This window comes from Passer domesticus, chromosome 9 (assembly GCF_036417665.1).
Source record: "Passer domesticus isolate bPasDom1 chromosome 9, bPasDom1.hap1, whole genome shotgun sequence".
Taxonomy (NCBI): Eukaryota; Metazoa; Chordata; class Aves; order Passeriformes; family Passeridae; genus Passer; species Passer domesticus.
The window spans coordinates 25,391,547-25,534,583 of NC_087482.1; the positions used below are offsets into that span (position 1 = coordinate 25,391,547).

The following is a 143,037-nucleotide window of genomic DNA, read 5'->3' on the forward strand; positions in this document are numbered from 1 at the left end:
AAAAGGAGAGAATATTATGAAGCAGAGGGAGTGATTTCTGCCATCACTACTGAGAATATGAAGCCGTGATTTGCTAAGTCAGGTCATGGAGTAAGCACTAACAGGGATCTGTGACCTTACAACTCAGAACTGCTTTTTAACTTACTCATAATTCTGACATTTTCCACTGTCACTGTAACCCTAAATCTAAAAATCAGACAGAAGTGTGATCTGTACCTGTCTGCTTTCAGAAGCACATTCAGTAAAGCTGGAACTAATATGAAATTGCTGTATCATGTTTTATGCCTAAACTACATTCTGCTCTCCCAGCACTCCCAAGACAGCTCTGAGCAAATTGTTAATAATTTAATGAAATCATTTGAGAGTGGTAGCAACTACTGTCTACGCCTTCAATTATCTCAATTCATCGATCTCTTCCTGCTGAAGGAGGTGAAATCTCATACCAGACACACACACAAAAATCACACAAAGGTCATGTTTTTTGTAGTAGAGGAGGAATATGGAAGCTGCAGCAATGGTGATGATAATCTGTGTAACACAGATTCTCAGAGCCCAGCGTGTCAGTGACGCCTTATGAAAGTAGCATGCCCAGAACTAAGGAGTCAGGCACCAAAAAAACTCAGCAACAGCAACAAAACCCCCACAAAACACTCCAGCTGACCTTTAAATATCTCCAGTAGACCAATATTTCTACAACACTGTCAAAATAATCCTTCAGTTCAGCTGCTTATTTGGAATCCACTTCTGGCATTGCAAGAAGGATGTTTAGCCTTCAATGTTTGTGGACTTGCTGAAAATACTTCTTTGTTTGGCAATTTTATTAATTTTCCTTCCATGCAAGAACCAGCTGGCAGAGAGAATGCACCAGCTGGGGTCAGATGTTCAAGACAACAGAGTTCTTTTTTCTTCACAAGAGATCCTTAATTGTGCTAGAATCAAAGGCTATTTATTTCTATTGCCCAGTCTGAACCCAACATGAAATGAAATGAAATATTAATCTAACAAACCCCCAAATATCCACCAGGACATGGCCACAGCTTCAGATCCAAAGATGACCAGTGAGGTGTGAGGAAAGAAAATTTGGAGAGGTAAAAATGCATAGGAGCAATGACAAAGAAAAATGCATAGGAGCAATGACAAAGTACTGAGGCCAAATCAGCTTTATTGGCTGTGTTTGGTGACTTGACCAAACTGTGTGTGGCCAGAGAGTTCAGGAGCTGGTGAAGGTTGGAACATAATGCTGAAACTCCAGAATTCTTAATATTCTTCTAAGGAGAGCTTTAACCCACCTTCCACTGAAGACAAGCTAATTGGCTTTTACAGAAAAAGATAATTGATAGCAGCCTGTTCTATTATTAAAAAAAATAAAATAAAAAGCACTTTTGGTGAGCTAGTATTTCAAATAAGCTTAGCCTGTTCAAGGGCCTGGTGCCTTCTTAGCAACATTTTGGGAGACACAGTTTCTCTGTTATCTTTGTACATTTTGAAAAATAATTCTTTTGGTGCCTCTTCTATTCATGACTCACTCATAATGACACAAGTGACTCATGCTGTCAAATTACAAGCTATTACTTTGGAAAATTATTTTTTCCCCTTCCTTTTGGATAAAATATGACAATTTTCACTACTTTGTTACTAAGGGCAGCTTCCTACTACTTAAGAGAGTCTCAGAACTTTATTTTCTAAGTAAAGCATATGCCACAAAAGACAAAAGCATCTCCCACCTCTTGTCTCTCTCATAGATGAATACATGTGAAATAGAACAATTATTTAAAACTAGTTCCAGAACTTCCAGACTTGTTGATCAGTAAACTAAATTTCAATCACTAGATTTTATCTAGACAATACTGCTCGTTTGATTTAAAGATGGTCCCTGTAAGCCATTGGCACACGCTGGCCTAAAATTTTTACTAGGGCTGCCCTTGGCATAGGCAGCCTCAAGTTCTCCATTACAGGGATTTCTGGTCTGACTCTTCAGTGAAGTTTTGTGGTGCTTTCCCACCCAAAGTGTGAAAGGATGTCCCTAGGTGGGAATTGGCTTGCTTGGAAATGAAATTAAAAAATGAAAAAAGGGTCACAAAAGAGACCTTGGCATATTCATAAGCACAACAGCTTGAAATAAACTTATTTATGCTAAAGGCAAAAGTAATGCCTGAGATAAAGCTTTGAACTGAGCAGAATGAGAACAGCACTTTAAAACACAACGTGGCAAGTAAGAAGTGAGAAGGGAAGAATGCATGACTGGGTGAATTGCAAACATGTACACAACGTCTGCTCCATGGGAAACAGCAACTGCAGCTCCCAATCTGTTTGGGGGTTATGGCAAAGCACTGAGAGGGAAGCAGCACACAGAGCACAGCACCACCAGGCTGTGCTGAAGGGTGAAGATGGTAGAAATGGCAGGAAATAATTTATTAATAATTTATTAATTCACAAAGCTCTGGAGCAGGCCACCTGCAGAGGTGAATGCAGCACCTGGGATAAAAACTCCTCTGGAGATGGAGAGGACAAGAGGTGTGGGGGAAGATGTGGAAAGCAGCTTGCTGGTGGTACAGCTACAGCTCAGTGCAATGGTGAGAACTATGAATCAAGGAGAAAAATTTGTTTCCCATTCTTGTTTTAATTTTGCAAGCTTCAGGAGAAGGTCCTGGGAAACCACGTGCCAGATTTACACGGAGAAGTTGTGTCATTGAAGTTAACAGAGGAAAAGTGAACCCAGCTTTATTCAAACTGAAAATAAAGCAGAGGTTTTTGAGTTTTGCCAATAAAACAAATAAAAATAGAATATTTAGTAGCACCCAAAGACCTTATGTCAGATAGTCATCACTTGCTAAATGCCTTTTTTTCCAGCTTAGAAATGGATGCATTCCTATGAGAGCACAGGGGCTGTGCTGTGGAGAACACAGGCTGGAGTTTAAGGCCAGCTATAACCTTAAACTTGAAACTGATACGAAGAAGTAACAGCTGAAAAGGAATGGTTTTAATCAAATCACCAATACTACACAGACTTAACAGAGACTCGTAAAGCTAAATACCATGAACATACCTCTAGTTGCCTTACCAGAAAAAAAAGAAGCATTTTAAAGAAGAGGAATTAACTGGAGAGCACGTACCTTGCCTGTTAACCAAACACCATCTGTCTCCAGGGCTGCTCCAAGGAGAGCTCCTTGGGGAGGATTGCTACAATCCCTGGGACACAACGAGACACAGCCCAACACAGCTGTGTCTCTAACAGGGGAACCTGGGATGGAGAAGCTCCCCAAGCTTCCTGGGGAGCCCTGTACTAAAAAAATGGTCAGAGGATGTTCATGAATGACTGACATGTGCTCATAAATGCCCAAATCAACAACCAAATACAGAAGGTAAGAATGCCTTTATCTGCAGGGGTTAGCCAAGAGTGGACTGACACCTGGAGAACTTTAATCCTTCATAGAAACTGCAACAGGCAGCTAACATGCTGCCAGGAAAACCTTCCCCTGAAGCAGCAAACCATAACCCTGGCTGCCCACCAGAAAGAGCTCTTTGCTGAAAAGGTGTGTGCAATGTTTCATTCATCATCTGCCTTGCTCCTTGAAGGGGCAGATGGAGAAATAAAGATTAGGCTGTGTTTGGGATGTTGTGTTAGGCAGCAGATTGGCTTGGAGAGCAATACTAACCTAGCCTTGCTAATCTAATTGAGTAATTCCTTGGGACACACCTGTTGATCAGCTGTTGGCAGGCAGGGATTTTCTGGATGCAGAAGTCAGCCTGGCACAGCTCAGACATTTCAACTCACGTAAGGCCTGGACCTTGGAACAGACACATTCCCAGCAGCCCCTCTCCCTCTCAGGGGTGAAAACAGTCAGGAACAAGCACTAAGTGAACAGGAGGGAAAGCCAGCATTAAATGCAAGCCCCCAGATCTCACTTTATTAAATTAAAAAATAAAAAATCTTTTCATTGGCAGCAACCTGCTCAGAAAAATTTATATTCCCAAATGCCCCCGGCCCCAGGAATGGCCCCACAAGTCAGGTGAGCTCCTTGAGGCAAAAGCCTGGTTGTTGCTTGCAGGAGGTTTGCTCCTGAGTCATACCAGCTCCCTACTTCATACTTCTTCTTTTTCTTGCCAGGAGACTGCAACTACTTGCCTAAAGAAATGAAATAAACAGCGAGCATTTGCTGAAGTACTCCCACCACTTGGAGCAGTTCGTTTTTCAGAACATTCAGTGCCAGACTGCTGAATGGGAAAGAGAAACAACAGGAGAGCAAAATCTCTCCTTTAATCATTTCTGAAGAGCTTATCACAGTAGCACTGACACATTCACAGCCTGTTGGTTTCTTGCTGAATGCAAGTGGAAAAGAGATCACATTTTCCTTTAAAACCCAAATGAGCAAAATGGGAAGTTTCAACAAACCTAGAAAATTAAGAGCTGCTTCTACAGTCATCACTGATTTCAGCAGAAATTGAAGATGCTTACTGAACCCTGGGAGAAATCCCTGACAACAAATACTAGTTGAAAAACTGTCAAATATTAAAAAACATTATGTTGTCAACAGAAGAGAAAATTAAGATTGAAAAATCATGATTACAAACACTGAGGGGCTGTAGGAAGGACAGTTCAAACAACAGCCCAGTGCTAAATTCTGAACAGCTGAACCACAGAAAATTCCATCAACAGCAAAATAAAGGAATCTTTAAAAACTTTATTAAATAATACAGATTTAAATAATATAGTCCAGTGCTAGACTCTGAACAGCCATACCACAAGAAAACTCAAAACAAAGGAGTCTTAAAAGTCTTTAATACAGATTCAAATTATTATCTACATCCAAACTGACCTTTGTAAGTAGTACTAGCACTTAAGGCACAATTTCTCCAAACTAGCCAGTAAGTTAAACAAGACTCAGTACAATTACATGTAACAATCCTTTTGTTTTTAACACTGTGAAAAACCAAAACTCTCTGCCATGCACTGGGTTTGCATTCCATTCATCCATTTGCCTGCATAGTTCTGCACACAAAAGTATTTTGCATGAAGTATTTTGTTATTTCACTTTCCTTATGGTCCTTAGGAAAGTTCAGACAGCCAGAATAGTATTCACAGTTAAAACTGGGATGTTTATTATATGTAAACAAACCCCTTATCTGATAGCTGCAAAACCCTGCTTACAAATACAAGTGACTGGGATGTGATTATATCCTCAAAATAAAGGATTCCTACCAGAAGAAAGGTGCACTTAAAAGGCACATGCTTTCACACTCCCAGTTCAGAAAAGTGCTTACAGTACCAAGGAATACTGCAGTTGTACCCAAAGGAACTCACACTAAGTTCTGGATTTATTTTTTTTCCTTTTCTAATTGTTGTTGTAAAAAAAACTTCTAAATTATTCACAGTTGTTCCAGCATTCCTCATGCTAAACCAGCATACTGTGCTGGTGAATCCCAGTGTAAGGCTAAATATAAGAACACTTATCAGTGCAATACATTCCTGAGTTTTTGGAACGCAAAATAAAAACCAGTTCTTCGAAATATACAATCCTTCAAATTTTTGGCTCATATTTCACTTGTTTTTCTCATTTCCCTTTTCTTAAAAAAGTTCATTAGAAAGAAATCTAATTTTTATAAAAAGTAAATAAAAAATTGTTATCACTCTAACTTAGATATAACTTCTAGTTGCTTGAAGAGTGCAAGAAAGCCAGACTAGCATAAACTCTGCTTTTTGTGCAGGCAGTAAAAGACAACAGATAAAACAAGCTTTTGAGAACTGAAGCACTGGCCTAAAAAAATAAACTCAAAGAGCCCTAAATAGTAAAAAAATTAAATAAATTAAGGACCTAGTTGTATTCCAGAGCAAACCTGAATTACAATCCGACTGCTGAAGCTGCTGAGCTTGCTAAGGCACTGAGTTGTACATTTGTTTTTCTCTGCCATGAGGAGGAGCTGTGCTGCCTCTAGCGAGAAGCGTAGCCCGTGCTCCACAGCGGGGACGAGGGGCTGCTCTGCCTGCTGGAGGCCTGGGAGCTGAAGGAATGTGCAGGTGACATGATGGAGCCTGAAACATGGGAAGGAGAAGACAACAATCAGGCTTGGGAATGGTGGGAGACGGAACAAACAACTGCTCTTGATCATCTGCTGAACACCGGCAATGAACCTGATGATCCATCCCAAGTGAAATCATCCCTGTAGCTCAGTGCCTCTTCAAAAGGTATCCTGCAAGTATCAAAAGTTTGTGGGTTTTCCTGCTCGGGACTTAAGTCTCAGGGGGGCACAATACATTTCCCCTCAGCAAGTGATGTTCACTTGAATTTGCCTTATTTTATCTGAAGCATCAGGCACTTGTGTTTACACCCAGGCCTGCAGCTCACTGTAACTTGGACACATCTGTAAGAATGTGAATGATTTTTCATTACCACTCTTGATTACAGACCTTCCTACATTCAATTCCAGTGCAATGGCCAGACTAATCAATTAATTCATTTCCAACTGGGTGACAGCTGCTTACTGTTAGGGGTGTGCTGAAGACTTGTCTTTGGGTGGAACACTGGCTGATTGTGCTGCTCATTCGGCGAGAAAAATGCATGGTAGGCTGCAAGACAGTTGCAAAACAAAACAAAATAATTTCACTTGGCAATCATTCCTTTTTATCTTACAGCTAACACACTGTAAGAAGCTATGGAAAAAAATTATTGTGCAATCTTTCCTTCTCTTACCTATGATCATAACAGCTGTCCCTGCTAAGAGTGCAAAGAGTGTGAAGATCATCACCTGGTAAGATTCAACAAACTGCTGGAAGAGAGTGGCTTCATCTGCAGAATTGATTAAGAGGAGGCAATATTGAATTAAAAGGAGCATCTTCTCCAATGTGCTTTAAGAGTTAACCTCATAAACATCAGAAAAGCTAAAGGTTCCTGCTGGCATATGGAATGCAGAGCTAAACTTACATCTCATGGGTGCAGTGGTTCTGTCAGTCAGGTAGATCACTGTCACTGGGATGGTGATGGACTGGTCTGTCAGGGGACTGGAGACAGTGAGAGTGGTGGACAGGGAGCCCTGGCTGGGAACTCTGGGATCAGCCAGGCTCACAGTGTACACCACGTAACTGGGCAGCCCATAGGACTTCTCCTTCTCCAGCACCTTCACTGCTGGGGACTCGCATTTCACCTGCACAGGGAACATCCAACCTGGAACAGACTGCTGGGACAGCACAGCACAGCTCCTCTTCCAGGCCAGCTGCCAGCAGTGGGGGATTCCACAGAAACACTGAGCAATTCCCCCCTCCAGAGGAGTCAGGTGTACCCTTACAGTGACACTGGCAGCATTTCCCCCGGCCTACTGCCAAGGGTGCCCCCTCTCACCTGCCTCCTCCACAGGTTTGGGCTAACCCCAAACAAAACCCACAGACCCTCAATGGGCTGTGTGTGCTATGGGCAGTCAGCCACACAAATACTTGGGCAAGACTCCCCCACCACAGGGTTCAAGCAGGTTTTTGCTTCCTGACCCATGGTTCTCACGTGCCAGGCTGTATGCCCAGGTGAGCCTGACACACCTGTACTGCCCCAAGCCCAGGACCAGGCTGGATGGGTTGAGGGGCATCCCACGGCAATGCATTGGAACAGAATGAGCTTTAGGGTCCCTGCCAACCCAAACCACTCTGGGATCCCGTGAGAAGTGAAAACTGAGGAAGAATCATCATTCCAAGATGAGCATTTCCAAATAATCTCAGGAACAAATCTTGACACGGTAAAGATGGCAGGGAGCGCCTTGCACTAGGAAGCTGCATGTGACAGCTCAGAATGCTTTCAGCTGTGCTGAGACGCTCCCTGGGAACACACTCACCTCCAGGCTATCCAGGATGTCGCTGGCACCGAAGATTTTCAGCACGGAGCTCACGTCCTGGTTGCTGAGCAGCATCTCGGCCTGGTCGGCGTAGAACCAGCGGTTGAAGGGCACCTCAGTGCCCAGCTGCTGCCCGGGCCCCGCGCCGCCCCGCAGCGCCGCCGTCACCCGCAGCGCGGCCTGGCTCCTGCTCAGGTGCTTCAGCTGCTTGTCGGTCAGGCTGTGCATCCTGATGGAGCACGTGTAGTGGCCTGCAGGAACAAGACAGCTTGGGTTGTGTGCTGCTCACCTTTGAGGTTTTTCTCCATGCACGGCGAGATTGCTGGGGTGTCATCAGAGAAAAGCTAGAAAAGGTGGTACAGCTCAGCCAGCAGTGATGAGGGTGCACAGATGGACTGGGACAGTGTGTCTGTGGAGTCAAACATCACAATCCCAGCACTACAGCTACAGAATTATTCCTTGTCCCAAACTGAACGTCATGAAAAAAACATTATGCTGGTAACTTCCAGTCATATTTTATTCTAATATGCTATTGAGACTCAGTTCCATTTTGAACATAACACTTACACTAGCACTGAAAAGCTTTACTGAAAACAAGATTGAAAATCCTATTTCATATTCTTTTCAACTGGTGTTAAAATTTTAGCCACCTACCATCACCATTATCAAGTCCGTGAAGATGTAGTTTATTTATAAAAGATCCTTTCAAAGTTATATATTCACCATGTTTCTAGTGTCACATAGGACCAATTAATCTGTAATTAGCAGTAAAGGTAGTAAAAACTTCCCAGAGAATAGAAGATAAAAAGGATCAGTAAGAAGGAGAACTTGCCAGGTGCATGTTTTGCCCTTATTTTCTTCCCCTAGCTAAGTAAAACAGGCATTTGCAGGGCAGAATAGGGGTTTACACAATGGGTTCAGGGATGAATCTAAAAGATAAATAATGTTCTTTAAGTCCATTGCAGTTTGGTGCTGCTTTAAATCACGTTACACTTTCAAAACTTTTTACACTTTGTAGACTTGACAAATTTATTTCCACCTCCACAGTGTCTGGCAATTTCCCCCCATTTTAAGACCCAGTTCATGACGTTTTGGCAGGGGTACATTCCACTTTTGGAATACTTGTCACCTGAGTGCTCTTTTGCTTCTTTCACTTGCTACAAAACATGTTGGTTTTCAGAGAAGGCCACCACTGACTTCTGGCCTTCTCTGAAAACCAACACAGGATTTTGTCACAGGCAGAAAAACCACTGAAACAAGAAGTGTCCATGTGAGCAACTCACTGAGGCCTGAGCTCCTACACAGCAAAGCCCAGAGGCTTCAGAAGGAAAGACAGGAGGTTTATATTGGATGTTAAGAAGAAATCCTTCATGTGAGGGTGGGGAGGCCCTGGCACAGGGTGCCCAGAGCAGCTGTGGATCCCTGGAAGTGTCCCAGGCCCGGGTGGGAGCTTGGAGCAACCTGGGACAGTGGAAAGTGTCCCTGCAATGACAGGGGTGGCACTGGATGGGCTTTAAGATCCCTCCAACCCAACCCATGATGCTGGGATTCTGTGGAATCTGCTGGACCAAAGGGCTTGTGTTTGTCTGCAGTGTGGCATCTTGTCACACCTTACCTGAAACTGCATCAAATCCAGGTTCTGCCACAAAAATATCCTGTGCTGGGAAGTCAAAGGCATCACTGTTGAAATCAAGATGGCAACTGATAATGGACTGGGGTTGTAACTCAGCAATGGCTTCAGTCTGAGCAGGTGAGCACTCCCCTAGGAGGAAGGAAACAATTCATCTATAATTCATTACAAAATAAAATTGTAACTAATTAAGTTGAATTAATTAAAAGCAAAATCATTATTTGAAATATTGGGTTATTCTACCACCTTCTGAAATAGTTTCACAAGGTTATGAGGATATTAAAATCATTGGAAATCACTGACAGCTGTCCTTGCTCAGGGTCTAATCCCAAAGAGACAGCAATGAAAATTTTATATGTTATGGGGTTTTCTTTACAGGAATAATTTATTTACAGGAAAGAATAAGCTGCAGAGAATTTTCTGCTCAGATGTCTCTTGAATAACTTACACGATCCTGGGAGCCTCAAGTTAGATTTTAGTATCTGGTGAGACGGTATTTTGGTAGGCTAATAATTTAGATAAGGCAAAATAAAAAACTATTGGTAGAAGTGCTAATTGTTAAGCTAGAAGCTAAAAGTATCTATCATCACACAAAATACAGCACATTGAATACAGGACACAATGTGATGGTTAATCTTTGTACTGATTCTGACTGGTGACAAGTTCTGTAAAGATTTAAGGATGGTAACTAAGTAAGAAAATGTAACAACTCCAAGAAGGCAACTGCAATTAAACATACAAGCAATTAGCTGTTTGCCCATTAACTGTTGTTTATATGATCAAAAATGGTACCTCCATTGAAATCTACTGATTTTGTTTAGTTGTGAAATTTACTAGTGCTCCAGAACACCTTCCAAATTCCATCCCATGGCTCCTAGAGCTCCTGGGACTCTAGAAAGGCATTTGAGGTTCCCGGGGATCCTGTTACCCTTAAACAACAAACAAAAACCCCATAACACAAACAAAAGCATCATTAATCCATAAACACACAATAAACCATCAGCATGAATAGTTTTTAATCATACCTTTCAAATTTTTGTTTGTTTCCCCAATTGAAACTATTACTTTTGAGGCTGCCACTCCCTGCAAGCTTGCCTGCATGCCACTGACATGCATTGCTGTGGTCCTCTGAGGTGCATTAATCATGATCTGAAAAAAGGATGAAGCACATTGTTACCAAAAAGTGCTTCAACAAATAAAAATTAAGGCAAAACCAGACTGGATTGGTTGTGAAAGACTCCAAGAGGTGAGATGATGTTTTTCTTTGAAATCCCACATTTCTCTAATATTAGAAACTGCCTTTCCAAGCAATTTAAGCGAGCAAAAACATTTTAACTTCTAGGGGTTGGGTAGGAAGACAATATGCATAAAGCTCTATGTCTAAATTTAATTTTAAAAGAATGTCTAGTGCTTGTGCTGTTGATGCAGTGAATTGTGTCAACAGTACGATTGCATAGCAGATAAACAAAATAATTTAATGGAGTACTTCTGATCAGTGATGCATGGCACAACACCTGAGCAAGTTCTTGCTGGCACTGAAGTTTCATTCATAACAGCAGCCATACTCAAAAATCGGTTAGCATCTGGAAACAACTCAGCCAACAAAGGAATCAAAATGTTCAATATAAGAACAGTAGAGGTGAAAAATCAAAATTGATATGCTACATTTACCTCTTTAGCACAGATGCTTTAAAAAAACATTATGTTTTTGGTCACGTACCAAATACTTCCCAACCATCTGCATTTTTAAAAGAACATTTCTAAGTATTTCTAGCACAAAAAAAAAAAATCCTCAGAATGCTGTTTGGTGAGGTCCACCCCAAACAAACCAATCTCAGCAGGACCAGAACAGTGCCTCACCTCTCTGTAGGTTTTCAGTAACCCAGGGATCTCATAGTAAACAGTGACCATCCCAGAGTCCCTTGCCAGGGCCACGCCAGTCTTGGAGTCCATGAGAAGAAGAGCACTTGAGGAGGAGCTCCACACACCTGGCAGGCCTGGAAAACACCACGGGGGCACTGCTCACACCCTGCTGCCAGCTGCAGCATTTCCTGGGCACTGGTGTCTGAGAGTGTCACTGCCAGGCAGGGCACACCCCTCCCGTGCCCAGGAACCACTGTGGTGTCTGAGAGTGCCACTGCCCAGCAGCTACTCTGGCACAAGCCCAGCAATACCAACAGTCAAACACAGTGAGTGAAGGCAGGCCTGATTCTGCTGGAGTCCCACAGAACCAAGCCTTCCCAGCTAATGGAATAGAAATGTCTGAAGCGTGATGCTCAGGAGTTCAAAACAAGAGACTTATTGCATGGTGCAATTAAAATTAGAGTTGATCAAACCTATTTTTATAATGAAGAAGAACAGTGGCATTTGATTCTGAACAAACACGGTAAATTATGCATTTGGTTTTCCTGAGACTGGTGTCCCATGGAACAGCTGCTAACCCACACAGCTGGAGGCCACTCACCTTCCTGGGCCGCCAGCAAGGTCCTCAGGCACAGGACATCCCCCACCACCACGTCTGGGAGCTCTGGGAAGATGGCAGGCTGCACAGGCAGTGGGATGTAGTCTGAAGTGCCACTGTGCTCCGCATCCCACACCCTGAGCAGGGTCAGCCCCACGTTCACAGTCCTGACCACAAAGGTGTTGTTGGTGGCTCCCCTGGCGATCTGCACAAAGTCGTCTCTGCACACAAACACAAGTGCTGCTGCATGAGGGAAGGCTTGGGAATGGCACTGTCTGTCTAGCTAGAGAGGTATCAAACCCTTCAGCTGGCTGACTGCTTGTTTTCAGGAGCAGTCATCTGATGAAGTCCAGCAAAGTACGGAAATTATAAAAATTATTTAGGTGCTACTGAGACAAATTACAGCTCTCAGTTCACCACTATGCTGAGGGAATATTGAGACTGTAATTATGCATGAAAACTACTTCTTAATTGTATTCACAACAATTGAGAATTGTAGAGCTTTAGAATGACATAATCTGTCTCTTTTCCCTTTTCTCAAGGGAGTTAGGAAGCCAAGAAATTTGAACACCAATATGCAACTTCCCAGACACAATGCCATTGGATTGCCAGTTCTGGTATTCACCAAACTCAGCAAGGTGCTCTGCAGAAAACAAACCGTGTTTCAGTAACAGCATTAGTGGTATTTTACTGACGAGCACAGGAGGCTGCTTCACAACATTTATTCTGGGAGGCAGAGACCAAAGGCTTGTCCCTGCTGTGGGAAGGTTGCACAAGCCTATCTGAGGAGACAGCCCCTGATCCAGAACATTCCCCACCTTACATAAGCCCTCAGTGAGTCAGTGGAACACAGCACTGGGAGAGGCAGATGCTGATGGATCAGTTGTTTCTCTGGGCCACTGCTGCATGCAGGGGGATGATTCAGAGTCACTCAGAGCACAGCACAGCTCCTGCAGGCCCTGCTGGGACCATGCTTATCTGGGCAGCTTTCCATGGCTAGGGAATATCGATTGCTAAATGCAACTCTCCTTCCTGCCACTGCCTCTGAAGGCCACAGAGACAAACCCTTGCTTTGCTAATCCCAGCCCAAGCTGCATGTTCACTTGGTATCTCTGGAACAATCTTTGTTCTGAGTGTCTGGCCTATTTTTGCTCTCTGTAATTATCACCCGTGACAGACACCTACCTGTTGGTGGCAAAGTTGAGCACAGCATTGTGTGAATGGAAAGTATCTCCAGAGTTATCGTGGAAATGGACTGTAAATGTCAGTGTCACACCCAGGGGCAGGGCTTGCAGTGCCTCCTTGTTCTGGGTCAGCAGAACAGGCTTCATGGAGATCCTGAGGTAGGAGATGGGGCAGACCTGGAAAAACATCAGCAGTGAGAAGGGAAGTTAAATTGCTTTTTATGATGCCCCTATAAAAATAATCTGAAAGAGTTCTTTTTATGTAAATATCCAGAGCTGCCTCTATAAGTCATTTGCATTTAGCCATATGCCAGGACTAACACATGAAGCTGTTGTTATCAGTATCTCCACTTCACAGGCTGAAAGGAGCCTCTGACACTGTCCAGTCCAGTCCCCCTCTCAAGCTGGGTTACCAAGGGCCAGCTGGTCAGGACCACGTGCAGGCAGCCCCTGGGCATCTCCTCGGATGGAGACTCCACAGCCTCCTGCACTCTGTGCTCAACAGCCACCCCAGTACAAAGTGCTGTCCCATGTTCACACTATGGTTCCTGTGTGCTCCCCTTGTCCTGCTGTCCCATGTTCACACTGTGGTTCCTGTGTGCTCCCCTTGTCCTGCTGTCCCATGTTCACACTGTGGTTCCTGTGTGCTCCCCTTGTCCTGCCATGGCTGAGAAAAGCCTGGCTCTGTCTGCTTTGTACCCTCACAGCTGATATTTCTTAGTCCTTTTTTTCTAGTATCACTGTGAACTGAAACAAGCAATAACCATGCAGAAACATACATCACATGAGACTTCAGAGAACACATTACTATCCTCTCAACTCAAACTGTTAGGACTCCCTGGATATGCAAGAGAAGAAGCAGCCCCATGACCTGTCTCCTAGTAATTCCTGAAATAAAAGGTGCAATTCATTGCCCGGGTATAAGAAGGGTAACTCACAGTGTAAGGGGAATAGTCACTCTTGCCCAGCTACCCTGCAGCAGGTGAAAGCCAAGCTGTTCCAGGCAGAGCTGGCAGCTGACAAACCCTGGGGCTCAGCTCAGTTCCCTCAGTGCCTCCCCTCAGCCAAGACAGAAGGTGGAACTGCTCTGAACTCCTCAGGAGAGTCTGCTCCATTAACCATATGTGCACACCCCCACATTTCTGCAGTAACACTTCAGTCAAGGAAGGTTTTCTGAAGACAAAGACTTGACAACCTAATATTTTGGCTTTTAAATAGCATATTACTATTTTTGATTAACTTACCTAAGTTAACGAGCAAAATTACCCAACAAAAGTAACTATAGCTGCTCTTTTTGTTAAAGCTGTTGGAAAATAAACAATAGATGGACAGAGGAAGCAAAACCCCTCAAATATATTGAGAAAACTATTTTAAAAGAAGGCCTCAAGCTTATCTTGTAGAAAAATCCCTTTATTTTCCTGACCTAAGAGGCTCAGCTAAAACGTAAAACTCTGCCATCTGAAAATGTACATGTCAGAACTTAAAAAGGAAAGGACAAATTTGGCCTCAAGCAAAATACATCTTTGGTGAATCCTTAAAAAAAAAAAAAAAATAAATAAGTGGCTATAACATTAGTATATCCCACTGTCTGCTCCACAGGCTGGTTTCATCAGTTAAAATCTTTGTGCATAGAGATAGCTGCCCAACAAGCTGTGGTTATAAGCCAACAAAAACTCCATTTCCCTGACAGATTATCAAGCTTGCTTTACTTTAAAATCTCAGCAACTGTCCCACAAGGGACAACTGCTAAATTTAATATTGATGAAAACAGCCTTTTACTGTTAAAGCATCTCAGGTTTTGATGTATTTTTTTTTTAATTCAAGAAAAAATAAAATAAAATACTGAGTGCAGCAGGTCCAGGCAAGTGCTGAGCTTGGCCCCATGCTAAGCTCACTATCACTCCTCCTTCCCCCACCCTCCCGGGCTTATGTAAGAGCCCTTCTTTGAGCCAAGTTCAAGGTCTAAGTGTCAAGTGATGCTGGTGCAGCAGTTTGGTTCTTAATTGTGTACACTTGTAAACAGACAACATCAGACCTTATGACAGAAGGACAAAGTGAAGGAGAGAGCTTTGCCTTAGAATGACACAATAGATTCAAGCTCATCTCCAGCTCTGTCACAAGTTTTCTGACATGACCTTCGGCAAATTCTCTCAAGCTCTCTCAGCTCTTCAGCCATAAAATGAACTATGTTACCTCACGAGGTTAAAAATATAATTTCCATCAAGGCACTACAGTTGTAGTGAGTACAGGAAAACAAATGAGCTGCACAAGGTGCTGAACTGAGATGGGTTCTACTACAGAGAGCTTTGTATCACCACCCTGTGTACAGGACAAACTCACACAGGGGGATCTGACTTCAGTCCCACTGCGTGCTGACTAAATGGCATCTGAGCCACCCCAAACTCATCAGACATCTTTCACTTGCTAAAGGGAAGAAACAAGGTCATCAGCAACAGAGCTGGAGAATTCACTGCCACCACCTCACAGAAGAGGTGGCTTTAGTGACACTGGGCCCCCATTTGCTATTTCATTCCCCACCCCAGAGGATAGATCCACACCATGTCCTACAGGCAAAACTGAACATCATGGTAAATACCAAAATTCAAATTTAAAAATCCACCAATCCCCTTCACAGTGATTACAGGAGTTAAACTTAGAAATAACTTAAAACACTCAATTGTACATTTTTCTCCTTTAGCTGGGACAGAGGGAAGATGCTGACAGTAAAGAGATAGGAGGAAGAGGAGCAGTGGGTATCTCAAGGCTCATGCTGCCAGATGCAGAAAGTTCTTGGCTCAAGGATTTTTTGAACAGAAATGATGGGCTTACATTCCCTGGTGTCCCACAGTTCAAAGCTCAGAACTTTTAACTCCTACACTGCTCATTTTTCAGAACTGAAATTCAAGAAGTGCAGCAAACAAACCCTGTTGCAGCAGTGAAGATGTACTTGAGGAAACTGCAAAGGAAGGGAGCTGAAAGTACCTTAACAGCAGCTATGATAGTCTGGTTGATGCCAAACAGCTCTTGTGAAGTCACTTCAATGGTTGAGGATCCGATGACAGACCCAGAGACAAGGAATCCTCTCTCATCGATTTTCACTACAGGGACTTTGTCTGGCCCATCCAGGACACGGTAACTTAGGGAGGCCACTCGGTCCCTGAAGCAAAACAGAAAGTAAGGAACCCCTTAAATGTGTAAAAACTTATTCAGGGTCTCTTCCAATACAAACCATCCTGTATTCCATGAAACTAAGGGTTCTCTCCCCCTTAAATGTAAATGCCTCTAAAGCTTTGCCCTCAGTGTGCATCCTACTGTCTCTATCTGACCACTATTATGCTGGGAAAACTACATTTCAAGCCTGGTATGAGTCTAAAATGTCAGTCTTTGAAAACAGATTATGTAAAAAGAATTTCTCATTTGGAAATGACATTTTAATCTGAAAATCCAGCCATAACCTCTGTGTGCGAAATACACAGAATTATATTCCACAAAGCCTCAATCACCCATCAAAACCTCTACAGGAAGCAGGCAGCAGGATACTGCTTTAACTGGCTCAGCTGCTTTTAAAAAAAGGATCTGAAAGTTCCCAATATTGAATGAATTTTCCAGCTACAATCTAATACAAGATTTGACAAAACCCAAGAGAACAGTAAGATACCATGAACCAGCAGGTAAGTTGTGTATTAAATGGATGAACACTGCTACTGAGAGACCAAAACAGCTCCCTTAAACACAACTGCCCTATGGTTGGGATAAACAGGTGACACAAGACACAGTATGGAAACTGAGCACTGACCTGTTGGTCAGAAGTTTAATAAAGGAATTTGGCGACATGAGGATCTGCTCTGCTTCTGCCTCTGGAGTGACTAGATGAAGTTTTTCAAACACCTGGAAAATAAGAGGCATTTTGGCCCACTGTTGTGTGCAGACAGTAATTTATTTATTTCATCTTCAAAACAAACAAACAAACACAAACAGAGCTGTAACTCTTTCTTATCTCGTGTAATACATATAGCAAAATAAGACAACTGAACATGAATATTTGAGAATAGGAGAGCCAGTATCTTCTACAAGTTATTCTGAGAGTATTTATTTCCAGGGTCACGGCTAAACTGGCTTGTAGTAAGTTCAGGAATTTTCTTCAGCATGAAAACATAAGATTTCTCAAGGGAAAAAGTGCTGGGAACCCCATATTCACCTGAGTTACGTTAGACTCCCCCTGCCCCCATGAACTGAAGGAGCCCCAATGAGGAACATTATACAATAAAGAGTAAAGGCTCAAAGATAAACCAAAGCTGGAGCTACTCCTGCATTTCAAATACAGACTTCAGTCCAATTCTGAGGGAGATACTTCAACGTGAACTGTGTAGAAAATCATCCTACCTGAATCTGGATTTCATCGGACAGTTCTCTTGCCATGTTGTGGAACTGGTTGGCTGCAGCATCAAGGACCTTCACTACAACTTTCAGGCCTGTTCTTCCCTTTACTCTGCCATAAACATCCACTGCAAAGTTGTAGTTTGCAGGAAGCTGAAAAGCAGCCTTGGACAGGAGAAAGGGATTAAAGTTTGACTCATGGAAAACCCAGACATTGGCACCCAGGTGCTGACAACTGATCCTGCATTTTGAGGCAGTGGAGGCAGCAATATTCCCTGCATTGCCCTGATGTGGCCATTTCCTTTTCCCAAGCTGCACACACATGCACTACACACACACACACACTTTACCTCACTGTGCCTTGTCCTGACATCCAGAGTGTCCCTCTTGGTGACAGACCAGTGGAACGTTAACCCTGGCACAGCATTGCCAAAGGAGAAAGGAGTCTGAGTGCTGGTGATGCCCATGACATAAACTGGCATCTGGAAAGAGAGAAACCAGCCTGCTTAGGTATTGCCAGCATGCAAACCAAACAACTGCCCACAGCAAAAGGAATTAAAATTCACTGAGCAAGAGATCAGGGCCTCTTAGGAAGAAAATGGTTCCTCCCAGAGCAGCGGTGCTGTCACCAGACGATGTGACTGCAATGAGCACAAGCTGCAGTTCCAACATGTAAAGGTGACAAAGACCAATCCCAAACAAGCTCACCTGAGTACCAGCTTTCATTCGTGTGATGGGTGCCCGAATTCTCACAGCTGTCAGCTGTACCACCTCAACTTCCACCTTGTCCTGGGAAGGAGGAAGGGAAGACACTGTAAGCACTTGTCAAACAGAAACCAGATTTCACTTTCAGGCTCTATAGACACTATTTTGCCATTATCTAATCACTGTTGCTGTGTGATTAGCATGACTTGTCAGAGGAAACACAGATGGAGAAATTCAGTAGGACTGTAAAAAACTAAAAACTATTAAATTTTGATTGATAAGCATTTAAAAATGCCCCCTAAATTGAAAAAAAATCTGCTCAAAATTACTGATGACATGAATGATGGAGCTGAGAGACAGCAGCAGACAAGATCACAGGGGACCCCAGCAGAAGAGGGATGAAGAAATCCAGGGGTCAAGGAAGACATGATGCAGAGTTAGAATGAAATGAGGATTGTAGAGCACTTAATGGGACAACTGAGAATAAAAGGATAATGTTTGACTCTGATATCTCCTCTTAATATATCCAGGCACTCCTGATAGATTTTATTCCTGCTATATACTGGGTTAGGAAAGGTCAGACCTGGGCCTCACAGAGCAGCAGATTTGACCTTTCAAGTTTACTTTGCCTCCTGTCACACCATTAGGGCAGACTGCTGCCCATACATTAAAAAGCACAGATTTCTTGATATTTTATTTTTTTAAAAAAACTCACTTTGTGTCTTTCTGGACTGTGCTGACACCTTTCAAGCAGCAGAGCTTTGTGGTTCACAGCAGCTGTGCTGCCCTGAGCACAAAGGAAGAAGTCATAAGATCTGGCCCAAGTTCTGTTGCTCTGAGTCTCATGCAAGTCCCAGGGACCTGTGCTCCCTTGCAGGCCTGCCCACCTCCCTCACACTCAGCTGCAGGAAAATCTAAGGACACAGACTCAGAGGGAATATCAGGGATTCACTGCTTGCACCTCAGAGATGGGTTAAGACCACAACAAGGGGTGAGTGTTCTATACAGGCTGCTGCAGCTTAGGAGACAATGTGTGGTTTTTTTCAGCAACAGCTGCCCTCTGGATCCTCCTGACCTAAGAGGGAATGCAGACAAGGACAACCTTCTGCTCTGCTGGAAAGGCTTCTTTAGGTGGGCTTTTCTAGATGTACTAACCAATCCTGAAGATATCAGACTGGTCTAAAAGCCTCCCTGGTTATCTGTGAGCCTCTGGTTTAAGGCACAGCAAGATTTACCCACCTGTTCAAAGTACTACCTGTGCCAACACCTGTGTAAGTTCACAGGCCAGGGAGAAAGAACTCTTGAGTTTTCCTCTTCAGGAAACCAGAGAAGTGCATGAGGTAACACTGCTCAGGCATAAAGACTGTGCCCCCTTTCAGAGCCAAAGCCATGAGTCAGAAAGCCCCTTTCAGCCCCCAACAGCACAACAAACATTACCTGGGATACAGCCACAAGCTTCTCTGTCTCTGCATCAACAGCCTGCAGCACTCCTGTCACCACCCCACTGCCAATGGCCACTCCTCTGACCAGCCCAGAGCTGTTCACTGCTGCAATGTGCTCGTTGTCAATGGAGAAAATGATGTTGGAGAGAGGCTGAGGGCCTCCCTCAGCAGTGATCTGTCAAACAGCACACAGAACAGCACATGAACCCTTCAGTTAGTTCTTCCAGTCACCACTACAGGGCACACCCTCCCTGCTCAGCACCACAGTGACTTCAGTGCTGCCTGCACCTTCCCAGGACAACTCCAGGACTATTCCCCCTGGTCCTAGCAGGATGTCAGCCTGGGAAATGTGTGAGCTGAGCACACAATGAACCCTGTGCCCCACAGAGTGTCACAGGCTGATGCCACCTCCACTCCAGAAAGTTTCAGTAAACTTTACCTCCCCTTCTCCTCAGCACCCTGGTGCAGAGCTCTGCTCTCTGTTTCAGTGTGTACAACAAACCCACTATGCTTAACTTCATGGAGCTGGCAGATTTATTCATGCTGTGCTGGTATTTTAACACCAGAAAAGCTGACACTCAACTGACAAAAGCAAATACAAATCCTTTGATCCAGCAATAGAGCAAAACAGAAGCTGGCTCAAGAATGAGATCCTGTTCTTGTTCATGGGAGCATTCATCACAGAAACACAATGGGTTGGGTCGGGATGGACCTCAAAACTCATCTTGTTCCACGGGCAGGGACACCCTCCGCTATCCCAGGCTGCTCCAAGCCCTGTCCAGCCTGGCCTTGGACACTTGCAGGGATCCAGACCAGCCACAACTTCTCTGGGCACCCTGTGCCAGGACCTCCCCACCCTCACAGGCATCAATTGCTTCCCAAAATCCTATGTGACCCTGCCCTTCGTCAGGGCTGAAGCCACTCCCTGTGCCCTGTCACTCCAGGCCCTTGCCCAAAGTCCCTCTCCACCAATCCTGTCAGTCCATTCAGTGTGAATGCAGACAAATGTCAAGTTGAGTATGTACTGCTGAAAATACAGTTATGAAGATTCATTTTACAACAGAAATTACCAAGTAAAGAAAATATATAAGAAGATGCCTCACCTGAATCATGGCCCCAATAATTAGGGTCACTTTCCTTGGCAGCAGTCTAAATGGGGGAAAGACCTAAAAACAGATATATGAATACCTGTGTTTGGGCTCCTTCAGATAAATTATGCCACAAAACAGTACAAGTATAAAACTGAGTCTTTAGTTGCTTAATCACAGTAAATTGAGCATGAAGAAATTTAACTCATTATATGCAGTTAAACAACACTGAAATCTGGCATTAGGTCAGCTTCCAGACAGAATGAATTTTATGGCAAATTGATTACCATACTGTAACCATAATTTATGTATTCCTGTTCCATTGTAGCACAGACTTTATTTATGCATGATGTATCTTATCTGAAATTATTTACTTCAATCTGCTGTGGAGCAGAGTTGATTCTCTGTCCTCTTCTGTCAGCCACAGTTGCCATCAGGCTCGTCTGCCCGATGGTCACCCCACGCACCAGGAAAGCAGCAGTGTGGTCATCCAGAGCCTCCCTCAGGGGGCTGCAAAGAAATCCATTCAAGAGATAATAAATTACTGAGTAAATTACAAATAGCAAAACAAAGGACTCATTTAGTGCCCAGCAGTTTTACCACAAGGCTAAGTGACTCTGTCTGATGCAAAGTTAAGGAAATTATCACATTTTCGCACATGATGGCTCTTTGCAACCTATGCTTTACTGTAACATTAAATACCTGAAATGAAAATGAAACAAGTAGCAGACACAATGAGTTTGATAACCTCAGATGTGCCTTCACACAGCACTCTTCACCTGACATTACTTGCCACGTCACTTCTTCCAAGATGCACAAAGCTTCCTCATCATCACTGAAAGAATGCAGTCTCATTCATCAGCCAGTAACATTCAGGCTATTTCAGGTTAGTTCAGGCAATTTCCCTCAAAAATTACAATCTTTAACCTTTTACCAGGTAATTAAGACTCACAAAAATAAAATAAATAGAATCTCAGCCATTGTGTATTATCGTGCCTTTAACCTAATACCTTTATTAATTTATTGCCAATTCTTATTCACAGATTAATTTTAAAAATCCATTAACTTACACAAGTGAGACAAGCTGAGATGCTGCTCTGAGACTGAGATCCATGACAGAGAAGTATTTTGCTGGAAAAGGTTTCTTTGAATCATCCAGAACTCTGACATAAGCCTTAACTGTTTTTCCAATCTCCACCTGAAACAGACACATCCAGTCATTCTGCATTCAAATCACGCTTATTTATTAGCATAAATATTTTCACTTTATTTTGTATTACACTTGTAGTAGGGTAGTGGAGATAGAGCTCCAAGGTTAGTCTAGCACTGATTTTAAAGACTAATCCCTGCCAGCCAGAGTTAGTGTCAGATGAAATGAATGAACTCAGGTCCTTCAGCTGGCAAGGGCATAATTAAAACATCCAGAAATATCAACACTTCTTTTGTTTAAGGCGCACCCAAGCTGGCAAGAGCAATGAACTGGACTTTTTTCTGTTCAGTTTTAAAACTTGACATATGGAAAATGACCTTGGGGCAAAACCTACTCCTAAAAGAATTGTTCACATGCACTTTAAACAGGAGGAAATGTAAATGACCATGTCCATATAAATTATGGAATAATACTGCTGTGTAAATGTAAAAGTTGAGATTGCTGCCACACAGAACGTGAACAGATACCTGATACTCTGAGACACTTATAACCTAAAGGGATAAATTTGGGAGAGAGAAACAGAGACACAGGGCGGTTGTAGTTGTTTCTCTGTTGTAGCACCTTGTCCACATCAGATCTCTGTGTTCAGGACCAGCACAGGGAGTCAGGGCAGGCTGGATCAGCTCCTAATGCTGCTTCCAAGGCACTGACCTTGTCAACAACTCGCACGTACAATTCCTGGATATCAGATACATGAATTTCAGCTTCAGCTGGGGCAGGGAAAGCCAGACACAGGTCATGAATCATTACAGTCACTGATCCTGGGAGCAGAGGCTGCACCTGCAATGTCAAAAGAAAACTGCATTATAGCACTTCTTTTCTTTATTGTTCACAGGATAAATTTGTATCACTTTCAAGGCAGAAGCAGTTGGATGCAGAAATCTCCAAGCTCAGACACAGAGAATTCTTCCACCAAAATAAAAATCAAGCTCCAAAATGTATGTAAAAAGTATCACGCTACTGAGCTAGTGCAAAGCTAATTCACTTGCTAGCCCCCAGGCACCAAGTGAATTAACAGCTCTTCATCAGGAACAGTCTGGCATCCTTACTCTCCCACCATCAGGAGAAAAAACACACAAATCATTTAGAGCAACAAAACTTTTCTTAGTAGAGTGAAAACCAAAGTGATAAGGAAAAAAAAAATCGAGGACAAAGATTATGCCTGTAAAGCATTGCTATTGCTTCCTGTAAGATTTGTACTCTACTGTCACTGCTTTTCATTTGAGTAGCCAAAACCTGGTGGTAGATCCTGGCACATAAGAGGACAACTGACAGATCAGGTATTTCTTTAATAAAACTATTTTTCCATTAGTTTTAAACAAAGAGAATGTTACACTTCTTAATGGATAAAGAGAATAAAACAATGAAGAAAAAGACCTCTGATCACAAACACAAACCCTCAGAACTAAGAACACATCCCAAAGTCCCCTCTCCCAAGGCCATGCACCCACACCTTGCTCACATCAGCTCTGCAGGTCTCCTGCAACTCCCTGACCTTGTCACAGACCTCAGGACAATCCCTGTTCTGTTCTCCTCCCTTTGGCCAGGACAGCAGAGAAGTTTGGTGTCCTGTTGTGTGCTCTGAACTCTGAACAAGGGGAGATGGCCAGGCTCCCCAGTGCAAAGGAGCTCAGTGAACTCTCAGCACTGCCCAGCAGCACCACAGGAGTCAGCAGCAGAGCAGTGAGGAAAGCTGACATTTTGTTCTGTGAGGGCACTACTCCTGTTTCTGCCTCAAAATAGAAAGGGATGTGAAGTTTTAATAAAGGTCAGCTTCTAGAACAGCAGCAGTTCCCAGAGAAGGTGGCTAATACAGGGGCTGAGCAGCAGGGCAGGGGATGTGGCCAGGGGAGGGAGCTGGAATGGAGCTCAGATGGGCTGTGAGACCAGAGAAAGCAAACAGGGAAAAGGGCAAACAGGGCTACTGCAACTTTTAAAACACTTCCTGTCTCAGCCACCTCTGCTGTTCTCCTCTCCTATGAGGTGTCCAGTGGCTCCCAGTATCCAGGTATATTGCACTGGTGACCACTCTTCACTCCTCCCCTGCTACCACCCACCCATGCCCAGAGAAGCTGCTGTGTCAAAACCAGAGGGAGAGGTACAGAATTTCTCCTTGGCAGCCCCACTGAAAAGTCTGGGAATCACTGCTCCAGATCACGTGAATTTAGTTTCTCAGAAGAGTGTACTGCCAACTCATCCTCTATCAACTTGGCTGCACTGTACCTGCCATGGCAGCAGCCTGACAGAGCCTGCTGATTTCCCAAGCCATTCTGCTGCTTCCATGGAGAAAGAAACCCAGGGCTGGTATTGGGAATTAACCCAAGCACAGCACACAGGGCTAGCAACCTGCCAAATGTGTGTGGGGCTGCATTAAAAAAAAAAAGTGTTTAAAGTGGACTCTTCTCTCCTTTAATCTGACAGGCAGTTAAATCTCTTCCTACACTTCACAAAGCCTATCTTGCTGTCACTGCTCCACTCCTGAATTCCAGACGAGAGCACTGAACCAATCTCATGTACATCACTTAAACCCATCAGGGAGACCTGACTAAAAAACTATTAAGAGTTTGAACAGTGTACTATGTACAAAAAAACCCCTCATCTCTATTTTTTTCTCATTTCTGTGCCTTGTTGGAAAAAATATTCTCACCTCACACTTATAACAGTTACAGACAACCAAAATGTTTCACAAATTCTATTGTTATTTTTATTTCCAGCTTAGTTATCATTATTTCACTAACTTTATACTTTTATACTTCTTAAAAGGCAAATCTGTAAATTATACATTTATAAAAACCACTCTTTAGAGCAACATGTTTCCTTTCAAGTTCCTGCCTTATGAAAGCAGCAATGCAAACACACAGTTTTACTGGCGCTCACTGCAGAATGCATTTCATATCCTGGGCCTGATGAAGTCCAGCATACCTGCACTTTAGTGGCATCTTCTAGTGGAAAAGTGCATTAGAAATTTCATATGGAGATCAGAATAAATGACTGAATAGATATTAATTCACAAAATCAGAATGCAATACTGTGATTAAAAAATACCCTGAAACAGCACTACAGGATAGAAAAAATTTGAAGCCTTCAGAACTACTGGCCCACAGCAAATACTCCAGTATTGCTTTGGAAACCAATTAATCTTCTGCATAGCTTCTGAATAATTCTGTCATGTTATTCTTCATGGTGTGTTTGTGAAATCAGGAACATTTTACTGCAAAGTTGTAATGGGTGAAGTAGTTGGAACTGGTTTTTATCTTATACAGAGAACACAAGTGCATCACAGCTGTAATGAAACAATTTCCTGTACCTGAGACTATGCCTGAAACAGACAGTGCAAAGATCCCCTGCCTGAAGCACTTTGACAGGCAAACACATCCAAAATGCAGCTACTGCCTTTCTATCCACACCTGCTGCAAAATGCCCAGGAGTGCTGAAGCTGCAGAACCATAACCTGGTTGCCAAAAAGGTGTAAAACCACAAAATATTGCACTCACCAAAGCAATGCCTTCAGTCTCCTCATGTGTCACTCTTACAATATTTGGCACACTGGTATTAATGAAAAAATATCCAGAACCTTGTTGGATGAGAAGTTCTGCCTGCAAAACCAAAAAAGCATCCAGAATTAAGACTGTATCTTTCTAGTAAAGCTGTCTCCTCCCACACCTTCTGTAATGTGTGATGTTTTCCTCCCTGCAGGTGGAAAGCAGCAGAGAACTCCTCACCTGGACGTCAGGGTGGTTGTAGATGGAGAGCCCAGTGGGGCTCACCTTCACATCTTCCACGAGCAACAGTTCAATGGTGGCAGGCCCTGGGAGCACAGCTTCGTGCTGCAAGAACAATGTCAGCAGTTACAGCAAAGAGGCACAGCACTGCCAGAGTCCTGTGTGTGCAGGGAGGATGTTTAAAGCAGGCAGCCAAAGCTGAGAGCACAGGATGAGGATGATGCCCACAAGATCCAGAGGGCTCAGTCAGTCATCCTGCACAGGGAAGGGCATCCTCAGGGCTGGTCTGTTCTGCACCCCTGGCCAAGGCAGAGGACAAGGGCCCACGACTGCAGGATCAGTGAAGGATGTCTGACAAGCACAGACAGGGTATTAACTCTGAGCTATGGCCTAAGTTCATACAGAATGATAAGGCAAACACAGAAAGTTTTCTAGCTCTAACTCATCTTTTCATGATTCTACTTAGCAGGCCACCAAGAGAAATTCTTCCTTAAATATATGAACACTGGACAAAATGAAGGTTTAATCACTCACTCCTAACAACATTAGCTCAGAAAAGGAAAAAGGTTTCTAGAGGAAGTCACTACTCTGTACCCATTTCACCTCATTAGTAGAATTATTTCCTTGATGTAGAAAGCATGTGATCTTTCCCTAATGACATAATAGGGTGTTCCACTTAAACATGGAACAACAGTCAAGACATCTTAATATCCAATCTACTAGACCTTTGTTTGTGTTTTTGGCTGCAAGAAAGGAGAATGGGCAGGTCTGAAAGAAGAACAGAGCAGCCCACTGCTGATGTACTTGAAAAATGCAAGCAGGTCACCTCATTTGAAAAAAACAACTTATGCGCCCACAAAGTGTAGAAGGACTAGCATCTACAGCTACCAGAGTCCTCCCAAATTTAAACACAGAGAACAGAACTTAAGAGAACTCCAGTGTTCTCTGCAAAGTTTAGAGCATTCACTTTATTTCTAAGAGTTAAGAAAGAATATGTAATATTGGTTTAACAAAGCAGAGCACAGTGAACTACAAAAGGACTGTACAACATATTCATATTACAGTTCAACTTTTAAGAGAGAAAAAAATAAACACAACCAAATATCTGAAATAACTCCTGCAGCAGTAATTCTCACTAAGCTGTAGTCAAATTCTTCGGGGAAATGCATCTGCACCACACTTCCCAACAGGAGAAGAGTGGAAACCTCATGGAAAAGTCAAGAACCAAGTGGCAAAAAAGATCACTTCTCAAAGAATTCCCTAAGCAGATGCCACATCTGGGCCATGCTGAGAAGAACCTCGCCCACAGGGTATTTCACATTACTGGTGCCCATCTACTACCTGCTTTGAGTTAAATCCTGTGACCTCTCATTGCATATTTTTCTTTCTGCCTCAAGTCTGTCTTCAAGGTACTGCATATAGTTCAAACCCACTTAAATCTTGTTTAACAAGATTAAATAGAAATTCCAGTTAGGAAGCAGAATATTTTAAGACCACGTTATTGCACATGTCAGGTTATTCCACAGGCTGAAAACTGCCCTTACATTCAGCTTACAATAGTGACATAAATAGAAAACTGCCATCTGTTTACATGTGCCCTCTTTGATGATCATCACTACCTTTTGCTGTTTTTCTGCCCTAGGTTGAGTATCTACACACTAGGTATTTCAGGGAGTGGCTAATGACTTGGAAAATGAGAACCTGGGCTTATGGCAGGCATTACACAATGGAGGAGTCTCTCAGGAAAAAAAAAGACAGCATTTGTCAGAGCCCAGATGAACATATGGTCCATATGAGGAATCAGTCAGCTTTTGCTTTGCTCATGCAGAACTTTCCCACCCAGCTTTGCAGGGGTAATAACCCATTTGCTTTCCCCAGTGACAGCTGCACAAAGCACATGGCTGCTTTAGTGAAGGACAAGCAGCAGAGATTCACCAATTCATTAAAAAACCCTAAACTGAAACAAAACCAACCGAAACCCTTTTCTGTAATGCCCTTGCTCAGATGGTTAAAAAACTCCCAAGGACTTAGACAGATTTGATGTGGATAGCAGCACCTAGTGCAGAGGAAAGCAGGAAAGCCATGAACCAGTATCAAACCTCTGCAGAACGAACCAGACTCCACCAAGGAGCTGCCTCGTTTGTACAGTGCTGTGTGTGGAGGAAATAACGCCACCAGAACACTGGGCATTAACCACAGGGAAATGGCAAACCCCCTGGGTGCTGTTACCGGTATTTTGGCACTGGCTGCCTTCAGGTGGGGCTGCTGGAATCCAGTGGCAGTGGCAGAGATGGCAGCAGTTCCAAACTCACGGTCAACTACCACAGTTTGTAAGCCTAGAATGCAACAAAGATGAAAAATACACTCAGTTCCTCTAGGATCATTCTTATCAGACAAGAACTTTCTCTCTCAAAACAGGTTCTAGGCACTGGACTTGGTTCCTTTTTTTCTCCTCTCTTTAATACCACACACTAAAAAATGCATATTGATGTTAAACTGAAGTATGACTGCAGATTACAGTAATTTCTTTAATCAAGATGAGACATTGCCAAACAGATTTAATCCTGACCTTCAAACAATGAAATGCTCATTTCAACCTGCTCATACCGTGCATTTTCTTCTGACCATTGTCCTCTTCCTTCAGAGTGAGCTCCATTGGCAGCTCCAGCTCAATACGAGCAATGGCCTTATTTGTGGATTCCCACACAACACTAAGAGAGCTGAAGTTATCAAATTTCCTGCCTTGCTGGTCATAGGCAGCCAAATCCAGTATTGGATTGCGGTAATTGGAAACAGGGACCTGAAAAAGGAAGGAATAAAAGAAGGAATATTTTGAACTGAACAGATACAACAGGATTTTTTAATCATTAAAGGAAACGTATGCTGAGTTCCATGAGGTTTGTTACAACATCAATACATGAGGAATGTTCATTAAAAGGAGCCATCAGTGCAAGGCATTAAGCTGTGCTCCAACAGCCCTGAAATTATCTCAGTTGGTCAGAGCATGGTGCTGCTTACACCAGGTGGGTTCAAGTCCTTTTCGGGCCATTTAAAGTTGGACTCCATGACCCCTGTGGGTCCCTTCCAACTCAGAGCATTCTGTGAATCTCTGAACTCTAAGGAGGTTTTACTGGACCATGGGTTTGGGTATTTTTAAGCCAGTGAATTACCTTAAAACAAACAAATAAACAAAAAACCCCAAACCAACAACAACAAAATTGAACCACAGCTCAATGAAATTGTTTTTAGAATTCAAAGAAATTATGACAAACACTGCTGTTTGTTGAAGCTCAAAATTCTGGTGTTGCTCTGGTGAAATGCATTAGCAACAGCAGCGCACCAAGGTAGGCTGACACATAATGGAGCCAGAAAAGCAGATGAGCTCTGAGGCAGCTAATAATACACAAAAGTCTCCTTCTCCTCATGCTGTTACATAGAAGCTCTTTAAAATGATTCATTTTAGGGAAGGAGGGTGACTTTTACATTTGCCTGGGAATATTAACACGACAAAACGTGGTTTACTCAGCAGCCAACATATGACACACCCATCAGGAATAAAAAGAGAATAGCTAAGTCCTTTGTGCCTGATAATCTACACATCTACAATCTACATTTACTGCAGGACCCCCCCAGCCTGCTCTGTGCAGGAGCTCCCAAGGGCACCAGTGTGGCCACAGCAGAGTTAATGCTCCTCTTGCAGCAGCTCAGATGCTTTATTTCACACATGGAGCTCCAAACACTGATATTTCAGAGGTAACAACACCTTGTTCTCCTGACACTTCCCAGGCTTACCACTTGCTTGCTCTGCTGGAGCAAAGGGCAGGAGAGATCCAGCTGAGGGCTGCCATAAACAGGAATCAAAGTCAGCCGGGAAGGGACAGCACAGACGAACTTCACCACAGCAGGCTCAACCACTGGGAAAGGGTTGGTGACTGTGGGGCTGTTCCCAACTGTTAAGGTAATAACCTGAAAACAGCAAATGAGGAAAGAGCTGAGTTCAGGCATGCTGTATTTCCACAGGTCTCAGTTACACTGTGATATCAGAATGAAAAGCAAAAATACAATTCTTGGGGATTTACAGCACTATTAAGACACAGGAAGATGTAAAAGAGGGAGCACGTTTCAAGAACAGGTCTTTATCTCTATGAAAGTACTGTTCCTGGGAAATCTTCCTCGGTGTTCATGTTCATTACTATCAAATTTGATTCAAACAACAAATCTCTTGTAACTGAAAAAGGAAACAGCAGGTGCTCTTGCAGAGTGAGAAAAGAACAGCCCAAAGGCAACATTTATAGTCACTTCAGTGTGTTTAAAAACATCTCATCTTTTATTTTATACTCCTTTTTTAGCCTTCAGCAAAGTGAAGTTTTGGATACAAAACCAGAGAAGGCTGAAGCAGCTCTGCCCCATCCCCCAATGCTCTGGTTCTGGGCAGAACCACGCAGCTGAGAGGTGCTGGGACAGCCAGCCTTGCACAGACCTGCACATCAACACCACGGCCTGTTCCTTTTAAAGTTGCAGATTCAAAACATACAGAAACAGCTCCACTTTGCAATGTGTCCACTGAGGAAATCAGTGGAACTTGGCAGCCCAACTAAAATGCTTAGGCCTTGCAGAATTGCAGGAAGAAAACATTACATCGAAGCTAAAAGCTTCATGGGCTGAGGAGGGCGAGTAAAGCAGGAGAAATCACTTCTGTATGTTGGTGACCATGAAATCAGGTGGAGAATGAGCACAGCCATGCTCACAAAGGCTGCAGAGACAATTCCTGTGGCTGCCATTTGTTAGAATAAAGAAAATTACACTGGAAAGTAACACAGTTAAGAAGAGCAGGTCAGACAGAGGAGTCAGCCTGCTCAGTAACCTTCTGCCCTGATCCTGTTCATGCAAACTGAACCTGCACTCATCAGGATGTTCAACACATCCCACCACGTAAGTCTTCCACAACTTGGAACTTATACTGCAATAAACCCATCATAAACTTTTTAACATAGTGTTGTGAAATGCTCACTCTAAAAATCTGCATCACAATGCATAAACAATGTACTTACCCAAGTTCTTTACTGGCTCATTATAAAAGCATCTAGCTACATAACAGGCATATGGCACCATAAATCTGTCTGGAGCCAGTTCTCAGTGCCTGATGGAGGGCAACAGCGAGCCCTCCTGGCACTCACCTGCTCTCCCAGGCTCCTGCACAGCACCCTAACCCAGTGCTGGTTGTTGTTTCGAGGTGTGGAAGGTTCAAGTAAAAACAGGGCAATGCTTTCTGCATCCTCAGCAGCAACATTCCTGAAGAACTTGGAAGGTTCTTGGACCCACGGCCTTGGTCCTCCTTCAAACAACACATCCTTAGAGGAACCCAAAGTCACTAAAGCGACAGACGGTGGATCAATAGCCTGTAATCAATTAATTAATTAATCAAAAATTACTCATCTATTTACACCATTTGGTTGTGCTCTGCAAAATAAACTTCCTTGTGAATGGAACAGCTACACTTGGATAAGGCTGTGGTTTCTTCCATGCAGTGTTTTGTCAGCACACTTAGTGAAAAACAGAGCTGCACCAAAATCCACAAGGATTCTGTCCAGCTGGATTAGATTCAAAGGAAGCCACAGCTCCAAAGACAAGTTTTAGCTGCATTCTAATCACATCTCTCTCATGAAGAATTACAGCAAAAGGGAGACCCTTAATATATTCTTCTGAGCACAGAGATAGTATTCTGATACACTTTTAAAGAAGTATTTAAAATTAATGAAATTATGTCAAATTGTACTTTCATTTGACAGTGCTCTCTCCAGAACAGTTCTGTGTATGTACTTATTCTCCTACACAAGTTTTACTTCAAACCTATTTAACAAATTCTACACTGATGTGCATTCCTGGGACAACCTGTGCTGTTCACCACCACAGCAATTAACCTAACATTTAGTACACAAAAACCATTTCCAGTTTGTGTTTCACAACATCACATTACATCATTATAACCAGAAATCTGTAGGATTTACACTAACATTTTTTCCATATTGAGGGAAAGCTATGGTGAAATGGACAAGACTTCAGCCTGCAGTCAGGGCTAGGCCTCTGCAGACAAGGTTACAAAGCAGCCTCTTCTATATTTCCATCTATTGACCCCGGACTCAGCTTCTTTCTTATTTTCTTCACTGAACCAACCAGTGCTGGAATGTAAACCCACCCACCTCGGTTTTTCAAACCTATTCCTTACACAACCAGTTCCCTGTCATGTCAAGGTGTCCCAGTGCTCGATCCTGGATCTCTCCAGGAGCAGAGGAAGCAGACTCACTCTCAGAGGGAGGTAAGCGGCGATGGTGATGCTGGCACTGAGGCGCACGTGCCCGTGGGCGTACACAACCACCAGCCTGGTGTACCCCTGAAATTCAGCCTTCACTCTCAGTCCACTGCAAATATCAGCACTTGGCTTAAGTCTTCCTGTCAGATAAATTAAAAAATTTTTATTTAGAAATTATTTAGAAAGAAATGCCCAGGCATGTTCATCAAATTCAACACGGCTGTTTGAAGGGAGCCTACCAGAAAGATGGAGAGAACTTTTTACAGGGACATGTAGGGACAGGACAAGGGAGAATGGCATCAAACTGAAAGAGAGAAGGTTTAGATGGGATACTGGGAAAGAATTCTTGGCTGACAGGGCAGTAGGGCTCTGGCACAGGGTGCCCAGGGAAGCTGTGGCTGCCTCTGGATCGCTGGAAGTGCCCCAGGCCAGGCTGGACAGGGCTTGGAGCAGCCTGGGACAGGTGAAAGGTGTGCTTCCCCATTGCAGGGGGTGGGACTGGATGAGCTTTTAAGGTCTCTCTAACTCAAACCATTCTGCATAAAAAAGCAAATATATCCTCAAAATAAAACTACTTGGACCCCCCTCCCTTCTGAGGTTTGGCACTTTGGGGATACTGTACAGAGTTATGAATCAGTGATTTAAGGGAGAAGTGTGACGTGGTGACCTGGGAAAGGTGTGACCTGTCACCAATTTAACTTCCAACCCAGGCAGGGAGTTTAAGCACCTTCAAGCAGGCTGAACACGCCGGGGTTCTCCAGCTCCACGGCCAGCTCCAGCTGTGAGCAGTCCCTCAGGGGGACCAGCTCGCCCCTGTCCATGCTGGTCCTGCCACTGATCCTCAGGGGCAGCTCCAGCACCTGCCCCACGTGTGCCTCCACCTGGCAGGCAGTGAACTCCATGGCGCTGGGCTCGCTCACGTACACCTGCCCCAGGGAAGGAACAGGGACAGGGTGGGTCAGTGCTCTGCTCCCACACCAGCCCAAGCCCACAGCAGCTTGTGAGCCTCCCATTTACTGCTGCTCCTGTATCTCTCTCTTCTGCTTTACACACTTTGAAGTGTAGACTAAGTTGTGTGCTATCTCCAGGAGGTACCATCACCAGCTGGGAGAGGTTTAGCATTCATTAAAGAATCCACCTCAGACCACAGATTTCATAGCAATCACTGTGATTGCTATTGTGAAAGCTTTTATTTGCAGTATCTTTAACTACTCAATCTTCTGCAACTGGCTTCAGGATACCAAACCATATGGGACAGAGATAAAGCTGTAATCTGTGTGGATTAACTACTCCTAAAACTACTACTACTAACAACTTGTTCACTGAGGTCAGTAAATATAACTCTGAAGAGCTGTTCCACAAAGAAAGCAGCTCCTAACACAGGAACAAAGTCATTCAAAAATAACCTATTCAGATTGTGCAATACACTGCTCTGAAAGCTCACATGGACAGGTTTCTCTCTGTCTTCAGGCTTTGACTTAGGTTTGAGGATAAGAAGTTTTAGCTGAAAAAAATCTTCATTCCTGTGTAACCAGCTGGTAATTGCTGCACTGCTAAAAAGCAGCATCCTGGGTTGTTCAGAGAATTATTTCAGAGCAAGTGTGTAAGGTTAATTCTGAACAGATTTCAATTAATGTCACACCCCTCTCTTTGCAGCCACCAGATGTACTGCTCCTGCATTCTCCTCACTCCACAACACACACTGACCACCATGACCTAAGAACAGGGGATGGTCTGCAGAGACACCACAAAATTCCTCTTGGGAGCTATGTTTTTCATTGCCATTTTCTCCTAATTTTCATAAAACACTGTTTTTTCTTGGCCAGCTCAGGTTCTGGAGTCAGTCTGCAGTACTGTGCTCACTTCAGTCACTTCTCCAGACAGAAATTTCCTTGCACATCCTGATAACAACTGTCACCCTTTGGTATCAAGGGAGAACACCCACCTATCACCCTACAGAATGAATTTTTAGTTTGGCTTGTCTGCTTAGATGGCCAGGCCTGGAGTCCATAACCATTTCCTTCTTGCACTTAAAACTTCCATCAGGGAAAAAGACTTACCAAGGAAATCAGGAAGGGGCAAAAATGGGAGTAAAGTTAACGCACTGGACAGTGTTTGGTGCCCTGAAGCACAAACTGAAACTAAATCCTTAACCTGCCACAGGGGAGGAAGTGGAAGGGGAATGCCTATGGCATTCTCAGTGCCTTTGCTGCTCCCAAAACCCATATTCAAGAACAGTCACTGAACAATGAATCCCTTACCTTCATTTCTCCATAATGCAGGGGGTTCCGCACGTCAAGTGCCTGAATAATGCTGACCCCAGCATCGCTCCCCGTGGTCATCACCCCTTTGACTGTCACTGTGGCCACTGCCTGGCTAGAGGAGGACCAGCTGAAGTTGCCACTTCCACCCTGAGCCTGAAACACAGAGGGAAAAATCTTTCAAACATTTAATCAAGTACACGGTTCTCACATTCCACAGCTTCGGATATCTTGCATGAAAACCAAGAATGGCCTGAGAATGGGACATACAAATAAAATAACACCTCAGAACTTCATAAGCAAGAGAGAGATGAGAAGATTTCTACCCTTCATTCATTTTAATTTCAGCTTCTTTCATACACCAAAATAAATATCAAAAGTTCCATCAGAGTAAAACACAGGTGAACTCTGGACCTATTTTTTAATGCATATTGTTTCTTTAATTTCCTAAACATTTCCTTTAACCTATTTCATAATCAAAAATGAACAAGGTGATAAATCTTGTCTAGAGGGACAGTGTGAAAAACAAACAAATCTAAATTATGCAGGAGCTTAGCTAGTAATTTTTACCAGGAAAAGAGAATAAAAAGAAAATGAAGAGGAGGGTAATTTCCCTTCTTCCTTCCTCTGAGCACATGCACAACCTGATTACAGAAGGACACAGACAAATTAATAAACAGGTAGTGATGTGTTACAGGAGATGCATGGGATGTGGTGAGAAAGGCTAAAAGAATCCAAGAGCTCAGCACATTTGTAAAGGTACTTTAAATGAAACAGGGAGATGAGCAGAAAACATAAAACAGAAATACCCACTTCTCAATAACTGTATGAAGTCTCAGGTCCCTGCCATAAACCCCAGATACCTCACTACATTTTCTCTCTCTGGCAGTCAGTCTGCACTGAGGAGGGGAAGGGTAAAGCAACTTCCCCTGCAGCCTCATCATTACCCAGAGCCTGGCAGGGAGCTCCACACTGCTACCTGTGAGCAATGCCCTCCCCAGGAACCTCCACGTGCTCAGCCTCACACAGCTGGCACTGCACCTCTCGTGCGTGCACGGAAGGAAGGCAACACAAACCATCTCATTAGCACAAATATGAACAAAGCAACCCCCAACAAACCAGACAGCTGCCAAAGGAAAACCTGCCAGGCCTTCTGATACCATCTGGAGGGAGTTACTTCAGCTATAAACACAGTTTGGCTAGATCCAAAAATCCCTTTCGATTTATTTTCAGAAAAACTTCATCCACCCATTTGAAATAGCCTGACTGAAGCTATGGAGGGGAAGCCAAACTCTGATGGAGAGGCAGGAACAGTTGAGCTGTGTGTATGCTGCTGACCAGTGGTATTGTGGGATGGAGAGACCAGAAGAAATGTTTCAGCTAAATATTAATCTTGGGAGAAAAAAGTTTCTATGTTTTTATAGAAAAAGATCAGAGTAAAGTAAGAACAGCAATACAACTATTGCAGCACCATGAAGGAATGCTCTCTAGTGAAATACTTCATTATATATGCAAGATAAGGTGAGAATAGAACTGTGAGAGAGGTAGGAAACAAAACTACATTTCCTCTCCCTTACTAGGAAAACTCCAGCAGAATTATGAAGTACTGAAAATGCAGATTTAATACTAAGAAATTTTACCACACTCTGCTGGTGTGGTCAGGAATAGCATGAAGTAAACCAAACTAATCCCACAGAACAGACAACCAGAGATGCAAGGCTTAATTCAATGAAGCTGCTCTTAGATTTCCACTGAGAATGCAGTTTAATCCCGTGAGATTGATTCTTTCCATGCAGTCACTGAATCAGTAAGGCTGGAAAAGACCTCTGAGATTATCAAATCCACCACTGAACCACATCCTCAGGTGCCACACTCCATGATTTCTGAGCCCTTCCAGGGATGGTGACTCCACCACTGCCCTGAGCAGCCTGTGCCAGTGTTTGACAACTCTTCCTGTGAAAAAAATTTTGTCTAAACATCTAAACATGAGGATGTTTCCTCTCATCTTGTCCCTTGTTACCTGGGAGAAGACCCTGGCACCAAGTGTCCTGCTGCCTGTTTGGATATGGTTTACTTAACACAGATCCAAAACTGAACACCACTTATGCTAAAAGGGAGAGGCAGGAGTTGTGCATCCAACACCTGAGTGCAGGATCTGGGTATCACTGGCCTGGGATAAGAGTCTGGGCTGAGAAAGCACAGCTTCCTTTTCCCTACTTAGATTGGAGATACTGGATATTGGAACAAAAACCATTTGCTTTGTGAAGCGTAAGGAATAACTGACACCTTGGGAGCAAAGACACACCTAGTAAACATGGAAATCATCCCTTCTGTAAACGAGCTGTGGCCTTTGCCTCCCTGGAACTTTGTATTAGGAGCACGAGGTGTATGGCCAGTGAGGAATACTGATGTCCAAAGCTGGCAGAGTGCTGCTAATTAATCCTGCCCTGCCCTTTCTGCAGTCACTTCACACACTCATTCATATTTCCCATCCCTGCCAGCAAAGGGCAGCCTCTAATGATTGCTGTGGATCTTTGGATATAAGATGCTCCTGGAATTCCAAACCATTCCAGGCATAGGTGTGTGGTGCATGCATGAAAGGGAAACAGGAAGGGAAGACCAGAGGTGGAAGGCAGACGAGTTTTTGTTTGTTGGTTTCTTGGTGCTTTTTTTGAACTGTATATTAATTCCTGTAATTAATGTCCCATGAAGTTCCTCCAAGTTACATTTTGGATGTCACCATGCCTGAAGCATCCAAAGTGAACCCTAGCTCAAAGGTATCAGGCCCCAGTGTGCCTGCCTGAGCTACACTCCCTGCAGCTGGGTACTTCTTTGGCATACCTGGATGGTGTACTGGTAGACTCCTGCTTTTGGCTGCCAAGGAAACATCAGAATGCTGGGTACAAGAAGTATTGGAACATAGATCTCCACATCCTGCTGGTTTTGCACTGGAACTGGTAAGGTATGAACACCTCCATCCTGCAAAGTGCAAAAGCACAGTGTTATAAATGGCGACACAGAGCTTCCCAGAGTTAATGTTTAGTCCTTAGGTACAGACAAGTCCTTGAAAACACCTCAGAGAGGAAGGAAAACTCTTTAGGACCACCTATGAACAGAGCTCCTAGTGAGCAAACAGCTCCTGGCAGCAAGGTATTAAATGAGCACTGTATTAAATGAGTGCTATTGCTATGAAGATCCAGGTGGCCACAATAATTTAAAAGCAAGAAGAAATACCCTCTTTCACTGGTCCTATATTGAGACCTCATTTGGAGAACCAATCTGGAGGCTTGACACCTATATTTACTCTTTGCTCATCCCACTGCATACAAAATTCAGCCTGAAAGAGCCACTGCTCAGCCCCCCAAACACTGCCCTTCACAGCTCTGCTATCACTGCAGTGCCACAACCCTCTGGCACAACACACTGTTACTGCAGTTCTGAGGGAAAAACAGCTCTCAGGGGATGCCTTTCCACTGAAGAGAACATCTCTGACACAGAAAATGACCGTGGCTTATCACACTGAAGGAGCTACTAAATCCTGCTCAAGGAATCACTAAAATGATTTCACAGCAAATGGGCTGAAGTGTTGAATTTTCAAGCAAAAGCAACTAACTCACTTCCACACCACGTGCCCTAGTTAGCCATACATTCAGCAGCCTGCCCAACCAGCAGAAAGTTAATAAATATTAATTTGGAGAAATGTGCAGGCTAATACATTTGGCAGATTGTCATTCCAGAGTTTAAGATCACTTACCAATTGATAGCAAACTTCCCCAATGTAACTGACTGCAGAACAAGGCCAGGGTATGAGTGAGGATCCTACCACAATAAAGTGTAAAATTCCCTCAGCCTGTGAGAGGCCCCTTGCCCAGCACAAGGATCTGCCACGAGAAAAGAAATCAGTGCTGTGCACCACTGCCTTAACAGGAGTTTGCCACATGCTCGGGAGGAAAATCCCACAGTCTTTAATTTAAGCAAATCCTCTGTTGACTCAATTGACAGTTTCCATGAAGAAAGGATTTTAGAATTTGCCTCTTAATCTGTTCAAAGAAAGACAGCTCAGACCCGTGTAATTCTCAGGTTTCCTTTTGCTAGGAAGTTACTACTGCACAGCTCAAATATTTTTAGGCCTCCCAGTGAAGCAAAGGAGTTTTCACAAAGACACACCTGATCAACTACTGATGTCAGTGCAGCATCAATCGTGGTCTGACCTGCCTTCACAGCCATCACATAATGGTAGGACCCATTCAGAGAGGACTGCAGCACCTCAAAGTGTTCTTTGGACAGCTCTGTAGTAATTCGGATATTCTAAAATCAAAACATGAAACAGAAATTGCCACAGGTAAGTGACATCAACGGAGGACAGAAAACCCTGAACATACAAGTCAGTGAGCAAACCACGGCTTAATAACACAGTTCAAAGACACACTGCTAAAACTGATCAGAACTCTCCCTATGGAAGTTTCAGGCTTTCAGTAAGATTTTACCTTTAGATGTAACATTAACTCTACAGAAAGTTTTCTTTTAAATTATCAGCAACATGTAATTTAACATTAAAGTACTCATATGAATACCACTAAATAATTAATATTTTACAGTATTTTTCTAATTTTTTCCTTCTTCAACACGAAAGAACACATTAATATATTGCCTCAACAGCACACTGCTGAGCTCTAGCTCAAACTCAGATTTGTATCCCAAAAAGCAATTATGTGCAAATAAAATAATATTCCCCTAGCTCCAATACTCTGAAAAGCAGTAATTTAATAACATTTTTCTTGTTGCAACTGAACTATTTAAATTCAGTTTCTTCTGAATTTAAGAACTATGTATATTTGGTACCTAGTATATAGAATTTAGGAAGAGCCTCTTCCCTGTAAGGTTGGGCAGGCTGTGGCACAGGGTGCCCACAGCAGCTGTGGCTGCCCCTGGATCCCTGGCAGTGCCCAAGGCCAGGCTGGACAGGGCTTGGAGCAGCCTGGGACAGTGGAAGGTGTCCCTGCCCATGGCAGGGGTGGCGCTGGATGATTTAAGGTTGCTCCAAGCTCCACGCAACCTGACATACATTGTCTAACTTCCATTTTTTTCCTACAGCACTTAAGACTCCAATAATATCACATGAATCACCCAGAGTGCCTTATTTTTAAAAAGTAACAACAACAAAACAAATGGAAAGAATGAAAAGGCAAGAAACAACAAGCTTTGCACTGTCCTGTCTCAATGTAAATAAGAAACCACTCAAATAATTCCAAAGCAAGTCAGGATTTAGGAGACAGTCACTGAAAAGTATCTAAACATTTCAACTTACATCAGATAAATACACCTTATTGCTTGATTTATCATACACGTCAACTGTAATTTCATAAAGCCTGCCCATTTCCAGGACCCATCTGTCACCTGGATGAACTGTAAATCCTGCAAAACAGGAAATATTGAACAGCACAAACCAACAGCCTCTTTATCTAATGGAGAAAAGCATTTTGCTTCTGGTGCCCACACTCTGCAGATGAACATTCATTATTTTAAACTGCTGACTACAGAGATAAAAGAAAGTACATAAAACCTATTTCTCATTGAGCTACTTTTATGAATAAAATTACTTTTCTGTGAAAACTAACACTGAACGGGAAGTGTGGAGATACAGTGTGAAAATCAGAAACAAGGCCAGAAATTGCATTAAGCAATCAGGAAGACTGCAGCAATACCAACCCAAATATGCAGGAGGTACCACATAGACAGTGCTGTTGGGCAGCCTGGACACCCCCTGCATGCGGATACCTGAGGGCTCAGTCAAGGAACACACAGCTTCTGCACAATCAAGATCAGCACTCTCCTGGGACTCCTCATGCCTCCTTGGCTATTTTAAAGCTAAGTGTACACTGCAAATAAACATTATCCCCACTTCACTGCAAGACAGTGAGCACTTTGGAGAGATCTCACTAGAGAATATAATGATTGAAATATAAAAATTAAATAAAGCCCCATACATTTCTAAAGTGACAGAGGGGAACAGACAGGATTTAAGGGATCTTTTGCCAACCTAATTTGTTAAAACATTCCAAGGCATCAAACAGCTCTGCTGAGACTGAATTCACAGCAGTACTGCTTTCCATGGTTCTTGATTTCCAGAGTCTCAGTACAAATGAGGATAACTTGATCCTTCTGTGTTGGCAAGGGTGGAAAGCTTTTCTCCTACCACAAAGTGGTGGCTGGAGAGGCATTCCTGAGGAAGGATACTCTTGTGCACCAGGATGAGGTTGGTTTGGCCCTGCTGCAATGCAGTCACAGTGGATGTTGCCTGGTCCAGCTTGGCAACTGACCGGGAGGGATCTCCCTTGGGATGGAGGATGTTGTTCTGGAGCTGCAGCTCATACTGCTCTGATGGCATTGCTATTTCTGGAGGTGAAACAAAACACAGGAAACAATAAAAGCAGGTGTGGCAATGTTTAGCTGTTGTTAATTATTGCTGATTATTTTTTATTGATGCTTAGTGCACATATTAAATCAATATTTTTAGTGTCTTGTAAAAATAGTGCTTCTGTAATCACATCAACACAGACACAAAAAAAAGAGCTTCTTGGCAAATTTGATGTCTGTGAAACTGCAATTCCCAACTAATATCATCTCAGTATTTAGACCTAACATTCAACTGATTTCCAGCTTCAAAGGAAAAAAAAAAGACAAAAGGGAAAAAAAGGAAAAAAGGAGGAGAGAAAACTCAAGGCACTGCATTTTGAAATGGGCACAAAGCCAGCTCACTCACATTTATACAGGCTTTACTTTGTGAAGCAAATCCATTTGCCAATAAAACATTTTCTGTTAGAAAAGTTACTAATATAAATTTGATTTAAGTAAGAAAGTCAGTTCCTTAGTGACTGTCAACTCTAAAATGACAGTGTTAGCTCCTATTTTAAGTTACCCTTGTCTCTACATCCTTGACAAATCTGCAAGAGTATATTCTTAACATTCACTAATTTTTTTTTACTGAAAGAACTACACAGCTGTATCATTGTGTGCCTTAGGAAAACAGTATTAAACATTAACAAAGCAGTTTAAACACAATTAAAATTTCTCAGCAGTTAAAAATTCACACAAAGCATTAAAAAATAAAACTGAATGAGAACAGAACAAACCTGTGATCTTCCCTTGCCTCAGTTTCTGAACTCTGTACTGAATTGATGTTCCTACCAGAAGATAAATGTCATATGCTGGATTTAAAAGGATGTTTTCCAAAATAAGCAATCTAACTTCTGCAGGGTGTACATCCTGTTGACAGAGGGGAAAAGAAAAGTAACCACATTAAAAGCAGCTCATTTGTTTGAAACAGACCATGCAGCAGGAACTTAGAATCTGGAAGTGAAAACCATTGCTGCAATTGGCTCTTTAGTTTCATCCCAACTGTTGTCACAACAGGGCAATGCAAGGGACAGTGAATGGTACAGAGATCTGCTCTGTGCACACAGTGCAAGAATGAAGAAAAAAATCACGTCGGTATGAAGATCAGTTTGGAGAATACAGAAAACCTTGAGACAGATGCTCATTCAGAAATTTAGAAATCCATCTTCTCCCCAGCATGCTGAAACCTTACCTTATAGATGCTTTCCTGAAGTCTTGCCTTTAATTTAGAACTCCCTGTTTTTATTCCAGACACCAGAATAGTATCTCCTTGCTTGGCAACTTTTTCCATTTCCAATATATAGGAAGGTGGGATGTAAGTGGATTCTAAGAACTTGAGTATACTGAAAGGCGAATCACAAAGTGAACAGAAAATTGTTAATCAACCTTTTTAAACCCACAGAGAAACACCACCAGCATCTACTCCCAGCCACTTCCATTTCTAAGCCAATTTAAGATGTTTGCCTGGGACCAGATATCCAAATTTTACTCATTCTTTGAGGTATCTGCAGCTAATTTCTGTAACAGATAAGTTTGTCTGAAGCTTGCTTGGGAGCTATCAGAGGACTGCACATGTTGTCTATAATGACCCCTCCAGTTTGTTCAGTAGGTGAGACTGCAAAAACTCTCCATGTTGTAGAAGAACTGATGTGCAAGACCCAAAGCTTATGTTTATAAAAGCACCAGCTCAACAAACCCAGAACGTAACTCTGACCTCCCTCAAGAAGCCAGGATGTATTTAATAAATTACTACGAAAATCATCTACAAACAGAGAACTTGTAGTAACTGTTAGAAATTTCAGTGAAAAGTGGCAGAAGAGAGGGAAGGAATTTGCCATGAATGGGCAAGTGACAGGAAATTTTGGAAAGCGAAGCACGTTTTTCAGGGTGTCACCTTCTGTATGCACATGTTTGGCTTCATGTGCACGTTCAGAGAAAAACCAGTAGAGCCATATGGAGAACAGTTACGGATATTAACACTTTCATGACAATTTATGATTTATTTCACAAAACCACCTATAAAACATTTTTAAGCATAATCATAGTTATGCTAACAGTAGAGCATATATCAATACTAGTTTGGTTAAAACCACATCAGCAAGTACCTATACTGAAAGAAAAAGCTCAATATGTACCAGGACTTGGGATATCCAGTCCCATTAAGCCATTCATTCTGGCTCTCACTCAGAGAGAGCAGCTTCAGGTGTATTATGGGCTTAGCAGGCTTTCCCCAGCCAGTGCTGCTTCTCTAAGGCTGCAAAATCAGTTTGTGTTTGCCCAGGAGCAAAGTCTTGCTGGCTCCCCCCACTCCACCTGCACTGCATTTGGAGTGCCAGTTTGAGGATGGAATCTGGTTGGTAACCATTCTGCTCTGTAGAAGAACTGGTTTCCCCACAAGGAATCCCCCTATTTCAACACCAGAACTAGATGTCCACTGACATCTGAAACTCTTAAGGTTTGGAGAGCTCCTTTCTGAAATGGAAGTGGACTTTTTTTCCTTAAAAAGCTAAAAATAAAAGTCTGCTGAAATCCTGAGATAACAATCTTACTGATAAATCTTCTTTTTGCATGAGATGTTTCAGCAATATCAACAATCACATCTGTTTATTTCTAATTATTGCATCAGAACTCCCAGAGCTGCTCACTATCAGTTAAACTAAACAGAGAACAAAGTGCCCAGGCTGTCGAGTAGGTTAAAAAAACCCAACCTAAAACAACTGACCCGTAACATTATAATTTTAGGCATCAGTTCAATAAACTGCCTAGGTGTGGGGAAGTATTTTTTACACATCAGACTGAACAAACCTTTGAGACCAAAGGAAATTACTTTACCGTAGAGCGTTGTGGGAGTCTGAGAAGCCATCGGCCTCTGGGTCCTTCACCACTGTCCAGTCAAACACCAACCCTGCCAGAGTGCTGAAAGTGTTTCCTACAAATCAAACAACTAGATTAAAACAAAAATGGACACCAAGCACAGAGTCTTCCTGGAACATAAACCATTAGTTATTTCCCTGGGAAATTTCTCTATTTTCCCCCTACAAGAAGAACCATAAAGCACCCTCGAGTTTGCACAACACAAAGGCACGAATCAGTGGTAATCACACATCCTCTGAACAGAGAGAGACACAATTCTCTCCCAGGATTTTCCTGGGAAACTGTAAGAAAGCTCAGAGAAAACAATTCTTATCTCCATTTGCTGCACCTATTGTTGTGAACATGTGAAATGTGTTATGGAGTTTATTCACCAAAGAGAGATTTCTTAATTGGACTCTGGTGATGGTGTTTTGGATTCACTGACCAATTGGATCCATGCCCTGTCTGACAAGGGTAATGGGTTTTTTTGCATAGTATAGTATAGTATAGTATAGTAATAATAAAGCAATTTATCAGCCTTCTGCAATCATGGAGTCAATGCTCATTACTCCCCGTCAGGGGACTGCTGCTACTATATGAATCCAGCACTATATATAGGATAAAAACAAATTTACTTTTCATTACTAATATATCACCATACTTCACCTGGCATTCATAGTTTACAAACACAGGTGGGATAGGCACAATAACCAAAACAATTAATTCCACCTTTTACAGCAGCTTGACGCATTATTTCCCTTCAGTAGTTGTCCTAAAAGTCCCTTGCTTGGAGTGCTATGTGTGCACAAAACTTGACTGTTGAAAGCATAGAATTCTTACCAGATCATTGCTCTTTTTCTGATGCTACAGACTGCAAAAAGCAGAAGTTTTCTGCTCCTATTAAATAACAATGCATTCAGTCCAAATGCACTGACTCTTATGAGCCCAAATAGTGTGTCCCAAAAGTGAGTGTTTGTGTAGTAATTAAACAGATTGAACAATAGGTGGTTGGTCTCAAACATCACCTCTGAACCTGCTGTCAGATACCCGACTGTTCACAAAAACATCCTTTTGTAAAATTCTTTAGACTACCTCAGCTCAAAAGAAAAAAAAAGAAAAAATGAACAGACAACTTCACAACGTATTATCCAGAGAAACTCCTTAAAATTCTCCACTTGGCTTCAAACAATCAACACTGTGACAAATAAAGCTAGTGCATGTATCACACAGCTAGAACTTTCAATATATATATTTAATTTCCTACAAGCAGATCTCTTACCTTCTGAATCCAAAGCATGAATTTTGAGCTCCAGTGGTGAATCCTCAAGGTAGAGCTCTCTCGTTGTGGACACAACTTGAATGCCATGAATTAAATCAACGATGGCATCACAGCGAAGCACTTGTCCAGTAACTTCAAGAGACATCAGAAAGAGCACAAGAAAGTACAACACTGCATGTGCTCATCAAGAACAATGAGAAGTCAAAATTCACCTCACATTTAGCCAGTGACACAAGACACTGATACTGAAGGAAATGAAACTTGGTCATGACCTTGATGAAGAAACTCGTGGTCAAACGGTGGCTCAGAAAGCAAGAAAAACAGTTCCCTTCCTCACTGGACTGCAGAAACTCTGATTTCCATCTGCACTGACAGGTACAGGTGTTGTCTGGGAGTGCTTATGCTGAGTTGCTACAGTGCTCTCAAGTCCCACAGAAATTAATGGCTTTTACCCACAGACAATAAACGCTCATAAACTCCTTCAGTTAGTGACTGCATGGCATTTAATTGGCTATCTGGTTTTGCCTCTCTGTCACTATAAAAACTAACCAGGTATATTGTATGACTGACACAAAAGCAACTGCCACCTTTTTCAAATGTGAAGCATCTGAATTTGCGCTAGTCATTTTTATTAAACACTTTTTTACATTTCACTCACCCCCTCAATTTGTAGATTTTGGGGGTTGGAGGTTTTAAGAATTACTTTTATCCTGGGTGTATCATTACAATCATCAACACTTCTCTAAGGCAAACAGAAGCTAAAACCACGCCCACAGAAAGTCTAAAATGACTGTGCATAGGAACTGAAATGTGCCTGTGCACCTCTAGGTCTCGGCTGTGTTCCCAGAGGCCGGCAGGATGCCTGCAGAGGCAGCGCTTTGCTTAGACTCACGTGTGTCCTCGGCAGAGATGATGGCGGTGAGGCGCGTGGGCTGCGAGGAGCGCGCCTGGACCAGCGCCCTCTGCGAGCAGCGGCAGCCGGCCGGCCCCAGCGGCTCGATGCTCGCCACCTCCGGCCGCGTGGACGACCTGCGGGTGCGGAGCTGTCAGCACGGATGTAATGAATAAAAAGTTATCTTTTTTTTTTTTTAAGGTTGCAGAGTTAAAACAAATTGGACCAGTGCTGTTAAGTTAGCTTCATTGTTAAGAGTTCTTCTTCAATTACCTGTTAATGGTTGGTGATTAACCATTGTCCCCCTGAGGCTTGCCAGGGACCCTGCAGGTACCAGGAGAATGGGAGTGGCATCAGAGCTGGTATGCAGATGAGAAAAGCATTGCACTAATTTTTGCAGTTTTCCAGGAAAACCCCTCAAAATTACGAGCCAACATAGAACTGAGTGACCTAAGTGATGTCTAAGGATGGGAGCATAGTCCAGTGCCTGCTTGGATCCTTTTGGTTTCTCACCCTAACCTGAAAAGATGTTGATTAGAGAGACGACCCGGGTGTTGGACCAAAAAGGCGGAATCTCCTAATCTCTGGTGAGGACGGAATCCCCAGCTCTGCCTGCAGACCAGCGGACACAGCTGCATCATCCTCCTCCTCCGTGCCACTCCTGGGAGCAACGGCGGCGTGGGCGCGACCCATCAATTTCTCCCCACCTGAGCTGATTCTTTTTAATAAAGGCATTAAAAAGGAGAAAGATCTCCTGCCCATTTATTTCAACGGGCATCACAGCTCTGCCTTCAAAGCTGCCCCAGCAATTCACCTGGGACATGCTGCCTGGTCAGCAGCTGGCTTTGGGAAGAGCTGGATGGCAGCAGCTCCTCGAGGACCCCAGCCAAGACAAGCGAGGGCTGAGGACAGGGAAAGCCTAGGCCAGAGGCAGGGCAGGCAAGCTCAGCATTATCTCCACTACATAATCAAACAACCTTCCCCTAAACCCACGGAGCAAGCCAGGGCATTACTTAGTGGACCCCAGCTCTCCTTTCCACTGCACCAAAACCGTCAAAATAAAACAACAACAAAAATTGGGAGAATTATTAAAAACCAAACCTCTTGGAAGTAAATCTGAGCTAGCAGCAATACACATCGGAGGGGTAACTGCAGTGAAAAGTTCCAGCAGCCAAAGCCCTCGGTAATGACTCCGGGCCTTCAGCCCCGAGCCCCGAGCCGGTCCCGGCTGCTGCTGCCCGGCCGCGCTCACGGAGCCGGACAGGGAGGGAGGGAGGGAGGCAGGAACCCAGCCCAAAACAGCCCCCGCTGTGTGCTCGGGATCTGCTCACAAGGGCCCTTTGAAGGATTAAAACAATGAAAGCAAGCACTGATGGGTGACAAAGCTGCCCGGGAATTGCTTCTCCGGATGATGACAGCAACTCTGATGAAAACGCTGCGCTATCTGGTAAATGCAACCTAATCCGGGCACTGGATCCCCCCGGTAAAGATGGGGAAGGTGGATGGGTTTGGACCTTTTTCCTGGAAGATGTACAAAAATGCCTATCTGGGATGTGTGGGGAAAATTCTGTAACCCAGCAAGGAGCAGGACGGGAGATCCAAACAAACAGCAATGTCATGTATGACTGAGACCCCAGTGACAGGTTTCACCTCCTTCTCTTACTGGCACAACCAATAAATCCACACCAGTGTAAAACTGAACTTCTCCTTAACTAAAATCGTATGTATTGAAAAACAACACTTCACACTGCACTCACTTATCTGAGAGTTAACAGCTGCAGTCCAGGTGAGCATGGACCTCTGCTTGTAGCCACTGCAATAAAACTGCAAATCCTGTTTGGAACCTTAAGCTCCCAACAGTATTTTGCTTACATAAGGAGTAATTTTAGAGGATTTTTAAACAATACCAACTGCTGACCCAGAATTTCAAAGTACTTTATCTGATCAAGGAAAAAACAGCCCACAGCAGTATGCAATGGGCAATTTAAACACCAATTAAAAGCTTAAACCTGAAAATTGTTTGTTTATATCTGGTCTATATACCTAAACAATGTACACAATAATGTGCATATTTTTTATAGTAGGGTTACACTGTTTCTAAAATAATACAGTTTTCTGTATTAGCAGCATACAGCTTTACTCTAAAGAAATTAAATATGTTTTAGAGATTAAAAGTGAGCAATTAGTTATTTTCCTGCTGTTCTGCTGTTCTCAGGCAACCATGAAACAGTTTTCCAACACTGAGCAAGTTTCTTTAAACAATATTAGCATTCACAACAAGTAAGGCTTTTCCTGTACTTGCCTGGTTGGCTTTTGAAGCTGAGCATGTGCATTTGACTTAGTCTGCATGCAGGTATTTTTAAGTAAGTACTGTATGTAGGAAATTGACTTTTATTTAGCTCTTTACACTGCTTAATACTCTCTGCCATTAGATATTTTGTTATTAATTTGAGGATTTTGCATTCTTGCAGTCTGGTATTGATTGTGTTTACAACACAACAGGGGTTTCACTGCGGTTTGTATTTGTTCTTTTAATATCTGGCTATGAATTGTAATACAAAACCACTGTGGTTTGCATAATAGCAGAGCTGTAAAACGGAATCTAATTACAGGATACTTTTCAGACTAGAAAAAGGGAGGAAGAAAGATCAACAAAAATTAAATTGTAACTGTAAACATACATACACTCCCCAATTTTAAAGGAACTTTCAAACTTTTACAGCTAAAAGCAGTACACTGCAGTAAAGAAACTGAGATTAGACACCATTTGGCTTCTAGCAGTAGTTTAAGAGGTAGAATATCAGCTGAATGTCTTTTTTTTCTAATACAAATTTTACTCAAATGGGCCTTTCTGAGGCTTGGTTTTGTATTGATTTATATTTAAAAACAATCTGCACGAGTAGTGTTTTTTCCAGCAGAACACAGGAAGTATCTGATGACCCCTCTATCATTCAGCAATATCAGAAGCACATTCTGTTTACAGCTACCTGGATGCAGGGCCAAGCACAGAGAGGCAAAGGCATTAATCAGCCAGGCTGGGCATTACAGCAGCCCTATGCTGGGATCACTACTGGGTCCTAGATGGGCAAGAGAAAGAAACTTCAGCTTTAAGTGAAAAAAACCCCACATTTTATATCTCCTGCCAACTACAGCAGCTCTTCAGCAGCGTGTCAGCGTGTGACATTGAGAGCTGGGCTTGTCAGAAGGCAAAATTAGATCCTGAGAAGACAGCAATGGGAAGCATTTCTGGCACTTGCTCTGGATCCCATGCCAGCGCCTGTAAGAAACAGTAAGGCAGGGAGGAAGCACTTGAAAGAAGAGTGAGGAGGGAAGGGGGAAAAAAGCTCACAAAAGTCCCCAATCTGTATTTCCCTCAGAACAAAATCCTACTTGCTGAGGAATGAATGGCACCGGCAAAGAGGCTGCCAGTCCTCTTGTCAATTTCTGCTTCATTCACCATTTCCTTTCCCCTCCAGGGCCCCAGACAGAGCCATGTGCCAAGACTGTATCCACACATCTACCCAAACCCATACCTGTGTTCTTCATTGACTGCTCTGTAACACCACGTATCAATACCTCACCAGATTATACTTCATTTATTTATCAGATGGTTCAAAGATCAGGCACCCATTCCTGTTTCTCTCCCTGGCAATCCTCTGTTGATTCTCATTGCTCCAGTGTTTTATGCTGTTCTGCCAGCTCTTCAGACTAAACTCAGCTGACTGAGTCAGCAAAAATCCACCTCTGTGGAGCTGCACCACAACTGTCAGTTGATCTGATTTTTAGAATTTTACCAGGCATTTGGGCTGGTATGCAGTCAGAGGGAAACTGGGTAGTAAAAGTCTCCAAGAGTTTGGGAAGATTGGACTGACCAGCAACATTATATAGTTACTCTTGGAACTAAAAAAATGTGAAGAAGTCTAAAACATTTATTTCATGAGTGTTCAGCAGTGAAATGTTGCCCAAAATCAACAAGTCCCAAATCCTTCTGTCTGCAGGCAGGTGATGCTCAGACTGAGAAAAAGCTTTTTTCAACAGTAAACTTGCACTGATATTCACACATCAGCTAAGGAAAACAGTATTTTTTCTTGTGCCTCCTGGTCTCTGTCAGAACACTTCTGCTACAGACTCACACCCCCTGCTCTGTTTCTGAGCCAACACTCTCAGGTAACACACACACACCTGAGCCACAGCAGCACAGCCCCTCTCACTTTACCACCTAGCACACCTCAAACCAATTCTGAGCTCCTGCTGCCACTTCCAAGAGCCTTAAGCCCTGCTGGGAAAGCACAGCCAAATATCAGGGAGAGGGATAACATCCTGCTGCCCACTGCAATGCCTTACAAGAGGGAAATGCAGAGCAGGTGAGAGGCATAGAGAGGGATAACAAACATTTAAGATGTCACTTCACAATATGGAAGTTAACAGTATCTCACACAAAACATGTTTCAGTGAGAGTCAGACAGGTATTTTTAGACCTGTGGTAAAGCAGGTGATCCAGGAAGCAACACAATTCCCAGATTACCAGAGATGACACTATTGGTCTTAGAACAAAGCAACAGATCTCAAGGAACAACACTACTGATACAGATTTTTAAAAGCACACAAGCCAGCACATGGAGAAATAAGATCAATTTATAGCAAAATCACAATAAGGTAAGAAGCTAGGAAATGAGCTTTGCCAGCCAACTACTGTGACAGCAGCACTGTGCAGTGGGTTTGGGCTCTCTGGAAATACCTGTGCATCCCACAGCTCCAACACCACCTGGCCACTGCACCTCTCCCTTTACTATGCCACCAGCTCCTCTGCCATGGCAGTTACCTCAATACAACCCTCTCAGTGAGGGCTACCAGTAGCACACACAAACCTTTCATTACGGTGGCAATAAAATCCATTTCCACCAGCCCTCACCATGTATCTCAGTTCTACACTCCATGAAATAATGACATAGGTAAACATATATGTACACTGAAGATAATTTCTGCTACAAACACCCAGCCATTTCCTTGCGGGGAAATGGGTTTTTTGTGTGTGTATCCCCATCCTCCCCACAAAAATGTTACTATGGTAAACAGCAGGTTTCAAGGAGAAAATTCTGTTTCTGAATGTTTTCATTCTTTCAGGTGTAGTTTCTGGATTAAGGTAATTAAAAGACAAATACAGATGCAATATAAATCCTGCACAGACTGTATTTTATGCCTGAAGATAGCACCACATAGAATATTTACAGATAGAAACAGTGTGCTTTGAAAACAAAGCTTTTCCCAAAAATTAATTTTAATATAAAGGCAACCCAAACTCCAGAAGGCATGAGCATCTTGAAAATCAGAAAATACTTTAGAGCCATGCTTGTAACTTTACCACTACTCCCAGTTTGCTGGGATGATGACAGAACTTGACCTTTTCCCTCTCAATCAGTGGAGCTCTCAGACACCACTACAATCGCTTTGAAAATATCCTACTTTCAGAGGTAAACTTGAAGGTTGAAAGGGAAACTGGGAAAAAAAGAAGGTCACAGCATGCTATAGACTGATCTTTCAGGAAATTGGACACTTGTCTTTGAATTCTGAATGCTTGAGATGAGTAATGCAGACCTTCAAAAGGTGTCATTTGCTATCAGATGCTGCTGTACAACCAGAACAGCTCTCATAGGCCACCTCTAACCCCCCAATCTCCCATGTTACAAACCCCCAGTCCCCTCTCCAGACACAGAGGGCCTGAATCTGACCATTTCCATTCAAATCCCTGCTTTCACACACACACACACCCCCCCATCATTTCCCAAATGTGAGGCAGTCACTCCTTCCCAAGCCATTGCATTTGGTACTTCCTAACTTGTTCAGTTCAACAGCCCCTGTCCAGTAAGAGCTCCCTCAGACAGGAAGGGCAGGAATCCTGTCAGCGAGTGGCTGTGCTGCTGCTCCTCCAGGCACATTTCCTTCTAACCCCCACAGCTCCAGGCCTGTGGGACAAGGATGCAGAGGGAGAGAGCCCAGATGCAACTGCTGCCTCTGCTCAGGCACACACAGACACACAGAGCTTCTGCTTCCTCCAGGGGGTTTGCTGAGCACACCTCAAGTTTCACAACCCACATCCTGCCAGGCCTTGCAAAGCAGAAGTGAATAAATGCCCATTTACAAGCCACAGAAAATAAGAGCACACAGAAGGTGAACTGGGTGTAATTTCCTTAAATCTCAACCAAAATTCATCTCTGAAGGGCAGAGGGAAAGGATGGAAAAGGATGTTGAGGCCTGTCTGCATGAGGGATATGAGTCATTGCATACTGGCAAACAGCACCAGTAGAACATGCTCTGAAGTGCACAAAAATCACCTCAATTAGAGAGATGAATGTGGGTCAAATCTGGCATTTCTCTGGAGACAATCTTACATCTTTTCATTTGCAGACTTCAGTGAGATTAGCAACGATCTCCATGCTTCTGACAGTGGGATAGCATCTGGCATGTGCAGGAATGGCTGCAGCCAACCCAGCATCACCTCACAGCTCACTGGCAAACAGGAAAGGGAGTCTACACTTCCAGATTTTACTAGTGCTTTGATGAGTTTTGGGGTTTAGCTTTATGCAATGTAATTTACCTCACAAACCAAAGCCTTTTAAAGGCTCAGCAGCCTTCAAAAATTCGAGTAAGGAACGAGAAAAAACCCACAGTTGTGAGATTTTCACTGAAGTGATCCATTAAAAATTAAATTACATGACCACAAGCAGAGAGCTCATCTAATAACTTTCATTTAGTTGACTTCTGAATAAAATTAATTACTGCTCTTCTGCATAAGCACCCTCAAATATATAAACTGTAACAGACCAAAGGTTTATACCCAGCCCAGAGATGAGAAATGTACAACTGAGCAAAGAAACAGAATTAAAATATAGCCCCTTAAGATGCATTTCAGTAACTGTCACATGCAGAACAACTGCAAACTGCTACACACATCCATCTGGCACACATGGAAGTATCATCCTAGAGATACCTCAACTGCTGCTTCTTTTTCAGGTGGGTACCTCCTCATTACTGATTAAGTTGCCATTCTGGAGCTCGATGGAAAGGAGTTGGCAACATTTGTTTAGCATGAAGACTACCGTGAGCTTTCTAAATTTGCACATGCTGTGGGATTTGCCTTCAGCCGGGGTGCTCAACACCACCCAGTCCTCCCCCCTGTGCAAGGCAGGAAGGGGGCTCCCAGCCAGATGTTCCTGGAGTACATCCCACGTGCTCAACACTGAGAAAACCAGGAAAGCTTTCACTTTTTAAAACTCGACTTCATTGTCCCCAGGTGAAGTCCTTAAGGGTGCTGTTACCTACACTTACAGCAGCACTGAGAGGCTCCTGACTTAGCTATGAATCATGTCCACACCCTGAGCTCAAAGCTGTCAGGACCTTCATTACCAACTACTGCAAGGAAAGGGCCATTTCCACACCAGCAGCAGAGTGGCTGCTGTCCCCACATGGCACTGAGGCCGTGTGCGTGGGGTGGCACTGAGGCCGTGTGTGTGGGGTGGCACTGAGGCTGTGTGTGTGTGGGGTGGCACTGAGGCCGTGTGTGCGTGGGGTGGCACTGAGGCCGTGTGCGTGGGGTGGCACTGAGGCCGTGTGTGCGTGTGGGGTGGCACTGAGGCCGTGTGTGTGTGGGGTGGCACTGAGGCTGTGTGTGTGTGAGGTGACACTGAGGCCATGTGTGTGTGGGGTGGCACTGAGGCTGTGTGTGTGTGGGGTGGCACTGAGGCTGTGTGTGTGTGAGGTGACACTGAGGCCGTGTGTGTGTGTGGGGTGGCACTGAGGCTGTGTGTGTGTGGGGTGGCACTGAGGCCGTGTGTGTGTGGGGTGCACTGCGGGAACGCAGGGCAGCAGGGCGAGCACATGGGGGTGCGTGGAGGCAGAGTGGGCAGGGTACACGGAGAAGCAGGTGGAGCGTGTGTGCGGGGTACGAGCAGAAGCAGGTGGACACGTATGGGGTGTGTGGGTGGGTGCACACGGGCTGTGAAGCACATGTCGGGCACGGAGCCATGGCGGGAAGCTTCCCTTACAAGCAGGGACCTTCTGCTCAGGGCCCGGCCTGCAGACACTGCCCTCCTCCAGCGGGTTTAACCCACACTGCACAAAACAAACAACCTTTCCCCTTAGGGATTATCTCCTTGTCTGCTCCGGCACTGCTGGGCCGCCCAAACCCACCCGCAGCGAGGTAAAAGCGCTGAGAGAGGGCCCGGCTGACTCGGGAGCCGTCAGGCCCCGCCGCGGGCCGAGGAGCCGCCGCAGGTGCCGGCGGGGGGAGGAACGGACAAAGGGCGGCGGCACCTGCACTCACCATCGGTAGCAGCCCTCGCTGGCCTCTAGCGTGAAGTTGACGCGGGTGCCGCGGGTGAAGGGGAGCAGCACCTTGGGGGTGTTGAGCTTGGAGGAGGCGGTGAAGTGCAGCAGGAGGAGCAGAGGCAGCGCCCCGGGCGCGGGCAGAGCCATGCTGCGCGCCGGCGGGACCCGGCGGGGCGCGAAAGTGCGGCGGGAGCGGCGCGGCGGGGCCGGGCAGGGCGGCCCGGGGGCAGGGCCTCCCTCCGCCCTCCGGGGCCGCGCCGCCCTCCCTCGGGGGAACTCCAGCGGCGCCGACTGCAAGGCGCTGGTCGTTTGAAAAACCTCCTTTTCTCCGGGCCTAACCCCAAGCATGTCCTAGGAGTCGTGCTCCAGACCCTTCCCCGGACAGGCTCCAGCACCTCAATGGCTGTTATGTCGTGGGGGAACCAAAGCTAAACGCAGGATTCGAAGCGTGGCTTCTCCCGAGCCCAGCACAGGGGGACGGTCACGGCCCTAGTCCTGCTGCCCCTGGCCTTCCTGGCCCCCTTCGTGCTCCCCGGGCACACGGGTGCTAACAGCCACACTAAGCTATGGTTCATTCATTGTCATAGCATCTCAGAACGGTTTGGTTTGGAAGGGACCTTAACTCACCGACTCCCACCCCTGCCATGGGCAGGGACAACTTCCACTGTCCCAGGCCGCTCCCAGCCCCATCCAGCCAGGCCTTGGACACTTGCAGGGATCCAGGGGCAGCCACAGCTGCTCTGGGCACCCTGTGCCAGGGCCTCACCACCCTCACAGGCAGGAATTTCTTCGTAACATCTAATTTCAAACACTTCTCTCTCAGTTTGAAGCCATTCTCCCTTTCCCTGTCACCCCAGGCCCTTGCAAATTGCCTCTCCCCATCTTTTTTGTCAGCCCCTTATGGTACTGGAAGGCCACAATTAAGTTACCCCAAAGCTTCCCCAGGCTGAACAAACCCAATTGTCCCAGCTTTTCCTTGTATGAAAGATGCTCCATGTGTGGAGGATCTGCCTGTCCTTACCTATGACAGAGGGATGGTACATGTATGCATCAGGAAAATTGACTTCGGGAAGGGCAAAAGCTTCTTGGAGTAAAGATCATTAAATCCTACCCAGAAGGTCAGCTCCTGTCCAGGGACACCAGCTAAGAGTTTACCCAGCTCTAATTTAGGTGGTATTACCGAAGTTAACCAGTTCTCATTTATGCTAAGCAAGTAAACTTATACAGGATGTTCTCTTTACACAGGAACACTTTTTGCACTATTTATTCAGCTCGTGTTTTATTTATCAGTACCTCAGCAATGCTGTTCCACTTTCTGTCCCAGAAGAATGTGTGGTCCTGGACAGTTCACTTCTCCCTGCAGCTTGTGTGTGTGTATTACTCATTTTCTGATTGCACATCATGAAATTGTGTGGTCTGATTTAGAGAAGAGCTGAACTTTACAGCTGCAATTTCACTCAATAGGAGCTGGGCCTAGAGAGATGTGTAATGTTAAAGGTGTTGGCAAATCAAGCCCCTGCACTTTAAATTGCTCCCCAAAATACTGAGAGTTGTTTATTTTCTTTACTTTTTCTCTCAATGAAGTTGGAACCTTTCTTTGTAGGCATGTTAGGAAGATAAGTTCAGTAAAGACTGGGATATTAGGGAGGAACGTGATAAAATCGTCCACGATTACAGAGTGCAATGTGTTTACAGTTGGTACAATTACAACTGAGTAAATATGAGGTAGATAGTGAGTACCTTGCATCCTGTGTTGTGAATGAGGTGAGGAAATATCTTTATCCCAGTACTTCCTAGCTTTAAAAGCAGGGTGTGCAATCTCAGAACTTACTTAGAACTTACTTCCTTTCTCTCATCAGCAGTGGTGGTGATGAGTATTCAATGTGAGAACAATAATTTTCCAGTAACAAACACTTCTTAGAGTTATTTTCATGAGGACCAGCAGGGTGCAGTTAGTTACTTAAAGCTTATTGATGAAACATGACAGTGAAGTACTGCAAGTAAACATCTAACACATCTTTCAGAGCATACTGAGCAATTTTAAGAGCAGAGTAAGGCAGGAGACACTGATGAGCAAATCTGCAGTTTCCATTATATGGGAAAATTACCACGTGAATTTTGTGCTCACTTGAATTGGAAGTCATGCATTGCAGCACTGTGTTAGCACTTCTTTTGGCCAGAGGAGGGTGAGCTGGGAGGCAGCCAGTGCAGTGTGTGCTCGGAGACCCTGACTCGGGGGTAGGAGTCACTAAAACATCAGGGGCTGACTTAGCAGCGGTGCTGCACTGTTCTGCTTTCCCCTTCCATGCTGCTGTGAGATCCATAGGAGCCAGCACATCCCTCCTCCCAGAAAAAACACCTCCTCTCAGGGTTACCTGGTGTGCTGCAGACTGGGAACGTGATACACGCACCAGGAATGTGAGGTGATTTTACAGACATCTCAATGTACACCGGAGTAAGTCTGATAAAGAACACAAATGGAAATGTCTTGGTCACAAAGAATGCGATTACAGAGCGATAAGAGGGAGTGCTTTAACGAGCTGCTTAAGGAGGGAGATAGGCAAACAATAAATGGTTGTTCCCTAAGAAGCTGAGCCTTGTGTGGAAGAATTTCAAGGGATTTCAGAGGCAATCAAAATACATGCAATAAATAACAAAACAACAGGTGCTGACCATGTTTCTACTGGAACATGAAACTAAAAGGGAGAGAATTACTGGAAGATTTTACAAACTCACTTGGCTGGTCTGAAGGTCTGAAAACACTGCCAATGAACCAAAGAAACATGTACTCTGATCAAATATTTTAAATCTATCTATTTCTGAGGGAAATATATTTTTCATAAAGCTAAAATGTGTATAAAAATGTGTATCAATACATTATTAGGTGATCTATTGGCAGTGAAATACTTTTAAATCCTTGTTCAAGAAAAAGAAGTATTTGAATGGCACAGTGAAAAAGGACCATCTGGACAATAAACAATTTTCAGGCATTTCATATTTTTAAATGTCTAAATAATTTAAAATAGTTTAAATACTCATCTTCAAAACAAAAGAGCCCCAAGAGAACCCAAACCTAAACAACAAAACCAACTCTGAATAAAAGCAACTTAGAAGGTGAAACTTCAGCAAAATGCTAAGGCAACAAGGTATGGAGGGTTATTTTAAAGTGCACTAGGTGAGGCTGACTCAAACCAGCTCTAATCCTAACCCCTGCAGGTATGTCTGTACTTGTGTGTTAACAGTGCAGGCCACTCTGGGAAGCTTCGGCAGCTTAATGCATTAGGTACAATTTACTTGTAAGAGCAGTTTCATTAAGCTGAAAGAATCAGGGGTCACCCAGCAGAATGATGAAAAACACTCTCCATTATCACACTCCTGAACCTCTCAAATAAAATAATATTTGATTTAAAGGCTGAAGAATGACTGACAAGCACTATAATACATTTAATGAAATGCCTGTTCCTGTAGGGATGCAGCTCTGGTTGGGAAGAGAATGTGGAGCGGCCTACACCATGCTGAGGAGGAGATGAAAAGGGCAGGTCAATAGACTTGACAAAGAAGGTGGTCTGGGAATAGTAACTTTAGAGCAGAATAACAGTGATGGGCCTCTTTTTTTGACTGATGGTGTATATGTTTACACTGCAGAACAGAACAGCATCCTGCAAAAATCACTGGGAAAGATGGTCAGCTTCCTTCCTCCCTGGCAGGCTGCTGCTCCCCTTGTCCATCTTACCCATCACTGAGCTTCAAGTACATGTATTTCCCAACTGAACAACTCAAGGGCTGTCATTGCTAGGCTTTTTTTTTTGCTTAATTCACTTCCTGGTTCCACCCCCAAAGCTGCAAATCCCTGTAAAGTATCTCCACCAAAGGAACTTCAGTCAAAGAAGTATGTAAAGCATCCAATATATTAAAAAGTACCTAAACCCCAACAACAGAGGAGCAGCACTTCAGCTGGTGTCCCTTAGCGCCAGCAAAAGATTCAGGGAATCCCGGAATGGTTTGGGCTGGGTGGGACCTTCAAGCCCATCCCATCCCACCCCACCATGGGCTGGGACACCTTCCAGTACCCCAGGCTGCCCCAAGCCCCATCCAGCCTGGCGTCGATCCTGCCCCCAGCTGCACGTGGAGCAGTTCGGGGTCAGGTGTGTGCTCAGCTGCTCCTGCTGCCTGCAGAAATTGAGCTGTAAGAGGAGGCATTACACTGCATTACCTCACAATTGGTATTGGAGACTTACAAAGTACAGGAAGAGTCCTTTCCCAGTCATTTCTTTATCACTTTCTCCACCAGTAATCACATTCAATTTACTGTATTAGACTTTTGCATCTTCATACAACGATGGAAGGCTTTATGAGAACATCCTCTCAGCCTTACTACTGCTTTATACAGGGGTAAGGGTGGACTGACAGCAATATAAAACTGAACATTTTGGTTATCCTGCCAGGATTTTCCTTCCTTCCAAGGTGTTAGGCCAAAGGAAGACGTAAATTCAAAAAATGTCCAAAATTAAGGGAGGCAGTTACTGGTGTCAAGGAAGGAATATTCAAAATTGATCGAGGTTGACTTAGTTCAGATTATTGAGACAAGAGCACTTGTGTTTTTAGAAAATGGGTAAAATGAGAGGAAAGCCTGCTTTCTTTGCACAGCCTCATCTGCCAGGGATGATGCTGGGAGTTTTCCAATGTGTACCAGGTTGCAACCGAGTCCTCACAGAGAAATGCAGCTCTTTAGATCCCTGTTCCTGTTGCATAAATCCATTCGATATGCAAGACTTTCCCAGATGGGATAAAACCGACCTCACTAATTTATGCAGGATGAGTCTGATAACATTGAGATTATGAAATAGCAGCATCAGATAAAAATAAACAGTTTTCACTTCAGAGTTTATCTACCTTTCTAATGTAAATTTATGGTTATTAAAGGAGGTTATTTATAGGTGTCTTTTGAAACTGTTACATAACAGTGCTTCTGCCCTGTGCCTTTGTACACAGATAGAAATCACATTAATGAGCTATTCACCCAACAACTCAATGAATGCAGGAGTGAGGAGAATTCACAAGATGAGACAAGTAACAAACAAAAATCCCAACCTTTGTTTCTGCTTTAAATACATCAGGGAAATTTAGCAGAACACAGAAGTCTTAAAACTGGAAAACAATGAATACAATTTATGAGCAGGCATGTGAATATGTTTAATGACTTAGTTAACAGTACAAACAAAAGTGAATTTAATCTTTTCAAGGTTACTTGGTTGCAAATTATGCTATGTACACCTCACAAATCTTAAGTAGGCAGTCCAGTACAATAATTCTAAATATTTTTTAAACATTAACACTCTTCTTGGTTTGCTGTTTTTTATGCATTAAACACCAACATGGGACAACATGTAAAATCCCATCATCTTTTCTATTTTTCCCATTCTCTTCATGTAGAAGTCTTTTGATCTTATTTATCTCAGCACTGGCAGTGACCTAGAGAGTTCTGTGCCCAAAGAACAAGGATCTCAGACTTCTCCATCTACAGAGGCACTAGAAAGTGTGCATTTAAATGGTAAAATTGCATTTCTTCACTAAAAATATTTATTTTTCATTCTAATATATACATACATACTAAAAATTCAACTCCTCCTGCCAACCTCGAAGAAACCTAAATTATTACATGCACAGTGAGTCATTCAAAGGAGGCATCACTTCCTGCAGTAGAATGTTAGTGGAAAAGCAGGAGGTGCTGTAATACACCACAGAATACAACAGATTGTGTGCACACTGCAACCAGGTGCCCGGATTTCTAGTTTGTCTCCTAAAATCCTTTCAGGGTCACTTTTCCAGGTAAGCCACCTACCAATCAAGTTACTGTGAGGAATGGACTATTCAACACTGAAAAACTGCATTAATTTATGGAGCAAAAAAGTTGTCTTCGGTATGAATTTCCAACTGCAGATTTGTAGCAAATATAAAGGTTAAATACAATGTCCCTGAGACAAATTAATTGCAGATAATGAGGGACAGGACAGTGATTTTAAAGGTCAGGCATTTTGTAAGGTCTTCTAACCTGAGTAAAAGAATCTGCTTTGATAGAACTTACTGAAAAATTTAGTAAAACATGACAGATTTCCCAAAGAACATTATGGTTTCCCATGGAAAAGCCTATTAATTTAGTAATACAGGTTTAGTTCAATACATTTTAAATTAAATGCATTATTACATTTGCACACTTTCTATGAAGTAGCACACTTTTTGTGCTAAGAAAATTTGGTCCTCAAAATGCTCATGAGGTTCACTTCAAAAGCATGTGAATATTCATTATTTTTTTGGTATTCTACCTCTTCTTTGGGACAAAGTTCAAACAAGATTATTTGTACTTGGAAGACACTAACTAGAATTTTTAAAGCTGCTGTAAACATTACTCACTTTTTAGATGCTGAAGTATTGTAGTTCCAGGAATAACTTTAGATTTTCTGTGGAAGTTTATAACACATGTAAGTTTTAATATATTAGTTTTTGTAACAGTGGCAGAACACTAAAAAACTGCCCTTTTTATGTGGCCTGGTCATGTTTGTTCCAAATATATTTTTTGCTTTCAGAAATATCCACTATAGATACTGTACCAAAGTGTCGGAAAAATGCCGGAATTTTTCTGATATCCAGAAAAATCTAAATGACTTTGACAAGGCAGCATGTCCTGCCAGCATGATTAAAGCTACAGTAGTCATCAGTTTGGTTCATCTTGTTCATCTTTAACTTCAGGCTTGATTAGCTATAAATGCTTACCTTGTCCCCTCTGGATCAAATACCTAAACAAGCTTTGATGTTCCAAGGATATTCCAGCCAAGGCACTTTTAGCAGTTTCACAGGGGGAAAATGTAGTTCAATGATTCCATAAACAGCAAAGGAAACAGGAATACAAAGACAGTTCCCCCCCACCACTTTTAAATTAGATTTGGTTTTTCCTCACATAGCCTGTTTTTTTCCCCAAGACCCATAATTAAATCAGTGAAAATCACAAGTACTTGCACTTGCAAAGTTTTGGGAGGGGCTTTGGTTTGGTTTTTTTTTCAGCTTAGGAGTAAATCACAAGTCATCCTGATTTTCCCTCTGTCAACACTGTTCTCATGCAAGGAGTTTTAATTCATTAGGCTGTCAGTTTTCAATTCAGCAGGAGGTTAATATTAGTATGTCCCAAGGAGCTGGACTGTAGTTAGCAGTTAATATGTTCATTCTTTATCCAGAAAGGCAGAAATGAGGTGTAGGACAGAAAAATAAGGTCAGCAGGATTTGCAGATAACAAAATTATTTATCTTCCTAAGAGAAGGCTGTGATGAACTTCATGGGAACAAAACTAGGCAAATTTGCAGCATAATAGTTGGTGAAACTCAGACACTGACAAATGCAGGGGAGAGCACGGGAGATTGGCAAATCTGAACTGCCTGTACCCAGGGCCCTGTTCTAACTCTCACTAACTGCTAAGGGAAAAGAACACCCAGCACAATTATAGACTCTTCTCAATGCCCAGCAGCACTCAAAAGCTAAACAAGGTGGTGGAATACAAAAAGAAATAGCCTAGAAAAGACCGAAAATACATTGGGAAAACATTTGTTCCTGTTTTCCCCTGAACTTCACAATAAGCTGGGGTCATTCCCGCTGACCTGGGATCTACCATGGGAGAGGGCCATGTCTCTCTTCCTAAATCCAGTCAGATGTATTCTGTTACTAAGGCAGGAAGCCCATTGTCAGAACTCACGCTGGCTTGTGTGGAACCTGTGAAGGTTATTTGCCTCCCTTTGCTTTCCATTCTGGAGATCAGTGCAGGCAGGGAAATTGGGGTGACTGTTCTCACCCAGAGACGAGCTGCTCCCCCCAAGGTGTCATCACACTGCTTTTACTCCCGTGTGATCTCCCTGAGCACACTGACATCCATCTGTGTGGCTGCACAGCAGATGCAAGAGCGTCTGCCCCGAGAAGATGGATAGCCCAGATGAGCACCAGACACTTGTAGTGCCCGTTGCTGAGGTTAAACCAACAGGAGGAAGAAGGAGAGGCTCTCTGTACGGGGTTCCAGTGGCTGTTCATTGACAGGTGCATTTAAGGGGTCCAGGGACAGCATGACACAGGATTTTAACCACCCTGGAGTAGGATGGGTGTAACAATCTGAAGACCAAGGTAGTGAAAGGATGAGGGGAGGTACAAAGGCGGGATCAGGGGAGAACAACCAATGAGGGAACGAGGGAGGAGTGACAACAATGTGGACCAATGGGGTGATAGGGAACAGTGAACTTTCCAGAATTGGGATAGGGATTGAGAGTGATATCACAAGTGCTATTAACATAAAATCCAGAGAAATGTGGGGAAAAGCTCCAAGGTGTGCCCGTAAACTCAACCATGCTATCTTCCCAAGGCATCTCAGCCTCTCCTTCATCCATGTGGGATACTACCCATCTGCCTTTCTATTTCTCTCACCAGCCAACAGCTTGGCCCCACCAGGTTTTATGTTATTGAGAAATGTTTCCTCTTGGGATCCTGGGAACATATTTGTGTTCTTCTTTCTCCCCCACTGGCCTTCTTCGTTGGTTGTGGGTCCTTTTGAGTAAGTTGTCACTCTCAGATAAGTTTTCTGCATAGCACTGCTAAGGAGGTGATGAAGAGACAGGAGGATCCCCTTAGAAGGTCATGAGCATCTCCCACGCTGAGACTGGAACCAGGCTCAGTTACACTGGAAGCACAGGAATCCTACGAGACTAAAGATTTTTGTCAGATGAACTCTGCTCCAGCAGAAAACTGCAATTTAAACTTTTCCTCCAGTGGAAGTGCCAAACAGTTCTTTACAGTTCTGGTAGTGACCCAGACCCAAAACAGCAGAAGAGTGTTTGTCAACAGATTTTCATGCCATCTGTAATTTTTTTTCCTCATTTCAGTTTACTTTTAGTGTAGAATGTTAATTTTTTTCTCATGTTAGAGGTTTGTGAAAAGTTATGTGATACAGGAAAAAAAATTAAAAGATTCTCCATACAGCCCAATATTGGCTAATTTTACAATCACTGAGTTCTACTTAAAATTTGTAAATCTTTTAAGCACCTCAGACTGTAAGAGCCCCCAAAGTGCCATTCTGACTTATGTAACTACATATCTGATATAATTCTTAGAAAGAGGAAAAAAGTTTTAAAGCAACTCTGCACCATGCAGTTTTTCTCTGTGAATTATTCTCCCCATACTTGTATGTAATAGTGTAAATTAATTACAAGGATGCCAATTTTAGCTCTGTGTTTATCAAATGAAATTACAAAGAGATTCCCAGGAGTACACAGGAGTACTGTATGAAAGCTTACATTTTTAGAAATATTTAAGTTGATGAGAAATTAATTTTTCCATATTAGTTCCCATTTCACAAACAGAATCTTCTTTGTTCCCAACTAGCTGCTATAACAGCTTTGAGTCTTTAGTTATTACTAATTATTGACTAAAGATTTGTTATTATTTGAAAATTGCAGCCTTTTGGCTCTAACTAATGAATAGGATGGGGCGAAGAAAAAAGGTACTGAATTATTCACTAGCATTTGGTTTAATTACAATCAAGTGACCCTTTGTAAATTGGAAAGCACTTGGTGAAAAGCAGAAGACAAATGAGATTTTTTTGTGTAAATAATGAATAGCCCTGTTTTTAAAATTTAAACACCAAATTAAAAACCAAACAAACAAGGAAACAAACAAGAAAAAACCTCACCCTACACTCTCCATTCTAGAGCTTTGCAATAAGATGGAGTAATTGTTTGTGAGCTGAGAACACATTCTGTTTGACCTTTCTGGAGTTCTCTTTCAGATTTGATGTTGCACCTGCTTGGCTTTAGGGACTGTAATTCTATTCCACTAAAAAAATTATGCTGAAAACTCCATAAAGGGTTTTTCTTTCCAGCTTATGTCTGATTTTCTTCATGCAGTGAACAAAACAGATGAGTTATACTGCAGGACTGTGGGCAAGAACAATATTTGCAAGAAAACGTATTTGCTTCAGAATTCAAATGTGAAGTAGTATCTCAGTCACTCAACTATGCTCTTTTTAAAATCCTAGATCTTCTTATAAAGGACATGTTTTAATTAAAAACTAATTTGGTGGAGCATAAGATACTCCTTCAGTGCAACGAGCAGCTGTAAGGATCTAAAAATTTTATTAACTTTCTAAATTCTTTTCAAAATGCATCTTTCCAATTACAGGTGCTCTGCTCCCCAGCACATTTATGCATGTCCTTATCCTTGGACACTGCATGCTCTCCAAATCCTCATAGTTAAATTTGATCTTTTGCTGTAAATTCATCCAGATTTGTAAGATGAGTGTATCTGAAGTAGATGCATGGCCTGGAGTTCACATCAGCCTGCCTAAGCTTGCATTTTAAACAGTAAAGGCTTGGCATTTTGGAAATACTGTTCTGAATGAATCCTGCCTTTGGAGAGGTCAAATCAGTGTGTGTGATGCCAGGGCCAAACAGTCCCTATCCCTGCATCCCTGCATCACTGGCAGCAGCTCTGCCCAGGCACTCCAGGAAGAGGCAAAGAGCAAGGACAGTGAAACCCAAAGAGTATTGCACTGCCAGGAGACTGCATCAATCCCTGTCAATGTTACCTGCACCTGCTTTCAAACCCAGCCAGGGTAACTCCCAATCCTCTATTTCTGGAGTGAGTTTGTTCCTAATGATCTGTAACTTCAGGTATCTGTTAGTTCATCTCAAATCCAAAGCATGCAGGGAAGTTTCGTGCAACTCTCTGGAGGATGCTGGCATCACACCAAATGAATGGAGCGTTTACAGTGGAATAAAAGTAATCTGTGATGACTGATGTCGTGCCTCTGGCCTTCAGCTGAAACACACTTGAAACTGTGAAGAAGGTGCCTCCCCAAAGGCTTGGTTGTCTTGGCAATTTAAACAAATTAAGCATACTGCAAGTGTTCAGATGGGATTATGTGAAGGTGGCTTCCAATTTGGGTAAATTTGGCACTGTGAAGAGGGAAATATGGATTTTATCTCCTTATAAATCTGTTCAGAACAAAAAACCCAGAACGCTATTTAAGCTGTTTATTTTTCCAAATGCTACTGTTCAGTCGTGCAGATATTCAAATAAAGCAATAACAGCTTGACAGAAGATAGGCTGCTAGAAAACACAGTTTGTCTTCTCCTCATTATTCAAGAGTGTGCCCTGAAACATTATCTACTGCATGTAATTCAAACCATGGTCTGTTGAAGAATAATTAACTTCTTTTTCTGTCACATCCACCCATCCAAGATTCCCCACTGGTGAACAGATCTCAACATTTCTGCATGCAAGAAAAGTTTTAGTGTGACGGCGGACAAAAGACTGACGCTGGGAGATGGTGGCAAGAATCAGCAGTTTATTATCCCTCAGTACAACTTTTTATACTTTTTTGCTCTATCACACACATAACACATGCTCTTTTTTGCATTGAAATTGGCTAATAAACTACGTGCACATGCGTTCTACTCTTTTGTAATTGGTCATAAATTTCTCTGTTTCTTGGTGTAAATTGTCACAGTGCGCTGCTCAGGTCAAGGTGACCCGGCTTGGCGACAACAGGGGCGCAACAGACGCCCTTGCAAGGTCCGCAGATCCCAGCTATTAATGATGGTCCGGCATGGGAATGAAGAAACAGCAACGCGGGTCTTGGGGTGAAACTGGCGTAGTTTTATTTGGTAGCAGCCTCCATAGATCCACAATTCCAAGACACCCAAGACCCAGACTCGAGGGTTACAGAGATTTTTTATGACATGTCTTGGAAAGACGGGTTTAGGGCAACAAACCAGTAGGGGTATGGTTGGGGAGGGGCCTGAGGTGGGGTATTTTATGCTTGAACCAATGGAGGGACACCAGGGAGGGGAATAACTTGAGTAAGCCAATAGGGCTCTAAGGGATACAAAATTGACAGGGAAATTTCTGGAAGAGAGGACAGGTTTGGGGAACAATTGACATCTAATGGGAGGAGGAGCAAGGAAGGTTCTGGGGAAAAGGGTAGGGATAGGGGGGATTGACAACTGGGAAAGGGATGAGTTTGAAGCTTGGCAAGGAGTGGCTGGGTAACAAACAGGAGGACTGACACTTAACAGAACTGAATAACAATGAGGGTGCAAGCCTAATTTTAGAACATTGGATACAAAATGGTGAACCTGCACCACTCCAAAAGGTAGGGAGAGGACAATATAAAGGGATTATAAAATCACAAATAAACAGTGAGCTTGTTAATAAAACCTAGAGAAACACATTGCAACATCAAATGTCAACAGACATTGGCATTCCATGCTTCTTCTCCCTCAAAGCTGTTTACTTGTCTTATTCAAGGACACAGCTGTAACTCATCAAGGCTGAGGCTGCCTGTAGCCCTATTCTCCATTCCTATTCTCCTACAATTCCACTTTTTTGCTGTTCAACCACAAATGCCGTGTTTCCCATTTTCTGCAGGGTCCTTTGCAGTCAAGACAACAAACATGGTACAAGTATCTCCTGTGTAGTTTCCATTAATTCTTGAATGCGTTTGTGACTTGATTTTGATTAATCTTTTAAATTCATACAGCACATACCATCAAATTTTTCATACACATGCCCATGGGATAATAACAAAAATCAATAGCTGCGTAGTTTCGTGAGGCAGCATGGCAAATGCTACCTACATTAGTGGCCAGTGCAGAAACAAGCTAGCAGCTATGTGTTCTGTTACGTTCCATAAATGTATGTCATGGTGACAATCTACTGATGGTGTGTCCAGTGCTCTGTGCAATCTGTGGTGTGCAGTGTGGTTTACAATGAGTGGTGTATTGTGCGTCACCACACCTAACCAATGGTGCAAGGCCCCTCTACTGTTCTGCTGGGGATTCCTGGCCATGCTCAGTCTCTACAAAGCAAAATCAGATTTTTATGCAGTGTTCTGGATTTTGCCAAGCCATATGCTGGCTTGCTTTGATTTCTACCTAACTGCTGACACCTAGCAGTGTGATTTTGATAAATCAAAGTATTACACCCAGCAGGTGTAATATTTCAGATTAGTGTAATATTTCAGTTTCTGGCGCCACTTTGTTTGGTTTAGTGCAGTGGGGTCACCCAAACATTCTCACTATTCCAGGAAGCCAGGTGAGCCATGGCAAGGTCTGGGCTCCAAGGGGTGTTATCCAACACAGGCCAAACACAATGAGCAGGCACTCACCAAACTCCTGGCATTTGTGGAGACACAAGAATATCCATATCCCCAGGTAACAAGATCCCAAGGGCCCTCCCAGGCTCATGTTTACAAATTGCAAACCCAGACTGGAGTAGGGCCAGGGGTACCATCACTTGATGGTTGTAATAACAAAAAATGCATTAGAATAACAGGTATTATGCATGAGGGAGGAATAGTAAGATGGGTCAGTGTAAACACAGCTTTCCAAACTCTTGCCTGCAGAGTTTCACCCTGGGTAGTTATAGTTATAGGAGTAATGATGTTAATACTACTAAATGCACCAGTGGACAATGGAGCCTGTGCTGATTTTAGAACTCGGTAAGGAGGAAAAGTAATGCTATTCAAGCCATCCCCTTTCAACAGTGGAGGAAAAAATACTAAGATTATGCACTCCCTGCTCTGCCTGCAGCCTCTGGCAACCAAACTGCTGTTGGTGCTCAGGGAAGGCACGACTTTCCCCCTCACCCCCTCCATCAGCTAACAGTGAAAACATGAGGGAATGTACAGTTCTAACCTCTAGTTCTAACTAATGGTCCCATTTTCCTCAGCACTCTGCCTGCTGCCACCAGTGAGCATCCTCCTGGTAACTGTGACTCAGGTACAGGAACCAGGAGAGAAATCTGAGCCACTTGACCAAAAAGCATGAGATGGGCAGAGACTGTCCTTCCATAGCTCTGCCTCAGAGACTCACAGCAGGCCTCGGGCTGACTTTAATGATTAGAGAGAGAGATTTCAGCAATGGCAGCAGCATGCTCAAATTCTAAATAGTACTAGGTTTCTGAGTTTTTTTCCTCACAGTGCCTTTTTGAGAGGTGACATCTCCTGCCCCCTCAAGGATCAATTCCCTCCCTCAACAGAAATAACACAACTTGCCCAGAATTTCAAACATTTTCATTTAAAGATGGAATTTCCTTTTCATCCTTAACCCTCATGGACACCAATTGCTGATCACACCTGAGCCTTTGAAATGACTCCTCATTCCTGTTTGCCACACTCCAAGTCTGATAGATTAAAAAACCTCGAAAGTACATAGTAGGATATTTCTGGGTTTCCCCGTCCTGTACTAGATCATTTTAGCAAGAAATGAGAAGTAAGAAGGAGGTGAGGAAAGCTCTGTACAGCCCCCTCTACTAGGCCCTGGCCGAGGTGCTGTCCCGGGCCGCCTCCCCTCAGCGGCTCTGTGGCGCTGCCCCGACCGGCGGCGATTTACAACACAAAATTGTTTATGACAGAACACACACTTGTGCCGAAGCACATCAGAGATAAAGGCTGGACTTTGTTAGAAACTGCAGCGGTGATTGTTCCACGAAGTGAGGCGGAGCAGCTCAGCTCTGAGGGAAGAGCTCCGCGCCCGCCCCGCGCCTCCCGAACAGCGGCCGTGCCGAGTCAGCGCCTCGTGGCTGGGGTCGCTTCCAGCTGCTGAGGGAAAAACTTCTTGTGAGGGCGTTCTCTGTTCTTTGCAGCTCCGACGGAGAAGCCTCTGCCCTGAGCAGATCTCGCGGTGTCCAACACGGGCACTTCCAGGAAAATGGAATCCGCCGTGGAGCCCTCCGGGCCGGGGGCTCAGGGACAGCAAAACCCTGGCTTGTGTGGACAGCCCAGGTCGTTGGCTCAGTGATTTCACTACTCATTGCTTGGGTTTGCTTTTTTTATTTTTTAAAACAAAAACCTCTCGTCCCTGTACCAGCACGAGGTATTGAAACTGCTGTTGTTGGCGCACACCAAATCTCCTGCTGGAGAGGAAAGGATCGGGACTTGGGCCTGAGCTGGCACTGTTTAGTTACATGAAAAACTCAGACATTTCAACTGACATAACACCTGGACTTCGGAACAGACACATTCCCAGCAGCCCTTCTCCTTCTCAGGGGAGAAAACAGTCAGGAACAAGCAGTAAGTGACCATGGGGAAAATTCAACATTGAATGCAAAATCCCCAAATCTCTCTTAATCAATTTAGAAAAATAAATGACCTTTACATTGGCAGAAACATGCTCAGAAAAATTAATATCCCCATTGGGACCCCTGCTCCCATGAGCCCATGAACTGAATGAGCCCCAATGAGGAACATTATACAAAAAAGAGTAAAGGCTCAAAGATAAACCAAAGCTGGAGCTACTCCTGCATTTCAAATTCCTGATTTCAAATACAGACTTCAGTCCAGTTATGAAGGAGATACTTCAACGTGAACTGTGTAGAAAATCATCCTACCTGAATCTGGATTTCATCGGACAGTTCTCTTGCCATGTTGTGGAACTGGTTGGCTGCAGCATCAAGGACCTTCACTACAACTTTCAGGCCTGTTCTTCCCTTTACTCTGCCATAAACATCCACTGCAAAGTTGTAGTTTGCAGGAAGCTGAAAAGCAGCCTTGGACAGGAGAAAGGGATTAAAGTTTGACTCATGGAAAGCCCAGACATTGGCACCAAGGTGCTGACAACTGATCCTGCATTTTGAGGCAGTGGAGGCAGCAATATTCCCTGCATTGCCATGATGTGGCCATTTCCTTTTCCCAAGCTGCACACACATGCACTACACACACACACTTTACCTCACTGTGCCTTGTCCTGACATCCAGAGTGTCCCTCTTGGTGACAGACCAGTGGAACGTTAACCCCGGCACAGCATTGCCAAAGGAGAAAGGAGTCTGAGTGCTGGTGATGCCCATGACATAAACTGGCATCTGGAAAGAGAGAAACCAGCCTGCTTAGGTATTGCCAGCATGCAAACCAAACACCTGCCCATAGCAAAGAGTATTCAAATTTAAGTTTGATCACTGATCAAGGGATGGGGCCTCTTATGAAGAAAATGGTTTGGCTGTTGCTTATGCTATAAGGATGCATCACACAGAAGAGTCAGCTCCCAACTTGTCAAAAGTCAATTGTGATTCCTTGTGACTTGGCACATGCTCTACAAACGTGCAACACAAGGATTTTCATGGTTTTATTTTTAATCTTCAAAGCAATTAATTCACCTGGGATCAATGAGCTGGAATCCCTGCCCCCTTCATCAGCTAACAGTGAAAACATGAGGGAATGTACAGTTCTAACTTCTAGTTCTAACTAATGGTCCCATTTTCCTCAGCACTCTGTCTGCTGCCACCAGTGAGCATCCTGCTGGTAACTGTGATTCAGATACAGGAACCAGGAGAGAAATCTGAGCTACTTGACCAAAAAGCATGAGATGGGCAGAGACTGTCCTTCCATAGCTCTGCCTCAGAGACTCACAGCAGGCCTGGGGCTGACTTTAATGATTAGAGAGAGAGATTTCAGCAATGGCAATATCTGTTGTTCTGGGTAGAACAGACATGCTGGAGATTGTCAACATACAAAGGACAGAAGGTTCCACTGCAAACAGACTGAAGACGAGAGACTCCTTCTCCAGACTGAGTGATGCTGCTTCAGCAGGCTTGAATCTCCAGAAATCTGGTACAGATGATAAACTTGTTCTGAATTCTGATTTAGTATCAGAGAATCACAAAAGGATTGGATTGGAAGGACCTTAATGTCTGCTTCCTTATTCCCCCCTGCCTTGGGGGCATTCATTCTGCCCCAGCGGCTCTGTGCTCATAACCTCCGGCCATGCCAAGGACCTGTGGGGTAGCTGGGTTGTGTCAGCAGGATTGCTCTTACTGCTGCACAGAAATCAAAGGTCTGCCTTAAAAACAACCCAAACAATTTCTGTGGGTCATGGATTTAAAGAGGGGACAGTGACTGACCCATGGCCTGCCCCATAATGGTAGAGTGACCCCTGGCCCACTACAGACTGGTAGACGACTCCACTTGGCTTCAATCAACTGTGTTGCAAATAAAGCCAGTGCACACATTGGCAATTAGAAGTTTCAATATATATGTAATCTTCTACTAGTACATCTCTTATCTTCAAAACACAAAGTGTGAATCTTGAGCTGCAGTGGTGAATTCTCATTATAGAGGTCTCTCCTTGTGGTGATACTGAAAGTGACCAGATAGAGCCTATCCAACACAGTTTGAGTGTTAGAAAGTAGGCACTGCTTATTGCAGTGCTGTGGTCACTCGGAGGACTCCCCCTCTAATCAAGTGCCCTGAGTGTCGGGTAAAGAGTTTTTATCACACACAGAATTCACAGAATCACAAGGTTGGAAGAGACCTTTAAGATCATTGAGTCCATCCCATTTCCCAACACCTCAACTAAACCATGGCACCAAGTGCCACAACCAGGCTTTGTTTAAACATATCCAGGGATGGTGACTCCACCACTTCCCCAGGTAGGCCATTCCAGAACTTTATCACTCTTTCTGTGAAAAACTTTTTCCTAATATCCAACCTGTATTTCCCTTGGCACACCTTGAGACTCTGTCCTCTGATTCTGTCAGTGCTACCTGGAGAAAGAGACCAACCCCACCTGACTACAACCGCCTTTGGGGAAGTTGTAGAGTGATAAGGTCACCTCAGAGTCACCTCAGAGTCTCCTTTTCTCCAGGCTAACAACCCCAGCTCCCACACACAGATTACATATTCATTAGCTCTGTCTGCTTATTTGATGTATATGTATTAGTTTATTTTACATAGTCATACCCCTTAGTGGAAGTTCTCATGTGGTTCTTTGGGGTCTGTCTTCAACATCCTTTTTAGAGGGCTGTTTCTCGACTCCCACTTTTGAATAAGCACAATATCATTGTTTTGCACATACTTCTGCTTGGTCAGCCTCGCAGAGCTGAGCTGGCATCCTGCTTGTGTTTTGCCTGTTCTGTTTGACTGAGTTATACCTTCATCTATTTCTCCAAAGATATGCTGTTCTGTTCTACTGTCCTTTTCAGAGTAAAATGCTGTTCTGCTGTCCTTATCAGTGGATACCATTTGGATGCCATGGATTAAATCAACGATGGCATCACAGTGAAGCACTTGTCCAGTCACTTCAAGAGACATCAGAAAGAGCACAAGAAAGTACAATACTGCATGTGCTCATCAAGAACAATGAGAAGTCAAGATGCACCTCAAATTTAGCCAGTGACACAAGACACTAACACTGAAGGAAATGAAACTTGGTCATGACCTTGATGAAGAAACTCGTGGTCAAACGGTGGCTCAGAAAGCAAGAAAAACAGTTCCCTTCCTCACTGGACTGCAGAAACTCTGATTTCCATCTGCACTGACAGGTACAGGTGTTGTCTGGGAGTGCTTACGCTGAGTTGCTACAGTGCTCTCATGTCCCACAGAAATTAATGGCTTTTACCCACAGACAATAAACGCTCATAAACTCCTTCAGTTAGTGACTGCATGGCTTTTAATTGGCCATCTGGTTTTGCCTCTCTGTCACTATAAAAACTAACCAGGTATATTGTATGACTGACACTGTCATACAAAAAGGCACTTTCCATATTTTGAAATGCAAAGCATCTGAATTTGCTTTCATAATTTTCAGTCCATACTTTTTCTATTTCAGCCACCCCCTCTACTTTTACTTTCAATTATTTTTGTTTTTGTTAATAATTACCCTTTCCATGAATGTATCATTGTTGTGGTTTAAAGCCAGGTAGAAATTAAGCTCCATGGAGCTGCTCCTATTTCCCCAACCCACCAGGAGCAAACAACCTCCCCTTAAACCCATGGAGCAGGCTGGGACATTACAGTGTGGATTTTATAGAAGTGAAGAATTCCAACTGGAGCAGTAGAAAAGACCAAGCTGTCACAGCAGAACTTAACTCACTTTGACATTAATCTCTTCATAAGAAAATAATAATAATTAAATTGGAGGGAGAAAAAAATATTCTCCTGAACTGTACTGATTAGAACAGAAGCCTGATTGGGGAAGCAGAAATGGAAGCCTAGAACACTCAGCAGGTGAAGAGGCAGGGAGAGGAATTGCTTTTACCTGTTGTTTTGGTGACTTTTTAGGTACTGAGAAAAGTAAGACAAGTCTCTGCTCCCTGCTGCTGCTTTAAATCACCTCACACCCCAAATCAAGATGGTATAAACTACCCTTAATGCAGCACTAACACAAGAAGGTGTTAGAAGGTGTAACCAGGGTTCCTAAATGAGAAGGGTGCTAATTGCTGTCATTGGCATCCTTCAGCTGATGAGCAGCCTACTAGCCTGAGAAATGAGAGAGGTTTAGTACTGCTGGGTGATCAGAACCTCTTCATCAAAATATCTGCCTAAGAAATAAAAACAACAAATGAGCTGCTCCTTACACATTAAGAGGAGTTTTTCCTGAGATGCTTGAAAAACATGTTTTTCTTTTGTTTTGATTGCATTTATTAGACATATGGAAGATGGTGAGGAAAACAGAAGGGATCCGCTTTATCAGAAATTTATGAAGGATTCCTGGTTGTCAAGCTTTCTAAAAAGCAAAGTATTTCTAAAGTATTTCTTGATACCACCTCTACTATTTTTATATATAAATGTATGCATATTTCTATCTATCTCATGGTTCTTCACCAGTAAGAATTTTTATTGCAATACAAGTATGAAATGTTATCTTGTTTTCAGGAAAATAAACACAAATCACATGTGGGAGTGCAGCAATACATGTCACAACCAGATTGTGGGTGGATTCTGACAGCTCCTCTGGCCACGCACCAGAGTCCTGCTGTAGCTACTCAGAGCTGCGGGCTCCTTGCCACTTCAGTTTCTTGCTGCTGGGGATTACCTTCACAGATCCCTGGCTTCCTCAAGAGTGTCCTGGGCACAAAGCAGAGTGGCAGAATCCTGTCTCTTCCCTCTAATTTCTGTGACCACTACATCCAGTTCTGGTTCAATAGTAATAAAGTCAATAAATAAAGCCAGTTATCTGATAATTTGTGCCTGAATTGTGCTGTGATAGTTGAGAACAAGTAAAATGTCCCATCTGGTTATCACAAGACATCCCTATCTACACCTGTGAGCACCTCACGGCGCCAGTGAGGAATTTTAGCTGAAGGCCTTTGAAGGAGTTTCTAAATAGTTCTGAGCTTAGGAAACTCCAAAGGTTGGAATAACTCCAGGTTCTTTAGCACTGGTTCACATTGCTTTCTCAGCTGTGCTCAGCTGAACACCGAGACTGAAATTCCTCCAGAACATCTCTGGAGGCATTGTTTGAGTGCAATTTATGAATCTAAAACTAGCACAGAAATAAGAAAATAGTGAAAAGCAGTAATGGATTTGGAAATGTGTTGAGTATGTTTTGTGTCATGTTGGTTCTTCCCACAGGCCTCTCCTCATTTCCTGAGCCCTGGGCCTCTCTTGGGGCAGCAGAGGTGTTCCAAGTCATTGCAAGTGATGACTGTGCTGCTGGTAGCAGAAAGTCCCTGCTCCTGGTTGTAAGAGGTCAATACCAGGCTGGATGAGGTCCTGAGCAAACTGATCCAGTGACTTGACATCCCAGTCCATGGAAGGGGGCTGGAATGAGGTGACCTTTAAGGTCCATTCCAACCCAAACCAGTCTGGAATTCTGTGATATCTTTAGAACATAAAACTGCTTTTCCCTCCCCAGCCCCACTTCCATCAAGTCCAATACCTGTGTAGCAGTGGGAAATGGGAAAGGTGCAGGAGGCCATCAGAAAAAAAAATGTAATTAAATCTGAGATCTAACGTTTTCCTGGTAGTCTGTGTAGTATAATAGTGAACTTTTAACCATTTTCCCAGTGTTTATTACAGTTTTCCCATCAGCTGAGTCAATGTGTTTATTTTGAATATACTTCGAAAAGGCGGGGCAGAAATGCGCATTGCACTTCAACACTTGCATATTATAAACAGACTAAATATCACTCAGATTATGAAAGTACTTAAAGATCAGAAGAGGTCAGATATGTCAAAGAACAGATGTTTACAGTGTATGAGAATAAATCAAGTCTCATGTCTTCCTTCCCTAGCCATCAGCTCAAGGCACAGAGCTGAGTCCCTCCAGTGGATCTGAAATGGACATTTACAGACTATTTTGGAGAAACCCTTGCTGGGGTTTGTATCATCTGAATTCTGTTGCAATAGCCCATGTCTCTCATCTTGAAAATTGCACAGCACTGAAGGCACAGAGCAGTAGTTTGTGGATCATGCCAAATCGTTAAGAAGTAAGGATTTCAGTTAGGTGTAATTCAGAGAGGGAGACGGCCTTAGGCTAATTAGAGTGAAGATAACACTGTAAGGAAAAGAATCTTATCTTTAAGGAATATTCAGGCCTTACATTTCCAGTGGCTCTGAGCAAGGGAAGAAAGCTGTATCAGTTTCTGAGCTATAAAAAGCACAGACCTTTTTCTGCTCTGCTGGATTACAGGAATCAGTAATTTCACATTTTCAACACATCACCAAAGAAAATGCTTGATCTCAGTCGCGTCACCCCATGGCAGATCAAAGGCCCCAGGATCAAAGAGATTAAAGTAGCATGGTCTCTCAAAATATTATTTCCTGTTTGAAAAACACCAATTATATTACTGTAAAAATTCATGTAATGAGTTACTGTTCAATTTTTTTTACAGGAAAATCAAGTTCCAGTGTAAATTTTAAAAATCCCTTTTCTATATATTTCTTTACAAATGTTTCATTGCTGATTTTATCGACAGATTTCTTGATGTTACCTGTCTCAAAAGCCTCAACTCAAAGAGGTTTGAAAGCAAACTATTAGTGACACAGCTTTTATGTCAGTCTTGAGGGTGCCTTGCCCTTTAATGATGTGTAATTAGCATCTCATCCAGAGGGAGCTGATTCCTTTACGGCTCCCTTTGGAGCTGGCTTTTTTTCCTTTACGGAGGACAGGCTGTCGTGACAAGAGAGGACAGAACTACTCTGGAAATAGCTCAGCTGCCTCCGTGCAGTGGAGGAGGAGAGCTGCACATGTCAGGCCTGATCAGATCCACCGGGGTTATCCCAGCTCCTGCGGGATTCCAGCTCCAGGCACTAAGTGGGAATTTTCAAGGAAGTAATGCTGTGAGTTTGCGTCAGCTCTTAATTTGGCATCACACTGCTTCATCTGCAGGAGGCAACCCAGAGGTTATGTCAGTGATCCAGAGTCCCAACTTTCTTCGTGGCATGAATTTGCTACCACTGGCTTTAGCCCGTAACTTCACTGTTTCTTGACAGGGAAAATCCCTTATCCTGTTTCAGCATTCATAATATTCAAATGATTTAACCATCACAGAACTTCACAACTTCTTGCAGTGGGCCCTCAGGACAAGAAAGACCTCGAGGGGCTGGAGCGTGTCCAGAGAAGGGAATGGAGCTGTGGAAGGGTTTTGAGGCACCAGGAGAGGCTGAGGGAGCTGGAAAGCCTGGAGAAAAGGAGGCACAGGGGTGCCCTTCTGGCTCTGCTCCCAGGGACCAGGGACAGGAGGAGAGGGAACAGCCTCAGGCTGGGCCAGGGAAATCCAGGGTGGATATCAGGAAGAATTTACTCATGGAAAGGGTCGTGAAGCACTGGGCTGCCCAGGGCAGTGGTGGAGTCCCCATCCCTGGAAATGTTCCAAAACAATTTATGACATCCAAGAAACATGGAAACTGGTCTATCAGTGGATTTTTAATTTAAGTAATAGTATAAATGAAAATTAAATAAGAACATGGTAGAAATTTAGCCCCGTGAAGGGCTTAAAACATTAACAAGGTATGTTTGTAGCTCGTTAACCAAACACTCAAACTCTAATTAAGTCCCAAGTACTAAGAAGTCAGGAAAAAGGCAGAAAAGGTAAGTGTGCTTGCTGGAGGAATACTGACGTGAGCACACAAAGGACTAGAACAAAATAAATGTTAATTAAAAGACAATGTCAAAGCAATAGAATGTTTTCATGGTATAACAGTCTCCTGCTGCTAAATAAATACCAAGGTGAATCCCACGCATCCATCAAAACTGAATGCCAAGCCAAAGCCAGCATATTTTAAGAAAAAAAAAAAAAAAAATTATCAGAGACTCTCATCAACAGACATTTCTCCTCCAGTGGAAAAGGTGCTGCTGGGCATTTATCCTGGGATTCATAGATACTGCTTCTATTGATGGACCATTTTCATTATGTTATTGATTTAGCTGTAAAGCTGTGTAAGAAATGCTTGTTGCATATATTCAAGCAGGATTAATTAACTATGCTTAGAAGTGGGGTTTTGACTTGAAACTCTTCTCTTGTGTGCCCGAATTCAGTGATGTTGTCCCCGGGGTGAATCCTGACCACTCAAAATCACCAACAGTTGCGCTGCTGTTAGGCAGGATCACCATTTCAGCTTTGCTTTCCTCATTTTGCTGTAGACCTACTGGTGCGAACTGTTAATTTCATTTTACAGCGAGGAACATATTTTCCTATCCAAAGATACCGTTAGTGCGGAATGGCCTTGAGGCCCCTGACGTTGCGTTTCTCTAACCCCCAACATCAGACCAGCGGCTTGTCCTGCGGCCTCACAGCTCCCTTTACGAGCGCCGTCTGAGGCCGCACTACACCGCCTATGGCGCAGAGCCCGTCCGTGCCATTTACAAACCGGTGTTAGCACACTCTGGCACGGCCGGGCCGCGCTCCCGCAGCCAGCCCCGCCCGCGTTGCCGTGCGCCCGCCCCGCGCCGGGCGGAGCCGGGGCCGCCCCTTCCCTGCGCGGCCCGGCCCAGGCGGGGATGTGAGTACGGGCGCGGGGGACGGCAGCGGGGCGCGGGGAGCGGCACCGGGAACAGGAACAACAACAACGGCGGGAGGGCCCGGCCTGCGCTGCCCCGCCTCGGGGCCGCGGGGCCGCAGGGCCGGGCTGCGGCAGCGCCCGGAGCCCCTGCGGGCCCGGCCTGACACGGCCCGGCCCGGCCGGGCCCCGCCCTGGCGGGAGGAGTCCCGCTGGGAAAGGGCTGTCCCGCTGGGAAGGCGGTGTGCCCCGCGAGCACCCGGGCTGCGGAGAAATGCCCCTGTTTTGCCGCAGGGCCGGGGCACCAGCCCCGCTGTCAGAGCCGCGGGTGTCCCTGCGCCTTCCGCAGAGCCTGCCTTGTACCGCGGGGGGCGAGGGAGGGCTGCGGAGCCCCGGCTCGCAGTGTGGGCGCCGGGCTGGGGGTAAGGGTGAGAAACCGCCGTCGTCCTCGTGTTTCGTTTGGTTTGCTTCTAACAGGGTTTAGAAAGGGTATTTTTGAGCGTGTTCAGGCTGGAAATAAGTGTGCTTCTGTTTGTATTGTTCACCTGACAAAAGACTCTTGTGTCTTGCACAGTGCGTTGGATAGCCTTTTCCAGAGTTTCAGTTTCGGGGAGCAGGAGAGGTCTCTGCATGAGCCAGTGACGGGGAGTTCAGGCAACCAGCAGGTGGTGGAATAGGCTAAGTGTGAACACAGAATCCCATCTCAGGTTTGACCCTTGTGTGCACACAGGTGTCCACAAACAGTCCGTGTTGGTGTTTGTAAACACAGAGCATTTGATAAATATTGCTGCGTTTGTGAATGGCTTGTGAAGGAGGGCTGTGAGCTGGCTCTGCTGTGTTTCCTGGTGTTGGGAAAATACAATGATTTGGAGGAGGAGGAGGCTGAGGAAAATATTCGTTAAGGGTTATAGGTGTGACATCTGGAGTTAAGAGCATGTCCTCTGGCTCTGTGCTCTGCAACTAAAAACCTAAGGCTTATTATTATTAGTTTGCTCAGATGGTCACAGCATAGTTTGTTGCTTTCTAGGAAAGGAGCATAGAAATCTTTCCAAGCTTCTGTTGTTGGAAGCATCGTGGTTTGTGTTTTGATACAGAATTTAAAATGGGAGTCTAGTTGTGCAGGTAATGAAGGTTATGTTGTCTGCAAACTGGGCGCACCTTTGAAGGCAGAGGTGCTGATTGGCACACCTGGAAAGACAAGGTGAGAGAACCAAATGTTTCAATTTTTCTGTTGGAAATAATCTTTAAGAATTATAAAGTTGGTATTAGGGGTAGTTTGTAATTTGGGCCTTCATTGTAAAAGTGGTAAATGGGTTTTGAAGTGGTGACTGGTGTGTGTTTGCTTGCCAAGGCCTCACAGGACGGAGCTGTACGAGGAGCCCCCGCTGGGATGCTGGCCCATTGTGTATTCCCCAGACTACAACATCACCTTCATGGGACTTGAGAAGCTGCACCCCTTTGATGCAGGGAAATGGGGGAAAGTCATCAATTTCTTGAAAGGTAAAAACATAACAGAAGGTGCCTCTTAAGCCAACATTTACACAAAACCTGAATAAAATTATGTGGTTAGTACAGAGTTGTGTTGAGCTTACCAGACCTGAATTGCAGTGTGTGGCTTCCCATAGCCTTGTGCTTCCCTGCCTTTACCCCTGCTGTGGCAGGAGCTGGGGCATTCCTGTGGCTGGTGGAACACCAGCTGTTAATGGTGGTTTGCTGCAGGTGTAACTTGGTTGCTCAACCTGGGCTGTACACAGGGGCTCCTCAGGCTGAGGGAGAAGTGCAGCTGTAGCACTTTAGTCCATTCTTTAGGAGCCTCATCCTGTTGCTCTCATGGTGTTTGGAAAGAGCTTTGAGGCCCCTCTGGTACAGGCAGAGCTTTTTATGATGCTTCTAATTATTGCTGTTTAAACCATTTGTAGGATACAAGTAACAATGCTTTAAGGAGATGCAAATGTAAGAACCAGGGGCAGGAAATAGGGCCTGTGAAATCTTGGCATCTCTTCATTTAAAGCATGAACTTTCATCAAAGGTGAAAAAAAAAAGGGTTTTTTTTCTCTTGCCAGTACAAAGGCTGTTGGTTGTCCCAAAGCCAGGCCTCTTCTCTTTTTGTGGTCCTTCAGCTGATGGTCATTTGCAGTTCAGGATTGCCTTTCCCACTGCAGGCTGACTTGTATCCTTTTAGCTGAGGTCAAATAATTTTAATATTCTGACAACTTAGTAGCTGAGTTTTGGCTTTTTTCCTCTGCTAACCTTAAATTAAATTTGGGTTCCACAACAGTTTTCTTAGTTAATCAGAACTTTTGCCTTTCTGTTTCTTCTGTGTGAAAAAGCCTTTTCCTCTAGCTCTTTTTCTGTGACATGTCTGTTCTCAAGTGTCTCAGGCTTTCACAGAAAATTTATTTTCCCAATTGTTTTACTGTCCTTTGAAAGGAGGAAGAAGCCCCAGGATGCCCCAGAGCACTTGGTTTGCTGTAGCTGTGTAGCAATTCCTGGCAACAGCTGACCTCCCCTGTGCCTTATCACTGTGTGGATCAGCAGTGAGCATCTTTGGAGAGCCCCTTCCTCCTGGAGAGAGGCTGGCAGCAGTTTGGCTCTGTTGACACCAGTGCATGAATGAATTGTTCCTCAAGCCTCAGTCAGGAGAAACAGAAGCTTGCCAAAACAAATGTTGTTGCAGGTGCTGTTCTTGTATAACACTTCAGAGCAAAATCTATCACTTTTCGGAGGTTTTTTTTTCCTCCTCCAAGTATAAAATTAAAGAAGAGATACAGGCTTAGGAGGCTACAGCTGTGCAACAATTAAATATCAAAATTTGCCGGGGAAGATCGGCAGGATTCCTTATAATTGTTGTTTGTAGTGATCATATGTACTCATTCTGAATTCTTGGAGTAACTTGCTCTTATAAAACGAAGTTGTAAAATAATCTTTCAGCCTCTAAGGAAAGAATTAATAGCTGCTCTTTGTTTTTTCTTGAAATTAGATTGAGGTAGGGGGTAATAGAAATATCCTAATTAAGCTTATTTGCTTCCATGAACATCCAAGCTATTACTTTGTTTTGAATTTTGATTTATTACTTTATTCTTCTATGATTTAGGGGGTTAAATCTAACCATTTCTTAAAGCATGTTCAAATAATGGTGGTTGTTTGATGGTACAAGCACCAAGATTTCCCCAGTACATCAGGCCCTAAACTGTGAAGGAGGTGTGTGATTCCAGTGTGTGTTCATCCTCTGTCATTACCTGTCTGTCCTTTCAATTCAGAGGAGAACTTCCCATGATCTTAGCACACTCTGAAAACTTTCTGTACACAATATTTCTCAAACACACACTACCTGAACAGCTTACCTGTGACAGAGGGGGTGTATTTGGAAAACTTGCAAACTCTGAGCAACCTGAAGTCCTTCCAGCAATAACTGAGGTCAGAGCAGAGTGTTTGGAGGGGGGACATTGGGAGCTAAGCAGTGCTGTACCAATTTTTATTTCTCTCCTGTTGCAGAAGAAAAACTAATTGCAGACGACTTGATTGTGCAGGCACGGGAGGCGACTGATGAAGATCTCTTGGTTGTCCACACCAGGCGCTACCTTAATAAATTAAAGGTGCTGTACCTGCTCATGTGTTTTTCCAGAAAACTGTCCAGAGTGAGTGTCAAAGGCAGTGGATGTCTCTTACAGTTGTTTTAAATCAGCCTTACAGATATAGAATGGTATCTGTTGATCACACTAATAACATTATTACTGAGAATACTGAAAGAAAACCACAGAAATACTGAGCAGTTCACACTACAGAGGGGTGGAGGGGAAAGAAGGTCTACCATGTTAAATAAGTGACCTGAAAGGATATTTCAGGGAAATTAAACATAGGCAAAATTAGAATGTCTGAGATGTCAGTAATATTCTTGTTAGTGCCAGGATTTTAGTGTTGAGCAGTGTAAGTTTTTTTGTACTCTGATAAAATACAGTTCTGCAACTGAAAATACAATAGAAACCACTAACATGAGAGTGCTTCATTGGATATTTTCTAATGCAGGGAGTGCTTTATGGGGTTGGGGGTTATGTAATCTTGACAGAGCATGTGTGTAAGGGTTCTGTGGTCAGTCTGTTGGGGGGGGAAGTACTGATTTCATAGTCAGACACTGCCTGTATCAGTGGAACATGGAGAGAGTTGAAATATCAACATAAGGCTATAATCAAGCACATTTTCTGTTGTGAAGGTTTCCAGAGCCAGCTCACACAGGACTGCAGGGGGGATGAAGAACATTCCTTGTATATTTCTAAAGGAAACATCCATTTGTTTAACTTCGGTGTAACTCTAAAGCTTAAACATGTGAAATTTCTGGTTCTGAACCTATCCAGTCATCTGTGGGTGGAATTGGGTAGTAGATGAGTGCAGATGACATTACTTTTGCTTGGCAACTCTGCTTGGAGGGCAGAGAATGGATTTGTAAGAAAAAAGAATTCTTCCATTTCATAATTCAAAACAAGTTATTTTGAGTCACCCATGCCCTTCCACAGTGGAAGAGTCCTTGGATTGCTATTTCTGGAATGTTTTATTTTTCTGTATAAGTGATCTGTTATTTGTGTGAACTTTTTCACTCTTAACTGCTTTTCTGAATTCTCTTATGCTTCTTCATTCTGTGCTATGAAGTTACATGCAATTTCATGCATCATTAGATTTGATATTATTGCAGCTATTCTTGATATTGAACTTTTAATTCCATAGAACCACCCACCTCTTTTTCCTGAATCACTTCTTTGAAGCAGGGTTTAATGTGCATAGCTCAGATTGGAATGCCATAATAATATTTTCAGTACCTATGGGATGACTTTACTTCTATAACTTGTGTCTTGTGGTCTAGTCCAGCACTACTGTGTGTGTCCAGATGGAATGAACTGGATGTCTCCTCTCCCCCTTTTCTTGAGAGACTATTTCCTGCAAGTATAGGAACTGGAAGATGTTGTACTGGTCGCACCAGCAGATTCCTGCCAAGCAGCAAAGATGAAAGTGCTTAGTTGCAAAAGCAAAATTACGTCCCAGACATGAAAAAGCCCTGTGAAAGCTCTTTATTTCCTTATCCAAAGTCTACTGTGCTGTTTTTCTTTTAAATCCTGACAAATAGGTATAAATGGTATAGTTTTGTATTACATCAGCTGGAAAGACTACAAAGTTGCTTGCCTTTCTCGGAATGCCTAGGTTTCCTAAAATAATGGATTGCTTGAGTGTTCATTTAAAATCTGAACATGAATTTGGTAGGAAATAGCCTACACTTGCAAGAGTAGGTGGTGATTGGTGTCTTAGCAGCAGCTGAAAGGCCAGCTGAGTGTTGGCAGAAGAGAAACAAAAAGGTGTGCACAAGGTACTTCTGCTGCTGGAAATTAGGTCTGCAGGAAGGGTCTCCCTGTTTCCCTGCTCAGTCCTCACAACAAATTCTGGCCTTTTGAATTGAGGTGATTCCCCCTCAGTTATTCCTCTGATGAATTTGGATCTTCAAGGTGGACTACTACTGGACTGTGGGTAGTTTGCTTGCAGTACTTTTCCACTTGCTGTCTTTTTCTAGTGTTATGTGAAATAATGAATTTCTTGAGTGTCAGCATTCTGGCCTTTGGGAAGGAGATAGGCAATCAGGTTAGAGCCAGTTTCTGACTGTGATTGTCCCTTTTTATTTATGAGAAGTTCTGTGGTAACAGACGTGAGCAAGCACTGAAATGCAAATGCTGAGGGTAAAGCTGGTCTGGGAATTTGTTGTGGGGAATGCTGGAAAACATAACCAGCACGCTGAAGAAAAAAGCATAAAACATTCCACAGATTTTCAGTTATTAAGTGGAGAAGTACTTTCCTTCACCTGTAGCTGCCTTTTTGAACCCCCAGACTTTGCTCCCAGTTGGGGACTCCCCCTGTTGGGAATTCCTAATTCCAGTTCAGGCCCAGGTGTGGGCAGTGAGTGGCAACAGGAATGGCCCCATCTGTGACCAGCGAGCCTGGGAGCCAAAACTCCAAAACTCCCACCACACCTGGACTTCTCTCCTCCACTTAAAACCTGCAGCTGCCTAATTGTTGGTTTGAGTCATGATGGCTCCCACTTCTCCCTGTTGATATTAATCTTACTTTAAACTTTGTTAAAACTTCATGATTATCATGATTATCATTCACATTTGAGGTCAAATTTATTTTTTATCCAAATGTGACCTTTTCATTTCCATTTTAGAACAACAGGATTGAATTCAGTTTTTAATAATGTGTTTGTTCAAAAGCTAAAATGTCTTGCAAAGGGGCTTTGTCAAGATTGACTGTACTAAAAAATAATTAAAACACCTTGTGATGGACAGCTGATAAGATGGTAACAGAATAATGTCTTGTAAATATAAAAGTAGAGAGATTTTGAAATTAACTGTTGGCAAAACATAGTTAAAACTTTGACACTTCATGAACAATGCCATCCCTTCACCCACCCAGTAGTAATTGAAATATTGCTAACTGGAAAGTTGTTTGGAGCATCAGAGGACCCTGAGATGGGGATGTGACTGCCTTTGGTTCAAATTGCTCAGCTGTGCACGCTGCCAGCTGTGAACAGCTCAGGAACGGGGCAGCCAATGCCCTCAGTCTCATTACTGTTCCTAATGCTGCAGAAAATAGGATCTGTTCAGACTCTTTGTACGTGGTGGCAAGTTGTAATCCTCAGTCCCTCAGTGTTTCAGTACTGGTTGGACAGGTATATTCTTGCTTGTGACTTAGGCTTTGAAATATATTTAGCAGTGTTATCATTGGTAGCAGTGTTAGTGGGAGTTCTTTGAAGTAATCAATGTGTTTGCAAAAAAAAGCATTTCCATATTGCAAATATTTTGTGTTCTAACCTTGAAGACTTTTGAACAAAACGTTTCCTTCAAACATTTTCCAGAAGTGTTTAATATGCTAAATAAATTTTAATCAGTTCTCCATGCTAAAGTTTGTACTGTGTGTTCACTTAAGTGTTTGAACTTCTTAGTTCAGTTGTCTGTTTGTTTGTGTTTGCTTTCTCCTTGGTATATCCTTTTGATTCCACAGAATAGATATTTTAGGTTTGAACAATATATCAAGTGTAGCTGAACGGCATTTTACAATTCTTCCTCCCAATCTGAGGCACATTATATTTTCTGAAATACTACTTTCCTGAAAATTGCTGATTTTATACAGTTTGATATTAAAATCTGAAAAGCGATGATGCTCATAGTTAAAAACTTGAGCATGAACCTATTTAGAGGTCACTAATAAGAACTGGTGTGGTTGCTCCCATCTAAAAATAATAAAACTCTTCCTAAGGACCTGTGAGCACCTTTTCAGTAAATAACTAATGAGAGAGCTAAGTGTCATCATCAAACCACAATACATTAATTGGAACTCTCTTTTTCCCCTTTGCAGTGGTCATTTGTTGTGGCTACAATCACAGAAATTCCTCCAGTTGCCTTTCTTCCCAATTTTGTTGTTCAGAGAAAAGTTCTGAAACCTCTACGAACTCAGACAGGAGGAACAATAATGGTAAGGTGCTCCTGGTCCACTTTTATCATGTTTAAATTTGCTCATCAAACACTGCAAACCTGGGAGTTGTGGTGTTTCTGTAACTGAGATTGTCAGCCTTGGACAGTGCTGCCATGCCAGATACAGGAACAGGGTTTATTGCAGGTCCTAGATGTCAAAGGTGAGTTAGGCTGGGAAATACAAAGGTTAAACCAACTTTTTTTAAGGACTGTTTAAGGATTTGAATTCTGAAAGAACTTGCTGGGTTCTGGTTAACTCTTTAGATCGTGGCGATAGGCCAGGTAACAAAAGTGCTGCCTCCTGTGGTAGGCATGAACTGGCAAAAGCAGAGATGGGGAGGGAGAAAGAGAATTTCACGTAGTTCAAGGTGCTTAAAAATATTTGGTTGTCACTTAGAGCAAGTCCTACTGAGCAGGGACCTGCAGAGTTTCTTCTCATTACAGCCATGCTGTCACTGCAAGATTGTCACAGGAATGAAGGCAGTGGTCTGAAGGCTTGGGAAGAGTTTAGAGCTTCCTGATGCTCTGCCTTGGATGTTCTTGACAGGAGCTCAGTGTGTGTGAAGCCTCTTTCAGCTTGGTTCCAGCTAGGCAATACTTTTGTCTACTTTGGTGATGTTTTTCACTGTGCTTGTGCTATCTTTAACTCCCAGGTGTGTGTTCACCAGTTAGAAATGTGCTCAGGTAGAGGAGGCACCTACCAATGATCCATTTTTTCTCATGGCTCCTGAAACAGAGGTGCCACTCCTGGGATTCATCTTGCACTTTGGATGCACTTTGGGATTCATCTTGAGGCCATGTGCTGTTATTTTTACCTTTTTTCTTTTTTTTCATTATGGGGAAATAGGAATGTACTTTAAAAGCAATTTTGATTCATCAGACAATAAAATTTGTATGGTACAAGTCAGACAAGTCAGAAGTGCAATTTTCTGCTATTCCTGATGGGCCTGTTTATTACAAAAATTCCTGTTGAGTTGCTCTACTTTTTAATGATATTTTAGCAATATGGGAAGATTGGGTTTTGGTGAGGAATCCCTAGGAAGTGTGATAAATCGGAGCTAATGTGTTCTCCCTGGGACTTAATGGGTTTTATAGTTCAGAAACTGCAATCTTTCCCCAAGATCTAATTTGTGTAAGTTGGCATGATCATAGCAGGATCATGTTTACCATGCCAATAGTTGTCTTAGTGCTGAATTAAAACTGCTCAAATGTAAATATTGGTTATAAAGATTTCATAACTATCCAAACTTTATTTTGGATATGATATGTAATTTTTTCTTTCCATGACTATGGACAAAAAAGAATCAATTTTTAAATGTTTTGTCTCCCCATTTTTTTTTCTGCTTGTAACTAATAATATCTTAAAGTAATATTACTTTTAACAGACCAGTTAAGGAATGCTGCACTTAAATGCTTGTTTGACTCTTCCTGGCCAAAATAATCAGGATTTTCAGTTAAAATTCCATAATTTAAGCCTTGTGTATCTCTTTTCTGTCAATACTTTCCCCTCCCTGAGTGTCACTTGAGTTTAAAGGAGAGGTACAGGCACAGTTTCCCTGTACTGGAGGGGAAAAGATCAGTAATAACCTATATCTTGCATGTTCTATCCTATAAAAAGTAGAAAGTACCAGGACACTCCACACTGGAGCACTTGTCTGGTCCCATTCCCCAGCTGGAATTATGTTTTTTTATGTCTGTGTTCCAGGATTTTGAGCTTACATTCCACTACTAGCGCATGAACAGGAAGGACATCAGGAGCTTCTTTGTAATATTTTACTTTTGCCGGCACTGCTCTTTCCCTTTTCCAGCTGCCAGAGAAGGAAATGATGAATAGCAAATACTCTTTCAGCTCCTTACACTGAAGATTGTTTTGTTAAGGGTTGTACTCAGGGATCTGGTTCAGTGGAAAAAGATCTGAAAATTCCACGGGGGAGTGCCAGGAGTGATTTGGGGTGGAAGCAGAATGTAAGTGTTGCCTCATTCATTTGTGGGATTCCAACTGTAATTTTTTTTTAAGGCAGGAAAGCTTGCTGTGGATAGAGGCTGGGCCATCAACGTGGGTGAGTACAATTTTGGTGATACCCTAAATAGTGTGTTAAGAGCATCTGATTTTCATTTACATCTCTTTGCAAAGCCCATCAACGTTTTTAGCATCTGGCTTGTGTTTAGTTTGTAGCTTTTCACCCCTTCAACTTTCCTGTCCAGGGGGTGGTTTCCATCATTGCTCCAGTGACAAAGGGGGAGGATTTTGTGCATATGCTGACATCACACTGGCCATCAAGGTAAGAACTGCTCTTAAACCAGTGTTTTCTGCTGTTTGTGCAAATGGAGGAGAAATCCATGTAAATTCCTAAGAAGTAATTTACATCTTAAGAGGAGAAAATGAAGCTGTTTCCAGATGGGCAGGAGTAGGGATATGGAGAGTTGCAAAGTGGAAGGGAAGAGTTGCAGGGGTCAGAATTATCAATGTAAATCGGCATCACTGTAATTGCACTGATGATGTTGTCCTGCGAAAACTACTCCAAATCAAGCCAGATGGATTTCTAATATCCTCAGTGATAATTCTCCTGGCCTTGCAGGTGAAGCTGGGCATTCCACATTGATTTCAGTGGTGACAGTCAAGACAAAAATCCCCTCTCTGAATCAAACTGCACCCTACAGGGCTCAGACTGGTTCAGATTCATAAATAAAAATGTGAGCGACTCCAAAATAATCACCAAATGGGAATTAATACATTTAGTATTTAGCTGTTGAATGGCTGAAGTAAGAGCCTTCTGCAATTAGGGCTTATTTTTATCAATTGAGCTATGGTATATTTGTATACTAGAATCTTTATAAACTATCAGTAATAATCAAACACTAAAGAGCTCTAATGATTGCAGCACACCTGTGACATAACATCCTAATTTCTGTACATGGTAATTTGCAGAAAAGTAATCCACAGTGTTCTTTTTTCACCTACCATTAAAATACAAATTGAGAAATTACAGTGGGTGACAGTTTGTACAAAATCTTTGGGGTTTACCATGTCTATATTAAAGATGGCAACTTAGCAGCAAAGTTAAGACTCAAAGAAGTACAAGCCACTTTTTTCTTCCCAGACAGAATAAGAAATTAATGCTTTCACTAAAAGTGGCTCTAAGGCACGCAGTTCTTACAGCAGTTTTTCTTAAACACTGAATTTTAGGCTGTTGCAGTTGGATGCTGTCATCATCAGCTCTGTGATCCCTGGGTGGGCCTGACCTCTTTCTTTTATGTGGTTGAAATATATATAGGGTTTATTTTAACAAAAAATATCTTTTTATGTCAAATAATGAGATGTTTACATTAAATGTACAAGAATCATGTCTCAGTTTCTTTGGTGACTGAAACAAATAGATCTGCCCTACATTCAAATTCCTTCAGTCATGCACTGTGCAATCTTAGAGCCTCCAGTTCAATCTGTCACCTAACTTGATACATTTTTCCATGTTTTTCCTTGGTTATATATCCAGTTCTTATTTGAGAGAGTACAAGGAGTGTCTAGAGCCACAATTATTGATCTGGATGCCCATCAGGTGAGTAGTTTACCTGTATCCAGTGCTGTGCAAGTTTTGCTTTAAAAAAAGTGTGTGATAAATACCTTTTTGTAACACAAACATAAAATCACAGAATATAAAGTTAATCAGACATGATGAAAAACTGTAAAGAGTTGATTCTTCTATTATTTTATGGCCCAAAAGCCTCTTAAGCCAGTTTAATAAAATTAACCTGAGTTGCAGCTCCATCATGTGGCTGCATGTAAAAACCTTGCTGCGTTGCACTCCCACGAGAAACAAGGATCTCTCCAGACACAATCCCAGCTGGTTCCCAAGGCCTGGTCACTGCAGCAGCCTTGGCAGGGGAGGGATTTGACCTTCAGTGGTTTAATTTTAAGCCTAGCTTCAGGCTAATGAAGTAAAGGATCTGTCCCTCTTCGGCTGATGATTTACTGTGGTACTGAGATCAAATCTCAGCTTTGGTGGGATTTGCAAAATAAATCCTGAAAGGCCAGAGATAGTGTTTTTAGAAAGGCAGTTAATGCACCAAAGTGATGTCCAAGCTGAGGCATTTCAGGTGATTTATTATGTATAAATAAACCATTTTTACACAGTTCTGTGGCACTGAGGAAGCCTAATGGCTGCAAGTTTTTAATCTTCTCTCATTTCTCTTATGTGTCCTGAAATCACCATGGTAGCAGGACACAGATGATGTGGTAGAAAGTTTTGTGTTCATGGTTCTGTTCAGCCTCTCTGTGAGGCCGTGGATTTGGTTTGTGCTATGTGGGGATAGTTTGGTTTTGAAAAACTCTTGGAATGTGTTTTGGTTTTCAGATGTGCTGGTAGTCTCAGTGTGCACATTAAAACACCTGTTGTTTCCTTTCTTTGGGGGATGAGAGGTGTCTGAAGTAGCTCAGCAGATCCTGTTTAAGGATGCAGGTACTCTCATCTTGTGACTGTTCCAATTCTTAGTGCAGTGGTGAGTTTCACCTCTCATAAGGAAATGGTTCCCCTAGAGGCTTTCGTATTTCTAGGCTTGTGTGCATGAACTGTTTATTTGTGGACCAAAGATATTGAAGAAATAAATAGAGTTGCCATTTTTAAGCATTAAAACTGAATTACAGCAGATGTATCTATGGAAATGTCTGTTTCTGTACTTCAGGTGAAATTCTAGGGAGAGAGGCTGTAGTCCTTTATGATACACTGATTTAAATAATTTTATCTTAGTGATTGCTGTGTTAAAATGATTTTTATATTAGTGAAAATAAGTGAGAGCCAAAAGAATAGTATTTAAATTCAGAAATGGGGAGGAGGGATTATTCCAAACCTGAATTTTCTCTTGAGCATCTCTCTTCACATCCAGTACAATTTTTTGTAGGGAATTTCCAGTGTTAAACTGTTGGATTATTAATGTTTGTAATTTTTCCATGGAATACTTACCTCACCAAGGCTGGAGTTATCAGGAGAGCTGTAGTCTGCTTTATTTATTTATTAATTCTTACGTAAGAATATTCATTATTCCTGCAGCAGCTGAAAGTGACTTTTTCTTGCACATTTGAAAGATGATAGATCTGTTTGGTGGTCACAGTTGCTTTTGTTATGCTCCTGAGGACAATTAGCTTCTGATTTTTGCTTATTTTTCTTACATATATAATGAGATCCATGCAAATTACCTTCAGAGAGACAAGGATTTTATTTGTGGTAATACCTGCACTCTTCAGCGTGATCCTGTCAAGCCCCCCAAAACTACACACCTCAAAATAATCTCCAGGACTATTATTAAATAAGAGAATGACACAGGAGTTCTGAATATTAGAACCTCTAGTGTTAATTACTTTAGAATTTGCGGTGTATTTAATTCTGTGTTGCCATGCTAGGAATAGCTAACTGTAAATTTCCTTCAGGGAAATGGCCATGAGAGGGACTTTATGGATGATCCTCGGGTTTATATTATGGATGCATACAATAGATATATTTACCCAGGTGATGGTTTTGCTAAACGTGAGTATAATTGAAATTCATCTTCCCAAATGTACCAGACTTACTATGTTGTTACCTAACTCCTTTATTTACTGCAAAGCTTCCTTGCAACACTGTTACCTAGACTTCTTTTCTTTTATTATTTTTAATTTCACATCATTTTCACTGCTCACAGTGATATATGATAATAGTGTTTATGCTGTAGTGTTTTCCCTCACTTCAGGAATGACATTTTGGAGTGCAGGGTGTGGGGAGGTGTCAGTGGATATTGTTGGCAGTCCATTCCAGAGCTTGGAGCAGCAAGTTGAATAATCCTTTGATTTGAAGAGAGTTGTTAGAACTTCATCTTTCCCTTACATTATATTTATGAGAGGAATAGCTGATAGTGAGTAAAAAGGTTTCATGTTCTTTTGAGAGTGAAGTTATAACATATTCAGGTGTTGCCTTGCCAGTAGAATTTGAGAAGCATGAGGGAAACAATCTGCATCTGAATGTGGCACAAGGTGGGAAGCAAAGCAAGTCCTGGAACAGAACCATAGGATTTAAAGTTGGAAAGTCCCTCTGAGGTTGAGTCCAACCATTCCTCCAGCCCTGTGGCCAGTGTCCCTAAATGCCACATCCACACTGTTCACTCCCTGCAGAGATGGGGACTTCCCCCTTCCCTGTCATCCCCACGTTAAGAGCTGGTGCTTGATTTGGTTTGGTTGTGGTTTGTTTATCCCTGCTGTGATGTGTCTGTTGTGTCTTGTGGCCTGCCACAATTCATTAGTGGGGCTTTGGTAATGGTTAAATTGGAATGCAAAAGCCCCAAGTTTATTTGGTCTTTGATTCTGTTACACTGTCATTTATTACAAGCTTAATTTGTTCACTGTGTCAGGGGTTGCTGGGGGAGTTGTTCTGCTGTTGGATTGCTTCAGTGATGCTGTTGTTCTGAAAAACCTACTTCATTTGGATTCTTGACAAGAGTTAGGTGCAGTGCATTTCACTGCTGTCTTTTGACTAGTAAAGATACTAAGAATTGTACTTCAAGGTTGTAAGCTAAAAAAATGACCATGTAAAGCACACCATGTCTGGAGGCAGACAAGTTGTGAGCAAATAATTGGGAGGTTTCCCCCAAGAAAAGCATCCTTTTATTCATATGGCAGCATTTGAACAGATGGATTAAGACCAAAACAGAGTCAGTTCTTGTTAGCAAGTGTGAAGCACTGAGCTGCAGTACCACACTGAGTTCCAGCATTCTCTTTCTGCAGATGAAGGATGAGGTGCACAGGGCTGGGCCAAAGCCATGTAGTTCCTTGCACTTTGCACAAGAATGTCTAAATAGGATTTTTGTGGCTAAGTCCCTTAAACCCTTTCCAATAGGTGACCAGGCAGAGATGGGATCACAGCGGGAATCTCCTTGTAGAGGGGCAGAGGCTTGAACATGAGACTTTGAATCCTTATGGTAAATTCCAATTGATCACTGTCTCCTTGGACTTCCTGCCCGTCTTTTCCAGGTTTTATTGCAGGAACCTCTGCAACACATTTTTTGCCCCATGGGCTTCAGTAGGGAGTGGAGGTAAGGGAGGATTTCACCTTGCCAATGCTAAGCCATAAGCATGTTGAGTTCCTGGGCAAAGCAGTGTGGAATTAGGCTTGGGAGGAGAAAGGAGGGATGAAGAATAGGACTGGTTCAGTGAAGGGTAAGCAGGAAAGGCTGAAACTCTGAGAAACTGTAAAGAAGCAAAAATCTTTGAAACTAATGTTGATGCAATATAAAATAAGAGGATGAAAAAGAAAAGCTTCACTGATGCTGAACAAAGATGAAAAGCAGAACAAAATGCAGCAATCACAAAAGTAATTGTCATTCTGTGTTGAGGGCATTCTTGCACACTTGGTGGGGGCCAAATTAATGTTTAAGATGTGAGACTCCACATCATTTAGTGTGAGGAAGAAGTCATGCCTTGGAACAGCTCTGGCATGGCTTTGATTAATTCAGAGGTAGAGTCACACATCCCTCCATAAAAGCACCCAAAATTCAGCTGCATAACCTTGGGTTTCGTTCCTTTACCTTCTCAGCCTTAATTTTCTACTTCTATTGCCTTATTAGAAGCATTAGAAATAATTTGATTTAAATTAAGAATTGATATGTGCTCTTCTGGTAGGATTACAGGGTAAGAACATTAAATTGAAAATGCTTGGGGCAAAGCTGAATCTTGTTATACATTCATAAAGCAGTTCACATAAATTCATGATCCCTTGCTGTGAAGTTTTGAGTGTTGTGATAAAAATAAAACATCTTCATAATTTCTCAGTGATATTTATCTTGTTTTTTCCCCCAGCTGTTTCCTCTGCAATAGCTTTTCAGTGTTTTCTTTGCTTTGCACCTGATTTAGGTTGCTTTTAAGTTAATAATTTTCTTTATGATTTCTCTGCTGATTGGTAACTGGACTTGCAGATCAGCTATTTTTCAATAACATTTTCCATTTGCATCTCAGATTTTTTTTTTTGTCCTGCATCTAATTTTCTCTCTTCATTGGAATTTTTTCAAGGTCATTGTGCTTTGCATTTGCTGAGAAAACAAGCAGTTGAATAGTTTTCTTTAATTCATGTTTCTGTGAAAATGCAATGTATCGAGAGAGCTTCCAAAAATGTAATTTTTTTCGCTTGCTTACCTCAATTGTGCATTTTCTTTCAAAGCAATGCTTTGTTTATTGAGCAGCGCTTGCTTTGTTGTCCCTCAGGTGCCATAAAACGCAAAGTGGAGCTGGAGTGGGGCACAGAGGACACAGAGTACCTGCAGAAGGTGCAGACCCACGTGGAGGGAGCCCTGAACGAATTCAAACCTGACATCGTTGTGTACAACGCTGGCACTGACATTCTGGACGGGGATCCCCTGGGAGGCCTGGCCATTTCCCCCCAGGTGTGTCAGCCTGCAGCAGCACTCTCCTGTCACAGACACACATCTCCCTTGCCCCTTCACCCCTCTCTTCTTTCTTCCCTCTCCTGACTCTGAATATTTTTGTTCTTCTGGTTCCTGTTCCAGTACCATTCTCTTCTCTCTAAAATACACTGATTGCCAACACCCAAACAGTAAACCAGAGAGATAGGTGTATTTTCACACTTCACCTGACTTCTATTTTCCCTGCTTGGTTTGTTCTTTCTTTGGTTCTTTTTTCACCTCACATGACCCATTTTGCAATGTATTTCTTCTGTCACCTGCCCTCAGTGTGTATCTTACACTTAATTTCTTCCTGTAGCACTCCCAGCTGTTTTAAATTACCCTCATGGTTATAACAATTTTGTGCAGCCTGGCTGTGTATTCTCAGCAAATGAACAGTTATTTTCCTTTTCTTGATCTTTTTCTTTAGGTACCAGTTACTTTCCCCATTTTGCTACCAGACTCAAATTTTGGTTTATTCTGTAAAGTTTCATAGAAGTCTTCACCTTTCTGCTTTTCTTAAAACAAGCAAAAATTTACAGTCCTCTTATTTCCTTCGTGGGTTTTGGCAATTCCTTCTCTGACAGTTCCTCTGTGCTATCTCTCTCCTGTTTCACATTTAGGTCTCTTTAATGGCCACCAGATCAATACAGAAAAGTGCTTGTTTGATCTGTGAGCTCTCAGATTCCCCTCTTTGAGCCACCACTTGATCTGTTCAGTTTTAATTCTGTTCAGTTCTCTTGCACGAAGGGAGAGCTGAGGGGCTTGGACTTGACTGGGACCTTGGAGAGGAGATAGCCTGAGGTGTGAGGTGGGGTTTGGTGAAGCAGAGCCCTCTGGAGTGCAGTGGCAACCAAGGGAAGTGGCAGCTTGGTCAGAGGGAGATACTTTGGATTTGCCTCTAAAAAAATACCCCAAATTTCTGCACTTTGATAAGGAGCAGTGTTAACTGCCATGAAAAATGAGTTGCTGTAGCTTGCTGGGTTCTGTGCAGACACAGAATGAGGATGGGGGAAGAGAGGTAAAGCAGTTTCCCTGGCCACAAGGAGAGGTGAAAGGCATTCTCTGCACAGCTGGAGGGAGCTCAAGGCTTTAGTGTCTGCTGTGAGGGCAGGGTTCTTGTCTCTGGTGTGCAGGCTTGAAATCCCAGTGCTGGAAAAGCATCTTGCCTACACAGTCCCTCTCTTCAAGGGCTTCACTTCTGCTCCTGAAGATGTCACTTACATGTTAAGCTGCTGCTGCAGTGTTAGTTGTGCCTAGAGTGGGGCTCTCTGGGTGATGGTTTCCTGGTTCATGAGGCTGTAAAACCTGTGGTGAATCAGCTGAGTCCCTCTTCCCTTTGTTTGCAAGTGGGAGCTGTGCCAGGCTCTTGTTTTCCACAGAAATGTGGGAATAAGCCCATGTTTTCCCCTCAGCTCCTGCAGGCTCTCCCTAGAGATCCTGGAGCAGTGAGGCTCCTGAGAGCAGGGGTTGTCTCCAGTTCTGGTCTGGGATAATAGTGATGCATCCTCTGCTGGGTCCCCAGGGCCCTGCAGCTCCTTCTGTAATTCTGTTGCTTCCTTTAAGGATCTGTTTCTAATAGAATTCTTCAGTTTCCTTTGTCTTACTGTTCATTTTGTTATTCCTGGTTCTTTCCCAGGACTGTGTCAGACTGTGCAGTGAACAATATTATTGGATGGTTTTACAAGATACTTTTTTCCTGCTATATTTGTGTTTTATTCTTTCCCTTTACCATCTGTTTGTGGTCAAATTAATGGCAGGGTGTTATTTTCTGATGTTCTTCCACTTTTCCTGTAACCAGCCTGGGAAGTGCATGTTCATTTTGAAACACTTCTGCTGCTTCTTGAGCTTTTTGTATTTGATTGCATTGTGATGCCTATTCCCTTCACCAGCTTTGCAGTTATTTGTTTTGAGCTGTCCATTGTAAGCTGTTGTCAGTTGTGTTGCAAGTTTTTTGGTTGTGGTTTTTTTTTTTTTTTGAGGAGTTCTAATGAGTTGCATGCATCTGGAACTCTGCTTTTACAAAAGTAGATTTTAATTCTGTTCTCACTCATTCCTGAAGTAGTTTTCACCCTCATGTGCTTATTTCAAACCCAGAAGACTCACACTCTGATCTCGCCTGGGTTCAAGGACAGTTCAGCACCTCTTGGTCATCAGTCTTTGTTATTTTTCAATCCCATACCCCTCTCTTAGTAAGAAATTACTTAGAATTTATTTTCTTTTTATGCATTTACCATTGCTTACATTCTGCAACTTCTCCTTCAGCCATAGATTCTTGTGGCATTAATCACAGGCTCTTATTGCAGAAACTGGGACTGAAGATTCAGTGATTGTGAATGTGTAAAACTTGATTTGAATTTTGGGCTTTTCTGTAGGATTGTGAAATTTTGATCAAGTTACAAAACTTTTGACAGACAGTGCTGTGCAAGTTGAGCACAAATTAAAGCATTGTGAATTCAGATAGTCCTTCCTATCCTCAATTCCTCACCTGGTAAATAGGTGTAAAATTTGCAATCAGTTTAGACTTTATGACCTTTGAATCAGAATTTTTGCAGGAATTTGTACTAAAGACTTTTATTTGCTGTGTCCTCTAAAACAAGCCAAGGATATTTGATTTGCTGTGTGTTTTGGGGGTGGTGTGATTTGGTTTGTTTTTAATGATGAGGCTTGCAAACCAGGTAACAGGACTTCTAAATAAATTTTTAATTGCTACTGTAAGCTGTAAGGCTTAAACACTTAGCAAGCATCTAATACTCTAAATCCATAAACCACAGGTTAGAACTGAAGCATCGTGTTGCTATCACTTATTTTTTTCCTGTGGTGACCTTGCAGGGCATTGTGAAGAGGGACGAGGTGGTGTTCAGGGCTGCCAGGAGCCGCGGGGTCCCTGTGCTGATGGTGACATCCGGGGGGTACCAGAAGAGGACGGCGCGCATCATCGCTGACTCCATCCTCAACCTGCACAGCCTGGGGCTCCTGGGCAGGCAGCGGCCAGCCTGTGCTCTTGGGAGCCCCAGCCTGGATCAGATGGTCACAGACTCTGCCAAGGACCTCAGCAACTTGTCACTGCAGTGACAGGTCACTCAGTGTTGGTCACATAACCCAGCAGCAGTACAGAGTAACTCTGTCTAGTTGCTGAATTCATCCTGAGCTAAGGCAACGCATCCTTTTAAACTAATTGAGATATGCACTCAAGGGTACTGTCTTTGTGTCTAATATTGCTGTAGAAAGCTTAATTTGCTTCTCGGATTAAAGAAGTATGGGTATGGGAGGGCGGGGCGGGGTTGGTCTGTTATGTTGGAAGAACTATGCAGTTGGTATCCAAAGACTGTCCCAGACCTGTTTCAGATGGTGCAGCATGGTCTGGAGTAGGAGGAATATGGACTAAATCTACTGTTTTGTGGGGTTTTTTTAAAAATACTGCATTTTATTTATTGCTTTTTAAATTGAAATACTTCATAAAACAAGTTCTGTGCAGACTTCAACTGTCAGTTTAACACTAAAGGGAAGTGCAATACTGTAAAAGCCAGGGCAGTTTGTTTATGGCTTTGAAGCCGTAGACAGTTAGAAGGAATGTTTGTAAATTCATAGTTTATTCCTGTTGTTGATAATGACTTAAATCTTGCTCATAAACACCTTGTGAAATGGAATATGAAACACCTTTGGCTCTCTATGCAAATGAGCCATAAGGGCTCACCATTACCAGTCTGGTGTTCCAAATGAGCTCTACATGTGAAAGGCAGTAGTTCCTATGCACTGTAACTCACAGACAGAGAAACTACAGTCCAATGAAAGCTGATCTTACAGTTCTCAGCAACCCTGCAGAAAAAACTATGTAGAAATATAGGCTGTCTTACTATTGCCAGCTTGCCATGTATAAAACAGTGAGGAGTAGATTTAAATTATTTTTCCCCAGCTAGTGCTGTGTTTTTCACTTGCTCAGAGATCAATGGTACTTCTAGTTGCAATCGTAGTTGGTAAGAAAATCCTTCATTTTTCTTGTTCATCAAGGAATGCAGTGACATTTCTACATTAAGATAATGTGCTAGCTTTGTATGGAGCTTTTCGGAGGATTTGGGAACCAAACAAAAGCAAATTCAGTTGCACTACCTGGGAAGTTTGACTTTATTCAAGTTGGTATATTTTGCATTAGGTACTGTTTGTAGCAGTGGGTTGTAAATGTACTAAACTGTATATTTTGCAAGAGCTTTTATAACTGTCACTGATTTGTACTACAAGTTTTATGTTGTGTTTAGGTTGGAGCTGTCCTGTGAGGGAGCACCAGGATTTTCGTTGTAGTAGAGTTGTTGTGTAAGCTATTTAAGGAATGTTTAATTCTAATACTTACCTCATTCAGTGTTCATGTTTAGATCATGGAGTTTGTCCATTGTAGGAATTGCACAACTGCTATAAATACCCGCTTTAAACCAGATCTGACCTACTGCACTAAGCTTGAGTTGCTACACTGGGATTAAAGAGCACTTTTTAAATTTCTTACTAGAAGGACCATCAGAGTATGACTAATGTTGAGATTTATTTTTTATATACTGTCTGACATTACTGAAAGATGTTGTTATTCTTTCATATAATTTTAATAAAATTCTAGATTACATTTCTATGAACTAAACCCCCGTCATAGCGCCATATGGTCTTTCCCCAAACATTTGCTGTCTGTGTTAACATGTTTCTATAATTTCCCCTCAGTGGAGATTAAAATTATGTTGAACAATGCTGAATGACTTCTTGTCACTTCACGTGGATCTTGGCTGTCAAAAAGTTTGACTGGAGCAGTTTATTGAAAAGACAAGAAGATGTATTTTTCATACTTTAAATGTGTCTGGAACTACAATGAGTCTCAAGGGTGAGTAGTACAAGGTTTGTCAACAGCTTCTCTGAGAGTTCACTGGTGACTCCTTGAAGAGAGCTTGTAAGTTTTGTGTCCAAATACTTTTTATTGTTATTAAAAGGGGTTAAAGTAATTTTCTAACTTCCAAGTTCTATTTCATTACCTACCTTGTAAGTCCTAATCCAAGTATTTTAGTATTAGAGGTGTTAAACTGGTAACTGAGCTTCTGATAAGGCTTCAGTAGTTTTAGAGGCTTTTTATAAATCAGTCTTTTCAGAGAGCTCAATGTTTGCAGTAGAGCTTGCTGGCTGTCAGGCTCACCTGTGAAATTTCTGAGAAGCAGCAGACACATTGACTGCATTTCAGTGTTCATTGTAAAGCTACAGCTGGAAAACACACCATTCCTTCATATTTTCAAGAATTTGGTGCCTTAATACAGAAAAGGAAGAACACTGTGTGTGTAATTTTATCTTTAAAAGTTCCTGTATCTTAGCAGATATATATATATATGTATGTATATGGTATTCTGTGCTTTAGTTGGTTCCTCTGCTGCAGTCATCTCTTAGATGAATAAATCAGTGCACCATGCTTTCAAAAGATGCAATTGTTAATCATGAGCTGTTTATAAATGGCCTGTAAATATGGCTGGTCATGGACACTATCACAAAAATTATACAGGAGCTAGAGACATGTCAGGGGCTGAGGAGCCTGGAGTCTGACAGCTGGAGAGTGTTTGAACTACCAATAAATAACTCCTGGAGGGAGAGGGAGGCTGCAAATCCTAGAAACTAATTTTTTTTTTTTTTTTTTTTTTTGCGAGAGGTTTCCAGAGGAAAATTGGTTTAACCTATATAAAAAAGATACACATTTCACCAAACCATTTTAGTGTTAAAAGCCATTTCATCTGTTTACATTTGCTTTGAGTATTTTCTCATGAAGTGCAGAGCTGTGCTGCAGATGGCCAAGATTCACAGTCTCAGTATTTACAAACACAAGCAGAGGCAGTGAAACTCTGGGTTTGACTTTGTGAGAGTTAAAGAGGAAGCTACCATTGCTGTTGGTATGTGTATGTGTAAATCTCTTTATTCTGCATTGCATGGTGGTGGTTTAACAGGTTTCTCCTGCCACCAAGTATTGCATTAACTCTTCCTTGCAGAGAGACGCTGGTGAGGAAACTTCTTGAGCTTTTTGCCACTAAATATCCTGAACCCAGCATTCCCAGGCCAGTTTACAGCTGGAAATCCCTAAGCACAGCACTGAATTTAGAGAGGAACACAGGCTTGTTCCTCCTTCAGTATCATGAGCTTGCCTTGTTTTTTGCCAGTTCAAGTCAAACAATAGCCTTTATTGTCCTGAAGATAAATCTGGGAGAGAATGTGTTGGAGAGGAATGAGGCTCCTAATGAAGCATGTGATGGTTGAGTTGTCAGCTAATTATCTTTTCCATCTGTTACCTAATAGAATTCTGCAACGCTGGGATTTAAGGTTTGTCAAGTTTTGTGATCTTTCACTCTAAACCTGGAGATGTCTGCCAAGGCCGGCAGTGAAATGAGCATATTAAGATAATAAATCTCCAGTGAGCAACCTGAATTATTTATATTGGCTGAACAAGGCTGCAAGTGGAATTGGGGTGTCTTTTGAGTTGCTGGAGGTGGGAGTGCTTTTAAGAGTTGAATACCTTCATAATCAGCTTTAGCTGTGGGAACGTTTGAGGCTGAGACATGAAAGAATGCGGACCTTTCAAAATACGGTATGTGAGAAAAATGTATGATTTAGTGTTTCCATTTCCATAGAGGAAATAGCAATGCTCTACTTGAAGCAAATGATAAATTTCCTTTAAACTTAGTCATATGATGATCAGGGAAACAAATTCCCTCTCAACCACTGTCAAAGAAGCTGAGGGCAAAGTTGGGTGTCTTAAAGCCACGGCTGCCTACAGGGCATGGTTCCATTAGGCACTGAGAGGAGGATTGCACTTTTCCTCTTTAGAAAGGCTTTTTTAAACAGGCTTGGAATAAGAGAAGTGTTTGTCAAATTCATAAAAAGATTATCAGACTCTGAATTGGATTTGTGGTCGCTGCACTGTCAGACCAGTTGTAAGCATGACTCAGTCTTGGACACACCCACACCTTTTCCTTCAACAGAGAAGTGAGGGGCAGTATCATCAGTGTTTCTGCTTTTGAGCTGTTTGACACTGTTTGAAATTGCAGAATCCCAGAATGGTTTGGGTTGGAAGGACCTCAAAGCTCATCCAGTGCCACTCCCTGCACCTTCCACTGTCCCACTGTGCTCCAAGCCCTGTCCAGCCTGGCCATGAAGTGCATGAGGTTCAGCATGTAATAAAAACATCTTTCCAACCTCATGTCATACAGAAACCTGGCAGGAAAAGGCCATTTTGGTTCTTCTGTTGCCATGAAATATATCTTGAGCTCTCTGTGTTGCACTAAACATGGAAATAACTGGGAAGAGCCTTTGATAGGAGAAGAATAGTGCAGAATCATCCCTGGGTGCAATCAGGACTTGGAATAAATACAGCTAAAGCAATAATCATCACTGTTGCCTTTACATCTCTTAAGCCTGGGGTAAAAAAGATCTTTGGGTGCTGCTTGGGGTGTTAAAAGTGTGAGGGGGATGCCAAGGGAATTTGTGGCCAGCGAGCTGCTCGGTATTGGAGCTTGTGGAGCAGTCCTGGGGCTCTGCTCAGGATCACCATCTGCAGCACTGCAAACTGGAGCCCACAGGGAAGAGTCCTGCTGAGAGTGACTGCCAGGAGTCAGCAGGACTGGTTTCAGACAGGTTTCCTCCTGGTTTGTCCAGTTTGATTTTGAATTAGGGAAACTCGGTTACATTGTGTTGAAGCAGATGTTCAATTTCCAGTGACCCGCTTGAAACCTGCTCCCACCAAAGTGTTCCTTATTCCTCAGCTGTGTGGGGTGATCTGTGTGCTGAGAATCAGAAATGTCCTTCTGTCAGCTGCAGCAGGAGCAAGCAGAAGGATGATCCTGTTAGGAATGTGCAGTCCTGGCTCAGCATCACCTCGTAACAGAGTGCAGGTTTATTGAACAGGTGCAGTAATGTTGTGAGAGATGTGGTATTAAAATGAAGTTGTTTAAAGTTTTATTGCATTTACAACAGATTAAGTGCTTTCCAATGAACAACCCACAAGTGCTTAGTTGAACAAGTGGTGAGCTACTGTGTAAATCCTTCCATGAGCCCTTCCTTGGTCCATTTCACTATGCAACGTAATTGTGTGGCTGGGCTTGTTTCCAGGAAATCTCCTCTCTGGTCCTGTGGCAATCTCGCCATCATCAGGCTCTCCCTGAAGCAAAGAGTGAAAAAACAGTGGGAAACTTGACCAGTGTTTACAAGCAGCTAATGGGAATTCCAGCTGCTTTGGTGGGATTGCATAACCTTTGAGTGGGAAATGCAGTGCCCCGAGGAGAAGGAGATGCCAGCAAGCCTCTCCATGGGAATGGTGTCAGATGAAGCGTTGACATTGTGTGCATGGTCACATTTAAACCCTCCACTCTATCCTTGCTGAGTTCCTTGCTTATGCAGAAGGGCCTAGTGGGTTTATATTGTAATTGGAGTAAATGTCTCCTGAATGCGTGTTGCATTTGGAATTCTGATGTGGCTCAATTAAAATGTGATTAGGTTTTCTGTCTCCACTGTAGAGGCTGTAAGTGCTCTGGAGAACCATTTAATGTTGAAGGCTGGCCTGTTGCTTTTGGCTGAAATGCAGCTCCAGATATGCAATGCTCTATGAAATTCCAGGACTCCCGCTAGGCCAAAAAATTTTCTCCCAACCCTAGCATTTGATCAAGTTTCCTGGTAACATGTCTCCATGTATCACAATCCTTAAAGCCACCAACTTTGCAATGAGCTGAGAGTTTTTGTTACATGTACCGGATGACATTCTCTAGGTAGAGAGGTCGGATTAAAACAATTTCCATCCCTTCTGCTTTCAGACACCATTTGTGTTGGTGCTCCTGTTTTACTCTGTGTTACGTGCTTTGGGTGAGATTAATTTAGTTACACTGAGTAGTTATCTAGTCTATTAATTACAGTATTTTTAATCAGCTTAACCTGGGATAGTATATCCAGGATCCAGCCACTTAAGTCTGGGCTGAAGAAGAAATGGGCTGTACTTCAGAAGTGCACTTGGCATAAATCAAAACATTGTGGACGGGACAGGAGATCCTAAAAATCCCTGACCTAGTCATGTTGTGGTGAGCATGCTGACTAGGACTCAATAGTGTCTCAGTTTACTACAGCAAACCTTTGGGAGAATTGTGTCCAGCTGGTCTCATTATGGACTGTCACTTTGCTGGGGAAAATACAGAAAGGTTCACTTTAGCCAAGGTAAGACCTGCAGGGCCCTGTGCTCTGGCTGACAGCAGGGCTGAAGTCTCACCCAGACCTTTCTTGGCTTTGGCACTTTTGATTAAGTTGTTCAGAGATATTCCAATAAATTGTTTAATGACTCATTTTCAGCTGAAAGAACAGTGTGATTTGCATGTGGAACCAAAAAGCTCTTCCTTTGTTTACCTGCCCAAAGACATTGATAATACAGTAGTTTTATATTAAAAAGGGCACTAATGTTCCATGGAGTATCAGTGTATTCAGTATTTATGATGATCAGGGAAACAAATTCCCTCTCAATCCCTGTCAAAGAAGCTGAAGGCAAAGTTTATGATGTGCTGGATCCCTTAGACCCCACTTATTCTAGATGTGTTCAATTTGAGCTGATTTCAGCAGTCTTCACAGTGAGTGGCTTGATGTTCTTTTATTTCAAAAGAATCTTGGAGGGCAGAGTTAGAATATTCCATATTCTGGGCCTCCCAGCAGCTTCTCCATGTGGTGAAAACCTGTCCATGCCTGTCCTGTTCCCACAGCAACGCTGTATTGACACTGGGAGGTGTCTCTGTGTCCTCATGGCTTCTTAAAGAAAGAAAAGGTCCTGACCTTGCAAGTGGAACATCAGAATGTGCTGACTGGGATCCAAATTTCTGAACATATTTGGGCACTCTCGGCCTATTTTAGGGCATGTTAAGCACCTCGGTGGCTTCCTGGAGCACACCTGCCCTGAGTGGCCAAGGGCTGTGCAGGAGGTGCCTGGGGGGGCTCCTCACTCCATGCCCAGAGCTGTAACCACTGGAGGACAGTGCCTCATTATTACTGGGGAAATGAATCACTGCAAGTGTGAAATCCAGATGATGGGCGTTGCTTTAACTGCATCTTGGACAAGATGGATTTTTGTATTTTGCCCTGTCACTGTGACAGCGCTGCCATATGCTCAGGTTCTGCTTTGAGCTGAACTGGTGCCCAAAGGCAGCTGTGCTGCCCTGCCCCAGGTGACAGTGAACACCCGAGCTCCTTGCTCAGTGCCTTGAGGGCAGCAGAGCAACCCTGGGAGACCCTGCAAAATTCAGAGCTGAGCATTGGCTGGTGGAGGGTCTCGACGGGAAGCCACACAAGGAACAGCTGAGGGCACTTGGTTTGCTCAGCTGGAGAAAGGAAGATTTGAGGTCAGACCTCACCAGAGGCTGCAGCTCCTCCCGAGGGGCAGCTCCAATCTCTGCTGCCTGGGACAGAGCCAGCACCCAGGGAACAGCTGGAGCTGGGCCAGGGGAGGTCAGGTTCCAGAGGATTTAAACTCTAATGATGAAATTCCAGGTTAAGATGAGTAAATGCATTGGGATCCTTTAGCACTAAATCAAAATGGCACTGTTTAGACACTGAAAAGATAAGCCAAAAAGCACTCATTTAGTAATATTTTAGAAATTATTTTAGGTGTCTGCCTTTTAATATCTTTTGACATATACTTTTTGAGTGATTTATCCATGCATTTATAAATTTCTCTTTTGTTTAAATGAAGCAGAACTAGGTATTTGATATTTGTAATGCTCATAATTGTTCTTGGAATTTTTATTTGGATGAGGATTTTGGCATCGATGATACCTTATGAAACAGTCCCAGGTCTGGATCTCATTCATCACAGATCTTGAAAAGAAATGTCCCTTGGCTTTCAGATAGGACCATGGAATTTTTCAAAGGAGGAACTGGATCTACAAAGTGTATGTACATTTAAATATAGGTTCTTTTAAATATAAAGAGCTTCCCTAAGGATCAGGTTTGCACACAATGCATTAATTGTAAGTGTAAATTTAAAATCTATTACAGGCAGTGCATTATAGAATAACAGAATCTCAGAATAGTTTGGGTTTGGAAGGGACCCTGAAGCCCACCCAGTGCTACCCCTGCCCTGGGCAGGGACACCTTCCACTGTCCCAGGGTGCCCCAAGCCCTGTCCAACCTCGTCTTGGACACTTCCAGGGATCCCGGGGCAGCCACAGCTGCTCTGGGCAACCTGTGCCAGGGCCTCACCTTTATATTATGCTGGTTTTAAATATGCCAGAATTTGCCAAATAAACTGTTTTCCTTGAATTAATTCTGTTCTGATCAGACATGAATTGAAATCAAAGTTATTCCTGTATTTGTATTTTTTTTGTAGCTGGCAAATATTTGTCCTTGCAGAGTTTGCAGCAGGGTACTTGCCACAGACCCCTCCACCCCATCTGTGGCTGGGGCTGGCCCTGAGCTGGGCTTTGGGCAAAGGGGAAGCACAAGGACAAGGGTGAGCAGACAGGGTCCTGGACTGCCTGCTGTGAAAGTTTTTGTGTGTGTCTGATCTCATGACTCCAGTCCTGAGAAGGTGTTTGTGAGCTGTGCTCTGTCCTGCTGCACCTCAGAGCTTCTCCCAGTGAGCAGAGTGAAGCTCAGCCATACATCTTGTCATGTCCAGGGCTTGTCACTGGGCTACAGTGTGGTTACTGCAGCCAGAGTTTGCTGTAGACGTGGTGCTGGGATTACAAAGTGCACTATTGGGTTGTATTAAAGTAACTGAGCTCATATTAGCAAAGCCTGAAAGTTCTGACATTCTGAGCCTCTAGATTTACACCATCCTTTGCCTTGGGCCTGACCTATATCCCAGGCATTTAGGGACGAGAAATGAAATAAATCTTGTCTCTTCAAACCAAATTCCTGGCCTGTGCTGAGTGCACCATTAACAGAGCCAGCAGTGGTCGTTGCCTGAGACTGTAATAAATTGCATTTATTAATGGCAGATTATATAAATTTCAGCCAAGTCTTTATCAGCACTTAGGCCAGACACCAGATGAACAGTCGGCTGCAAGTCTGTGCTCTAATAAAATTGCACATGACCCTTGAACTCAGTGCTGTGTTCTAAACATTTTAAGAAATGAGCTGGCTGCTCAGCAGTGTAAACTGGACACTCCTTGAAGCCCAAGCAAGGCTGCTGTGCCGCATCTGCTGAGGATCCCCCTCTTGGTTCTGTGTGGGACTGTCCTGGCTGGTGTCCCTGCAGGATGAGGACGAGCAGAGCTGGGGCTGAGCCCACGTCTGGCGCTGCCCAATGTCCTTGGCTGTGCCTCACACTTTATTCCTTGTGATGAGTTTCCCTTCACATCTGGCCTGCCATTCCCTCTCAGAAGAGCTGGCCCTTTGCTGCCAGTTGCACTCCAGGAAATTCCCTGCTGCTGGGAAGAGATTCCCTGCTCAGAACATGCTTCAGCTCCCAGGGACTGTGCTCCCAAATTAAAGCAAAGTGACAACACGTGTATGTCATGTTTACTGGGGGGGCTGGGGCAGCTCTGGTGAAGTCAGGGAGAGCAGTGCAGTTTTCCCAAGGTTTTTTTTACTAAGCCTTTGAAATCCTTTTTGACATCTGCTCTTTATTGCATGACAATATAACTGTCCTTTTAGGAAAAGAGACTTTTTTCATTATTAATTTCTAAGTTAACAGACACATTTCCAAATGCCTACAATAGTTGTGAGGGCTTTGCTTTCAGGTGATTTGGCCATACAGCTGAGTCAAACTCCAAGACTATTTTCTGTTCCATGTCTGCATTTACCTTGGTCACAACTGAAACCAGGTTTTTATGAGAGAGCCAGGGTTTGGTTTTTATTAAAGAAATAGTGTGACTGCCTATTCATTCTGTGAATGAGGGATGTGAAACTGTGGGAGGAAATCTGAACCTCACAGCCGCACACATTCCACAATCATCAGCAGAAGCAACTTGTTTCTTTTTTGTAGGGACAACATTGGTGCTTTTCCCTTTCCCATCCCAGGGATCACACTGCGATTTCTTTTACATCCAAGAAAATACAAAACCAAAACCGTAAACTTTGAGGGTCTAAAATCACAGGAAGTATGTAAGGATGTTAAGGCAGAGGGATGGAGCACCGAAAAGCTGACATGTCTTTCCCTGTTAATGCCAGGCTGCATTCCCTGTATTTGTGTTTCTAGAACAGCAGGGCTGGGGCTGCTCTCTGGGAGAAGGATGATGTGAAGGGGCAGTGGCTCTAAGGGCAGTGGGAGCCTGTCCTGCCCAGAATCTCACGTAATTGCTGCAACACCATCTCTATTTACACACCAGGGGAAATAATGCAAAATACCTATTTTTGCTATGCTTGACTCCAAATTTTGTCTGCATCAAACTGATTTTAAATATTGTAGCACATCTGCAGTTTCAAGGGATAGTACAGCCAGTGCTGCACTCTGAGAAATAAGTCCACAGTCTGAGTTGTTGATGCCATTTAACTGATTTGCAGCTCATTGTGTTGATGATGATGATGAAGGTATCCCAGAACATTTCCTTTATTTTCCTCACCCAAATAAAATGGTGGCATTCAGCTTCTGGAGGAAAGAACTGTCAAAGGTGCACTTTGGCAGTCATGGAGGGAGAGGTGTGGGGGAGAAAGATATTGTTGAGAGCTTTGTAACAAGCTGGCTCCGAGCTAAAGGTCACAGTGAGATTAATTTGACCGAGATAGAGAATGAGGGGAGTTGCCATTCCAATTAAACGGTGTGTGCTTGGCCCACAGATGAAGTAATGCACAAAAACAGGTGGTAAAGCGAAACAGCCTGGGAAAGTAGTACTAGTTGCACCAAAACAGCACATAGATAGCTGATAACTAATTAGCCAATGGTGAGCTGGGATTTTGCACTATGCATGAGCTAACTAAAGGGTGTATAATAATTGGTGATTCGGGAATAAAGACGAGACTTGTAGATCATCATCTGGTGAACGAGTCTTCCTTCTCCGTCAAGATATGGCCTGGAAGGATACACTGGTGGGCTCCAGCATTTAAACAAGTTCCTTTGATACACAGACTAGGCCATTTTCAGTACTAAATGGCTGCATTAAATGGTTTTCCAGGCCATATGCTGGCCAGAAAGCGTTGAAAGCCCATGGGAGTTTAGGCTCCATGAGAAAGGCAGCATGAGTTCCTGTGCCAGGTGAAACACAGCATTCAGAAGCTCAGCCTGTGTTTTGAGAAGCCAGCAGCCTAATGTAAGCACGGCCAGAAAGCTTCTCCAATCCAGCTGAGCGGCTGTGGCAGAGCTGTTTTGTTTTACAGAAGCCCCACGGCAGCGCAGCAGCTGCAGGAGAGGGCTCAGGACAGGCTTGGGGGGAGCGGGGCGGCAGGAAGCTGAGAGAAGCCTCTGCTCTGGAACTGAGGCAGTTCTTGGCAGAAGCAAACAAAGATGGTGACTTGAAGAGATTCCGACTGTGCTCAAAGTTTGCCTCTGAAGACCAAAAGGCGAGCTTGTCAGAAATCCCAGAAAATATGAGAAAAAAGGTTCTTGGTTAGTTGTGAGAAGATACAAATCTGCCCTGGGCAATGAGCCTCTGCAGTAGACTATGTTTCTTCAGGGAACTTAGTTCTTCCAGGAATGAAGATTAACAATTAAATGCAATATTTTTTTAATTCTAGAAGTGTAAAAATGTTCTATGTGTTTCCAAATTCTAAAACTACGTTGAAAAATATAGAACTATTGTGGAAAAGGGGAAGAACAACTAGGGGAATAGTCTATGAAAAACGTTCCTAAATCTTCCAAAATTAAAAATAACTGTAGTAGATCCTAGTCTCAGGAGACCCATGCCCGGCTGCTGCCTGCACAAACCTGGCTGTGCCCAGAAAAACGGCACAGGCAGGGCTGGTGCCACCACCCAGAGAGCAGAGGTGAGAAATGCTGATCCTGCCCTTCCCTGGCAGGAGGGGCCCACCTTCAGTCCTGGCAGGACACCAGGGCCAGCATTTTTGGGGACAGAGGCTCCTGTTCTGGGTGGTGGTGGCAGCAGCGCGTGCCCAGCAATAAGCTGGTCATGCAGCCGTGGCAGGGACAACGGGCACTGGCAAGGAGATGCAAGATGACAGGCCCAGTTCTCCATGGCTGAGGCCTTTGGCCGGTCTTGTGAAGCTGCAGAGGCGCTCCTGTACAGGGAGGAGGTGGCTGAGGCCCCAGCCGCCAGTGGAACACAGGGAGCCTGGTGCACAGCAGGGCCCAGAGCTGGCAAGGCTCCCCAGCACGGCTGGAGCTGCTGGCACAGCTGGGCCCAGCTGGACAGCTGCCCCTCAAGGCCCCGGCCAGCAGGGCACAGCTCTGGGCAGGGTCCCTGGTCTGAAGCGGGCCCCAGAGCACCTCTGCCTTTCAAGGGCAACCTCGGCCCTGCTCTTTCTCCTCCCCACCTCCCTCTGCCTCTGCCCTGTGCCCCTGGGGCTGCTCTTGGCCAGGCAGCCTCAGTGGGAGCCAGCACTGGCTGCAGCCCCAGCGGGGCCCCCAGGACAAGGCCCAGCAATTGAGAGGCCACTGGAAGCACTGGGCAGCAGCAGAACCCTCAGCAGACGTATTTGGACAACCATGGACTGGCCACAACTCCATTGCAGCCTCTCTGGGAATGTTTGGCCCTCAAGGACACCCTGGAGCCCCTGCCCAGTCGGGAGCCAGGGCTGGCTCTGGCCCTGGGCTGGCGGCAGGGCTCCCGCTCGGGGCTGCTCCTGTGCCTTGGGCCTCTGGGCACTCAGGGCCAGCTCCGCAGCAGCTGCAGCGCCAGGGACGTTGCTGCACCAGTCCCGTTTCCTCCGGGCTCTGAACGAGCTCCAGAGGCCTGGAAGCTGAGGCGCCTCCAGCTTTGGCTGCTGCCGGGCCGGGCAAGGGCAGGCCCTGGGGGAAGAGCTGCTGCCACACAGCCCCGGCCAGGCCTGAGCCCAGCTGAGCCCTGCAGAGCAATTATCTCCTGTGCCTTTGCTTGTGTCTGGCATCGCCTTCCTTCCTGCAGCAGAAGCTGCCAGGGAGCCATTCCTTCCTCTAGGAAAGCAGCAGCGTGGCAGTGAGGCTGCCATGGTTCCCTACCCACTGTGCTGGGCATGGCATGTCCAGATGTCACTGAAACTTCGGGGAAAACAAAAGCCGTCTGTCAACATTTTCCTGTCAGAGAATCAAGGCATTTATTCTGGCCACAATGTTGTTCTGGCCACGATGTGCAACAGAAAAAGAGTTTCATCCACACGTAGCCTGGTTGTGCCGAGAAAATCATACCAATACACATGAGTTTTACTTGATTTTGCCAAAACGTTTTACCGTCCAAAATCCACAGATGTCCATTGATTTTATGTCCATTGGTCTCAAGTGGCATAGTTCTTGGTATTTGTTTTCCTCCTGGAGCCAGATTTCTTGGCCTCTGATATTAATAAAGTCCACCCTCCTTGATTTTCTTCTTAGCCTCTTCCAGATCAGGTGTCTCCAACTATGCCAGGGGGCAGTGTCTGGGGCAGATGTCCCTTGATGTTTGCTGATGGTCATTGATGTGTTCTTGATGGTCATTATCTTTTTGTGGACCTTTTGGGTTATTCCCAGTTCATGGAGATGTTAAGCTCATTTCCCATGAGTGGTGCAAAATCCCTTAAAAAAGCCATGAGAATTCCTTTCCCCAAGGCAAAGGCAAACCAAGCCTGACTGGAGACATGAAACAAAAATTAAATTTGGTATATTATCCAACACCCATGTGCAGCACAAGTGCCCGGCTGCTGAGTCTCGGGAGAAGGCTGAGGGAAATGCACCCACTACGCCCCCTCTGCAGCTCACTCAGCATCTGGTGCAGAAGTTTGGATGCCTGCAGGGGTTGCTTGTCTCCTCTGGGTTTGTTCTTCCCTCTGGGAGGGCCCCAATGGAAATTAGTTCCATTTCCCCTGCAGACCAGACTGGCAGTGAGTCACTGCAGGCTGCTGATAGTCTGATACAAGGAAACAGGTGTGCATAAAAATCACGCTGTGAAAAGCCAGTGTCCATAAAGGAGCCAGAGCAGTCCTGCAGCTTTGTTTGAACATAGGGAAAGAGTCTATTGGGACATCCGCTTGTGGGGTTGTCTCTCTCAACTAGTGGGAAACACAGCCTCCTTTTAAACCCCCGGCCACACGTTGGCCTCTTCCTTTCCCCACTGGCTGAGGTACTGGGGCAGGGGACTCCAGGGACCTTTGTACCCTCTTTTCCTTTTGCCAGCTATGAGTTCTGGTCTCCATCCAAAGCCAGTGCGAAGGTGGGATGAGCGTGTTAGTGCTGACAAGGATGGGCTCCCTGCACTCCCAGCCCCTCTGCAGCCTGTGCTTTTCTGTGCCCCACTTGGCTCTTCAGGTGGCAGATGGCTTGGGGCAGGTTACTCAAGGCACACAGCGGTGCCCGTGGAGGCCCAATCCCTAAAGCTCTCCCAGAGCTGTGCTTGGCTCCAAATTTCGTCTGCATCCACCTGGTTTTAAAGACTGTAGCACATCTGCAGTTTCAAGGGGTAGTGCAGCCTGTGCTGCACTCTGAGAAATAAGTCCACAGTCTGAGTTGTTGATGTCATTGAACTGATTTGCAGCTTATTGTGATGATGATCATGATGACGATGATGATGATGATTGATGATGAGGATGATGGTGATGATGGTGGTATCCCAGAACATTTTCTTTGTTTCCCTCCCTCAAAAAAAATGGTGCCATTCAGCTTCTGGAGGAAAGACCTGTCAAAGGTGCTGTTTGGCAGTCATGGAGGGGGAGGTGTGGGGGAGAAAGATATGGCCTGGAAGGATGCTCTGGTGGGCTCCAGCACTTAAACAAGTTCCTTTGATAAACAGACTGGGCCATTTTCAGTACTAAAGGGATACATTAAATGGTTTTCCAGGCCGTATGCTGGCCAGAAAGCGTTGAAAGCCCATGGGAGTTTAGGCTCCATGAGAAAGGCAGCATGAGTTCCTGTGCCAGGTGAAACACAGCATTCAGAAGCTCAGCCTGTGTTTTGAGAAGCCAGCAGCCTAATGTAAGCACGGCCAGAAAGCTTCTCCAATCCAGCTGAGCGGCTGTGGCAGAGCTGTTGTGTTTTACAGAAGCCCCACGGCAGCGCAGCAGCTGCAGGAGAGGGCTCAGGACAGGCTTGGGGGGAGCGGGGCGGCAGGAAGCTGAGAGAAGCCTCTGCTCTGGAACTGAGGCAGCTCTTGGCCGAAGCAAACAAAGATGGTGACCTGAAGAGATTCCGACTGTGCTCAAAACTTGCCTCTGAAGACTAAGTGGCGAGCTTGTCAGAAATCCCAGAAAATATGAGGGAAAAGGTTCTTGGTTAGTTGTGAGAAGATACAAATCTGCCCTGGACAATGAGCCTCTGCAGTAGACTATGTTTCTTCAGTGAACTTAGTTCTTCCAGAAATAAAGATTACCAATTAAATGCAATTATATATTTTTTTATTCTAGAAGTGTGAAAATGTTCTGCTTTTCCAACTTCTAAAACTACGTTGAGAAATATAGGACTGTTGTGGGAAAGGGGAAGAATTATTAGGGGAATATCCTACGACAAATGTTCCTCAATCTTGCAAAATTAAAAATAAATATAGTAGATCCTTGTCTCAGGAGACCCATGCCCGGCTGCTGCCTGCACAAACCTGGCTGTGCCCAGAAAATCAGCACATGCAGGGCTGGTGCCACCACCCAGAGAGCAGAGGTGAGAAATGTTGCTCAAGCCGTTCCTTGGCAGGCGAGTCCCACCTTCAGTCCTGGCCGGACACGAATGCCAGCACATTCAGGGCCAGAGGCTCCTGTTCTGGGTGGTGGCAGCATGTCCCTAGAAATAAGCTGGTAATGCAGCCATGGCAGGGACTTTGGACACTGGCTTAGAGAAGGCTGATGTCAGGTGCAGGTAAGGGTCTCCCTGAGGGAACTCTTTGGCCGGTCTTGTGAAGCTGCAGAGGCGCTCCTGTGGAGAGAGGAGGTGGCTGAGGCCCCAGCTGCCAGTGGCACACAGGGACCCTCGTGCACAGCAGGGCCCAGAGCTGGCAAGGCTCCCCAGCACGGCTGGAGCTGCTGGCACAGCTGGGCCCAGCTGGACAGCTGCCCCTCAAGGCCCCGGCCAGCAGGGCACGGCTCTGGGCAGGGTCCCTGGCCAGGAGCAGGCCCCAGAGCACCTCTGCCTTTCAAGGGCAATCTCGGCCCTGCTCTTTCTCCTCCCCACCTCCCTCTGCCTCTGCCCCCTGCCCCTGGGGCTGCTCTTGGCCAGGCAGCCTCAGTGGGAGCCAGCTCTGGCTGCAGCCCCAGCGGGGCCCCCAGGACAAGGCCCAGCAATTGAGAGGCCAATGGAAGCACTGGGCAGCAGCAGAACCCTCAGCAGAGTTATTTGGAGAACTATGGACTGGCAACAACTGCACCCCAGGCTCTCTGGGAATGTTTCCTCTCTGCATTAGATTTTCATAAGAAGCTGTTCCTGGGAAAGGTGAAGAAAACACTCACCATTTTCTTGTCCAGTAACTCCAAATTCGACCACAGCATAAAATAATGATAATCTCCGAAAAAAGCAGGCCTGCCATTAACCTTGGCCAGCAGCCTGCTCCCTTACAGAAGCCCCTTTCGAGGCCTTTCTGGGCATCAGGAACACGTGTTGTGGTGCCGGCTGCATCTGTGGGAGCAATGGGGAGTGTGAGCCCGTGCTGTGCTGCACTGCTGAGCTGGCAGCACGGTGGATACGGGCAGGACGTTCTCTGTTTCCCCCAGAGCTGGGGCCTGCAGGCACCTTGCCGGCCCTGGGCACAGGCTGTGCCAGCCAACAAAGCCCAGCAGGCCGGGAGGAGAGCCCGGGGGCAGCGCAGCTGCTTGGGCAGTGGCTGCTGCCAGGGACACGGGCCAAAGCCATCCCTGAGCAGCCACTGCCAGCCCTGGCCCTCCCTGCCCCGTGACAGCTCCCCCAGCCCCAGGGGACAGGCTCAGGCCCTGTCAGGAGCCAGCGCAGCCCCTGCCCAGTCGGGAGCCAGGGCTGGCTCTGGCCCTGGGCTGGCGGCAGGGCTCCCGCTCGGGGCTGCTCCTGTGCCTTGGGCCTCTGGGCACTCAGGGCCAGCTCCGCAGCAGCTGCAGCGCCAGGGACGTTGCTGCACCAGTCCCGTTTCCCCGGGGCTCTGAACGAGCTCCAGAGGCCTGGAAGCCAAGGCGCCTCCAGCTTTGGCTGCTGCCGGGCCGGGCAAGGGCAGGCCCTGGGGGAAGAGCTGCTGCCACACAGCCCCGGCCAGGGCTGAGCCCGGCACAGCAATTACCTGCTGTGCCTGTGCCCGTGTCTGGCATCGCCTTCCTCCCTGCAGCTGGGGCTGCCAGTGAGCCACTGCTTCCATGGGGAAACACCTCCTTCTGCCCTGCCTTATGGTCCATCCCTTGAGAAAGAAAAAATGACAGTTGGATCAGTTGGAACAATTCCCCATTTCTTTGCTGGCACCTTCAGGGCAGCATGATTATCAAAAATGGTGAAGAGATTCACAAAATATCTGGGCTTTTGTGGCTGGCCCAGGGCCCTCCCTTCCCCAGACAGCTGCCAGCACTGAGCAGAAATCATGAGGGGATCATGCAGGGCGAGGGCACACACGTGCATGGTTCTGTGCTGGCACCTGCAGCGCTGCCTCCCTGGCCCAGATTTGGGCTCTTGAGCTGGCAGCTCTCCCAGGGGGAAAGGCCTTGACCTACCCTCAGCATCTCCCAGAGGCTCATTCCTGAACGTGGGTTGGGAAGCCAGATCACTTTCACCAACCGGGTTAGCTGCAAAGAAAGGCAGGACAGAACAGCTCCTGTGAGCCTGCTGAAGATTCTCCTTCAGGCCCAAGTGGCAGTGAGTGCACCTGGGTGATTGGTGCCCTCCAAGGCACTGCCTCAGCTCTGCCTTCCACTCAGGAGCAGGGGCAGGGGGATCTCATGCCTGCAGTGGCCCCACACTGGGATGGAAGGAGCCCCTTGCGGGGCAGTCGGGGCAGAAAGGACTCCCTGGAGCTGCCAGCAGCTCTAAAGCCAGCCCCGGGCAGGGCCAGGGCTTGGCAGTGGCAGCAGGAGCAGCTCAGGCTCCCTGGGGCCAGCAAAGGGGCTGTGGAAGGCTCAGCCCCGGGGCACAGCCCTGGGCCCGGCCCCTTCCCTCTCTGCCCTTCTCCCTGGCTGCACAGAGCACACGGAAGGACACACTGGAATTGCCCACAGGAGGAAGATGGACAGCTAAATGTTCCCACTGACAGCAATACTGTGGGACCCTTCAGAGCACAAGAATGGAGCACAGCAAGATTTCCTGAACTGATCAACCTTCAGAGGAACTTAAGGGAAATGCCACTTGACTGAGCTCTTGCCACATTGACACTGATTATTCTGTCAGGAAATGTACATTGAGAACTTGCCTCCAACATCTGGCAAGGTCTTCAAACCACCATTCACCTGTGTTTCCAAGTAATCTAAACCATGATCCCAATCTAAAAGGGAGCAGAGATCAGAACCATTTCCATGGCTGCTGGGATCCATTTCTGCCTCAAGGTACTGGGCACTGTAATGGGGTTGGATAAGGCTGTGGGAGCCTGTGGCTCCTGGTCTCTCTCCACACTCTTTCCATGCCCTTGGGAACATCCCTGGAGGGGCTGCTGGAGCAGCCCAGGGCCCTGGGCCTTCCTCATTCCCACACAGGAACCCCTTACTAAATGCTTGGGGAAAATTGCAGCAGGCAATGCCACAGCTATCCCTCCCAACTTCTGTTCCTCCCTCCTGCTTGCCCACCTGCCCATGGAACAGCTCCCACAGCCCAAGGGCACATATCCAGGCTCTCTCAGGACACACTGGAGCCTTGATATCTCTCTCTGTCCTTTCCCCACCATGGCCACACCATGCACTCACTTCCAGTTTTCAGGAAGTGTCTCCCACGGAGGGACCCCAGCAGGACTGCTCAGTACCCGAGTGCCCTGAGCCGGCTCGGGATAATTCCCCTGGGCTGTGCCAGTCTTGTCCGGGCTGTGCCCGCACTGCCAGGCAGCACAGATGGCAGGCAGCTCAAACCTCAGCAGGGCTCAGGCCCAGAGGCACAGCAATTACCTCCTGGGCCTGTGCCTGGCATCTCCTCCCTTCCTTCAGGAAATGCCACCTTCCACAGAGCCTCTCTGTCCATCCCTTGAGAAAGGAAGAGGCACAGCTAGATATGATGGAATCATTACACACTGGGGAGGTGGCCTCTTCAGGAGGCAATCCATGTCCCAGTCATGGATAAGGAACAGGAAAATCCTGATCCCTCCAGTGCCTTGGGGCTGGCCATGGCCCTCCCTCCTCCAAGCAGCCACCACTCCGGATGGGCCTGGGGATTGGGAAATTGGAGAGGATTTCAGGCCAGTGGTGCAGTTTGGGCTGCCTGTCAGCTGACGCCAAATGCCTTCCTGCAGGGGCTGGGCAGAAGCTGCAGCCAGGCCAGGCTGGGAAGCAGCCCTGCAGGGCGTGAAAGCAGCAGCGGGGCAGCGAGGCTGCCATGGATCCCTTCCCACTGTGCCGGGCACGGTGTGTCCAGATGTGCAGCCAAAGGCCCCGGCTGCTGAGTCCCAGGGGAAGCACGAGGGAAATGCTCTCACCATGCCCTTTGTGCAGTTCTGTCACGATGTGTTTTAGGGTGTTGTTTGGCTCATGGGGTTTCTTCTGTCCTTTGCCTTTGTTCTTCCCGCTTAGAGGACCTTAAGAGAAAGTAGTTCCGTTTCCCAGGAATGGATCCCACTGGGGTCCAGCAGGGCTCAGCCTGTAGGGTCAGCAGGAGCACACTACTCACCCCTGCCATGGGAGCCAGGCTTCTCTGCAGGAATCAGCAAAGGAACAGGAAAAGGCCTCCCTGCAGACCTATCTGTAAGACAAGACCCACAGAATCTTCTGTCACCTGGGTCCTGCCAGGTTGTCAACAATTCTTCCTTGGTGGCACACTGAGAACATACCTGCAGGAGACTCCAAGGGCTTCAAAACTTTATGCAGCCAAGCTAATGGAGAAGCCTTCCAAGCAACCTCATCTAGAATGGAGCACAGATGAGAACATTTTTCAGGGTGTGCTGGGATCCCCTTCTGCCTCAGGGAACTGAGCACTGCAAGGGGGTCGGGTAAGGCCGTGGGAACCGGATGTGAATGGACATGGCTAAAGCTGCACAGGGGCCTTAGGAACTCTTGGCTGGCTCCTGGTGCCTCTTTCCATGCCCTTTGCATCATCCCTGGAGGAGCTGCTGGAGCAGCCCAGGGCCCTGGGGCTCTCTCTCACTCCCACAGCTGAAACTCTTGCTAAAGCACTGGGGAAAACTGCAGCAGGCAATACCACAACTACTGCTCTATCCCTCCATCCCTCCTCCATTTTCTCCCTCCCTTTCTACCTGCTTCTGTCTCTCCATCACTCTTTTCCCCTGGGACAAATCCCACAGCCCAAGGGCACATATCCAGGCCCTCTCAGGACACACTGGAGCCTTACTCTCCCCCTCTGTCCTTTCCCCACCGTGGGCACCCCATGCAGTCACTTCCAGGTTTCAGGAAGTGTCTCAGATGCAGGGACCCCAGCAGGACTGCTCAGTACCCGAGTGCCCTGAGCCTGCTCAGGATAATTCCCCTGGGCTGTGCCTGTCTTGTCTGAGCTGTGCCCGCACTGCCAGACAGCAGAGATGTCTAAAAGATGAGCTAAAGCCTCAGCAGGGCTCAGGCCCAGAGGCACAGCAATTACCTCCTGTGCCTGTGCCTGGCATCGCCTCTCTTCCTGTAGCAGAGGCTGGCACAGAACCACTGCTTCCTTCGGGAAACGTCGCCTTGTGCCCAGCCTCTCCATCCACATCTGGAGAAAGGAAGAGGGACAGCTGGATCAGGTGGGGCTGTTCCCCATTGGGGAGGTGGCATCTTTAGGAGGGAATGCTTGTCAAAGACATCACTAAGAATCAGGAAAATTCCTATAAACTTTTTGGGCAGGCCAGGGCCCTCACTTCTCCAAACAGGTGCCCTTTCTGTTCTACCCGGTGAGTGGAAAATTGCAATGGGGATCTCAGGCCCGTGGTGAAGTTTGGGCTGCCTGTCAGCTGATGCCAAATGCCATCCTGCTGAGGCTGGGCAGAAGCTGCAGCCAGGCCAGGCTGGGAAACAGCCCTGCAGGGCGTGAAAGCAGCAGCGGGGCAGCGAGGCTGCCATGGATCCCTTCCCGCTGTGCCGGGCACGGCGTGTCCAGATGTGCAGCCAAAGGCCCCGGCTGCTGAGTCCCAGGGGCAGCATGAGGGAAATGTACCAACCTTGTCCTCCCGCCTGCTGCATTTCCTTCAGCATTTGCCTCATGTTTTCGGATGGCTCATGGGGTTTCTGGTGTCCTGTAGCTTTGTTCTTTCCCCTCGGAGGACCTTAGAGCAACATCGTTCCAATTCCCAGGAATGGATCCCACAAAACCAGTGCTCAGCCTGTGGGGTCATCAGGCAGACACCACTCACCCCTGCGACGGGAGCTGGGCTTTTGTGCAACATCCACCAATGGACCTGGGAAAGTCCTTCCTGCAGACACACCTGTAACACAACAGCCACAGAAGCTTCTGCCATCTCTGCTGATCTGCACGGGCACCACTGAGCCGCAGGAGCGGTGAGGGGATCGCGCAGGGCGAGGGCACACACGTGCATGGTTCTGTGCTGGCACCTGCAGCGCTGCCCCCCTGGCCCAGCTTTGGGCTCTGAGCTGGCAGCTCTCCCACGGAGGAAAGTCCTGACCTACCCTCAGCATCTCCCAGAGGCTCTGTCCTGGACGTGGGTTGGGAAGCTGCACCACCTTCACCAGCAGGTTCAGCTGCAAAGAAAGGCAGGACAGAAGAGCTCCTGTGGCACTGCAGGAGATCCTCAGGCTGCCCACAAGGCTCAGCTCCGGGGCACAGCCCTGGGCCCGGCCCCTTCCCTCTCTGCTCTTCTCTGTGGCTGCACAGAGCACATGGAAGGACACACTGCCATTGCACATGGGAGGAAGATGGACAGCTAAATTCTCCTTCCTCCCACTGACAGTGATCCTGTGGGATCCCTCAGGGCTGCAGAAGGGAGCAGGGCAAACTTTTCAGAATCTTTCAACCCTGACTTAACCTGAACACAAATGGCCCAGGAGTGAGCTTTTGCCACATGGACAAGGATTATTCTGCCAGTCAAAATGGAAATGCAGAACTTGCCTTCAGCATTGTCCAAGACATTCAAAATGTCATTCACCAGGACTTCCAAGTCATGTAAGTCATGATCCAATTCTAGAAGAGAGAAAAGACCAGAACCATTTCTGTGTGTGCTGGGACGTTCTCATGCATGAGGGAACACGGCACGGGTTAGGTAAAGCTGTGGGAGCCATACATGAATAGACAAGGCCAAAACTGCAAAGGGGTCTGGGGAGCTCTGGGTTGGCTCTGGTCACTCTCCAGCCTCTTTGCAGGCCCTATGCAGCATTCCTGGAGGGGTGGCTGGAGCAGCACAGGGCCCATTGGGACTCTCTCCCTCCCACAGAGGAAACCCTCCCTAAAGCCCTGGGCAAAACCATCCCCAGCGCTTCCCGGGGAGCAGGGAGCGCTGTGCCGGGAAAGGGCAGCCAGGCTGCCGGCTCACCTGCTCGCCGCGCTTGCAGCGGAGCAGCCTGGGCAGCCCTGGCAGGCAGGGCCACGGCCAGGAGCAGCAGGAGTAGGAGGCGCAGAGCAAGGGCCATGGTGCCTTGTCCTCTGCCAGTCCCGCAGCTCTTGCTGCCACCGCTGTCCTGTCACCGCTGTCCTGTCACCGCTGTCCCAACGTCAGCACCGCTGCTGCCACCGCCGCTGCTGCCGCAACAATTGTGCTCAGGGACTGACTGCTGGCTCCTTGTGCTGCTGTGCAACCACGGGGCTCTGGCACCTCTGGCACCTCTGTGACCTCAGGGCCTGCTGTGAGCTCAGCCTGCTGTGACCCCAGAGCCCTGCTGTGACCTCATGGCCTTAGCTGTACCCCCAGAGTGTGCCCCCATCTCAATGAATGGACTGCCCTGGTTGTTTTGCATTCAGGGCAAAATATATCACAGGTCCATATCTCACAAAAACCTTATTTTTCAGCAGCTGATATTGCTGCTCAGGCTGTGTCCCCGGAGATGCTCTTGATGGCTTCCCTCTTTTCTGGGGCATGCCACTGGAGGAGGTCCAGGCCCAGATGGTCGCAGGGATGGAAATGTCCCTCAGCCCAGGGACGCTCAGCATGGGCTGCCCCATCCTCCCCGGGGACCCGCCACTGGTCACAGCCCCTGCCTGGCTCCTGCCTGCCCACACCGTGGCCATCCCCAGCTGCCCCTGGGCACGGAGCTCAGCCAGTGCTGATCCTGGCTGGGCTTTGCTGCTGCTACCACCCGCACACTGGGGTGACAGCTCCATCTCTGTAGTGCAAGAGAAGTGCTGGGCCAAGCCCTGCCCACCTTCAGTAGGGGCCAGAGAGCAGGGCCAGTGCCTTCAGGGGGAGAGGACCTTGTCTGGCTGGAGGCAGCATCTGCATGGCAACAAGCTGTTAAAGCAGCTGGCACAGGGACATCGGACATGGGGATGCAGATGGGAAATGTCTGCTCCAGGTGTCCCAGACTGAGGTGTTTGGCCCTTCCTGTAAAGCTGCAGATGGACACCGGTTGAGACAGGAGGTGGCTGAGGCCCCAGTTGCAGCTGGCACACAGAGACCCTCCTGCACTGCAGGAGATGCCCACTGGGCTCAACGTTTGCCTCTGAAGATGGAGAGGTGAGCTTATCAGAAATCCCAGAAAATATCAGGGAAAAGGTTTTAAGTTGGTTGTTGTCACTGGGTACAAATCTCCAGTGAGAAAAGAGCCTCTCCAGTAGGCTGGGTGTCTTGTGATGACTTAATTCTTCTTAGAGTGAGAATTACCTATTAAATGCAATTTTATTTTTTATTCTACAAGTGTAAAAGTGTTCTAAATTTTTCTAATTCTAAAAGTACTTTGAAAAATCCTAAACTACTGTGGAAAAATGTAATAAGTATTTGGGGATTTTTTCCTATGAAAAATATTTGGGAGTATTTCTAAAAATTTGTAATGTGTAAAAATGTAAAACAAAGACCAAATGGTGTCACTTTTTCTCAGAAGTCCCTTGTGTGGCTGCTGCCTGCCCACCCCTGGCTGTGCCCAGACAATCAGCTCAGCCAGTGCTGGTGGTAGCACACAGACACCTGAGCTGAAGCCCAAAGATGTTGCTGGGCTCAGGCCCTTCCCTGGCAGGAGGGCCGCACCACCTGTCCTGGCTGGACACCAGGGCCAGCACCTTTGGGGACAGAGGCTCCTGTTCTGGGTGGTGGTGGCAGCAGCGCGTGCCCAGCAATAAGCTGGTCATGCAGCCGTGGCAGGGACAACGGGCACTGGCACGGAGATGCAAGATGACAGGCCCAGTTCTCCATGGCTGAGGCCTTTGGCCGGTCTTGTGAAGTTCCAGAGGCGCTCGTGCGGAGAGAGGAGGTGGCTGAGGCCCCAGCTGCCAGTGGCACTCAGGGAGCCTGGTGCACAGCAGGGCCCAGAGCTGGCAAGGCTCCCCAGCACGGCTGGAGCTGCTGGAGCTGCTGGCACAGCTGGGCCCAGCTGCCCCTCAAGGCCCCGGGCAGCAGGGCACGGCTCTGGGCAGGGTCCCTGGCCAGGAGCGGGCCCCAGAGCGCCTCTGCATTTCAAGGGCAACCTCGGCCCTGCTCTTTCTCCTCCCCACCTTGCTCTGCCTCTGCCCCGTGCCCCTGGGGCTGCTCACAATAGCTAATCTGTGATTGTTCTGTCAGGAAAGGGGCATGGAAAAGTTGCCTCCAGCACGCAGCATGATCTTCACACTGTGACTGGCCAGTGTAAGAAGTGTAACAGTGGAGATGGGAGTTCTTATTCCAGGGTGGCAATTGGTAATTAATGTTGATAAAATTGATAAAGTTAATAGGATCTTAACTGGAAGTGTTAGTCTGTTGTTGAATGTACTTGGTTTGCCATTGTTAAGTGTTACTGTCTTACCCTGTATTTGTAACCCTGTGTTTGTATCCCTTTCTGTCGGGAACCACTACTCCTGCTCCCAGAAGGACTTGCACCCCTGTACCTGTATCCCTTTCCATGAGGTCAGGAACCACTTTCCCTGCTCCCAGAGGGACTAGCACCCGGACTGAATTTAATGAGGAGCTGTTGGTATGGTATGAACTCTCTCAAAAACAACAAACCAGCCCATAAACTATGGTTTTAAACAGGCTGCACTACCAGGAATCATCCACCATTTACAGAGCCGGATTCCGTCCTGTCACCATGACTTGAGGAGTACTCAGTCAGGATGACACCCATAGACTACGAGCCAACATTGTCTTCCTGAGGACTCTGGTGAGGACGGAAGCCCCAGCTCTGCCGAGAGACAAAGCTGCACTCCTCCTCCTCAGCGTCGTCCTGTGGGAGCAGTGGCGGTGTGCGCGACCGCTCGGGTTCCCCACCCAAGAGCTGTTCTTAATAAAGGCCTTTTTAAAGGAGCAGGTCTCCTGGCCCTTGTTTCTCACAGCCAGGACTTCCAGTCAATCCATCTCTTGATCCCAGTGTCCATGGGAGCACAGTTCAGAAGCGTCTCCATGCCGTGCTGGCTTGCCCACGTGCTTTAGGGAAGCGGGCATTGCAAGGAGCTCCTTCCTCAGTGGCAGCAGGCACGGCCTCAGCTGCAGCCCCGGTGCCGTCTGTGGCGCAGGGAGCGGCCGTGGCTGTCCCTGTGCTGGGCTGCAGCACAGGGCCAGGCCGGAGCGGGGCCCTTGTTGTGCCTCCGCCGCTGCTCGGCAGCGCCGCCGGAGCCCGGGGCCGCGGCCCTTCCCCGCCGGGGCCGGGACCTGCCCGACAAGGGCGCGGCGGCTCCAGAGGCCCCGCCCGACCCCCAAGGATGGGCTCCGCCCGCCCGCCGGCCACAAGGCTTGGCAGGAAGCTTTCTGCCCACTTTGCACAGCCTCCACCCAGAGTGGCCCTTTGCTGCGCTGAGGCGACTGAAAAACCCCGCTGCACATCTCAGGAGGGATCCCTGCACACCTTAGTAGAGACCATCAATACTCCTTTGTGCCTCATGAGGGATCCCTGCACCCCTCAGCAGAGACCCCAAAATATCCCTGCGTGCCTCTCGGGGAATCTGTGCTCACCAATGCAGAGACCCCAGGGCAGCCTTGTGTGCCTCACAAAAGAGCCCAGCCTCCTGCCCACCTTAGGAAGGACTCAGCTCCTCTCCAGGCCTTGACGGCAAGCACTAAGCTGCCACGTTCATCACGAGGAACTCAAGCCTCTGCCAGCCTTACGGATGTCTCCAGTCACCTGTACGCCACAGAAGATCTTATTAATAAAATGTTATTTTTTTTATGGTTGCAGAATTAAAACAAGTTGGATCAGTTGCTGTTAACTTCATTGTTAAGCGTTCTTCTTCAATTACCTGTTAATTGTTGGTGATTAACCACTGTCCCCCTGAGGCTTGCCAGGGAGTGACACAGGGACCCTGCAAGTACCAGGAGAATGGTACTGGCATCAGCCAGTATGCAGATGAGAAATGCATTGCACCAAATTTTGCAGTTTTCCAGGAAAACCCCTAAAAATAACAAGCCAACATAGAACTAGGGGACCTAGGTGATGTGTAAGGATGGGAGTGTAGTCCAGTGCCTGCTTGGATCCTTTTTGTTTCTCACCCTAACCTGAAAGGGTGTTGACTAGAGAGAGGACGCGATGTGTTGGACCGAAAAGGCGGAATCTCCTAATCTCTGGTGAGGACGGAATCCCCAGCTCTGCCTGCAGACCAGCGGACACAGCTGCATCATCCTCCTCCTCCGTGCCACTCCTGGGAGCAACGGCGGCGTGGGCGCAACCTGTCGATTTCTCCCCACCTGAGCTGATTCTTTTTAATAAAGGCATTAAAAAGGAGAAAGATCTCCTGCCCCATTCATTTCAGCTTGGTGGTTTGTCCGGGATAGCCACACCTGAAGAGGACACCAGGACTGGGACGGCCGCCTGGACCTGCAGGACAGCTGGATATCGGGACCAGAGAAGATTTGCTTGGGACAGTGACACGGAGCAGCGCCGGACTGGTGAGAGTATCCGGCGGCGGGAGAGGGAGGCGAGCGAGTGTGTGTGAGTGAGACGAGGGCCGGCAGCTCGGCCCCTCGAAGCGAGCGAGGACCCCTCAGTACCGCGGTTCCGCACCCCCGCGAGGGGGCCGGCCGGGAACAGGGGGAAGCGAGTGGAACTGGTGATTGAGGCGCCTCCAAAGGGGTAAAGAGGACCCCCCTCCGGGCGTGCGGAGGAAATAGTTGTGTGAGTGGCATGCACCCCAAAAGTCCTGTTACAGGTCCTAACGAAGGAAGTTAGGTGATTTAGAAAATCAGGCAGTTTTGTTTTTAAGTCCTGACGATGGAGGTCAGGCATGAGGTCTGGCAGAGGAAGCCTATCTCGAATTTTTTCAAGCCCTGAAGCGTAAGTCCTGATAGGGGAAGGTCAGGCAAACTGAAAATCAGGCAATACTTTTGTTTTAAGTCCTGACAAGAGAGGTTAGGCAAACTCACAAGTCCCGAGAAGGATTCGGGCAAGTCTAAAAGTCTTGCAGGCAAACAAAGTCCTGACGAAGGAAGTCAGGCATACAACCTCAGAGGCCAGGGTCTCGAGGGTTTTTTTTTTGTTTTGTTTGTTCGTTGAGTCTTGGTGAGGGAGGCCGAGATCTCTCTAAGTCCTGACGAAGGAGGTCAGGCATACAGCCTCAGAGGCCAGGGTCTCAAGGATTTTTTTTGTTTTATTTGTTGAGTCTTGGCAAGAGAGGCCAAGGTCTCAACAAAGCACTGACGAAAAAGGGTCCGAGAAATTGGAGTTTCGGCAGAGGAGGTCGGGACTTCTTAAATAAGATATATTTCCTTTAAACTAAAGGCATCTTTGTGCGTTTTTTTGAGGCCGAAAAAATAGGGAGGGTGCAATAGTAAGAAAAGTGGCCAGAGCCTGAGGAATATACCTCCCAACAGTCCCCTAGGTAAACTATTAGAGAGATGAGACTCCACAGAAGCCACAGAGGGATTAGATAAATTTAAGATGATTCACTATTGTCTAGTAGTGTGGCCAGAATTAGATGTGCAAGGAGGATGGCTGTGGTGTGGGACAAAAGACAAGTGGATGTGTCAACAACTGAGTCAGTATCTGACATCTCAAGAGGATACTGATCCTGAGCAATTGTTATATTTAGCTTGTTGTTTGAATACTATAAAGAATGAAGGAGTGCAAATTTGTAAAGTGCAGAGCAAGAAAGAGGGGAATGAAAGAGTGAATGCTGAAGTTAAAGAGATTGCCAAAAGGTGGGACCCCCTAGACTACTTGCCTCCTGATGCCCCTCCACCTTATAATCCTCTCCTTCGGGCACCTCAAATAGCAGATCCGGCTCTTCCCCCAGCAGCCATGGGAGCCATTCCCTCACCACCCCCTCTGACTCCTTTAGCTGCTTCTGCACCACCACTGATACCTACTCCACCTGCTGCATGCTCCACCCCTTCTGCAGCTCCACCTAACATGCACTCAAGCTCTTCTCCCCCTCCTACTGCTGTCCCTCCACCTCCTCCTAACTGGGAGACAAATGCCTCCTTACCTGGTAACCTCTTATCACCAGGTACAGCTGTTGGCCTACAGCAGGTCCAGGTTAATGCTAATACCCCTCAAATGAGTAATTTTGTGTCTGAAGATTGGCCACACTGCGGTACCCGATCCAGGACCTCCAAGGTAGAGAGACTTTTTCCCCTTAGAGAAGTTCCTATAGGAGGAATAGCAGGAGGTGTTGGTTTTGTAAACACTCCTCTAACTGCTTCTGAGGTGAGAGCATTCAAGAAGGAGTTAGGGAATTTAGTTGAAGACCCCGTGGGCATTGCTAACCAAGCAGATCAGTTCTTAGGTCCAAATATCTACACTTGGGGGAGATGAATTCCATTCTAAATATATTATTTTCCCCAGAAGAGTCCCGAATGATTAGACCCACTAGCATAAGAATTTGGGAAAAAGATAACCGTCCAGGACCCCAAGTGCCATCAGGTGAAGACAAATTGCCACTAGTGGATCCCAATTGGAGCCCTAATCAGGAGGAAGGGAGGAAAGCCATGATGGAGTCCAGGTCTCTGATAATTCGAGGGATCAGAGAATCAGTTCCCAAAGGAACTAAAACAAAATTGGCATTTGAGGGCGCACAAGAGAAGGATGAAACTCCTGCTACTTGGCTTAATCGCCTAAAGCGGAATTTTCAATTGTACTCCAGAACAGACCTAGACACCAAAGAGGGTGAAGTGCAATTAAAGGTCCAGTTTGTTACGAAATCTTGGCCTGATATACGGAGAAAACTGGAAAAGATTGAAGACTGGCCAGAGAAAGACATTAATGAGTTAGTGAGGGAAGCATTGGTGGTGTATTTAAGGAGGGAAGAAGAAAAAGCAAGGGCCAAAGCAAGGATCATGGTTGCTATAGCCAGAGAAAGTGTGGGGGCAAGCAACTCTATCCCACAGTCCAAGGTAACAAAGAGTGGGAGAGTCCACCACCAGGAGCAGGCAAGGACAGGCCAGTACTGTCAGGGACAGGAGGAATGGAGAAGCCTCAAGTCCCTTTGAGTGAAAGCTGCTGCTGTTACTGTGGAGCAACTGGACCCCCAAACTGTTCAGCCTAAATTTGTGAAACCTTTGCTAGCTGATCAAGAGAGCAAAGGAAGCAGCTTTAGAACCAGGGGATTCAGTAAAAGTTTTTAAAGCAAAAACCACACCTGAGTAGGGAAAAAGAAGAGAAGAACCCATATCTTGTGAAAAAAAATTTAAAGATTTAAAGTTATATCAAGGGCAACGGGGGCAGTGGTTAACATCAGACGGACGGGTGTTTCTAAACAAAGCACTTGCTCGGATGGTGCCAAAAAAATTACATATATTAACCCATTGGGGAGTCCAAAGACTATGTGATTATTTCCTAAGAAAGAACCTGTGCATAAGTGTATATGACCTAGCAAAGGCAATTACAAAAGAGTGTTTAATTTTCCAAAAAGTGAACCAGAAGGGAATGGTGAATACCATAGAGTCCGACCGAGGTCCACCTTTTGTAGCCCAAACATTGCAAAATATAATTGAAGCCTTAAGAATAAAATGGAGATTGCATAGTCCATGGCAACCCCAGAGTTCTGGGAGGGTGGAACGAAGGAACAAAACTCTCAAAAATTAGTATTAACTAAATCGATCGAAGAAACAAAAATGAACTGGCTAAAGTGTTTGCCCCTAGCGCTTTTGCGCATCAGAACAAGACCCCGGTCTGATATAGGGATTTCACCTTATGAAATGATGTTTGGACTGCCATTCTTGTTAACACCCTGTAGCACAGGAGACTATCTGGAAGGAGAAGAAGCTACCAGAAAATATTTAGAAGTCATTGGAAGAACCCTAGAAGGACTTAGAATAAAAAAAGGATACCTCCCTCAAACCTCCCCTCTTGACACAAAAGCAGATGACATCAACCCAGGAGATTGGGTTTTGATAAAATCCTGGAATAGTGAACCACTAGTGCCTAAATTTGAAGGTCCCTTCCAGGTACTAGTCATCACTAATTCTGCTGTGCAGACCAGAGAAAAAGGTTAGACCCACATGACGAGAATTAAAGGACCAGTCCCACCCCCGAGCATTGGACAAGATTGGTCAGTGTCTCCCTATGGTATTGGACCAGATTCCACACCACCCTCACACTCTAGCTCAGGACAGGATTCAACCACAGCAGGAGTTAATTCAGCTGAATATACTATTATAAAAAGACCAAATGACTTAAAGTTGACACTCCAAAAGACTGATGAACTGCATAAGAAAAAGTTTAGAATCATAACATGTCTTAAAGTGTTTTAAGAAATTTGTAAAAGTTAAAAATTGTTAATAAGTAATTCTGGTGAAGTCCTCCCAACTTAGTAGCAAAGACTCTGGATTAATCTTCTGCAGAGTGCTCCCCTAGGAGGGACCAAATTAGCAGGGACAGATCAAGAGAGGTTTACCCAGAGGAGCAAGAGACTCTAAAGAGCTTGGAAACTTCTTCTCAGTAAACTCCTCAAGAGGCAAGGCCAGGTGGGCAGGATGTGCAAGATGACCCATACCAGACTCTTGGGAAGGGTAGTAGCAATGGCTCTGACTGCTGGTGGTGCTCCGGGGAGCCCAAGAGAGCCGTGCAGTGAGCGCTACCAACCTCTCTATGAGAAAGAAGTAAGTTCCTTGCTGAGAGTCCACACCAATTTAAACTATAATTGTGTTAACCTCTCCCAATTGATCCTTTATCAAGAGAATAAGAAAATATATTACACAGCCCAGAACACTGCCACATTTAGGCAGCCACTCCTGGGAGAGCACCCTGTAGAAGAGGCCTGGTGGTGCTTTGAACGTGATACTACTGAAGCAAGCCTGGTAAATCTGGTCAGAGGAAAAGGTATTTCTAAATATTGGGAGGGCACAACAAAAACTAATCTATTTCGGGAGACCCCTAAACACCTGTTTTGGGTCAATGGTACCACAGCATCCACTGAATTGCCAAGAGACTGGTCTGGCAGTTGCATCATTAGAATTATAAAACAAGCTTTCTTTATATTACCCAAAGAATCTGGATCAAGTACACAGTCCCTATATATGATGATTTAAGAAAAACCAAATTGAAGAAGCGATATATATTAAACCAACTTATGAAGCTACAAGCAATATTAGAGATAATATCGAATCAGACCACATAAGCTCTTAATCACATTAATGACCAACTCACCCAAACCAAAACAGTAATTTATCAAATCAAATTAACTGGAGCAGTCATGAGAGACATCTTAAATGAAATAAGAAAACTGGCATAGGTAAGAAATCAAAAAAGGACTCCTTCATTTCTTGATTCCAGTTGGTGGGATAATCTATGGACTTTCAAAAAAAGTTAGAAAACTATAACCTTCACTGTGTGTATACTTGTTAGTTCGTTCTTATTTCCCTGTTTAATTAAAATAGTGACATCTGCTGTACAGAATAACCTAAGGATCTCTAAAGAGATTAAACTGGAAAAAAAAAGTAATGAAGTTGGGTGGATCACCAGAGTGCTCCGGAAATTTATAATCAGTACAAAAAAAGATAGGAAATTCTATGTTAATGAGCCAAAAATTGTAAGTTGATGCAAGCTTAAGCTTAAGCCTGATCAAAGAAAAAGAGGGGGGACTGTTATGAATAATAAGTTATCTATTTTTTTTCAGGTTGCAGAGTTAAAACAAGTTGGACCAGTTGCTGTTAAGTTAGCTTCATTGTTAAGAGTTCTTCTTCAATTACCTGTTAATGGTTGGTGATTAACCATTGTCCCCCTGAGGCTTGCCAGGGAGTGACACAGGGACCCTGCAGGTACCAGGAGAATGGGAGAGGCATCAGAGCTAGTATGCAGATGAGAAATGCATTGCACCAAATTTTGCAGTTTTCCAGGAAAACCCCTAAAAATAACGAGCCAACATAGAACTAGGGGACCTAGGTGATGTGTAAGGATGGGAGCATAGTCCAGTGCCTGCTTGATCCTTTTTGTTTCTCACCCTAACCTGAAAGGGTGTTGACTAGAGAGAGGACCCGAGGTGTTGGACCGAAAAGGCGGAATCTCCTAATCTCTGGTGAGGACGGAATCCCCAGCTCTGCCTGCAGACCAGCGGACACAGCTGCATCATCCTCCTTCTCCGGGCCACTCCTGGGAGCACCGGCGGTGTGGGCACGACCCTTTGATTTCTCCCCACCTGAGCTGATTCTTTTTAATAAAGGCATTAAAAAGGAGAAAGATCTCCTGCCCATTCATTTCAGAAGAGATCTCAAATCCCCTAAGAACCTCACGAGGAACCCCAGCCACATGCACCACTTACAAAGGACACAAAGCCCTGCATGCCTTCCTGCAAAACCCAACACCTACAAAACCCCAGTCCAGCTCGTGTGCCTCATGACGGACCCCGGCCAAGTGCCATCCTTACAGGGGTCCCCCAATCCCCTGCATGCCATAGAAAAGCCAAGCTTGTCATTAACTCCAGCCAGCGGTGTGTTCCCTGGCAGAAACCAATTCCCTTCTGGGCATGGGGAAGACGTGTTGTGGTGCCGGCTGTATCTGTGGGAGTGATGGGGAGCGTGAGCCCGTGCTGTGCTGCACTGCTGAGCTGGCAGCACGGTGGATACGGGCAGGACGTCCTCTGTTTCCCCCAGAGCTGGGGCCTGCAGGCACCTTGCCGGCCCTTGGCACAGGCTGTGCCAGCCAACAAAGCCCAGCAGGCCGGGAGGAGAGCCTGGGGGCAGCTGGAAGCTGGGAGAAGCCCCTGCTCTGGAACTGAGGCAGTTCTTGCAGAAGCAAACAAAGATGGTGACTTGAAGAGATTCCCACTGTGCTCAAAGTTTGCCTCTGAAGACTAAGAGGTAAGCTGGTCAAGAATCCCAGGAAATATCAGGGAAAAGGTTTTTCGTGACTTGGTTGTGACTAGGTACAAAGTTCCCGTGGGAAAAGATCTTTGCCTCTGCAGCAGGCTGGGTGTCTTAGGGTGTCTTAGTTCTTTGCAGAGTAAAGATTACCACTGAAATGCCATTTTATTTTATTTTTATAGTATAAGTGCAAAAAAACTTTCCAGAACTGTAACACTACTTTCAAAAACACTACTGTGGAAGCGGGGAAGAAACATTGGGGATTTGTCTCTACAAGAAATATTTCTAAATATTTCTAAAAATGAAAAGCGAATAGAAAATAAGGTTGCCTTAACAGGATTCTAAAACTATGTTTAAAATTTGGAAGATGATTTTGGAAGCTCTCAGTCAATATTCACTTGAGAACTTCCCACAGCCTTTCCTGGGGGCTTTCACATTCAGCCGTGGAAGGAGGGGGCCTCAAATCACCGTAGAGCTCGGAAGTGGTAAAATGAAAACTCGTCCGAATCAGACAAGCTGCTGTTGCTCTTCCAGCAGTAGAGATCTTGTGTCCAGCCAGCAGCTTTCAGTTTTTCTTCAATGAGACGCCTGTGCAGAGAGAGGAGGTGGCTGAGGCCCCAGCTGCCCGTGGCACACAGGGAGCCTGGTGCACAGCAGGGCCCAGAGCTGGCAAGGCTCCCCAGCACGGCTGGAGCTGCTGGCACAGCTGGGCCCAGCTGGACAGCTGCCCCTCAAGGCCCCGGGCAGCAGGGCACGGCTCTGGACAGGGTCCCTGGCCAGGAGTGGGCCCCAGAGCGCCTCTGCCTTTCAAGGGCAACCTCGGCCCTGCTCTTTCTCCTCCCCACCTCCCTCTGCCTCTGCCCCGTGCCCCTGGGGCTGCTCTTGGCCAGGCAGCCTCAGTGGGAGCCAGCTCTGGCTGCAGCCCCAGCGGGGCCCCAGGACAAGGCCCAGCAATTGAGAGGCCAATGGAAGCACTGGGCAGCAGCAGAACCCTCAGCAGAGTTATTTGGAGAACCAAGGACTGGCAACAACTCCACCCCAGGCTCTCTGGGAATGTTCCCTGACTATGAGCAGCCTTTAAAGGAAGCTGTTTGAGCTAGAGATCAGCACAACACTCACCAGTTTCTCTTCCAGCAATACCAGATTGCGGCACAGCACATCATCAGGCAAAGTGCAGCACCAGCCACAATGGCCATCATCTTCTTCAAACACGGTGTTCCCCAGCAGAAAACTCTTCTCGTGCTTTCCCAGATGTTGTCAGCACGTGTTGTGGGGCCGGCTGCATCTGTGGGAGCAATGGGGAGCATGAGCCTGTGCTGAGCTGCACTGCTGAGCTGGCAGCACGGTGGATACGGGCAGGACGTTCTCACTCCCTGCTTCCCCCAGAGCTGCGGCCTGCAGGCTCCTTGCCACCCCTTGGCACAGGACTGCTCAGTACCCGAACCCCTGAGCCTGCACACTGTAATTCCTCTGTGCTGTGCCTTTCTGCTGCAGGCAATACTAGTCAAAGACATGGATAAGGACAAGGAAAATGCCCAGCGTTTTGGAGTTGCTCCAGGGCCCTCCCTCCTGCAAAGAGCTGCCTCTCTGCATCTACCCAGAGACTGGGAAATCACAGGGGATCTCAGGCCTATGGTGCAGTTTGGGCTGCCTGTCAGCTGATGCCAAATGCCTTCCTGCAGGGGCTGGGCAGAAGCTGCAGCCAGGCCAGGCTGGGAAGCAGCCCTGCAGGGCGTGAAAGCAGCAGCGGGGCAGCGAGGCTGCCATGGATCCCTTCCCGCTGTGCCGGGCACGGCGTGTCCAGATGTGCAGCCAAAGCCCCCGGCTGCTGAGTCCCAGGGGAAGCATGAGGGAAATGCACCCACCACGTCTCTCCAGATCACTCAGCATATTCTCCATGTGCTTGGATGCCTCCAGGGACTTAGTGTCTCCTCTAAGTTTCTTCTCCATTCTCAGGGGACCTTAAGAGAAATATTTCCATTTCCCAGGAATGGGTCCCACAACAGCAGGGCTCAGTCTATGGGGTCATCAGGTAGACACTACTCACCCCTGCGACGGGAGCTGGGCCGGCGTGCAACATCCACCAAGGGACCTGGGAAAGTCCTCCCTGCAGACACACCTGGAACACAACAGCCACAGAAGCTTCTGCCATCTCTGCTGATCTGCACAGGCACCACTGAGCCGCAGGAGCGGTGAGGGGATCGCGCAGGGCGAGGGCACACACGTGCATGGTTCTGTGCTGGCACCTGCAGCGCTGCCTCCCTGGCCCAGCTTTGGGCTCTGAGCTGGCAGCTCTTCCAGGGGAAAGGCCTTGACCTACCCTCAGCATCTCCCAGAGGCTCATTCCTGAACGTGGGTTCGGAAGCCAGATCACTTTCACCAACCGGGTTAGCTGCAAAGAAAGGCAGGACAGAACAGCTCCTGTGACCCTGCTGAAGATTCTCCTTCAGGCCCAAGTGGCAGTGAGGGCACCTGGGTGATTGATGCCCTCCAAGGCACTCCCTCAGCTCTGCCTTCCAGTCAGGAGCAGGGGCAGGGGGACCTCGTGCCTGCAGTGGCCCCACACTGGCATAGAAGGAGCCCCTTGCAGGGCAGTCGGGGCAGAAAGGACTCCCTGGAGCTGCCAGCAGCTCTAAAGCCAGCCCTGGGCAGGGCCAGGGCTTGGCAGTGGCAGCAGGAGCAGCTCAGGCTCCCTGGGGCTGGCAAAGGAGCTGCCAAAGGCTCAGCCCTGGGGCACAGCCCTGGGCCCAGCCCCTTCCCTCTCTGCCCTTCTCCCTGGCTGCACAGAGCACATGGAAGGACACACTGGCATTGCACATGGGAGGAAGATGGACAGCTAAATGCTCCTTCCTCCCACTGACAGCAATCCTGTGGGATCCTTCAGGGCTCCAGATGGGAGCAGGGCAAGGCTTCCAGAATTCAACAACCTTCCTACTCTTAAGGAAAGTGGGACAAGTGTGACCTTTTGCCACACTGACACTGATTATTCTCTAAGTAAAAAGGGACTTTGCGAACTTGCCTCCACCATCTGCCGAGGTCTTCAAACTCTCATCCAGAAAGACAAGCCTGGAATCCATGTCACCATCCCAATCTAGAAGGGAGCATAAAACGGAACTGCTTCCATGCTCTGCTGGGCTCCCCTTTGGCCTTTGGGAACTGGGCACTGCAAGGGGGTCGGGTAAGGTCGTGGGAGTCAGATGTGAGTGGCCATGGCCAAAGCTGCACAGGGACCTGGGGAGCTCTGGGCTGGCTCCTGGTTAATCTCCACACCCTTTACAATCTTTGCCCCCTCTAGGCCTTGTGCAACATCCCTAGAGGGGCAGCTGGAGCAGCCCAGGGCCCTGGGGCTCTCTCCCTCCCCACCAAGGGAGACTTCCCTAAATTCCTGGGGATAACTGCAGTATGTAGTGCCAGAACCACTCCTACCTCCTTCCCTCCTGCAGTCCCTCTCTCCCTCCCTCCCTCTCTTGGCACAGCTCCCACAGCCCAAGGGCACATAGCCAGGCCCTCTCAGGACACACTGGAGCCTTGCTCTCCCCCTCTCCCCTTTCCCCACCATGGGCACCCCATGCAGTCACTGCCAGGTTTCAGGAAGTGTCTCCCATGGAGGGACCCCAGCAGGACTGCTCAGTACCCGAGTGCCCTGAGCCTGCTCGGGATAATTCCCCTGGGCTGTGCCAGTCTTGTCCGGGCTGTGCCTGCACTGCCAGGCAGCAGAGAGGGCAGCTGAAGCCTCAGCAGGGCTCAGGCCCAGAGGCACAGCAATTACCTCCTGGGCCTGTGCCTGGCATCGCCTCCCTTCCTGCAGCAGAGGCTGGCATGGAGCCACTGCTTCCTCTGGGAAACGCCGCCTTCCGCACAGCTTTTTTGTCCTTCTCTGGAGAAAGAAAAGTGTACAGCTGGACCACATGAAATCAATAAAGAGACGGGAAGGGGCATCTTCAGGAGGGAATGCTTGCCAAGCACTTTGATATGGAATAGGAAATCATATAAACTATTTGGGTAGGCCAGGGCCCTGACTTCTTCAAACAGCTGCCCCTTCTGATCTGCCTGAACACCGGGAAATTACAGGGGATCTCAGGGTGGGCATGGCCCATGGTGCAGTTTGGGCTGCCTGTCAGCTGATGCCAAATGCCTTCCTGCAGAGGCTGGGCACAAGCTGCAGCCAGGCCAGGCTGGGAAACAGCCCTGCAGGGCGTGAAAGCAGCAGCAGCAGAGCAGCGGGGCAGCGAGGCTGCCATGGATCCCTTCCTGCTGTGCCGGGCACGGCGTGTCCAGATGTGCAGCCAAAGCCCCCGGCTGCTGAGTCCCAGGGGAAGCATAAGGGAAATGCACCCACCTTGTCCTGCCTGCAGCAATTCTTTCAGCATTTGCCTCATGTTTTTGGATGGCTCATGGGCTTTCTGGTGTCCTTTGCCTTTGTTCTTTCCCCTCGGAGGACCTTAGAGCAATAGAGTTTCGTTTCCCAGGAACGGATCCCACAAAAGCAGGGCTCAGCCTGTGGGGTCAGCAGGGACACACCACTCACCCCTGCGATGGGAGCTGGGCTTGCGTGCAACATCCACCAAAGGACCTGGTAAAGTCCTCCCTGCAGGCACACCTGTAACACAACAGCCACAGAAGCTTCTGTCACCTGATTCCTGCCAGGTTGTCAGCAATTATTCCTTGGTGGCACACTGAGAACATACCTGAGAGGGGCTCAGATAGGACCAACACTTTATGCAGCCAAGCTAATGGAGAAGTCTTCCCAGACACCTCATCTAGAAGGGAGCAGAGATAAGAACCATTTCCATGGTGCGCTGGAGTCCCCTTCTGCCTCAGGGAACTGGGCACTGCAAGGGGGTCAGGTAAGTTTGTGGGAGTCGGATGTGAATGGATAAAGCCAAAGATGCACAGCAGCCTGGGGAGCTCTGGGCTGGCTCCTGGTCACACTCCAGACTCTTTTCAGGCCCTGGGAAACATCCCTGGAAAGGTGGGGGAACACCCCAGGGCCTTGCAAGACTCTCTCATTTCCACTGCAGAAACCCTCCCTAAAGGCCTGAGAAAAACTACAGGCGGCCATGCCACAGGTGTCACTCATTTCACCACTCCCTGCCCCGTGACAGCTCCCCCAGCCCCAGGGGACAGGCTCAGGCCCTGTCAGGAGCCAGCGCAGCCCCTGCCCAGTCGGGAGCCAGGGCTGGCTCTGGCCCTGGGCTGGCGGCAGGGCTCCCGCTCGGGGCTGCTCCTGTGCCTTGGGCCTCTGGGCACTCAGGGCCAGCTCCGCAGCAGCTGCAGCGCCAGGGACGTTGCTGCACCAGTCCCGTTTCCCCGGGGCTCTGAACCAGCTCCAGAGGCCTGGAAGCCGAGGCGCCTCCAGCTTTGGCTGCTGCCAGGCTGGGCAAGGGCAGGCCCTGGGGGAAGAGCTGCTGCCACACAGCCCCGGCCAGGGCTGAGCCTGGCACAGCAATTACCTGCTGTGCCTGTGCCCGTGTCTGGCATTGCCTTCCTTCCTGCAGGGCCTTCCAATGAGCCGCCACTTAGCCCGGGAAATGCCACCTTCAGTACAGCTTTTTGGTCCATCGCTTGTTAAAGGAAATAGACAGCTGGATCAGATAGAGCTGTTCCCTACTGGGGAGGTGGCATCTTCAACAGGGAATGCTTTTCAAAGGGTTAGGCTCCGGGAGATGGCCAGACTCTTCATGCTGAACCAGGGCCCTCCTTTCTCCAAACAGGTTCCCTTCCTGATCTCCCAAGAGACCAAGAAATTGCAGGGAATCTCAGGCCCATGGTGCAGTTTGGGCTGCCTGTCAGCTGATGCCAAATGCCTTCCTGCAGAGGCTGGGCACAAGCTGCAGCCAGGCCAGGCTGGGAAGCAGCCCTGCAGGGCGTGAAAGCAGCAGCGGGGCAGCGAGGCTGCCAAGGATCCCTTCCCACTGTGCTGGGCACGGCGTGTCCAGATGTGCAGCCAAAGGCCCCGGCTGCTGAGTCCCAGGGGAAGGCAGAAGGAAATGCACCCACCTTGTCCTGCCTGCTGCATTTCCTTCAGTACTGGCATCTTGACTATGGATGGCTCATGGGGTTTCTTGTGACCTGTAGCTGGGTAATTCCCTGTCAGAGAAATTTAGAGCAACATAGTTCCATTTCCCAGTCAATTTCACAAAACCAGGGCTCTAGCCACAGAAGCTTCTGCCATCTCTGCTGATCTGCACGGGCACCACTGAACCGCAGGAGCGGTGAGGGGATCGTGCAGGGCGAGGGCACACACGTGCATGGTTCTGTGCTGGCACCTGCAGCGATGCCCCCCTGGCCCAGCTTTGGGCTCTGAGCTGGCAGCTCTCCCAGGGGAAAGGCCTTGACCTACCCTCAGCATCTCCCAGGGGCTCAGACCTGGACGTGGCTTGAGAAGCTGCACCACCTTCACCAGCAGGTTCAGCTGCAAAGAAAGGCAGGACAGAAGAGCTGCTGTGGCACTGCAGGAGATCCTCAGGCTGCCCACAAGGCTCAGCCCCGGGGCACAGCCCTGGGCCCGGCCCCTTCCCTCTCTGCTCTTCTCTTCTCTGTGGCTGCACAGAGCACATGGAAGGACACACTGGCATTGCACACAGGAGGAAGATGGACAGCTAAATGCTCCTTCCTCCCACTGACAGTGATCCTGTGGGATCCCTCAGGGCTCCAGAAGGGCAAGGTTTGCTGAATACATCAACCTTCAGAGGAACTTATGGGAAATGTTACAAGTAATCTCTTGCTGGATTGACACTATTATTCTGTCAGGAAAGGTACATTGAGGACTTGCCTCCAGCATCTGGCCTGGTTTTCAAATCATCATTCACCAGCATTTCCAAATAATCCACGTCACGATCCACATCTGGAATGGAACACAGACCAGAACCATATCCAATGTGTGCTGGGATCCCCTTCTGCCTTAGGGAACTGGGCACTGGAGGGCGGTTGGGTAAGGCCGTGGGAGACAGATGTGAATAGACAAGGCCAAAACTGCACAGCGGCTGGCTCTGGTCACTCTCCAGCCTCTTTGCAGGCCCTTTGCAACATCCCTAGAGGGGTGGCTGGAGTAGCCCAGGGCCCGTGGGGTCTCTCTCCCTCCCACAGAGGAAACCCTCCCCAAAGCACTGGGCAAAACCATCCCCAGCGCTTCCCAGGGAGCAGGGAGCGCTGTGCCGGGAAAGGGCAGCCAGGCTGCCGGCTCACCTGCTCCCCGCGCTTGCAGCGGAGCAGCCTGGGCAGCCCTGGCAGGCAGGGCCACGGCCAGGAGCAGCAGGAGTAGGAGGCGCAGAGCAAGGGCCATGGTGCCTTGCCCTCTGCCAGTCCCACAGCTCTTGCTGCCACCGCTGTCCCGACACCGCTGTCCCAACGTCAGCACCGCTGCTGCCACCGCCGCTGCTGCTGCAACAGTTGTGCTCAGGGACTGACTGCTGGCTCCTTGTGCTGCTGTGCAACCACGGGGCTCTGGCACCTCTGGCACCTCTGTGACCTCAGGGCCTGCTGTGAGCTCAGCCTGCTGTGACCCCAGAGCCCTGCTGTGAGCTCATGGCCTCAGCTGTACCCCCAGAGTGTGCCCCCATCTCTATGAATGGACTGCCCTGATTGTAAATGTTTTGCTTCATCAAAGGGCCATTCCTCAGTGAAACCTTATTTTTCACCTGCTGACATTGGTGGCCAGGCTGTGTCCCTGGAGATGCTCAGAATTCTTACAGAATTCACAGAATGACCAGGTTGGAAGAGACCTTTAAGATCATCCAGTCCAACCCATGTCCCAACACCACAACTAAACCATGGCACCCAGTGCCACATTCAGTCTTTTTTTAAACACATCCAGGGATGGTGACTCCACCACCTCCCATGGCAGGCCATTCCAGAACTTTATCACTCTTTCTGTGGAAAATATTTTCCTAATATCCAACCGACATTTCCCTTGATGCAGCTTGAGACAGTGTCCTCTGGTTCTGTCAGCGCTGCCTGGAGAAAGAAACCATCCCCACCTGACTACAACTACCCTTCAGGGAGCTGTGGAGTGATAAGGTCACCTCGGAGTCTCCTTTTCTCCAGGGTAAACACCCCCAGCTCCCTCAGTCATTCCTCACCAGGGCTTGTGCTCCCAGCCCCTCACCATCCTTGTTGCCCCCTCTGGATGTGCTCGAGCGACTCAATGTCCTTCCCAAACTGATGGCCCAGAACTGGACACAGCACTCGAGGTGCGGCCTCACCAGTGCCAAGAACAGGGACAGAATGACCTCCCTGCTCCTGCTGGCCACGCTCTTCCTGACACAGGCCAGGAGCCATTGGCCTCCTTGGCCACCAGGCCACACTGCTGGCTCATGTTCAGCTGGCTGTGACCAGTGCCCCCAGGTGCCTTTCTGCCTGGCCACTGTCCAGCCACACTATCCCCAGCCTAGAACACTGCAGGTGCTTCTTGTGGCCAAAGTGCAGGACTGGGCACTTGCACCTACTGAGCTTCATCCCACTGGACTCTGCCCATCGCTCCAACCATTCCAGGTCTCCCTGCAGAGCCCTCCTACCTTCCGACAGATCAACACACTCTCCCAGCTTAGTGTTGTCTGCAGATTTGCTAATGAAAGACTCAATCCCCTCATCCATGTTGTCAATAAAAGCATTGAGCAGAGCTGGCCCCAGCACAGAGCCTGCAGGGACACCTCTGGTGACTGGCTGCCAGCTGGGTGCAGCACCGTTCAGCACCCCTCTCTGGGCCAGCCATCCAGCCAGTTCTGAGCCCAGCAAAGAGTGTTCCTCTCCCAGCCCTGGGCTGCAGCTTTTCCAGGAGTGAGCTGTGGAAGACAGTGCAAAGGCCTTTCTGCAGTCCAAATAGACACATCCACAGCCTTTCCTGCATCCATCAGGCAGGTCACTTGCTCATGAAAGGAGATCAGGTTGGTCGAACACGACCTACCCCTCCTAAACCCCTGCTGGCTGGGTCTGCTACCCTGGCCATCCTGTAAGTGCTGCGTGATGGCACTCAGTATAAACTGTTCCATCACCTTACTGGGTACTGAGGTCAGACTGACTGGCCTATAATTACCAGGATCCTCCTTACCACCCTTGTTCTACATGGGCGTCACATTGGGCAGCTTCCAGTCACCTGGAACCTCACCAGTGAGCCAGGACTGCTGGTAAATGATGGAGAGCGGCTTCAGCAGCTCATCTGCCAGTTCCCTCATCACCCTGGGGTGGATCCCATCTGGCCCCATACATTTAGGAACATCCAAGCAGCTCAGCAGTTCTCTGACTGCCTCCTCTTGGCTAACAGGGGGCCCATTCTGCTCCCTGACACCATCTACCAGCCCAGCAGGACACTTGTCCTGAGGCCAAGTCGTCTTCCTACTAAAGACTGAGGCAAAGAAGGTGTTCAGTGCCTCTGCCTTGTCCTCATGGGCAGTTGCTAAGTTCCCTCCCACATCTAATAAAGAACAAAGGTTGGTCTTACCCTTCCTTTTCCCGTTGATATATTTGTAAATACATTTTTTTTTATTATCCTTTACAGAAGTCACAATTTTAAGTTCAAACTGAGCTTTGGCCTCCCTAATTTTGTTTCCTACATGCTCTAGCAGCTCCTCTAAATACTTCCTGAGAGACTTGACCTCCTTCCAAAGATGATACGTCCTCTTTTTATTCCTAAATTCCTCCAAAACCTCCTTGCCCATCCAGGCTGGGTGTTTGCCTCATTGGCTCATCTTTCAGCAGCCAGGGACAGACTGTTCCTGTGCCCTCAAGATCTCTGTTTTGAAGCATGCCCACCCTTCCTGGACTCCTTTGTTTTTAAGGGCTGCTTGCCAAGGAACTCTCTGAAGAAGTCTCCTAAACAGGCCAAAGTCTGGCCTCTGGAATTCATGTGTACAAGTCTTCTTGATGTTCCTCCTGTTTTCACAAAATACCAAGAATTCTTGATACATTGGTGTTCCCCTGTCTGAGACATAACACACAACAGACCCCTCATGTTTCCTCAGAAAAACAGCCTTGTTTATTATCAGGAGTGTTCTTTTATAGCCCATTCAAATCTCCTGGGCCGACACAGCTCATTGGTCTATCTGTGTGCCCCCAGACTCTGAACCAAGATAATGTCTGCATCCTAGGAGAGTTCCCATTGGATGTGAGCTTCTGTCAGTCAAACACAGAGGCTAGTTCATGGAGCTGAGCTGGACTGCTTCTTAGAACTTGATTAATGCTGACTACAGATCAGCTTGCAATGCAACAAATTCCATCATTTCATGATCACTGTGCCCCAAGCAGCCTCCAGCCACCATATGTCCCCCCAGCCCACCTCTATCTGCAAAGAGCAGATCTAACATAGTCCCTCCCCTGCTGGGCTCACCCACCAGCTGCAACCAACAGTTGTCCTCCACACACTCTACAAATTGCCTGTGCTGCTTTTTTTCTGCTGTATTAAGTTCCCAGCAGATGTCTGGCAAGTTGAAGTCGCCTACAAGAAGAAGGGCTGATGATCCTGAAACATCCTCTAGCTGTTTATAGAATGAGTTGTCCACCACTTCTTCCAGGTTGGGTGGATGATAACAGACTCCCAGTAGGATGTCAGCCTTGTTGGCCTTCCCCCTCATTCTCACCCATAGGCATTCCACCTCATCATCATTAGTTTCAATATCCATGGTGTCCAAAGCCTCCCTAATATAAAGAGCCACGCCTCCACCTCTTCTCCCTTTCCTGTCTCTCCTGAAGAGCTTGTAGCCATCCAGTGTAGTACTCCAGCCATGTGAGGCATCCCACCACGTTTCTGTGATGGCAATGACATCACAGCTCTGCTGCTGGACCATGGCCTCCAGCTCCTGCTGTTTGTTACCCATGCTGTGTGCACTGGTATCCATGCACCTCAGCTGGGCTGCTGATTTCATCCCTAACTCAGGCTTTCCAGCCTTGGGCCTGCTTCCAGACAGCCCAGCTGCATCCTGTTCCCTCTTCAAACCCAGTTTAAAGCCCTCTCAACAAGTTCTGCAAGCTCATGGGCTAAAAACCTTCTGCCCTGACAAGAGAGATGGAGCCCATCTGGTTCCAGCAGGCCAGGTGCCATCAAAGCTGCGCCATGATCACAGAATCCAAAATTCCGCCAATGACACCAACACTTGAGCCACTTGTTGATGATACGAGCTCTCCTATTGCTTTCACCATTTTTTTCAGCCAGCAAAGGGACTGAGGAAAAGACTACCTGTGTCCTCGTCCTATCAACCACTTGTCCCTGTGCCCTAAAGTCCCTTTCAATGGTCCTGACACTCCTCTTCTCAATCTCATCACTGCCAGCCTGGAGTTTCAGCAGTGGATAATAATCAGAGGACTGAATGAGCCCAGGAAGTCCCTGAGGAATATCCTGCACCTGGGCCCCAGGGAGGCAGCAGAGCTCTCTGTGGGGTGGGCCCGGTTGACATGGGGCCCTCTGTTCCCCTCAGAAGGGAATCACCCACCACGATTACCCTTCTTTCCTTTTTGATGTTAGAGGTGGCAATTCATGTTACAGATTAATCATAATTGGGAGGCTCTCTGGGCAGGCAATTTTCTTCTTAATCATTTGGCTGACTCTCTAGATCCAGGGGCTCATACCTATTCTGAAGTGGCCCCTGGCTAGGGGACGGGGGTCGGGAGGAATTTTTATCATAACCTCCCCGTTCAGGGACCATTTCCACTCCCCTTCATCTACCAGGTGTCCTTCTCTTGCCTGACAGTGTGCAGCATAGGAGTCCTGTGACTCTTGCTGGGCCTCCCGTAAGGATGGAAGGGCTGAACTCCACCAATCTATTTCCCTTTCACTTTCCCTGATACTCCTTAGTCTTTAAACTTCCTCCCTAAGCTCGGCCACCAGTGAAAGGACATCATTCACCTGTTCACACCACAGGCAGCTTTTCTCCACACTGCCCCCTGAAACCACTGCTGAGTCAAACACTCTGCACAGGAATGGGCCAGGACAGACACATCCTTTTTGGAGGGTTCCATCTAGTTACATGCACTTGTACTAACTACAGTTTTCGATTGCGTAAAAACCACTACTCCCAGAAACCCCAAAACCAAGCAACCAACAGAAACACTGCAAACAAGACACGGTAAACCTCCCAAGCAAGAAAACCTGCAACCCTGCCTGCTTGCCCTGCCTGTGCACACTGCCTCGTGAATTGTCCCTCAGAGACATGCCAGGGCCCTGTTTGCCCACTGTTGTTTGCCACAAACCCTAGAGGCCTCTTTTAATCCGCCCGCTAACCAAGGAGGGAGGAAGCTGCAGCCCATCCCTGCGTAACTCACAGGCTCTTGATGGCTTCCCTCTTTTCCTGGGCATGCCACTGGAGGAGGTCCAGGCCCAGATGGTCGCAGGGAAGGAAATGTCCCTCAGCCCAGGGACGCTCAGCATGGGCTGCCCCATCCTCCCCGGGGCCCCGCCACTGGTCACAGCAGCCCCTGCCTGGCTCCTGCCTGCCCACACCGTGGCCATCCCCTGCTGCCCCTGGGCACGGAGCTCAGCCAGTGCTGATCCTGGCTGGGCTTTGCTGCTGCTACCACCCGGACACTGGGGTGACAGCTCCATCTCTGTATTGCAAGAGAAGAGCTGGGCCAAGCCCTGCCCACCTTCAGTAGGGGCCAGAGAGCAGGGCCAGTGCCTTCAGGGGGAGAGGACCTTGTCTGGCTGGAGGCAGCATCTGCACAGCAACAAGCTGTTAAAGCAGCTGGCACAGGGACATCGGGCATGGGCATGGAGATGTGCCATGTGATTAGAGGTCCAGTTCTCCCTCAGGTTTTGGCAGGACATATGAAGGTGTAAAGATACAACTGTGAAAGAGGCCATGGCGAGTGATACAGTGAACAGAGGCTCTGCTATACCGATCATGCACTGCTTGTGCCAGTCCTGCAAGGAGAAAATCATTGGGATTCATCAAAGTGGAATCAGGGCATGTGTTCCTGTCTTGCTTTGAACCTCTGCAAGATCCATAGGGAGAGTGAGCCCATGCTGTGCTGCACTGCTGAGCTGGCAGCACGGTGGATACGGGCAGGACGTTCTCTGTTTCCCCCAGAGCTGGGGCCTGCAG

The 143,037-nt window shown here is 45.8% G+C and overlaps 2 protein-coding genes and 2 long non-coding RNA genes across 12 annotated transcripts; 1 reads left to right on the forward strand and 3 right to left on the reverse strand.

The window, feature by feature from the left end:
• Nucleotides 1–4,662: 4,662 nt before the first annotated feature.
• NUP210 (nucleoporin 210) lies at nt 4,663–54,127 on the reverse strand. The gene is made up of 40 exons (XM_064432156.1): nt 53,946–54,127; nt 45,626–45,762; nt 44,734–44,865; nt 43,434–43,530; nt 41,794–41,944; nt 41,339–41,471; nt 40,443–40,601; nt 39,915–39,983; nt 39,514–39,620; nt 38,373–38,513; nt 37,047–37,184; nt 34,206–34,361; nt 32,672–32,870; nt 31,939–32,084; nt 30,812–31,033; nt 29,427–29,600; nt 28,242–28,434; nt 27,864–27,970; nt 25,635–25,739; nt 25,407–25,508; nt 22,564–22,692; nt 21,773–21,900; nt 21,077–21,212; nt 20,718–20,780; nt 19,610–19,789; nt 18,176–18,256; nt 17,818–17,949; nt 17,474–17,632; nt 16,887–16,978; nt 16,073–16,247; nt 13,092–13,267; nt 11,910–12,127; nt 11,306–11,442; nt 10,471–10,594; nt 9,431–9,577; nt 7,816–8,066; nt 6,921–7,140; nt 6,690–6,785; nt 6,482–6,565; nt 4,663–6,031 (listed from the first exon to the last, which is right to left on the reverse strand). Exons 1-40 carry the CDS (start codon nt 54,095–54,097, stop codon nt 5,931–5,933), a joined length of 5,649 nt encoding a protein of 1,882 aa, XP_064288226.1. The 5' UTR covers nt 54,098–54,127; the 3' UTR covers nt 4,663–5,930.
• A 23,471-nt stretch (nt 54,128–77,598) lies between these two features.
• Nucleotides 77,599–99,065, forward strand: HDAC11 (histone deacetylase 11). Of its 9 annotated transcripts, none has more exons than XM_064432157.1 (10): nt 77,599–77,697; nt 79,046–79,194; nt 81,190–81,332; nt 85,087–85,203; nt 87,220–87,262; nt 87,372–87,484; nt 88,697–88,759; nt 90,625–90,721; nt 93,424–93,602; nt 96,453–99,065. In XM_064432157.1, coding segments are annotated over exons 1-10 (1,149 nt in total). In that variant the 5' UTR covers nt 77,599–77,695; the 3' UTR covers nt 96,696–99,065. The 9 variants fall into 9 exon arrangements, with proteins under 9 accessions (XP_064288227.1, XP_064288228.1, XP_064288230.1 ...); XM_064432158.1 differs by having other exon boundaries at nt 87,408–87,484; XM_064432160.1 differs by having other exon boundaries at nt 81,190–81,290.
• A 31,149-nt stretch (nt 99,066–130,214) lies between these two features.
• Nucleotides 130,215–131,968, reverse strand: LOC135307279 (uncharacterized). The gene is made up of 3 exons (XR_010367983.1): nt 131,872–131,968; nt 131,126–131,291; nt 130,215–130,594 (listed from the first exon to the last, which is right to left on the reverse strand). It is a non-coding gene; the product is annotated as an uncharacterized LOC135307279 (long non-coding RNA).
• A 2,721-nt stretch (nt 131,969–134,689) lies between these two features.
• LOC135307280 (uncharacterized) lies at nt 134,690–136,097 on the reverse strand. Its single transcript, XR_010367984.1, has 3 exons — nt 136,007–136,097; nt 135,460–135,570; nt 134,690–134,766 (listed from the first exon to the last, which is right to left on the reverse strand). It is a non-coding gene; the product is annotated as an uncharacterized LOC135307280 (long non-coding RNA).
• Nucleotides 136,098–143,037: the final 6,940 nt, after the last annotated feature.

Coding starts and splice junctions, on each gene's coding strand:
- NUP210 (XM_064432156.1), bottom strand. CDS start 54,097: ATGGCTCTGCCCGCGCCCGGGGCGCTGCCTCTGCTCCTCCTGCTGCAC. Junction 32,085..32,671: donor CGTGTTCAGCCTGCTTGAAG/GTGCTTAAACTC, acceptor TTTATCTGACAG/GAAGACTTAAGCCAAGTGCT. Junction 7,141..7,815: donor ACATCCTGGATAGCCTGGAG/GTGAGTGTGTTC, acceptor TTCCCTGTGCAG/GTGAAATGCGAGTCCCCAGC.
- HDAC11 (XM_064432157.1), top strand. Junction 79,195..81,189: donor AGTCATCAATTTCTTGAAAG/GTAAAAACATAA, acceptor CTCCTGTTGCAG/AAGAAAAACTAATTGCAGAC. Junction 85,204..87,219: donor AGACAGGAGGAACAATAATG/GTAAGGTGCTCC, acceptor TTTTTTTTTAAG/GCAGGAAAGCTTGCTGTGGA.